The following is a 119,130-nucleotide window of genomic DNA, read 5'->3' on the forward strand; positions in this document are numbered from 1 at the left end:
TTAAGTTCGGTTGACCATAAGGATTGACGTCTTTGGCCAGAGGGATGTCGCATGCGACAGTTCGCTTGGCTTGGGCGGACAATCTTAAGAGGTATTGTCTCATTTTGCCTACGTTTTTGCTCGGACGGAGCTAGATTATCTCTGCTATAATGCCTATATATTGAAAACGGTGGTGGCAACCTAACAAATTTTGTACAAAAAATAATAAAAATAAAAGTACGGTTGATAAAGCTAGCCAAAGATTTGAACATGCAATGAAAATTTAGTAGGCATTAAGAACCAACTTGAACATACAAAAAAAAAAACAAGGCATATTAAGAAAAGCTGGGAATTAAGTCAGACGAGATAGCATGCAGTATCTTCTTGTGGTCCAAGAAGCTGGCTGGAGGATGGGAGGTTAGATATCCATCCTTTTTTAGCTGTGCCATCACTCCTTTAGCTCCGAGAAAAAGAGCCTTAGAAAGGGAATCAGTAATAGGCCCATTGAATTCACGGGTGTAGAAAAGGGCGGTCTTCCTCGCTTTAAGATGCTCATCCTCTCTCGTCCGATAAGCTGTTAACGTAACTCGAGTGATCAGTAAATTGGAGAGTAAGGAATCTTGCTCAACCTTTTGGATCATCAACTCAGCTTCCTTGGCAGCTAGCTCAGTTACTTGAGTAGACTTTAATTCATGAAATTGAGCGCATAACCACTCATTCTCGATAATTTGCTCACCCAACTTCATTTTTATGTCTTCTCAGAAGTTTGTTTCTGATTGAAGTTGAGCCTTAAGAGTTTCTGAGGTAGTCTTCCACTGAGTTACCTTCTCACGCTCAGCTTCAACCAGTTCTTGAGCTTCTTTCAGTTGAGCAGATAATTTTTTTATTTGCTCGGAGTTTTGTGTAGAAATCGCCGTAGAGGTTTGTTGTTTCAATAACTCATTTTCCTTCTTTAAATCATATAACTGTTGAGCGACGCTCGTACTGATTGCCCAATGCTAAAAAATAAACACAGTTACAAGTCACAAAAAGGGGATAGAAATAATTGACTAAGTGATGATACCTTGGTCTGCTCATATAAAAATTCATCTGCCAGCTCCGTGGGTGTGAGTTTGCTAAGCTAGTCTTTGGCCTCCATCCAAGCATTTATTAAGTGACCTCCTAATAATATCGGGAGGGTAGAAGGAAGGAGAGATGTTGGATTAAGGGAAGCTAGGGCAGAAGGTAAAGCAAAAATGATTGATGATTCGGGAGGACCCTCTGGGCTAACAACGGTAGTACTTGGGCCAGGAGATATAGAGAGAATGGGATCTGGAGAACAACCTAGTAAAGAAGTGTCCTCTCGAGGTTGGTCGAGAGCAAGAGTTAATTGGGTAGGATAAAGGATAGCCAAGGTCTACTTTGGGGATTGCTCTTGTATATCTTCTTGAGCAGGAGCAGACTGAGCAAGGATGATTTACCTCGTAGGAGAAGGGGCAAGGGTTAACTTGCGCTTCATACGTTGTTTCTTGGGAGAAGCTTCCTTCTCTAGAGAAGAGGTTACAGGAGTTGGAGAAGGCTTCGAAGGTAACTCCCCAGATACTCCAGTGGTATTCGTTTCATCTATGGGATTTGTAGAGGCCTCATCAGAAGGAGGGGGTACTGGTAAACCCGCTCAGCTAATAATTCTTATTCCTTGGCAAGAAGCTCTATCTTTTTCAGATCGATTGATTTAGTGATCAGAGACAAAAGAATAGCATCCACTGCATAAAATAAAAAACACCTTAGTTAGAGATAGTGTAAGTATTGAAATTACCAAAACTCAAAGGGACATTGTAGTCTCTTTTGAATGGAGCTTAAACCAAAAAGATATAAGAAACTCTCATGTAACTATTTGTGAATTTTAAAATGTTGATGTCTAGGGAGATAAGTAATAAAGACAAGATCCTTTTTCAATTTTATAGGATCAGGAAGAGGAGGAAAGGAAGATTGCCAAGCAGTAGGCCAAGTGATAGAATCAGATATTTCTATGAAGAAGAAATGAGATTTCCAACCCTTATTTGAGGACAGCATGTCCTCGAAGAAAACTGCTTTCGGTCGGGACTGGAGAAGAAAACCTTAAATTCTGATTTTTTTTGGGGTAAGCAAATAGGTAAAGATTACGAGAAGTAAGAGGAATTTTGAATAGACAAAATAACATGAACATCCCGCACATATAACGGAAGGCATTTGACATAAATTGTTACAAGGAGATGCGGAAGTATTAACTTACTGCTAACAAAAAGGATGAATGAGGAAACACAGACCGACCACTAACTGGTCAGAAAAGAAAGTAATATGGTTATCAGGAGGAAGGTGAGAATGATCAGTCATGGAAGGAAGACGAATACGGTAATTACAAGGAATTTCATATCTGGAATAGAGATAGGCTCAATCAAAGGCATCGAAACTTGAAGAAGTAGAAGTATACCATGGGGCATAAGGCTCCTGGGCCATGTTAAAACAAATCATAGACAGAAAGTGAACAACTTACTGGGTTGTCTGAGATTCGAGAAAGAAGGAATGCAGAGCAAGGAAGATCGCTGGAGAAAATAGACAGAGGAAGGAAGGTCGTCAAAGAAAATAGACTTGAAAGAGGAAGGAAGAAGGGTGAAGAACTCACAATGCCTAGGGTATTATAAAAAGGAGGAGTTTAATTGCCATAGTTAGATTGAAATGACATAACTAAGAAGGGTCATTGATTTGTAAAGGGGGATGTGCTTGATGTGTTGTTGCGTCATATAAAGTACGGAATGTCAGAAGGCGTTGTAGAAAATGAGTAGTGGTACCACATGACACTCACCTATAAATGGGAATTTATGATGGACATAATGAGCGACGCATTTTTTGAAAACAAAATGTCTTTTTCACAAGTCCTTAGTACTCTCTCCTTTCTAAATAGTCAGTTATCAGTGAGCAATTCTTGAAAAAATCATCAAGTGTAGCCAATATGGGTGAGAGTATGAACAACCCTAGTGAGAGAGAAAATGAACGAAAAATAGAACATGAGTCCAGTCAGTCGTTTACATCTCCTTTGACTAGACTTGAAGGGGAGACTAGTTATACGAGTTATAGTGAGAGGATCTTAATAATGATGTGGTGGTTAAAGTCAAGGTAAGGTGGGGGTCGAAGCCAGAATGGGGGAGCGCAATTCTTGAAAAAATCATCAAGTGTAGCCAATACGGGTGAGAGTATGAACAACCCTAGTGAGAGAGAAAATGAACGAAAAATAGAACATGAGTCCAGTCAGTCGTTTACATCTCCTTTGACTAGACTTGAAGGGGAGACTAGTTATACGAGTTATAGTGAGAGGATCTTAATAATGATGTGGTGGTTAAAGTCAAGGTAAGGTGGGGGTCGAAGCCAGAATGGGGGAGCGCCTCCCATATGACTTTGTTGATCGTCCCGCGTTAAAACTCTAGGGTCATGCCCAAGTGGTTACAAATTGGGACGCTTGAATAAAGCTGATCGAACGCAAAGCCGATCAGATATAAGGACTCTAATATTTTACTCTGAAAGTCAGAAAATAATATAACTGATTAGTCGAGTAGTCAACCGAGTGTAAGGGAGCTTAAGCCTTCTAAAAATCCTTTAGTATAAGATTGGTCGGACGAAGGCCGATCAAACATAAGACTTTCCGTGTACATTCATCTGGGTAAAGACCGGGCGGGCTTAAGAACACCTGGTCTTATAAGACTGACCAGACAAAGGTCGGTCGAATATAAAGCTCTCTATGTACATCCGGCCAGGTAAAGACCGGGCGGGCTTAAGGACACTTAGCCTTATAAAGTTCATAGTATAAGGTCGGCCGGATAGAGGCCGGTCAAGTATAAGGATATTTGTGTACACTCGGCTGGGTAAAGGCCGGACGAGCTTAAAGATAGTTATCCTTAGGAAACTTTACATATCCGCTCAGTCGGGCATATGTCTATCAAGTTTAAGTTACCTAATGTCACAATGTCCCTAAAATAAAGCTCTAATATATATACTCTAGCATATGCCTTCATGAATGAAGCTTTGACATACTTTGGGTAGTATATTAATTTCTGAGCATACCACTACAGTATTTAACATGTGACAGAGAAGATTAATGACAAGTAATACGGTCGGCCTTGCAGACCAGCCGAGATATATTCAGTAGACAAATGTCAGAAAATATTTTAACAACCTGACATAATTGTCGAGGAATATTCCTTTGGAAGCTTCTTCGGAGTCTATCTGATTTTCCATTGGTGATTCATCTATAACGACATCATCCTCTAACGACTTCAAAAAAGGTTTAAGTTATAAATGACAAAAGAGGTACATCTGTGGATAGAAAAAAGATTCTTTGGAAGCTCTTCGAGGAACAACCTAACATACTCTGACACATGAAGTCACCTCATGATCACGGAGATTGTGAGAGGTGGTATAAAAAGGGAGGGTCCTCTCTGTTGGATCGAAAAGAATTTAGATATCTCCACAATTACATGATATTATCCACTTTGGGCCTAAACCCTCATGGTTTGGTCTTGGGCTCTACCCAAAAGGTCTCATGCCAATGGAGATATTTTTCTCTTATAAACCCATGATCTTTCCCATGTGTTTTCAATGTGGGACTATGTTTGCAATCTTTCAACCCCAAAACTTTCTGTTGGCAAGATATGCAATTTTTACATCTGAGGCATTCATTCACACATCCACTACTATTTTTCTTCCTCGGTGCTGACTTGAGCGTCGGAGAGCCTTGCCAGGGACTCCTCCCCTGGTCTTTGGTTACTAATGCTTCGTTGGATCGTTTACTTATGCGCAGGATCGTTGAGGAGCTTCATCCTAGATCAGAGAGTCAACTATTCGTCAACAAACCATCTACCTGAGCCAGCGCGCTATCTCCTCAGCCTTCAGACAGGATTAATAGTTAAATCATGTTATTGATGCATGATTGATTAAGTTCCATGTATCTATTAAGGTGCGTTTGGTTGGAGATTATTCTTAGTAATCTTGGTTATCCATCCAAGGTTATCAATAAAAATCCTGTTTGGTTTACGTAATCAGCAATTCCCAAGTAATGATCCATGCCCGATACATCAGTAAAAGGGGCATACAATCCGGAATCAGAAAACCCAGAAAAGTAAAGTTTTTCTTAATTCCGAGGTTAATAAAAATTTTTTAACCAAAAATACCCCTAAAACTTTTTATAACAAAATTTTATTTTAAAGTAAAAAAAACGTAAACTTAAATAATAATAATAATAATAATAATAATAATAATAATAGAGAAAAACGTACATTTCAAAAAAAAAATAAAAAAAATAAAAACGTAAATTTAAAAAAATGAAAAAAAACGTAAAAAAAAAGCGAACTTAAAAGAACAAAAAAAAAGGATAAGGAAAAAACGTAAATTAAAAAAAAAAAAAATCAAACTTCAAAAACAAAAAAAAAAGGAAAAAAGAAAACGTAAATAAATAAAAAAAAACGTAAACTTAAAAAAAATTAAAGAAAAACGTCAAAAACAAGGAGAAAATTATAAAGTTCAAAAAAAAAATAATAATAATAAATTTTACGAAGAACGGAAAATTATATGTATAGTTGATTTTGTAACAAAGAATATATAATATAATAAAATATTAAAGTAAATTATACATTAAAATCTTCGAATAAATAAATTTTTGTTACATTATCTGAACTAAGCAATATACTCTTAATAACCTAAATATGATGATTATCTGAACTAAGCAACATACTCTTAATAACCTAAATATGATGATAATTTAGAAGGAGAGGAGATTAAATTAGAAGAAGATGAATTATTGGTAATCTAAATAATGCTTCCAATTACTAAGCAAGACAATGATAGATAGTGATTACTACATATTATTTTCAAAACTAAATGTGAATCTCATTAAAAATTTACTTACCACTGATGGAGATAGCTTTGAGCACCTTGTCCCTTAAGAAATGATGGACATTCTTTAATAGTATTTCTTCACACAAGAATGACACAAAAACATTATTCATTCTCCTCTAGCATGTCTCTCAATTGGACTAACAGGATCCACCATCGTACGAGACGGAGGGATCCAAGATAAGGATAACAAAATAAAACCCAATAAAAAGGCCTTGACAATGTTCTTTTGGTTGACATTTGTAATATGATAATAATAATAATACTATGGTAAGTTAGAGAATATGATTATACGTTTGTGTGGGGAAAAAAATAAAGATTTTTATTTTTATTTGTTTTACCACACACAAGAATATTTATGTAGTCCTAAACCTTTTGCTAAAGAAGAGGGGAAAATGCTCGGCTTACTTTATCATTGTTTGAGAGGAAGTTGAAAGGGATGGAATGACCTTTTGTTTTACTGGGTGAAAAATGCTCAAAGCCTACAAATATCCAGAGATGGCAAAATCCTCTTAAAAGAAGATAATTTACTGAACCGCGTCAACTAATTTTATTATTATTCATCTCCTGTACCTCAGTTTAAAATACTCCAATCACGTAGTTACGCGTATTTCCAAAATATCCTTCTTCTCAATGTATTTTTATTTATGTCCTCGTATTGATAGTATAAATTAATAAAAGTAAATTTTAAAATTTATAAAAGTTCGACAAGCTCATTGCCACTGGCCAACACTAACAACAAGACTCTTTTGATTAAAAAAAATATTAAACTTTTAAAATTTTAAATGATGTAGATCCATTCATCAATTTTATGAACGAAACTAGATGATATATCTACATATCTCCGAATAAATTAAAATTAAAATTAATGTACTCCTAATTTTTTTAATGTATCTATATCCTCATATATATGAATTCGATAATGTAAATTGAGAACGTTAAATTTTCAAATAAATAAAATAAAAAATTAAAGATACACTCTTAATTTAATTTGCTATTAACGAATTTAGATATTTAGATATGAAAACATAAACATATAAAAGAGATTTCTAGATTTACATTTTTTAAATTTGGAGTTATATGGAGTTCTTTCAGTCCATTCGTCAGTTTCAACGAAATTAAACCTATTAAAAAAGAAAGGGTATTTCAGGAATACACTACACGACTTGAGTAATGGCGGATCTAAGAGGGAGCGGGGGTGTGATTGAGCATCGTTTTGCTCCTGAAAAATTCCATTAATATACTGTAGTCCGAAAGACAATGAGAAAGAAGATAAACTCTAGCTCTCTTCTTTAAACATCCTCCTCATTTTTTGTCTAGATCCGTTACTAGACTTGTATTTTAAAACACACGGTACGTGAAATTAAATTGCCGCCTTTTAATTGATTTGATTCTTAATGTTAATTTATCCAACAAATCATATTATTTTTTAATTTTTATATTAGATAAATGGTCTCTTTTTTTATTATTTATCTATCGGGTAATTTCATAATACAATTTATACGCCCTCCAAAAAAAGTCAATCGTCAACCTATTCATTTTTAATGAGATTCAAATTTCATCTTTTTATTTGATTGTTCTTCTAAATATTTTACCAGTACCAGATCCACGGGGCAATTAATCTGATAACATATAGTTTTTTCATAGCAAAGAGTAAAAATTTAATAAAACTGAATTAACTGAATTGAACTGATCAAATTATAAATTCAGTTTTTGATTTTTTTAAATTTAGTTCAATTTTAATTTAATTTTTATAATTTTATTAAATCAAATAAATCAAATAAACCGAATATTTAACTGAATAAATTGAATAAAAATATTAATTTAATTATTTTTTATTTTAAAAAATAATTAATTAAATAAAATTTAAATTTAATTAATTCAATTTTAAAATTTTAATTAATTCGGATAAAAATTGATTTAATCGACATTTAATCAATCCAATTTATTTGATTTTTATAGAAAAATTTGGTTGATTTAATTAGTTTAATTTTATTTATTTATTTATTTATTTATTTTTATTTATTTAATTTTTAATTTATCCGATTCAATTGGTTCAATTTTAGCTGAATGCTATCCGTGTAAAATAAAATACTTCCAACTATCAACAACTGTCTGAGAAAAACTACTATTATAACTTGATTTTTCACTTTAGCTTTTCCCTTTTTTTGGGAACCTCTCAATTCGAGCAGTGAAAATAATCTCTTAAAAAAATTGTAATAAAATTGTATTCAATTCAATATAATCAAACTTGCATGCCCTGGAAAATAAAACAGCGGTTAAATTTTTTAAATAGTTAATTAAATATCTAAGAGGTGAACTTAATTATAGCATATTATACAGATTTTCTTTCCGTGATAACTTTAATAACGCTAATGGCTTGGAGAGATTTCGATAAGTCTTGATAGTTAATCGAAAATTTTCATGCAACAGATTTGATCATCTTCATAATTAATCGATTTAAAGAGTTAGATATCTAGATTATTAAAAAAAATAATTTAACTCTTCTCAGGGACCTTATAGTAACAAGAGCACTGTGCATGAGACTACCTATTTTCTTATTTTTATCTTCAAATTTTTAAATCTGATCATGATTTAGAACTGATAGTTCGATGGTTCTTTATCCAAGATGATTACTATTTACGATTTAAAATTGTGGGTTTATGATTATCTAAGATTAAAATTATTATATTAAAAAATAAATTTATAAAATAATTTAGACAGTGATTATTAAGAATAAACATATAGTAAAAGCACTATTAATTAGTTATTAAATAAAATTATTTATCTATTATAAATTAAAATTAATGAATCTCTTACTCTTCTTCTAGTTATTAAAAATAAGAAAAAAAAAATAGCCCAGTGCACACGAAACTCTTGTCATACGAAGTCAAGGAAAAGATTCATTGTACGTAATCTTACTTTATTTTTTACAAGAGACTATTTTCAAAATTCGAACCCATGACTTTTTAGTCACAAAATAATAATTTTACTATTACGTCAATACTCCCCCGCATCTAATACTTAAAATCTATTGATTAGTTATTAAAAAAAATTAACTAACATATTAAAATTTTAATAATTGTAATCTAGTTGGTTAGATATCTAGGGTTCATCTGAGAATCCGGGTTCGAGTTCTAGAACCCTGCCAGACGGGTTAATGAACCCTTGAATCTTAACCAGCCTAGTACTGTAGTACAGTGCAGACTGGTTATAACCCGGGTCAATGGATAATCGATCCGTTGACTTGGTCTGTTAGGACCCAGCCCATGAGGAGGTTTACTCAATTCTCCGGTCCCTGGACAGGTAATGTTTGGCTTCCAACTTCGGCATTATCCTGTTCAAGCCAACTAAACTAGAGTTAAGAAGGCCTGGCCACTAGCCGTGGTTAACGGTATCTGATGCATATCTATCCATACAAATCGAGGAAGCTCTACAGAACAAGTTAAATCCTTTTGTTCTCCATCACTGCATTTGTTTAGAAAACTGAAAGAAAGAAAGAAAGAAGAAAGAAAGAGAAAAGTAGTAAATGGATTCCTTCTTGTTTTGCATGACGTATGGATTCTTAACCTTTACAAAATCTCGTCCATTATTCCCATCCGAGGAAAGCATTCAGTGCTGAGATCTTTTAGAAACTAAGTAATAGTGATGCTGACGTTGTTTTACTAGATAAGGCTCGTAAAAGAGTAAACGTTAAGTTCCAATCGACAGACTTTAAATGACTTTGATTTAATGATAGCAGATGTAACAATATAATTGTTAAGATAAAAAGATGAATTGAAAATTTTAAATATTTAAAATTATTTTTATAAAAAGATAAAATGATTGATAAAGATATCTATACCAATAAAATAATTAACATAGAAGAGAAAGTCATGCATTTTTTGTGATTATAGAGTACGTTTAAAGTTTATTTTTTTTTATATAAAATGATGATATAATCTATTATATTATATGAAGTTGAATGTTAAATTATGAAGTGAATACTAGTAAAAACTGAAAATTATAGAGATGAAAATATTAAAATGTATGAATGTACAAAATAAAATAAGAAATAAAAATATTAAAAAAAAGTCAAACTTGAACTTATTAAGGTAAATGATATAAATATATATTTAGACGATTAATAAATATTTTAATCAGACAACATGAGACCGTATTAAATATACATATTAATCACGAAAGAGAAAATTTAAAGACAACTTAATTAAATTAGAAAATATAATAAACTTTAATTAAATATAAATAATAATATAATAGGTGATCTAGTCCAATAATATAAGAGAATTCACATAATCGACGATCCTATTTAGTGGGATAAAGACATGACTAGTGTTGTTGTTGAGAGGATAATTTGTATATGCATATAAACTAAGCAGTGATGAAATGGTATTATAAGAAGCCTTTGGTGCTCATAATCCACGCAGTATTAAAATTTTACACGCGATCACATTTCCTCATGGCACAGACTAGTGACGACTCCTCATGGCCCAATGATGTAACAACCATTATAGTGAAATGCCGAAGTAAATACCTCCCTTATGTGTTAGTCATTATTCCAAAGACTAGTAGTTGCCCATGATTTACCTCCTCCATATTGGTCCTGGGACGGATTGACGGAAACGCTGGGGGCGAATGTATTCACCTTTTTTTTTTGCCACCATTATAGTGGAATTTGGTAAAGATTGAATTCCATCATTGTTAGCACAAGCAAATCCACATCCAACAACTAACTTCTGAGATTTTTTACCCCATTGAAGAAAAATATCCTACAGTGTTGTAGCTGATATTTAAACCGAGTGTTTGGGAGCCAGTAGAATGCTTTAACACTCACCATGCCTGCGGCGTGGTTCTTATTGTAATGAATGGATAAATCATGTATAAATAAAAAATGCTCATCATCATTATTATCCAAAGTTGCTTAGATCATCAAATTATCAAATCTTTCCTCATTTCACTTTTTGTGTACATGGTTCCTTAATATATAAAAAAACAATTCTCATGCTAATGAATCAATCCAAATCCAAAATTTTACTTATTAGAACAATATTTCATGCGTTGGATGAACTCAAGTAGCAAAGAGCCAAAAGTGAGATGGGCAGAGATATGGTATCTTTACTAGTGCAGGAAGAGGGGCTCCCTCTTCTTGCCTCTCTTTGCGTTTGAGCCTTTATATTCTCAAAAAAGGTCAAAAGCAAACAATTGTTTTGAGGGATTCTCTAGGCCAATAAAATGCCACTCTTCACTCATTGGTAGGGTTGTAACTGAACTGAAGCTAGTGAACAAACTTGATGTTTGATTTGATAAAATTTATTATGTTTGCTCAATTGTAAAAGAATATATAAAATAAACAAATTTAACACTAGTGAGTTTGGTTTGTACAAACAATTTATGAATAAATTTATTTATTAACTTATATTAAATTTCATTATTAAAATAGTATATTTTTAGATTTTTTTAATGTCCTTTCTATATTTAGTATTAATAAAACTTTAAAAATAAAGAAATAATATAGATTATATGAATAGATAAAAATTTAACATAAATTATAAGGATAACAACATTGATAATTGAGCTCAATTAGAAGCTTGAACAATATTCATGAAATAATATTTATGAAGAAATTTGAAACTTAAACCAGCTTGATAAGTAAATAAATAAGCTTGAACACAGTTAAATTTGACTTAACTCAACTTGTTTATATCCTCGTTTCCTCGTATAGAGATCACAACTCCCCTTATTCTAGGCATGGAGCACTCGAAGAACAAAGGTCAAAAGCCAACCACATTTGGCCTCCTTCCTAGCACCACTGTTTTAAAGGGAGCCAAATCTAAAGATTTTATTCACAAGACCACTAACCCTAACAAAATTCAATTCCCATTACCTCACTCCACATTGTTCTCCCCACATTATACTAATCTCATATTCCTAGACCAACATTAGCCACTCTATATATAACAGTTCCATCTCTCATTGTCATTCCCACCACAAGTTCAGTCTCTCGATTCACCATCGATCATGTCGAGAGATCCACTTGTAGTTGGCAACATTGTCGGTGATGTATTGGACCCGTTTGTTCAGTCTGCTTCGCTCAGAGTGCTCTACAACGGCAAAGAGCTGACAAGTGGGTCGGAGCTCAAGCCATCGGTGGTGGCTAACCAACCGAGGGTTGAGATCAAGGGACATGACTCTAGGGCTTATTACACTCTTGTGAGTGTGTTTCTCCACTCAATTAGGTCAGGTTGCATTGAGTTTACTGACCTTGATGATGATGTTGTGTTCAGGTGATGGTGGATCCTGATTCACCAAGCCCCAGCAATCCAACCAAGAGGGAGTACCTCCATTGGTAACACCACCTTCATAAGTTTCAAGGCAAATTTCAATTAGGACGAAAATCAAAATGACGTTCTTTTTTATTGGAATCGTTAAATTGTCAAAAATATAGAAACTATAATTCATAACTACTACAACATTCATCTCGTATATTGTAGTAGCTATAAACTATAGCTGTTATAACATGAACATTTTAGTTCTAATAGTTATGAATCTTAGTTACCACACAGAAGTATTTTTAGAAAAAATAAGATGAAATATCCTTTTGATAATAAATAATAAATGATAAATGAAAAAGAATACCAATATAACAATTCCAATAAAAAAAAGAGTATCCTTCTAATTTTTGCCTAAATATATTTACCTATCTAAAACTGATGGATTAGGATCTGATAAACTCCCTTAAAATGTTGACATAGGTTGGTGACTGATGTCCCAGAAAAATCAAATGCAACTAATGGTGAGTAGGAAAGCAATGCTAAGGGCTAAGAGTGTATATTTCTCACCTTTTGCCAAAGGATTGAACTCTGATCTTAAGATTGATATTCATTAGTTGCAGGAAATGAGATTGTAGCCTATGAGAGTCCCCGGCCAATCGCGGGAATCCATCGGTTTGTCCTCGTGCTATTTCGGCAATCCATCCGGCAGACTATCGATGCGCCGGGATGGAGGCAAAACTTCAACACCAGAGATTTCACAGCAGTCTACAACCTCGGCAATCCAGTGACTGCAGTGTTCTTCAACTGCCAAAGGGAGAATGGATGTGGTGGAAGAAGGCATGAATAGAAACTAGCTAGCATCTGCTATTGAGTTTTGGATACTGGATATTGATCGTATGACCACCTCCAGTGTTCATCTCTCACATGACTCTTTTGTTTGATTGATGAACAGGTATCAAGCTGTCAGTGGATGGATGAAGTGATCTTTCTTCCAACTGCAATTGTTTGAAGATAATTGAAGACGACCTCACTGCAACAATGCAAAATGTGCAATATTTTTTTCTCAATTACATAAAACAAACTATGATATGCGCACTCAGTATTTCCTCACTGTTCATGAGTGTGTTTACTTTTTACCAGTTCAACTGTGTAACTGCAATTGAATGTTGGAAATGCTTCAGCATCAGAATCTTTAGGAAGGTTGACTTAAACATCAAATCTGTGATATCTGATTCATTTCTGAAGACTAATATTGTATGACAGTTATATTGAAACATTCAGAAATCAATGATAGATGATAGTTGGAGCACACGAGATATTTGCTTGGTATGTAGCATTTTCAACAACATTATTACAAACTTAAGATATATTTAGTCATCGTCATTATCAACTATTCTGGGTCGGATAGCATGAGATATATTCAGCGCCGGCACTAATTTGTATAGACAACAGCAATGGCATATACAACGTTCTGTGCACATTGGGTACCAAGATGGAGATCCCTATTTTTCAAAACTCTTTGGGAGTATCTATTCAGAAAAAAAAATAAGGTTCATTCTAGGCCTGCGAAGAAACTAGATCCCGAACAGTATTCACCAGATCAACTATTTCCTGGTTTGATTCAAGGGGCTGTCTACGAAAACTCTGCATGTTGCAAGTGTAAAAAGGCTTGATAAATGAAGGTGGTTAAGTGATCAAAAGAGTTTATAGGTTCTTACCTCAGATGGCCATAGCTTGTCTCCAGCTTTTCGAGGGATTATGTGGAAGTGAGTCTGCAGCAAGCTTAGGTTAAATAAGGTAACATATATCCATTGCAGTTGAAAATCATCATCTATAACACTCATGTTCAGTACTAACATGAAATATTACTTGTCCAGCTGCTGATCCATTGTTGACTAATAAATTAAATGAATCTGCAAAATTCAAAAATTAGTGCACCCGATAACTACAAAAACGCAGATCTTCCAGCAGGTGACATTTTACATCATTCTTCCACACAGACAGGTGGCATCTAGAAGTGGAATAGTGTGCTTCACAAGGATGAATAGCTTGGGACAATTGGTCCCAAGGTGAGAGGTGGATTGCTGATGATCAATTCAGCTAATAACTTTATATGATATTTGATGCTAATTAAACCTTTGGGTGATTATAATTTCAAAAATATTCTAAAACAATATATGATAACAAAGAAGAAAGAAGTTTGGCTATTTCAAAAGTACACTAAGCAAGGAGAAGGAACTATCAAGAATAGCAATGGAAGTATTCGAATTTGAAAGAGCAAAAACAAAATGCTGTCCTTTGATGCTAAATAGAACATGAGCAGAAAATTGCACAACTAATATACGCAGGCCAATTAATTGAAAACCCTCTGTATTGTACGTATTACATGAATCTATGATGACCTAAGAGAAGTTAAATGACCAAAAAAAGGTAATGAAAAAATTTGAAGGAAAGAGAATTGGATCTAATGCACAAATATTTCCTCAATGAAACATCCAAGGGTACCATGATCTAAATATGGTTCGCCAGATCCTCAAGGAGAAACCCAGTTTCTAAGAGTAAGGATAAGGCTAAGAGGAAGAAGAATAATAAGCAACACAGAAAAGAATATTTACAAAACCCATCATATACAGCAGACATCTTTTTAATATGTCCAACCTACCACTTTGAGTAGCTTTTCTTATACAATTGCTAAGAATTGGTATCTTTGAACACATGGCAGCTACCACCTGCATTGAAAACATAGCACTACTAAAAGAGTAGAACGATGATGTTGATTTCCTATATCTTTTAATTTCAATTAAATCATAGTGGGAAGTTGTTTGCACCATGAAAATATAAACAATTAATACTACAAAAGGCTGGATTATATTACATTGGCATATGAAATAATGGGAAAAAGCAATGTAAGGAGGTACAAGTCTTCAAAATACATGATACATAGGTGTCTAATATTCTCAGCCAAAGGTATTAAGTGCAGAACAAAACAGAGAGGGAATTATTGAGCCCTTGACTCAATATTTCCAAAGAACTATTCTCTAGTTATAGATCAAACTCCAGAAATTTTGATAAGTAAAAGCAAAAAAGATTAGCAATTGATTATCAGGGAAAATCACGGTGGATTATGTAAAGCCCAACTACACTAACAACATTGTAGAATCTCAAATTAGTAGAAAGCAATAATTATTGAAGGTATTTAGCATGCATCCTTATTGATACTGAAAATGCATGCTATTCATGTGCAACTACTGTTTGCGTTGATAACTCTAAAGGGCTTCAGTTCTGATGAACAAGTCAAACTGCAATGCTACCCAAGTAAATTGCAGAAAGAAAATTTCCCATCAACTCTATTGCAAAGTCATCTGCCAAATCCTTCGGACAGTGGAAAACAAGAAACCAAAGCTAACATTAGATATCCCTGTAGTTAGACTTGTGTAACTATAACTTCTAACTTTATAGCACAGGAACAAAAATATGAAAGTGATGCTCGAAGGAGGATTCATCTAGTTAAAAAAGCATCTTGTGCAGGACAGTTTGGTTTTCAGTCAAATAAAAGTTATACCCAATGCTACCGTAAGATGCAAGGATTACAAGTGATCACAGAAGGACACAAGAAACTCACAGCAGGTGGTGTTGCTTCCAATGAAGGAGTATGTGATTTTGGAATGATAAGGGAGTGCCTGCAGAATATCAATTGCTATTTCCTTATTTCAATTCATTTAACATTTAGGAGAAAGGATGGCAAAATTTGAGAAATCATGTAGCATCATAAGAGAGTATATCATAAAACAGAAGAAATACTTTACCCAAAAGTCAAAGGATTAGAATCCAAAATACACATGCATACATCATCTTCATAAAGCTGCAAACAAAATAAAAGTAGCAATTACGCCATGACCAAAATATCAAAAGCTACAAGGTAAAAGGATATTTCTAACCTATTATCAGTAGATGGATTACTGAGATGGAAACCCAAGCTTGTGATAACAGACCAAGAATAACAAACATGAAAGATTAAAGGTTCAAAAGAAAATGAATCATAAGTGAATTGTTTTTCAGTATTTCGCTGCTGCTTTGGTTTCATCTCTTTATATTTCCACTATATTCTTTATAGTTCAGCAGACTAGAACACGAACTGTACCTTCTCCTAATAATTTATGCCCAATAGAAAGCGTATTGATATTTCCTAAGGTTCAGATAGAAATTAGGATAGTTTAATAAATTCACTAGTAAGTTTGACTTAAAAAGGTTAAATAACCAGATTGTCTTGTTGAACCGGAATCCAAAGCACCAAAATTCCCAGAGTAACAATGTTGAAACCGAAAATACCCCTTTTGCTAAATCATCTTTAAATCCTATTTCGATTATTTGCAAGAGCACAGCATATTGCAAATTTAGAAGATTCCAAATACTAAGGATCGAAACCAGTTTCTACTTTCTATGGGTAAAAGAATGGATCTGGGCTGTTCCTAAAGTAGCTATTACTGTTTTCTGGAATCCTTTAAGAAAAGGTTGTGTAATAGAGGATATCATTGAGGCACATTCAAAGCAATTTCTGGATTTTTTTTTTCTAAGTGTTGTGATAAAGATGAAACTAACTTATTTTGGGTATCATATAAATTTCTTGGCCTGATGTCATGGTAAGGAAAAATTCAGTATGTCCAAACTACCCCGTGCAAATCAAGGTATAGTTTACTTCTTTATATAAAGAATAATTATTTCTTTTGATAGTATTCTCTCTAACATTACAAGACATTTCTTTGTTGGTGGAAGCTATTGGACATCTTATTTATTGTTAAACTCACAAATTGTGTGAATATCTACCTAAAGCTAGATCCTCAAATCATTAGTAGATTATATACCATATGTATAGAACTAGGTAACAATCTCAACTTTGTTATTACTTATCATCGACCAATGTTATGAACTGAAGCTAAATATTAATGGGAGGTTCTCTACATGTTCCCTGAGTAGGGTTCGATGCATATTACTATCATAGTCTGTGTGTTTTTTGCTTCCTACTAAAATGAATTATAGAACTCTATTTCTCTCTCAAGTGGTATAAGTTTCTTTGTGCGTGGCCCATCCATAGTAATAGTATATTAAATCTCCATTTTATCTATTAGGCCTCTTGGAAAACTTAAAATAAGAACAAAATATTTTTTTCCATCATGATCAGACGTTCAATTTCTCCATTGCTAGAACTTATAGTACCTGTATTAGACTTCGTAATCATGTCATTCTAGCTAATCTAAACTATAAATCAATTAGACAACTACAAAATAATGACTCTCCATATTAGATAAAAACAAAAATGTTGGCCCCAATTAACATTCGAACAAAGAGTAACACAGAAATAGAACAAACATTTCTGAAATAAATGATAAAAAAAAAAGATAAATAAACAACATCGGCAGGAATTCCAGGATCCAGTACGATGAACTATCATACAGCATCGCCCTTTTACAAAGAGAACTGGCATCTGAAAATCCAAAAGGACCAAAGAAAGAAAAAGGTTATACCATGAATGCGGGGGATTCCCCACGGACGATCCGGCAAAAGACGCATCCCTTTTCCCCACCCAGCTCCGCCTCGGCATCCGCCTCGGCCTCGCAGCTGGAAGTGGCCGAGCAAGTGGATCCGCATGGCCGAGGGGGAGGGCTGTGAGAGGCCGAGGCAGGGCCGGGCAGATGCAGATGGGATGAGAGGTCGGAAAGGCGGCGCTGCGCCATAGAAGAAATCAGCGGCGGATATCGGGCTCCGGCAGACTGCCGTCGCATGCAATGAGACTCTCTGGTTCACACGCAGCCGCAAAGTTTGAAGTAGTCCCCAAGTGGTTGACTAAAATGCCTCCGGGGGTGTTTATTTGGAAGGGGAAGCGGTGTTTAGCGGTAGCCAAAGGACCGTCATATTCACCGGAAGATCGTAATGACAAATTTGGATTATAGGTGATCGTCAACTTGACTAGAGGGCGCGTCCGTCAATAATTGATCGCTTGCCGGTATAATAATTAATTTCTTGTGGTCTAAGATGAGTATAAAAGAGATAAATCATAAGTAATTAATAAAGAAAGAAATTATGATTAACTATTAATCATTAGCATAGATAACTAAAGTAAAAAAGAAAAATATACTCGGACGCCTATAAATTGATCTAAAATTTTCATGCAAATCTAAACATTTGCAAACTAATTTGTTTGTTTAACTCCCTAACCTACATAGAATTATCAACTTGTCCTTGTTTTAAATTAAAATGTTCAAATATTACTTATTTCCCTCCCAACTGTCGACATACTCTCTTCCTTGACTTTGAGCCTCCGTGACTTCAAGTCATTGGCGACGTAATCCCCGACTTCCCCTCTAAATCATCAGCGACAACCTAATCTCCCCTTATTTTGACCCTAAAGTATCTCCATCGACGTTGAAGGTAGAAATCGAAGAACCGGCATAATCTTACTTTCACCTTCAACCTAAGAATCATTGGTAAGTTATAATTTTCTGCAATAGATTTTGACTAATTTGTTATTCTTGTGTGAAAAATTAAAGTTTTAGGTCATGAATGTTTTAGTTCATGAGTGTTTTCAATTTTGTGAGGTTGAAGTTGAATAAAATTTGGTTTAAAGAATGAGATATGTGGATATTTTGTAGTGATTATAAATAAACAGAATATATTGGTCCCTTATGACCAACAAGAGGGGGGGGGGGGGTGAATTGTCTTGTTAAAAAAAAAATATTTTTCTCAACTTGATCGGGCTTTAAAACAATTACACACTCAAGAAATATTACAGAATAAAGGAGAAGTACGAGATAATCAATTTACTTGGTTAGCAATCAGAGGATTGCGACTCCAAGGCAAATGAGCTCACTATGAAGATCTCCTTCTTGAACGAAACGTCAGAGGCAGAGAAACCTCGTAAAAGAAAATTAAGCTGGTAAATAAGAGAATTGAAGTACAGAATGTGTTTTACAAAAAGGAGAAGATCATGTCTCTATTTATAGTCCATTGGTCGAAAATGACTGTTTGCTGACATGACATGGTCCGGGCACCTGGACCCCTCTCCGGGTGCCCCTAGCATGACAACTCTTATCGTTTTGCAAATGGCTATGCAACGGAGTTGGGATAAAACGTTATCCCTATACGGGCTCCTGGACCCACTTTGAGCGCTCAAACCCCTGCTGATGTCGATCCACAACACCGTAGAGTCGAGGTGCCTTGGCTAGACCAAACTGGTCCGGACGCCCGGAGTAGCTTGGGGCGCCTAGACCAGAGTCAACTCCATGTTGACTTTCTGTCCGGGTCTTTCACTCTAGCTCTGCTCGTTTGGGTAATTTCAGCCATCCGGAATAGGGCTCACCCTTTCGGCCTTTTCAAGCAACCTTCCCCTCTGGTTTTTCGTCCTTCGGAAACGCCACACACTTCCTTCTCGTTCGCCAACATAGTCTTCCGCAACACCTCGTCCCTTGAACCATCGAGCCGTCGACTCTCTCCCGTGCAGTCTTTTTCGCTATCTGCGTCTTTCGCTTGTCTTCCTGTGCTCCTAAGTTACTGCACACTTAGGCACAAGACATCAAAAGATAACAGGACCTAACTTGACTTGGTTGATCACATCAAAACTATCACGGGGTACTTACAATCTCCTCCTTTTTAATGTGAGCAAGCCAAGTTAAGTTAGGGTAAATTAAAAATAAATAATAGTGAAATAGTAAGTACTTAATATGTAATTAATAACATTTAAAAAAAATTATCCCTCCCCTAAACTTAATCTTTAACTCTCTCTCCTTGATCACATTAAAAATAGGAAAAATATTGGAAAATAATTTGGAAATAAATCTGAATTAATCTTTAAGGACAAAAAAATTGACGAGCATTAAAAATAAACTTTAAATTTGGAAAATCTGAACTTTTACGATTTATAAAGTAGTTTTGGAATCGATTGGTTGAATCGATAGTGAAATGATATAGGGAACACTACTCTTAATCATTCCTAGTTAAGTATTAATATTCAGGGACAATTTTAATGTGACGAGATTAGCATGTAGGTCAACTCGATGACTTGATCTCACAAGTCATGGATATGAAGATATCAAGTTGACACATGGGTATGCATTGGAGAATGTATACTGAATGACCCGCCATGAGAAAGTATCATGGATCGTTATATGAGTGTCATATACTTTCTCATGTGGCTATTAGTATGACTACTAGTCCTTGGACCTGAAGTCACCATGATTCCCTATATAAGGAGTTACGTACTTTGGTTTCGTCAAACGTCACCCGTAACTGGGTGGACTATAAAGGCGATTACTAGGTATATAACAAATTATGCAGAGGGATGTGAGTGATGTAGATGGAATCTATCCCTCCTATATGATGGGAGTGACATCGATATTCTTGATAGAGTGAGACCACGAAGTGCATGGCCATGTCCAAATGAGTCAATATGAGATATTGAGCTCATTTGATTGAGTGAGTCTACTTGGAGTTCAAGATTTAGATTGATTAGAGGATGACACGGTCTATGCCTCATATTGATCAATCTAGATGTCTAGGATAGAAGGATAATGTCATATATTGTGAGGAGTCGCAATTAGTAGTCACAAGGTGATGTTGGATCTCAACATTCTTATAACTTGGGTAGTAATGATGTGTTGCTAGATACTGCTCATTACTTATGCTTCTAAATGGGTTTAGGAGCATTGCCAACGTTATAAGAACCTATAGGGTCACACACAAAGGGCAATTAGATGGAGATTAGGTTCATTTGATGTACCTAAAGGATTAGGTTCATGTGATGAACCAAATTAGATTAAGAGTAATCCAAATTGAGCTAATTGAGTTGGACTCAATTTGGTTCATGTGTTAAGTGAGTCTAATTTGGACTTAAACTCATTTAATTAATTTAATTCAATGAATATAGATTCATTAAATTAAAATTGACTTGAACCAATGGTTAGATTAGATCAACCAAGGGAGAGAAGTGGTCAAGTTTGACTTGACTTGAGAGGAAGATGAAGGGTCAAATTTGACTTGACCATTTGCCACCTCATTGGTGAGTTGGCAAAGAGTGAACCAATGATGATGCTCCACATCATCATGTTTGCTTAAGTGGGATGCCACCTCATGGGAGTTACCAAGAGTTGTGACTCTTGGTATCCCATGGAGGTTACAAACCTCATGAAGTGGCCGACCACTTTTAGTGTGGAATGAGTTGTTTTCATTCAAGTGAATTCATTTCTTCTTCTTCCTCTCAAGGTTTCTTCTCTCCCTCTCCTCTCCATTGCCGAGACCTTGCATGAGTGCTAGCACACTCTAAGGTTTCTTCTCCATCTCTTGCTTGTGTGGATACACATAAAGGAGTATCTACTTTGATACTCTTGAGATCCGGCAAATATTTGGACGAGCGGGATTACGCGAAGGGCTTCGCATCAAGGGTAACCTCCTTTCCTTTGTAGATCTAGTGTAGATCTAGGTTAGAGAAACTCGTACACGAAAATTTTGTTTTATAAACTTCGCACGGATCCGTGGCATGGGAATTTCGGGGTTTCCGCAACGCAAAAAGCAGTTTTTGCGGTCCAAAAAACCTAACAGTGATATCAGAGCAACGTACGAAGCTTGTACGAGTTTTAATTTGTATTTTTATGAAAATTACAGATCTGTGAATTTATGTAAGTATGTGATTTTTATAGTTTTATGGGTAATTTTCTCGTAGAAGCGAAGCACAAGTGTTTAGACACTTGTAGGCTTCGACTACCGAGAAAATATTTCCGAAACGACAAGGTTTCACCCCAAATCATTTTGGGACAGCGGGTTAAGGCGCTGTAGGATCGCTTAGGAACACTCACGATGGTTATATCGTGGGTAGGGGTGCTGCCCCTGACCCCGCAAGGGGCTTCGTTCCGCGATTGCGCCCGAAAATCGCTAAACGGAGCCGCTAGGAATTTTTTCTCATAAAAATTGTAGAAAAATTATAGAAATTTATAGAAATTACATAATTTAGAATTATGTATTATTTTGTGATGGTCATGGCCCAAAAGACCCAATTATATTGGAAAAATTGTGTTGTAATTCATATTATGGCCTGCGTGCCATTTTCTGTGATGTGCGTTTTGTATATAATACGCGACCTGCGCGTCGTGCCTTTCCTATTTTTATTTCATGTTGTAAATTAGTTTAGACTTGAATGTAACTTGAGTTTCACTTTTGTAATGTACAAAATGGAGCGGTGGAAGGTCCACTCGAGACGGAGTTACGAGGAGGGCGCGAGTAACACAAGGTGGTCAAAGGAAGGAGCTTGAGAAGCTGTTGACCTTAGGTTGACCATCCGATCTTCTCATTGGCTTAAGAAGATCGTAGTAGGGCCATGACTAATCACAAAACATTTAATTAATTGCTTGTGTATGTATATGTGATGCATGCTAGAATAAGTAATTAATTAGCGCCTTAACGATTCGATTCTATTAATCGCGTATATGATACACCTCGACGATTAGATTAGATCTAAATCGCGTACATGATGCACCTTAACGATTAGATTAGATCTAAATTGCGCACATGATGCACCTTAACGATTAGATTAGATCTAAATCACGTATATGATACACATCGACGATTATATTAGATCTCAATCGCGTCAACTCGAAATGCCTACCATGCCGTGATACATACCACTACCTCGATCACATGTTGTTGTTGAATCTGCCAAAGCAGAGCAACACATATTATCTTGGTAGGGTACGGAGGGACAATTTTGGTCCCGCCTATCAACGCATGGGTCAGTACAACTCAATTAGATTGAGTAACTAGTTAACTTAATTGGATCGAGTTTAACTATAGGCATTTTCCAATAGTTGGTAGGTCAAAATCACATTTATATTAACTCTTGGGCGTATTAGCCAAAGCTAACTCAAGTTTTAATATAAATGTGGATCTTGATCCTATAAATAAGAGTTGCATAGAGATGTAATTGGTAATTAGTTACCTACCGATCATACTAAGTCTTGGGCGATTTAGACAAAGCTAACTCAAGGCATAGTATGATGTGGATCTTGTCCCACAAAATTATAGCTGATTGGTTAGAATCTAGTAAGTGTGGTTTGACCACATTACTGACTTGATTCTGCAAAAGTTCTATAATTCAGTAGGAGCATCATTTAGTTAAAGGCCTAATTAAATGATAAAAGGAATATGATATTTACTTTCTACTTTAATTTCTGTTGTACATTGCCATGACGTCAAATACGAACTCTTTCTCCCTGCGTTCTGTCCTTAAGAAGGACAAGCTCAACAGAGCTAATTTCCTAGACTGGTACAGGAATCTGAGAATCATTCTCACACAAGAACATAAATTGTACGTTCTGGAGCAGCCCATTCCGGAGGCACCTCCTACCACTGCCACGCGAGCTGACCGAGATGCTTACAAGAAGCATCAAGATGATGCATTAGATGTGTCTTGTCTCATGCTCGCAACCATGAACTCTGAGTTTCAAAAGCAACAAGAGTTGATGGATGCTTATGATATGGTTGAACATCTTCGTCAATTGTATCAAGGACAAGCAGGGCACTGGAAGAGGAACTGCACAGGATACCTGGAAGATCTTAAGAAGAAGAGAAATAAGATTTCTACTTCAGGTATACATGTTATAGAAGTCAACCTCTCTATTTATTCATCGTGGGTATTAGATACCGGATGTGCTTCTCACATTTGTACTAATGTACAAGCGCTGAGACATAGTAGAGCATTGACGAAGGGCGAGATAGACCTACGAGTAGGCAATGGAGCATGGGTTGCTGCTGTTGCTGTAGGAACTTACTATCTATCTCTACCCTATGTGCTTGTACTAGAATTAGATGAATGTTGTTATGTGTCTGCCTTGACTAAGAACATAATTTCAGTTTCTTGTTTAGACAAGAAAGTGTTGGTGCGGGAAGCATCCGACGATCGAACCTGAGTTTTGATAATAGCAAAGGATTCAAAGTTAAGGGTTGTTGTAATCTAACATGGTTGAATGAGTATTTCAGGAAAGTCCTAGCTGCGGTTAGGCAAAGGGAAAAACCCTAGGGGGTGGTAACCCTAGGTCATAGGGGGTGGTAACCCTATGCGGAAAGTCTTGGCAGGTCGATGGCTTCAGGCAAAAGTCCTAGGGGGTGGTAACCCTAGGTGGAAAGTCCTGGTGTCGCGAACCAGGTGAAAGTCTGGACTAGCCGGGAAGCGGATGTCCAGCAGAAAGTCCGGAAGCATCGAGTGCTGAGCAAAAGTCCAGTCGATCTGGAGGATCGACTGGCAACAGGTAAATCTCCTGAGTGGAGTAGGTGAGGACGCGTTCCCCGTAGAGGGAACAGTAGGCGTCGGGTCGACCTAGGATTTCCGGTTGGAAATCCGAAGTCAGACTCGGACAGTCCGAAGACTGTCAATTCTTCTTTACGATGTTTTGTCTTATTCTAACACTGTCTTGCAGGGGATTTTGCTCGGACTAACCTTTGTTTGCAGGTGAGGAACCTGCTGGAAAAAGGCTGTCCGGGCGCCCGGGACCAAAGTTTATCCCCTGCGCGAAGTTGACACGTGGAGCATCCTGGTTGGTTGGCCACGTCACACTCCAGGCGCCCGGAAGGGATCCAGGTGCCCGGAACCTCATATAAAAGAAGGGTCGAGGTGCAGCACAAGAAAAACAACGAACTCCAAGCATTCATTACGCTACAAGCTGCTCTAGAAACACCCAGAAGTGCTGTTACAAGTCCCCGACAACCCTGAGCTTCAGATTCTACTACTTTACTGTTGTCGGTATAATTTGTTTTAGTTCTTTCAATTGTAATATCTTATTGTACATTTTACGAGCTTATAGTTGTTGCCCACGGAAAGCGATCAAGGATCGCGGGCCTTCGAGTAGGAGTCGCCTTAGGCTCCGAACGAAGTAAATCTCCTTGTCTCTCTGTGTTTGTCATTTCTTCATTCCGCTGCGCTTTTACTCATTTGTTTTACGAATCGAAAGAAATAGCCACGCACGCTATTCACCCCCCCTCTAGCGTGGTCTCGATCCAACAATTGGTATCAGAGCGGGGTCGTTTTGAATTGGTGCAACCACCTTTCAAAACAAATTTTTCTTTCGATTTTATATTTTTCGGAGTCAATTAGAATTTAGCCTTAAAGCTTTATTCTAATTCTTTTATCGAATCGGCTTTTGCCCGAAGTTGGTGCAACACCACTCGAGCTCGTTATTGTTACTATTCTTTATTCCCGCACTACTAATCCAAGACGTAGTCTTGGAACATATATTTTTGTTGTTTTTGTTGCATATTACAAATGGCTCAACAAGAGGGGTTCAGTACTGTTCGTCCCCCACTATTCTCCGGAGATGATTTCGGTTATTGGAAGGGAAGAATGGAGACGTATCTGAAGATTCAGTTCAAAACATGGATGATCATTAAGATGGGACTTCAGCTACCTTCCGATGACGACGGCAAACCAACCCCCTGCGAGAAGTGGGACGCCTCTCTAATCAAAAAGGTGGAAGCCGACGCCAAAGCTACCTGCACCCTCCAGTGCGGCCTTACCAAAGAAGAACTCAACAGAGTCGGCCCGTTCTCTTCCGCAAAGGAGCTCTGGGAAAAGCTAGTCGAACTCCACGAAGGCACTAACGACACCAAGGTAAGTAAAAGAGATCTTTTACTTAATAAATTATATAATCTAAAGATGCAGGAAGGAGAGACGGCAAGTTCTCTACATGCAAGAATCCAAGACATCCTCAATTCTCTTCACGGAATCGGACAGAAGATAGAGAATCGGGACGTCATAAGGTATGTTTTAAACTCATTTCCAAGGAACACATTGTGGGCATCAATGGTAGATGCCTACAAAGTTTCCAAGGACTTGTCTTCAATAAAATTAGACGAATTATTTTGTGAATTTGAACTTCATGAGCAGACTAATGCACAGCCAACCGAGAAAGGTATTGCGTTGGTTGCAGTTACAAGTCGAACACGGGAACCGAGATCACGACGAAGAACGGAACCAGAGTCGGAGGTTGAACCAGACTCAGACGATGAAGACATTGAAATTACAACCGAGCTGGTAAACCTCGTAAAGAAGCTCTACAAAACGAAGGGCTTCAACAAAAGAGATCTAAAAAAGGCAGTAAAAACAAAGGAAGGTTCACAGAACTCAAAGATGAAGTTTGAAGTTACATGCTACGGTTGCAACCAAGAAGGGCACATCAAATCCAACTGCCCTAACCTGAAGGAGGTCAAAAAGCAAAGAAGGAAAAAGGTCCTTAAGGCAACATGGGACGAATCTTCATCGGAGGACGACGACGACGAGCTCGAACAGACGAGTCTACTCGCATTAATGGCCCGGGACCAAATCGTCGAATCCGGAAGCGAGAGCGAGTCCGAGGCAGAGTCCGAGCAAAGCCACGGATCCGTATCCGTTTCCGAAGGACCAGACCCCGCTGTAAGTATCTCCCGGTTAAACATTTTAGTTAGTTATTTATTGCGTAAATTAGCTAAGTCAAACCTGAAAGTTAAGTCACTTCTAAAGGAAGTATCTGTCCTTAAAGAAGTGGCTGACACTAAAACCTTACCTGACCAGAGTCAGACTGAATTTCCAACTCAAGTTCATAAACTTGAGGAAGAAAATTCAAGTCTAAAAAATCAGGTTAAAGATTTAAAAACTACTTTAGAACGGTTTTCTTTGGGCTCTAAGAACTTGGACTTAATTCTTGGGACACAAAGGGCCATTTACAATAGAACTGGGCTAGGATATAAAAGTAAATATAAATCTTACTTATCCTTAATAAACAAACAAAGTAGTAACACAGTCCAAGCATGGGCCCCCAAGTCCAAATTGATCAATCAAGTTGGACTTGGTCAATACTGGGTCCCGAAAGATCAAATACACTACCTCGATAGACCATATCGAGGCTGTGATCCAGGGGGAGCAAAACGAAAAACGATATTAAAAATTAAACTATAAATTCAAAAATTAAATTAAAAAATTAAAATTTCAAAAACTAAATTCAAAAATCGAAATTAAATTATAAATTCAAAAACTAAATTCAAAATTCGAAATTAAATTCAAAAATTAAATTCAAAATTCGAAATTAAATTATAAATTCAAAAACTAAATTCAAAATTCGAAATTAAATTATTCAAAAACTAAATTCAAAATTCGAAATTAAATTATAAATTCAAAAACTAAATTCAAAATTCAAAATTAAATTATTCAAAAACTAAATTCAAAATTCGAAATTAAACTATAAATTCAAAAATCGAAATTAAATTATAAATTCAAAAACTAAATTCAAAATTCGAAATTAAATTCAAAAATTAGATTCAAAATTCGAAATTAAATTATAAATTCAAAAACTAAATTCAAAATTTGAAATTAAATTATAAATTAAAAAACTAAATTCAAAATTCGAAATTAAATTATAAATTCAAAAATTAAATTCAAAAATTAAAATTTTAAAAATTAAATTCAAAATTCGAAATTAAATTATTCAAAAACTAAATTCAAAATTCGAAATTAAATTATAAAATCAAATTAAAAGGAAGGCTCCAGATTATCTGGAACCTCCGAACTTAATATACCCGATAAGGGTAACCAAGAGTAGACCACCCGGCAGGGTAATTAAGGTTAGGTAAAATGGGCTAGGTTTAACTTGACCCACGGTACTGGTGAAATTTTTGGATGATAGTACGTTAGGGAAGCTTGGGCATCGCATGTCTAGGAAGATATGACTTCGACCTGGTGCATTTGGCCAAGTGGAACTGACCGAAGCTACCCTTAAATGGATCCTAACTAGTTAGACCAAGGATTAGTATTAAGTTCAGTGGGAAGGACTATTTGGAAAACCTCGAAGGCATGGTTACTTTAATGAGCTCCTTGTGACTCACCATAGCCCAGAAGTTTATCCAAAGAATGCTTACTTGTTGAACCCAAAGCTAAACCTGAATCTAACACAAAGTTAAACCAGACCTTTGAATTAAACAATAAATCATCTCACATCAATTATAGGATTCCCTGATTGACAATTTAGATCGGGTGAGATGACTAAGCAAACTAAATTTTAAATCTTACTTAAAGTTAAGTTAAACATCCTTCAAAATAATAATAATTCAAATATCTCCAACCTAAACAGTTTTAATCAAGTTAAATTAATAATAATAATAATAATGAAAAAAAAAACTAATTAAACTTTAACTCTTTTCAAAACAAGTAAAACAATATGACCAATTATTGTTAACTTAGCCCGGGTAAGATAAAATTCTAAGGAGTCCACTTCAGTCAAACTATATTTTTATCCATTAACAAGAAACCAATTCATTCACTTTATGTGTAGGAGTTGGATCAATGGATGTTGGATAGTGGATGCTCCAGACATATGACTGGAGATAAATTGAAGTTTTCAAAGCTCAAACGAAAAAATTTAGGATCGGTTGCATTCGGCAACAATGGTCAACTTAAAGTAATCGGAAGAGGTAATATCGAACTCAGCTCTGATTTTATTATTAAAAAAGTTCTATTAGTTGAAAATTTCAATTTCAACTTACTAAGTATAAGCCAATTGTGTGATAGCGGATACTTAGTCACTTTTGACAAAGCTAGATGTTTAGTCAAAAATATTGAAAATCCTGAAATCACACTTAAGGGACTTAGGAAAAATAATATATACTCAATCAATCTACCCACATCCTCAATAAAGTGTTTAATAACACAGGAAGAGGAAACTGACTTGTGGCACAGAAGACTGGGTCACACTCACACTAGACTCATTTCAAAAATGAGTCATAATGGTCTAGTTAGAGGTTTGCCCAAACTAAAATTCATTGAAAACTCAATCTGTAATGCTTGTCAACAAGGAAAACAAACTAAGTCAACACACAAATCAACAAATCTAGAAAGAACCAACTCCTTACTTGAGCTCCTTCACCTTGACCTATTTGATTCACATGGAGCCAAATCACTAAGCAAGAACCAGTATTGCTTAGTAATAATTGATGAATACTCTAGGTTTACATGGGTAAGATTCCTAAAAATAAAAGATGAAACCTATGAAATATTTAGTAATTTTTACAAACTAATAGAAAATGAAAAAGATACTAAAATTAAAAGAATAAGAAGTGATCACGGGGGAGAATTTGAAAATCATAGATTTACTCAATTTTGTAAAATAAATGGATACCTACATGAATTTTCATGTCCTAGAACCCCTCAGCAAAATGGTCTAGTGGAACGTAAAAATAGAACACTACAAGAAGCCGCTAGAACTATGTTAAATGAATATAATTTAAATCACCAATTTTGGGCTGAAGCAATAAATACTGCAAATCATATTCAAAACAGAATTTTAATCAACAAATTTCACAAGAAAACCCCTTATGAACTATATTATCATAAAATTCCTAACTTAAACTATTTAAAAATATTTGGGTGTAAAGTTCACATTTTAAATACTAAAGATTATTTAGGAAAATTCACACCCAAATCTAACCCAGGAATATTTTTAGGATACTCCTCAAATAGTAGAGCCTATAGAGTCTACAATCACAACACCCTAAAAGTTGAAGAAACAACTAATATAATATTTGATGAAGAAAATAATCTACCAAATATAAATGTGAATGTTGAACCAAGAAATATAGAAGATGATGAAATTCAACCAAATCTTAATAAACCAGAGGAACCAGCCCCTGACCCAATTATAAGACCAACTAGGGCCAGTACTTCTCATCCACGTGACCAAATTTTGGGTGATCCAAACCTAGGAGTCAGAACTAGATCTTCCTATAGAATCCATAGTCAGATTGCCCTAATTTCTAAAATCGAACCTAAAACAATAGAAGAAGCACTACCCGACCCAGACTGGATCATAGCTATGCAGGAGGAATTAGCCCAATTTGAGAGAAACCAAGTCTGGGACCTTGTACCTAAACCCATAGATAAATCAATAATAGACACCAAATGAGTTTTTAGAAATAAGTTGGATGATCAGGGTGATATCATAAGAAACAAAGCCAGACTAGTAGCCAAAGGGTTTAGTCAAGTTGAAGGATTAGACTATGATGAAACCTATGCACCGGTAGCTAGACTCGAATCCATTCGAATGCTATTAGCCTATGCAGCAAATAAAGGGTTTAAATTATACCAAATGGATGTTAAGTCAGCCTTTTTAAATGGTTTCATCAAAGAAGAGGTCTATGTAAGCCAACCCCCAGGATTTGAAGACTTAAACAATCCTACTCACGTATTTAAGTTAAAAAAAGCCTTGTATGGACTTAAACAAGCCCCTAGGGCATGGTATGAACGGTTGTCCAATCACTTAATTTCCAAAGGCTTCAACCAAGGTCAAATAGATCCAACTCTATTCGTAAAAACTGTAGAAAAAGACATCTTCATAGCCCAAATCTATGTTGATGATATAATTTTTGGATCTACTAACTCTAACTTTCTAAAAGAATTTGTTAAATTAATGGAAAGTGAATTTGAAATGAGTATGGTTGGTGAACTTAATTTTTTCTTAGGCTTACAAATAAAACAAACTAAAGATGGAATTTATATTTATCAAACTAAATATGCTAAGGAGTTAATTAAAAAATTCTGCATGGAGAATTCAAAGATAATAAATACTCCAATGGCAACCAACATCAATATTGACTCTGACCCAGTAGGAAAACCAGTAGACCCAAAATATTATAGAAGTGTAATAGGTAGTTTACTGTACCTAACTGCAAGCCGACCTGATATATTGTTTGCTGTATGTATGTGCGCAAGATACCAATCCTGTGTAAAAGAGTCACACTTAACCTATGTTAAAAGAATACTTAGGTACATTAAATGTACTCTAAATATAGGACTCTGGTACCCTAGAACTTGCACTCTTGACCTTCATGGCTATTCTGACTCAGATTACGCTGGATGCAAGTTAGATAGAAAAAGCACAAGTGGCAGTTGTCAATTTCTAGGGCAATGCCTTGTAAGTTGGTCAAGTAGAAAGCAACATTGTGTTGCTTTATCTACCACTGAAGCTGAATATATAGCCTTAGGTGAATGCGCATCTCAATTGCTATGGATGATGCATACTCTTAAAGACTATCAGCTAGACTATCATAAAACAAAAATTTCAATTGATAATATAAGCTCAATAAATCTAACAAAAAACCCAATTCATCACTCAAGGACTAAACATATAGAGGTGAAGCATCATTTTGTAAGGGATCATGTAGCTAAGGGTGATATTATACTCAACTATGTTGAGTCAAAATCAAACCTAGCTGGCATTTTCACAAAACCCTTACCTGAACTTGAGTTCAGCTCACTTAGAAGACAAATAGGTATGTGTTGGGTAGAATATACACTATAACTTTATACTCTTTACTTGTTTTTTAACTTCTAGGCAAAATTGATTTACCAAAATCCCCACTTTGCTAGACTTTCGAAAGTTGGATTTAGTCTAGGATTTTACCCCTAGAAATCATGTTCCCCCAGGACTCAGCCAGAGCATCTCACAAACACCTAGGTTTACCTTGATTGTGTTTGTAAAACATAGAACGGTGTGAGATGCATAGGGTACAGCCTGGACTTAAGAATGCTTATTTCTGTGCATCAATATGAGTCTGGGCATTAAATACATAATTAACAGTAATCAAATCAAGTCTTCCAGCCTTAGTCAAATCTAACTGGATCAATTGACTTGACTTGACTAACCAGGTGAACACTGTTGCCCTCTAGGCAATCAGCAAGTAGCTAAATGGTTAGACAGTTGGTGGAGGCAATATTAAAGTTTAAGCATGTTTGTACTTAAGAGCTCTGATACCTGATCAAAACCAAATCTTGACTCATGCTTGGACTTTAGAACACTGAAACCTTACTAAAACTAAATTAAGGTTATCTCTTCTCCTTTGCCTTAAGTATTCCTGAAATTTATCTCAAAAACATTCCTTAAGCAGTTTTATCAAAATTTTCTCCAAACTTGACTTTCAAATATCTTCTTCTTTGAATTTTTTTTTTAAATCCTTTTGAAAATTCATTAAGTTGTTAAAGCTTTAAAAATTATTTCACCTTGCAAATTTATTTGAAAATCTCTGAAGTTGAAACTTGTATTTTGAAAATTTTTCTATGAAAATTTTGGAAACCAATGTTTTTCTATAAACTCTATAGACTCAAAAAGAGCTCATGTTTTTTATGTCTATTCAAACAAAATAAATTCTAAGGTGTTGTCCTTCACTCTCCTTGCCTAAGTTAAAATATTTTTTAATTCTGTCTTGAAAAATTAAGTTTTTCAAAACCAGCTCATTTTTGATATATGGCAAAGGGGGAGAGTAGAGAAATTCAAAGTAGAGAAATTCAAAAAAGTTTACAAAAGGAAATCCTGTATTAAGGGGGAGCTTCACAAAAAGTTTACAAAAAGTTTAAGTGTTAGCTTAAGTTAGACGTTCGTTTGAATTTATATACTTAAGCTTGCTTAATATACTTATGCATCTGTTTTTTACTTAACTTTGAATTTGGGTTGCCATAATCAAAAAGGGGGAGATTGTTGGTGCGGGAAGCATTCGACGATCGAACCTGAGTTTTGATAATGGCAAAGGATTCAAAGTTAAGGGTTGTTGTAATCTAACATGGTTGAATGAGTATTTCAGGAAAGTCCTAGCTGTGGTTAGGCAAAGGGAAAAACCCTAGGGGGTGGTAACCCTATGCGGAAAGTCTTGGCAGGTCGATGGCTTCAGGCAAAAGTCCTATGGGGTGGTAACCCTAGGTGGAAAGTCCTGGTGTCGCGAACCAGGTGAAAGTCTGGACTAGCCGGGAAGCGGATGTCCAGCAGAAAGTCTGGAAGCATCGAGTGCTGAGCAAAAGTCCAGTCGATCTGGAGGATCGACTGGCAACAGGTAAATCTCCTGAGTGGAGTAGGTGAGGACGCGTTCCCCGTAGAGGGAACAGTAGGCGTCGGGTCGACCTAGGATTTCCGGTTGGAAATCCGAAGTCAGACTCGGATAGTCCGAAGACTGTCAATTCTTCTTTACGATGTTTTGTCTTATTCTAACACTGTCTTGCAGGGGATTTTTCTCGGACTAATCTTTGTTTGCAGGTGAGGAACCTGCTGGAAAAAGGCTGTCCGGGCGCCCGGGACCAAAGTTTATCCCCTGCGCGAAGTTGACACGTGGAGCATCCTGGTTGGTTGGCCACGTCACACTCCAGGCGCCCGGAAGGGATCCAGGCGCCCGGAACCTCATATAAAAGAAGGGTCGAGGTGCAGCACAAGAAAAACAACGAACTCCAAGCATTCATTACGCTACAAGCTGCTCTAGAAACACCCAGAAGTGCTGTTACAAGTCCCCGACAACCCTGAGCTTCAGATTCTACTACTTTACTGTTGTCGGTATAATTTGTTTTAGTTCTTTCAATTGTAATATCTTATTGTACATTTTACGAGCTTATAGTTGTTGCCCACGGAAAGCGATCAAGGATCGCGGGCCTTCGAGTAGGAGTCGCCTTAGGCTCCGAACGAAGTAAATCTCCTTGTCTCTCTGTGTTTGTCATTTCTTCATTCCGCTGCGCTTTTACTCATTTGTTTTACGAATCGAAAGAAATAGCCATGCACGCTATTCACCCCCCCCTCTAGCGTGGTCTCGATCCAACAGAAAGGTTTTTCATTTATAATAAAGAACAAATGTTATTGTTCAGTTTATTTAAATGATATGTTCTATTGTAGTGCACCTCTGATAAACAGACTCTATATTCTAGACCTTGAGAACCCTATCTATAACATAAGTACCAAGAGGTTCAAGTCAAATGACATGAACCAAACCTATCTCCGGCACTGTCGCATAGGTCATATAAATGACAAACGCTTATCCCAGCTCCATAAAGATGGTTTGCTGGACTCATTTGATTTTGAATCATATGAGATATGCGAGTCATGCCTTCTAAGCAAGATGACCAAGACTCCCTTTAGTGGACACAGTGAGAGAGTGACTGACTTGTTAGGTCTTATACATAGTGATGTATGTGACCCTTTCAATGTCACTGTTAGAGGTGGTTATAGGTACTTTATTACATTTACTGATGACTTTAGTAGATATGGTTATGTGTACTTGATGACACATAAGTCTGAATCCTTTGAAAAGTTCAAAGAATTCAAGAATGAAGTACAAAACCAGCTTGGCAAGAGTATTAAGATACTTCGATCAGATCGAGGTGGTGAATACCTTAGCCATGAGTTTCGTGACTATCTAGCTGAGTGTGGGATTCTATCCCAACTCACTCCTCTTGGAACACCACAGTGGAATGATGTATCCGAAAGGAGGAATCGTACATTATTAGATATGGTACGGTCTATGATGAGTCACACAAATCTTCCTACATTCCTTTGGGGCTATGCTCTAGACACAACAACCTTTATACTTAATCGAGTTCCATCCAAGGCTGTGATAAAGACACCATATAGGATATGGACTGAGAGAGATGCCCAGGTGTCTTTTATGAGGATTTGGGGTTGTGAGGCTTACGTTAGACGTCAAGTCTCGGACAAACTGGGACCCAAATACGATAAGTGCTATTTTATTGGATATCCCAAGGAAACTAAGGGATATTACTTCTATATTCCCAGTCAACATAAGGTAGTTGTGGCAAAGACTGGGATATTTCTAGAAAGGGATTTTGTTTCTAGAAAGACTAGTGGGAGTACGTTCGATCTTGAAGAAGTTCAAGATATGGATCATAACACTGAAGCCTCGATGGAAGTTGAACTGGAACCACAAAGTGTTGTGGATGATGTTGTTCCACAAGGAGTTGAGGAACCACAACCAGTTCAAGTAGACCTACCTCTTCGCAGATCTGATAGGGTACGTCGTCAGCCTGAGAGATACTCATTTCTCTTGTCTGACCATGATGACGTTGTGCTCATTAAGGATGAGCCTACCTCCTATCAGGAAGCTGTGATGAGACCAGATTCCGAGAAATAGCTAGAGGCCATGAGATCTGAGATGGAATTCATGTACACTAACCAAATATGGACTTTGGTTGATCCACCTAAAGGGGTCAAACCCATTGGGTGTAAGTGGGTCTTTAAGAAAAAGACTGACATGGATGGACTTATTTATAAGGGTCGCTTGGTAGCTAAAGGTTTCAAGCAAATTCATGGTATTGACTATGATGAAACTTTTTCTCTAGTAGCGATGTTTAAATCCATTCTCCAGTAGACTATGATTCATTGAGTCAATTTAAACCAATGAATAGAGATTCATTAAATTAAATTGATTTGAATCAAATGGTAGATTTGATCAACCATGGGAGATAAGAGGTCAAGTTTGACTTGACTTGAGAGGGAAGATGAACGGTCAAGTTTGACTTGACCAAATGCCACCTCATTTGTGACTTGGCATGGGCCGACCAATGATGGTGTTCCATATCATCAAGGTCACATCATTGTGTTTCATCTCATGAGGAAGACCAAGAGCCATGACTCTTGGTATTACATGGAGGTATAAAGCACAAAATAAAGTGGCCGACCACATTAGTGAAGCAAATCAAGGCTAATCAAAGCTTCTTCTTCCTCCTCTCTTCTTTCTTGTTCTCCCTCTCCTCCATTGCCGAAACCACTTAAGGGTGCTAGCACACTCTAAGTGGTTCTCTCCACCTTTTGTCCATGTGGATACGTGTAGAGGAGTGTACACTTGACACTCTACGAGATCCAGCAACCGTTTGGACGAGCGGGATAAGCGAAGGGCATCGCTACAAGGGTATACTTCTTTTTCATGTAGATCTAGTGTAGACAAACATGCACATGTACAATTTTATTTATCTTCGGACAGATCCGTGGCTAGCTTCGGGGTTTCCGCAATGCAAAAAGCGATTTTTGCGGCTCGAATTGCTAACAAAATTTTCATGAAAAAAATGAAATTGATTTAAGCAATAATAAATTATTTTCTATGGAAAGTTGTATTTTCTAAAAAATACTTAAAAATAGTTTCTAAAATAAAAAAAATCATGAAAATTTTTATGAGAATGTAATAGAGCAAGTGCTTTTGTAAAAAAAAAATAAATTTTCAAAAAATGAATCTTTAAAAACTTTTAATATTAAATATTAACATTTGGACAAATAATTTATAGAAAATTCAATAACGGTTAAAAAAATTTGAAACTATTTTTTTGGATAGAAAACATGATAAATTTTCACAAAAACATAAAGTTTACAAAAATCACACTGTGAAATATGTTTAAATTAAAAATTTTAATTTTTGTTAAAAAATTCATAAAACATAATTCAACAGTAAAAAAATTTTAAAATTTTTATACTGATAATTAATGAAACTCTCTCTCTTGAAAAAATTAATATCAAATTAATTTCAAAGAGAAATTATACAAAAAAAAATTTAGAAAATTTTAAGCAAAAATTATGAATTCAAATTTAAAATAAAGCATGTATAATAATTTTTAATTTAAGAATGATTTTGGAACCAATATAGGTTCCTATCTATTAGATTAATTAGAAATTTTTTCATAATATAGTTTGGTGATAATTTTCTAATTTGACCCTTATGATATGTAAAATGTCAATTAAGTCCTTGATAATTTCTAATTTGTTGAACATATGAACATTCATAATTCTTCAAATTTTCTATTTCTACTTTCAATTTTTCATTTCCAATTTTTATCTTGTCGAAATCTTTTAATCGACAAGATATTGCTAAGGTTATTTTTAATTCCTCATTTTCCTTTTTAAATTTCCATTTTCAATTTCTAATTTACAAGAATTTTTTGATGATATTTTTATAAATTTAAATAACTTATCACTTACCATGTCGATCTCATTATTTTATGCTCCCCCGTAGTGCTGCTTTCTTCTGGCATTGCTCACTCTTCATTGATACTCTCGATGCTCATCTCGGATGAGCTTGCTTCTTCATCTTCTTTATGACTTGCCATCAGCGCAAGTTCGACGTAGACTTCAATTTCTAACTCTGGCATTTCATCCCACATCGCTTTGAGGTTCTTGTGCTTCTTTAGGGTCAGCCTTTTGTCCTTGTCTTTATCTTTGTTCTTCAGTTTTGTGAAGTTATCTTTGACGTGCCCTTCTTCATTGCAGTGATAACATCTCACTCTCCTTTTTCTTCTTTTGACCTGCACTTGATTGAATTTATTAACTTTAAAGAATTTTTTAAACATCCTTACCATAAATGTTGTTTCATCATCATCGAGAGAAGTTTCAAACTCTGGTTCATCTATTTTTACCTCTAAGGCTATATTATATTTGGACTCCTTTTTTAGATTTGCACATCTAGTTTCATGTATTTCAAATGTAGAAAATAATTCCTTTACATTACTTAACTCCAGGCGCCTAGAGATGTAATATACATCTACTAGGGTTGACCGTTCAGGTGTTCTAGGGAAAGCGTTAAGCACATACCTTAGCGAATTTTAGTTGGTTACCTTTTCTCCTAGATTCGTGAGTTCGGTGACCAGCTCTTTTAGTTTGGCATGCAGTTGAGGAACTGTTTCACCTTCCTTTAGTCACATATTTGTCATTTGGTTCCGAAGTAGATCTCTCCTTGCGAGCTTGGCCTTGGATGATCCTTCATGAAGCTCTAGGAATTTTTTCTAGAGGTCTTTTGTAGACTCATAGACTCTAATTCGATTTACCTCTTGTGGTGGCAGTGCTTAGCAGATGAAATTCGACTTGTTCCTTCTTCGTCCAGTATTCTTCTTTTTTCAACTCACTGTTGTTATCGATAAGTACTGCAAAACTATTTTTCAAAATTAAAAATATATCAAAATTAGTTTTAAAATATACCTTCATTTTTTTCTTCCAGTGTGAGGTCTCCTTTGAACTTCAACAGGTGGATGCTTGTTCCAGCTATCTTCTTTGCTTCAGTTGGCAGTTAGTGTTGGACCCCATGGTTATTTTGATGTGATCAACCAAGTTAGGTTGGGTGTTGTTTTGTTTTAATTCCTGTGTCTAAATGTGCAGGAGCTTAGGGATGCAGGAAGTCGAGCGGAAGATGCAGCTGGCGAGAAGGACGACACAGGAAGGGAGCCGACGGCTCGGTGCATCTGAGGGACGAAAGAGCTGCAGAAGAGTACACCGGTGGACGAGAAGAACATATGCGACGTTCGAGGGATGAGAATCCAGAGCAGAAACTTGCTCAAGGAGAAGGCCAGAAATTAGGTTCGGGTGAGCCCTATTTTGGTTGGTCGTAATCACCCAAGCGATCGGAGCTTTGGAAGAAGAAAAGGAGTGAAAAGAAGCTGGAGCTATTTATACGCTGTAGTATTGAGGGCGCCCTCCATGGCGTTGAGGGCGCCCTCAACACAGTCAAAGTGACCGTTTCACATTTGGATAAAACTTTATCCAAATGCCATGCTGGAAGCGCCCTCCATGCTTATGGGAGGCACCCTCAAGTCGAAGATAGAGTTTCCAGGCCCTATAAAAAGGGCTCTGGAGCTAGGAAATTAATCATAAACTATTGTATTCAATTTCTAGCAACTGTTAAACTTTCATTGTGTGTAAAAGGCTTCTCCACCTTCAGAGAAGGAGATTCTTTCTAAGCTTTGCAACCGCCTTGAATTAACAACCACATAGGTTGTAACTAACTCAATCCCTGAGTCTCTTATTTAATTATGCTCTTTTATTTTTTATTTATTGTTGCACTTTAAGAGTTGAAAGAACGAGGAGGGTATTTTTTTGTTTCAAGCAATTCATCCCTTCCCTCTTGCCGACTTGCTGCACCAACAAGTGGTATCAGAGCCCAACAGCCTCAAAAGGACTAACCATCGTCTGAAGCAACAAAGATCAAGACGATGGTCGGTGCAAGAATTCACCCCCCAAAATTCGACGAAGACTTCGCTGCATGGAAACCTCGAATGGAGGTATTTTTTAAAATGAATTTCGATATTCTATTAAAAATGAAATATGGTTTTGTAGCACCTATGGATCAAAAAGGTGCCAAGAAAGAAGAATATCAGTGGACGAAGAAAGAGCAAGCCGATTTCGTGGTGAACGGGAAGGCAGAATTCCATTTGCTCAACGTCCTTCCGCCCCAGGAGGTCAACCGAATCGGCATCTATGTCTCCACCAAAGATCTCTGGGAGAAGTTCCTGGAGCTCCACGAAGGTACTTCAGAAGCGAAGTTAGCAAGGCGGTACATCCTCCGAACTCAGCTAACAAATCTCCGGATGAACAATGGAGAAAAGGTAGCGCAACACCAAGCACGAATCAAGTAGTTGATAACTCAGCTAAACAATCTCGGAGAATCGGTAACAAACTGAGATTCGATTTGGTATGCACTCAACGCCTTCCCAAGAACATCAGAATGAGCGTCCTTAGTAGATGCATACTACATCTCTAAGGACTTTGAGGTAAGTACGCTAGAAAATCTATTTTCTACCTTCGAACTTCACGAATCTCGAATTACAAATTCAAAAGACATAGAAAAGACAAGTCTCAACGTTGCCCTTAAGGCAAGGATGGAAGATCAAGAGTCTGAGACATCCATCGATGAAGACGAAATGACTCTACTGGTAAAAAGGTTCAATAAATTTCTTAAGTCTAATAAGTTTAAATCGCAGTCAAGAAGGCATCATCGAAACAAAAGAACTGTCCAATGCTACAACTGCAATGAAGAAGGGCACATCAAGGACGACTGCCCAAAATTGAAGGAAAGGGACAAGCACAAAAAACCAACTTCCTCCAAATACAAGACCATGAAGGCCACTTGGGATGAATCTTCATCCTCTGATTTCGAGGTAGCAACCTTCTCGGGACTAACGCTAATTGCTAACCATCTAGAAGAAGATGAGACTAGCTTAGAGATGAGCATAGATGAAGGGGGAGGATCCGAAGAAGAAAGTTACGATGAAGGGGGAGCATCAAAAATTGAGGTAAGTGAGGTGCGTGCTCTAACCCCCAAACAGTCTTTTCGTTTGATCAAAGTTCTTACAAAAGACTTAGTGAAATCAGAAAAATAGATTGCTGAGTTAAACAGAATATTAGATAACCTGAAATCAGAGAATAAAAAATTAAAATTGTAAATTAAAATTTTGAAATCAGATACATGTTGTCAAAAACCAAATATTTTTCAAAAGTCTAACCTTAAGATTTATGAAAAATTAAACTGGTACATTAAAAAACATCAAGGACAACTTAGAAGAATACTTAAAGGATATGTCCCCCCTAGATATCTAACTAACCCAGTAGGAAGGAACTTCTATTGGGTTCCAAAATTCTATCTAGATTAAAACCTTCTATTAATCAAGGCTTTCAGAAGAAATTAAATGTTTCAATTCTTTAAAAGGCTTTGTCTAGAAGTAGTTGATGATCCAATAACTAAGAAGGCCTAGTGCCTCGACACAGGCTGGAAGCCGATTATCGAATTAAATGTTTAATTGACAAACTGACAAGCAATTAAGATAATGCTTTTAAATTCTTGTCAACTATTTAAGCGTTTCAAGTTTTTTTTAAAATTTTTATGTATACCCTATTTTTGATGTGATCAAAGGGGGAGAGATAAGTACAAGTTTAGGGGGAGTTAGAATATTTTGTCAAATTATTTTCTTTTATTAGTATTGTAATTTCTTTTTTTGCAAACGTTATGCTTGAAATGATGTTAGTTCTGTAATTTCTTTAAATTACTTGTTTGTTTTATCTTAACTTGAACTTGGGTTGATGCAAATCAAAAAGGGAGAGATTATTGGACCTCATAGTTGTTTTGATGTGATCAACCAAGTTAGGTTGGGTCCTATTTTATTTTAATCCCTGTGTCTAAGTGTGTAAGAGATTAGGAACGCAGGAAGTTGAGCGGAAGAAGCAGCTGACAAAAAGGACGACACGGGAAGGGAGCTAATGGGCTCGGTGCATCCGAGGGACGAAAGAGCTGCGGAAGAGTATACCGGTGGACGAGAAGAACGTATGTGATGTTCGAGGGAGGAAAAGCTGGAGCGGAAGCCTACTCGAGGAGAAGGCCGAAAATTGGGTTCGGGTGAGCCCTATTTCGGTTAGCCACAATCACCCAAGCGATCGGAGCTTCAGAAGAAGAAAATGAGTGAAAAGAAGTTGGAACTATTTATACGCTGCATCATTGAGGGCGTCCTCCATGGCGTTGAGCGCACCCTCTACTTTGAGGGTGCCCTCCATGGCGTTGAGGGTGCCCTCAATGTAGTCAAAGTGACTGTTTCGTATTTAGATAAAACTTTATTTAAATGTCACACTGGAGGCGCCCTCCATGCTTATGGGAGGCACCCTCAAGCCGAAGATAGAATTTCCAGGCCATATAAAAAGGGCCCTAGAGCTAGAAAATTAATCATAAACTCTTGTATTCAATTCCTAGCAATTGTTAAGCTTTCATTGTGTGTAAAAGGCTTCTCCGCCTTCAGAGAAGGAGATTCTTTCTGAGCTTTGCAACCGCCTTGGATTAACAACCACCTAGGTTGTAACCAAGTCAATCCCTGAGTCTCTTCTTTAATTCTGCTCTTTTATTTTTTATTTATTGTTGCACTTTAAGAGTTGAAAGAACGAGGAGGATATTTTTTTTTTATTTCAGGCAATTCACCCCTTCCCTCTTGCCGACCCACTGCGCCAACAGTTAGTGCTTCTGAGGCAACCTTGCTCTGATACTACTTGTTGGTCCCTTACGACCGACAAGAGTGGGTGAATTGCCATGTAAAAAAACAAAATACCTTTCTAAACTTGATCGGGCGTTAAAACAATTACACACTTAAAGAAATATTACAGAATAAAAGAGAAGTATGAGACAATCAATTTACTTGGTTGATAATCAGAGGATTGCTACTCCAAGGAAAATGAGCTTACTATGATGATCTCCTTCTCGAATGAAATGTCGGAGGTGGAGAAGCCTCGTACATGAAAATTAAGCTCATAAATGAAAAATAGAAAGAGAATTGAACTACAGAGTGTGTTATATGAAAAGGAGAAGACCAGGGCTCTATTTATAGTCCACTGGTCGAAAAATGACCGTTTGCTGAGGTGGCACGGTCCCGGTACCCCCAGTATGGCAACTTTTATCGTCTCGCAAATGGCTATGCGACAGAGTTGGGACAAAACTTTATCCCAATCCGAGCGCCTAGACCCGCTCCGAGCGACCGAACCCCTGCTGATGTCAATCCATAATGTTGCAGAGTCAAGGCACCCTGTTTAGACCAAACTAGTCTGCTCTGGCTATACTAGAGTCAACTTTATGTTGACTTTTTGTCTGCATCTTCCACTTTAGCTTCGCTCGCTTGGGTGATTTTGGCCATCCGGAATAGAGCTCAACTGAACTCATTTTCTGGCCTTCTTAAGCAACCTTTCGCTCCGGCTTCTCGTCCTTCAGAAACACCACGTGTTTTGTTTTTGTTCGCCAACGTACTCTTCCGCAGTACCTCGTCCCTCGGATGCACTGAGACTGTCGACTCTCTCCCATGCCATCCTTCTCACTAGCTGCATCTTTCGCTCGTCTTCCTGTGCTCCTAAGTTTCTACACACTTTGACATAAGTCATCAAAAGATAACAGGGTTGATCACATCAAAACTATCACAGAGTACTTATAGAGAATTGTATCCAATTTAAGCAATATGATACTCAAAATTTATGAGGTTGAATAAAATTAGGTTTGTCAACAATATAGGAGTTTAGTTTTTTGGTTGGGCTTATGTTATTTAGAGACGAATTGATGGCAAATTTTTATTATTTAGTTCTTGAATAGAAAAATTCTTAAATCATTAGGAAATCTCTAGAAAAAAATCTTAAATTGTATATGAATAAAGTTTTGATCTTCAGTTTTTATATGATTGAATTGAATGTTATATTTTTATGGATTAGGTTAAAATGGATTCGGGAAGTGGACCTTGTAACCTTGCATTTTTGGATAGTTGTAAGTGCAAGCTAGTTGTTTGTGATTTCAATTTTCAATGGTTGTAGTTTGATGGATATATATGCGAGTCTTGGCAAAAAAAAAAAAAAGTGCGGAGATTACTCCTGAATATATGATTCTACAATGCCTAGCTCCGTAACATAAGATGTATATAACTTTAAACAATGATGATGATGTGCTCAACAAGATACATTTTTATATGTGTATGAAGCTAAGCATGATCGATTTGAGGGTAGAGAGCTGAAATGAACATGTCGATGGCAACTTAAATTTGGGGAGGTAACATATATTATATCCCTCTTCATATTATGGTTTTGATAATATTATATGTTACATTTAGTATAAGTGCATATGATATAGTTAAGTTGACACTATTAATTGTATCAAACTGGTAAGGGTTGAGGAGGAACAAATACAGTCAAGAAATGCTGAGGAGATCGAATAAGCCCTGTTGTCAAATACTATAGATGCTTAAATTAACTACATCCATGGCAAAGGGAAAAATTTTAATGATGTTGCTGATTTTAGAAGATGTGTTAAAAACTATGCTGTTGCCACAAGACGTTCATTTTTTATAAAAAAATGACCGCAAGAAGGTAATTGCTATTTGTAGTGAAAGGAGTTGTGGATTGAGAATTTATACTTCAAAATATAAAATAGATAGCATATTTGCGATCCAAAAATGCAACCTGCGACATACATGTGGTGAGAACAATCTGCGTAGTAGAGGACATTCTAAAACTGATGCAACTTGGATTGCTAATGTGGTGAAAGATAAATTGAGAGGAGAGCCCTCTTATCGTCCTTGTACAATTCAGAAAGACTTGTAAGTAAAGTGAGACTACCATAAAGTGTGGAAAGGTAAGGAGTTAGCGATGCATGATATTCATGGCACAGAGAAGGGATGCTACGATAGGCTTAGATGGTATTGTCATGCTATTCGAGAAACAAATCCTGGCAGTGTTGATGAGTGCGAAATTGATCTCGTAACATCTAAATTCAAATGGTTATTCATTTATTTTCGTGCATGTTGTTAGTACCCCAAGGAAGTTTTGATGTGATCAACCAAGTTATGTTAGGTCTCATTGATTATTAACCCTATGTCTAAGTGTGGAGGAACTTAGGAGCACAGGAAGTCGAGAGAAAGACGCAACTAGCGAGAATGACGACATGGGAGAGAGCCGACGAGCTCGATGTGTCACACCCCCAAAGGAGTCCCTACCGAAAAATTTCTGTAGCATTTCCCCTGTACCGGTGACAATCTGAGGCATACATACACACAAAATACATCAGCCACATACGACTGGAATATACACACAACCACGCAGTTAATAATGCAGCCCACACGACTGAAACATAGCATAACCACGCAGTTAATAATGCAACCCACTCGGCTTAAACATAGCACAGCAAAAATCATAAAATAATGAACATGAAATGAACAAAACAACTCACTGCGAGCCGGCTCGGCTTGACACTTCATCACCCAACCAAATACAAGATACCACAAAACAAAACTCCATATAAAAGAATACACAAATACAAGAACAAGTACAAAACCAACAATACAAAAGGAAACACTAACGAAAGGAGAAGCTCAATGTGACGTGGGACTGGCGGACAGGATCTCCAGGCGACTCCATAAATCCTTTACCTGCTACCTAGCGAAATAAACCAGTTTACGAGGTGGTGAGTAATAAGACTCAGCGGGTAAGAAACAGATAGTGTATGAACATAATAAAGGACTAGAGATACAAAGGTATACAGTCTCGTAGAGAAAATAACAGATACAACAGTGATATCATAATAAGTGTCTATACCTGAAACCATATCCTAGGCTAGTAATAGAAGGTCAGGTGTAGCAAAGTCCTGCTACAATACTGCTCATAACTACATGGGTAACATGTGAGGTATATACATATTACCAATAAGCAAACCAGTGTCTAAACCCATACCTCAGGTATATATCTCAACCTATGTGAGCATATCAGCATAAGTAAGCAACAACAATATAAATAAGCAATAGCAGCATAAGTAAGCAATAACAGCATAAGTAAGCAACAACAATATAAATAAGCAATAGCAGCATAAGTAAGCAATAACAGCATAAGTAAGCAATAACAGCATAAGTAAGCAACAACATCAACAGTATAATAATAACAGTGTATGCACGGATGGTCACTCCCGCCCACCCCCTTACCATGACCCCTATATGGTCGATAGGCCGGGACAATGACAGACTGTACATCACTTCAGCTACCACTACTCTTGAGTGGCTGAGGGGACAATTACATAGTAGCTAACTAGCTACGTCTACAGTGGGGGCCCCTATTGCTCGTAACTCCAACTATCACTACCCATGAGTAAGCGAGTGGGAGCACGTCAGGACAAGCGGCACACTCCAGCTACCACTACCCATGAGTGGTCGAGCGTGCGACCCTGGCCAACGACCCTCTCAACCACAAGGGAGACATGGTCACCGGCATGCATGCAATGACATGATGCAAAAAATGGAGCAGTCATCATATATATATAAACAGAAACAGGTATGCTACATGAAGCCAGCATGCTCAATAAGAAACATGAATAAATAGTAGTCAAAGCAAGTAAACATGATATCTGGTATCTATATATCCAGTATCTAGTATCTGGTGTCTGGTATCTGCTAAATATCATAGATAGCAATGAGAGACTGTATAGATAAAAAAACGAGTGGCTCAAAGATTGAGTGGAAGTATCAAACGCAGGAAAAATAAGAGTGGAGTCAAGATGAATACAGTAACTATCTGAACATATAGCTCATGCACCAAGATCAATGTGCTAAAGAGATAAAGCAAGAAATACCCGCCTTTATACGTAGATCATGTCAAGTAGTCTCGCGTCTAGACGCTCGTCTCGAATCAACGTCCTGCAAATAATATGAGATATGATTTAGCTAATCACATATACAACAACTAGCTAAACCCCAAAACTCAATCATAATTCGATTAGGTAATTGTTTAATTCCACCTAATCATCCAAATCCAACTAGATGATAAGCTCATCTTTAATCCACCAATCAATTCAAGATCTACTCAAATTCGCATACCACAACAGAATAATCCAACGCATCAACTACCAAGCATTATGAACCCAACATACATAGTTCATCCACATAATCAATTATTAGCTATCCATCCGCTAACTAATCTAACTCATTAATCAATCTCCACTAATCTTCACACCAAATGAAATCCAATAAGCAATAAAATTAACTCTAAAACTCACCTAGATTTGGATGCCCCACTATCGAACTCTCAGCCGAAGAACCTGCTATCAAAATCATGGCCGGAGCTAGGTTGAAATGTTGATCTCCCAATTCGGTAAACCTAAATCACAAACAACACATTCACATCCAAGCATTAGACTAAATCCTTAACCCATAGCCTAATTCCAACATCTTACCCTTATGATGAGGTCTCCCCCTATTGGCTCACGGCTGGGAAGAGTGGTTGCTGGATGTTAGTGTTGGTGCGGTTAGCACTAACAGTCTAACCCAGGTTTTGATGAATGACAAAATAGGTTAAGTTAGTTTTGTTGTTGATGTAACACTCTGACTGAGTGTGCAGGAGAAGCCCAGACAGGTCGACGGGCTGACCTGATGTCTGGCACAAAGCCTAGCTAGGTTGATGGGCTGACCGGATAGATGACACTAAGTCCAAACGGGTCGACAGGCTGACCAGACATTTGGCACGAAGTCCAGCTAGGTCGACGGGCTGACCGGATAGCTGGCACAAAGTCCAGACGGGTCGAAGGGCTGACCTGACATCTGGCAGGTAAGTAAAGGTAAGTCACTGAAGGGGAATGACTGTGAGGATGCGTTCCCAAGAAGGGAACTTAGGTGCCGATCCAACTTAGAACCATTTCGGAACTCTAAGTCGAGATCTTAACTAGATTCCGGTCTCGGAGAGATGGAATCTAATTAACACTATGTCTATTTATTATAACTGTGTTAATAATTTGTTTTGCAGGAGATATAAGTGCCTCGGACTAATGTTTTCTTGCAGGAAGGAAGCTGCAGGAAATCAAGGTCCGGGCGCCCGGAGGTGAAAACTTATCCCCAACGTCGCTGTGCCACGTGGAGTTCATTGGTTGGATGGGCTACGTCATGGTCAAGGCACCCTGAAGGTTCCAGGTGCCCCGAACCTCTTATATAAGGAGGGTCAAGGCTGAAGCTCCAACAACAACTCAGAATCTACTCTTTTGTGCTCCTGTGACGCTGCGAAAGTTCTCCGACAAAATTCTTTCTTTTGCTATCTTATTTTCATAATTGCTAGTATTTTCTTTCTAGCATTTTTGTACTTAATCTTTGTAATCAATATTTGAATTGCTAGTGGATTGCCCAACAAAAGCACCCTTGTGTGCGGGCCTTGGAGTAGGAGTTGATAAATGCTCCGAACCAAGTAAATCAACTTTATTAGCCGTGCTCTCTCTTTTTGTTTTCCGCTGCGTACTCATACTCAAAATTTTTTTTCGATATTCACCTCCCCTCTATCGACTTTCACGATCCAACAAGTGGTATCAGAGCAAGTATCGCTCTGATTTGGTGCAACCACCAATCAGACAAGGGGGTGAAACTTTCCTTTTACTCATTTTTCGGTTTTTAATTTTTCGCATAATTCCAAACTAGTATTATTACCTTTTTGGAAGTATTTTTCATTGCAATTAAATCTAAATTGGTGCATCACCAATTTAGTTCTTTTTATTATTCTTAATTCCTACCGCACTGCTAATCCAAGACCAAGTCTTGGGACCTCTCTTGTCTATTTGTTTGATTGTGTGCAGATTAAAATGTCTCAGAGTGAAGGCTTTAGCACGGTACATCGTCCCCTATTCAACGGAGACTATTTTCCGTACTGGAAGGTAAAGATGGAAGTCTACCTGAAGACGGACTTCGACCAATGGCTCAGCGTCACAAAAGCCTACAGAGCACCAGTTGACACCTTCGGAAATCTACTTGATCCGGAACAATGGACTTCGGACATAAAGAAGAAAGCATCGACGGAGAACAAGGCAATCAACACGCTACAATACGGACTGACAATGGAAGAGCTGAACCGGGTAGGACCGCACCAGAACGCGAAAGAACTTTGGGACAAGTTGATCGATCTGCACGAAGGAACCAACGACGCTAAGGTAACGAAACGAGATTTGCTATTAAATAGAATTTTTAATATAAAAATGCAGGAAGGAGAAACGGCGAGTCAGCTTCACGCGAGGATCAAGGACATCCACAACGGGCTCCACGCAATAGGCCACCAGATGGAAAACCAAGATCTGATAAGGTACGTGTTAAATGCTTTTCCACGTAACTCTCTGTGGGCATCCATCGTGGATGACTACAAAATTTCAAAAAATCTGTTTAAATTAAAACTTGACGAACTATTTTGTGAATTAGAGTTACATGAGCAGACTAACACTAGATACGAGAAAGGCATTGCTCTGCTTGCAGGTTCCTCCAAGGAAATAACAAAGAACAAGCCTGAACCCAAACATGAATCTGACCAGGATCCTGAAGACGAAGAGTACCTGATGAACTTGGTAAGGAAACTGTTCACCAGGAGGAAGAAGAGCTTCAGCAAGAAGGACCTGCAGAAGATCAACACTCCAACCGAACCAAGAAATGTGACGTGCTTTGGATGCAACAAAAAAGGGCACTACAAGAACGAGTGCCCGAGATCGAAGAACGACAAAACGAAGATGACCAAAATGACTCTCAAAGCGACGTGGGACGACTCGTCTTCGGAAGAATCGGAGGACGAAGATCAGAAGAACCAGAGTTACCTCGCGCTGATGGCTCGCGAAGCAGAATCGGAGGACGAATTGGAAGACGGGTCTGAACCCGAATCAAGTCACGAGTCCGTACTCATTTCCGAAGGTCCCGAAGAGGTATGCCTAAATTTAAATAGAAAGTTTTTTAAAATTATTTCTTGTTTAAATAGTAAATTAGTTAAATCAGAAAACGAAAACAAATTGCTCCTTGAGGAGAATCAAAACCTCGAGGAACAAATTACAAAAAATAATCCAACTCAAGATCTAACACTTGAGGAGGAGAATTTATCACTAAAATTAGAAATTAACAAATTAAAAGATATGTTAGAAAAATTTACAACAAGATCTAAGAACTTAGATCTAATCTTAAATAACCAAAAAGTAATTTACAATAAAACCGGACTTGGCTATAAGTCAAGCTCAAGTAAAACATTTAAATCATTAATAACCCAACACAAACCAACAAGTAAAGCTTGGGTTCCGAAAGCATGTTTAACCACGCAAGTAGGACTTAATCAATAATACTACATACCCAAAGATAAAATATATTATGTAAAGTCAAATAAATTAAATAAAAAACCAGAATACAAACCTAGACCAAAAAATTCAAAATCTGAATATTTTAAAACTCACCAAAACTTAGACTATCATCAAGTAAATTATAACTATAAAAGAAATAGACATAAACCTAAAACGAAAAAGTAAATTAAAGGCCAATAATCCAGGGGGAGGCTCTAGAATAGCTGGCGCCTCCAAAACTAACCTACCCGGAAGGGTAACCTGAACTAATCTACCCGGCAGGGTACTTAGGACTAATTAAAGAGGGGTTCAAGTTTAACTTGAAAAATGGTACCGGTGAAATTTTGGATGATAGTACATTAGGGAAGCTTAGTCTATGCATGTCTAGAAAGATATGGCTTCAACCTGATACATTTGGTTAAGTGGAACTAACCGAAACTACCCTTTATGGATCATAACCAGTTAGACCAAAGTTTTGTATTAAGTTCAGTGGATAGAACATATTTGAAAAACCTCAAAGGCATGGTTACTCTAATGATGCCCAGGTGACTCACCATAGCCCAAAAGTTTATCCAAAAAATATCTGTTTGTTGAGCCCAAAGCTAAATCTGAATCTAATACAAAGTTAAAACAAATCCTAAAAATTGAATCTAATTCATCTCACAAAATTATAGGTTTCCCTGTTTGAAAATTTAGATCGGGTGAGATAACTAAGTAATTAAATTAAATTAAATTCAAACTAAATTAAATTAAATTAAATTAAATTAAATTAAATTAAATTAAATTAAATTCAAATTAAATTAAATTAAATCAAATTAATTAAAATTAAATTAAATTCACATTAAATTAAATTAAAATTAAGTTAAATTAAATTAAATTAAATTAAAAATTAAATTAAATTAAATTAAATTAAAAATTAAATTAAATTAAATTAAAAATTAAATTAAATTAAATTAAAAATTAAATTAAATTAATTTAAAAGTATTTTAACTTTAAATTAATTTAAAATTAAAAACTAAAAATCTTTTTTAAATTAATTTTTTTTTTAAAGTTTTACTTAATATTTTTGAATCCGTTTAACATAAAATTTTAGAATACTTTTAACTTAAAATCTTATCAACTTAAAATTTTTTTAACTTAAAGTTCATTTTAAAAATTTACTTAGAATTTTAATTTAAAATTAATTCATTTTAAAAATGCTTTAAAAATTAATTTTAAAATTTCAAATTAAAATTTATTTAAAAAAATTCTTTTCAAGTTTTTTTAAAAATTTATACTTTAAAAATTTATTTAAAAAAAACTATTAAAAATTTATTTTAAAAATCTCTTAAAAATTCATTTTAAAATTCTTTAAAAATTTATTCTTTAAAAATTCATTTTAAAAACTTTTAAAATTTTATTTTAAAAATTCTTTAAAAATTTATTTTAAAAATTATTTAAAAATTTATTCTTCAAAAATTCATTATAAAAAACTTTTAAAATTTTATTTTAAAAATTCTTTAAAAATTTATTTTAAAAATCTATTAAAAATTTATTTTAAAAATTCTTTAAAAATTTATTCTTTAAAAATTCATTTTAATAAACTTTTGGAATTTTATTTTAAAAATTGTTTAAAAACTTATTTTAAAAAGCTTTTAAAAATTTATTTTTAAAATTCTTTAAAAATTTATTTTTAAAATTCTTTAAAAATTTATTTCAAAAATCTCTTAAAAATTTATTTTAAAAATTATTTAAAAATTTATTCTTTAAAAATTTATTTTAAAAACTTTTAAAATTTTATTTTAAATATTCTTTAAAAATTTATTTTACAAATCTTTTAAAAATTTATTTTAAAAATTCTTTAAAAATTTATTCTTTAAAAATTCATTTTAAAAAGCTTTTAAAATTTTATTTTAAAAATTCTTGAAAAATTTATTATTTAAAAATTCATTTTAAAAAACTTTTAGAAATTTATTTTAAAAATTCTTTAAAAATTTATTTAAAAAATATTTAAAAATTTATTTTAAAAATTCTTTAAAAATTTATTCTTTAAAAATTAATTTTAAAAAACTTTTAAAAATTTATTTTAAAAATTATTTAAAAATTTATTTTTAAAATTCTTTAAAAATTTATTTTAAAAATACTTTCAAAAATTTATTTTAAAAATTCTTTAAAATTGTATTTTTTAAAAATTCATTTTAAAAAACTTTTAAAAATTTATTTTAAAAAAATTCGTTAGAAATTCATTTTAAAAATTCTTTCAAAAATTTATTTTAAAAATTCTTTAAAAATTCATTTAAAAAAACTTTTAAAATTTATTTTAAAAATTTATTTAATTTTTTTTAAAAAATTCTTTTAAAAATTATTTATAAAAAATTTTAAAATTACTTTAAAATTATTTTTAAAATTATTTAAAAAATATTTAAAAAAAATAAAAAAATATTTTAAAAATTATTTAAAATTCTTTTAAAAATTATTTAAAATTCTTTTAAAAATTATTTAAAAAATCATTTTAAAAACCTTTTAAAAATCCTTTTAGAAATTATTTAAAAAATCATTTTAAAAACCTTTTAAAAGATTCTTTTAAAAATTATTATAAAACTCCCTTAAAAATATTTTTTAAAAATTATTATAAAACCTCCTTTAAAATCTTTTAAAAATTATTATAAAACCTCTTTTAAACATCTTTTAAAAATTATTCCCTTAAAAATCTTTTTAAAAATTATTTTAAAACCTCTTTTAAAAATCTTTTAAAAATTATTTTAAACTCTTTTAAAAATCATTTCAGAAACTCTTTTAAAAATTATTTTAAACTCTTTTAAAATTTTTTTATAAACTCTGTTAAAAAAAACTTTAAATCATTTTGAGAAATTCTTTAAAATATTATTTTTCACTTTAATAAAATGTTGTTAACTTAAAAAAAAATATTTTTATAGATTATTTTAACTTTAAAAATTATTATTTTGACTTTAAACTTATTTTTAACCTTAAATATTATTTTAACCTTAAAATTATTTTTAAACTTAATTTAACTTAACTGAAACTTAAAACTTAAATTCCATTAACTTAAACTTTAAACTTAATTATGTAATTAATAAGTAGAACTTAATTGTTTAAGTCTTTATTTGAGAATTAAAATTGACTTGAATTAAACCTTACTTAAATATATTTAATAACTTTAACTTCATGCTAACTTCAAACTAAATTAATTCTACTTAAAAGGAAGTAAAAAAAAAAATTATAACTAACACTTTCATTGACCAACTAAATCAATTAATATGAAATTTTGAGAATTAAAATTGACTTGAATTAAACCTTACTTAACTATATTTAATAACTTTAACTTCATGCTAACTTCAAACTAAGTTAATTCTACTTAAAAGGAAGTAAAAAAAAAAAAATTATAACTAACACTTTCATTGACCAGCTCAATCAATTAATATGAAATTTAAATTTTTTTACTAAGTATTAAATTATTAAATCAAGTAAAAATTAATCAATAAATTATTGATAATGGTTAACTGTTATTGAATTAATAAAATCTTATCTGATTTAACCTTAAACTGAAGTTAAGCACCTGAATCTAAAATTAATTTTTGATTAATCAAATTCAAATAAATAATTATACCAAGGATACAGAGATAATTATGTAAACAATATAAGTGTTACTAAATCCCCTAGAACACTTAGGTAGAAAATTATGTTAGGGGTTTAAAATTTAACACACCCAAACTTTAGCATTATATTAAGGGAAAGTAATAAAATAAGGAGGATTAATAAATTAAGGGAGAGTAATAAATTAAAGGAGTATCAAATTCAGGGGGAGGTTTATTTTTTAATTATCTCCTTAAGTGTTATTTTTTTTTAAATTTTCTCTATAAAATCTCTTTAGAAAATTCTACCTTAATTTATTAAAAAAAAATTTTTACTTTGAAAATCTTATATTAAATATTCTTAGTAAATATTTTCAAAAGCTTTATTTTAATAATGTCAGGTTCAGGGGGAGCAATAATTATTTTCACATCTATTTTTTATTAAAAATATTTTTGAAATTAGGTTTCTATTCTTCTAAAAATGTTTTAGCATTGTGTTTATGAAACCTAACCTTTGTAAAACTAAGTTTTATGTTAAATTTTTTTTAAACCTGGTTTTGAAAATTGTATGTTATAAACTTGGTTTGAAAACTAGTTTTGAAAATCGAATGTTACAAACTTAGTTTTGAAATTATGATTTTTCAAACTTAATGTTGAAAATTAATTTAAGAAAATAGAAACTTAGTTTTGCAAATTAGATTTCACAAACTTAACTTTGAAAAATTAGATTTTGAACATTGAATTTTACCTGGTTTTTAAAAATTTTACTTTTGTAAAATTATCTTTATAGAATTTATGTTTGAAAAATGTTTCAAGTTCAAGTTTATTTTGAAAAGTTTTGGAACATATAAACTTATGTTTGGAAGTTTGGATTTTTTTTTGGTTAACTTTAAACTTATACTTGAAAAATTAGCTTTTATAAATTTATGATTGCAATAATTATCTTTTGAAAATTAATCTGCAAACTTACTACTAAGATATGTTGCTAAATTAGTTATCTTTCTAACTTTGTAATTTTTCAAAACTTAGCTATTTTGGAAAAGTTATTAAAAATTACTCTTTCTAAATTATCTTTCTTATAACTTAGCCATTTTGAAGAGGATAAGAGATACTTTTTAAAGCAAAATTTCTAATTATTTAACTCCCCTGAGTCAATCTAATTTGTGTTTGCATTATTTTTGCAATATTTTTGCATTTATGATTATTTGATCCATGTTTATGTTTGATGAATGCCAAAGGGGGAGGGTTAGGTGATTAAGTTAGCTAAAACAAATTGAAAATAAAAACTAACTTAAAAACCTGTTAATGCTTTTTTACTTGCATTTTACATTAACTTAACCAAGTTGTCATTCCATCAAAAAGGGAGAGATTGTTAGTGCGGTTAGCACTAACGGTCTAACCCAGGTTTTGATGAATGATAAAATAGGTTAAGTTAGTTTTGTTGTTGATCTAACACTCTGACCGAGTGTGCAAGAGAAGCCCAGACAGGTCGACGGGCTGACCTGATGTCTAGCATGAAGCCCAGCTAGGTCGACAGGCTGACCGGATAGCTGGCACGAAGTCCAAACGGGTCGACAGGCTGACTGGATGTTTGGCATGAAGTCCAGCTAGGTCGACGGGCTGACCGGATAGCTAGCACAAAGTCCAGACGGGTCGAAGGGCTGACCTGACGTCTGGCAGGTAAGTAAAGGTAAGTCACTAGAGGGGAGTGACTGTGAGGACGCGTTCCCGGGAAGGGAACTTAGGCGCCGATCCGACTTAGAACCATTTCGGAACTCTAAGTCGAGATCTTGACTAGATTCCGATCTCAGAGAGATGGAATCTAATTAACACTATTTCTATTTATTATAACTATGCTAATAATCTATTTTGCAGGAGATATAAGTGCCTCGAACTAACGGTTTCTTGCAGGAAGGAAGCTACTGGAAATCAAGGTCCGGGCGCCCGGAGGCGAAAACTTATCCCCAACGTCGCTGTGCCACATGGAGTTTATTGGTTGGCTCGGCTACGTCATGGTCAAGGCGCCCTGAAGGTTACAGGCACCCCGAACCTCCTATATAAGGAGGGTCAAGGCTGAAGCTCCAACAACAACAACTCAGAATCTACTCTTTTGTGCTCTTGCGATGCTGTGAAAGTTCTCCGACGAAGTTCTTTCTTTTGCTGTCTTATTTTCATAATTGTCGGTATTTTATTTCTAGCATTTTTGTACTTAATCTTTGTAATCAATATTCGAATTTCTAGTGGATTGCCCAACGAAAGCACCCTTGTATGCGGACCTTGGAGTAGGAGTCGACAAAGGCTCTGAACCAAGTAAATCGACTTTGTTAGCCGTGCTCTCTCTTTTTGTTTTCCGCTGCGTACTCGTACTCGAAAATTTTTTCGATATTCACCTCCCCTCTATCGACTTTCACGATCCAACAGTTAGCTCCTGCCGAAGACCCATGGTATGTGCTACTATGGAGCTACTGCAAACAATGTGCAGTTAGCACAATAGTTGTAACGACCCAATATTCCCTATTTCAAGTTCTAAAAGTCCATAAAAATATTTGAAAATACTTTTAAAATATTCTAGAGATTTTTAGGAATTTTTAGAGTATTTTTACGTAATTTTTGGAGGTCATTTAGTAAGTTTACAAAAAGAAAGAAGTTTTGACCAAAAATGTGAAAGTTGAGACTCGAACCAAAGACCTCCGGCCGAACCTGACTTAACCGAACGCAGCCAACCAACCGAGCTGCGAGTGTTTTGTTAATAAGTATGAAGCGAGAAATATATATGTTATAGTTGATAAATAAAACCCTAGTTTTAAAAAGACCTAATTCCTTTTCTCCCAAGCCGAAACCCTCTTTCTCACACGCGACGCTGCGCGATCCTTCTCCTCTCTCGGCGGAAACGAAGAAGCAGGCGTTAGGGCTCGATCTCCAGCGCCGGCGAAGGCTTTTCCCAGCCAATCTTCACCCGTGCGTGGTTACCTCGACGAAGGAAGCCCGAAAACACCAAAGAGCCGCCGAGATCTTCACCTAGAACCTCCTTCCTCCTTCGGTTGGGGGCTCATCCGAACCCTAGAATTCTTCTCCTTCGACAGTAAGTCCAAGAAAGCATGGTAAGTTGCTACTCACCTGCAGTAGGATAGCTCCTAATCTCTTTTGTTCCTCTCTTTGCTTCCGAAGCACACATGAACCCTAGAATGGTTTCTTCACTGCACAACAAGCTTTTCTTTCACCGTGAACCCTAGCTTTCAGTTGGTATGTACATTAAAGTGCAGTTATGGTTTGTACTACACAATAGGCACGAAAAAGCTTTAACTTGAGGGTGTTCTGTTGGATTATGGTGGTTTAAATAGATTCTCTGTCATCAATTGAGTTATTTGATTCTTTCATGATGCTGCTGTATTAATTTAATGTGGTTACTCCACCTATATGCTTAGGAAACATAGAATTATGAAATCAATGAAACCAGTAGAAATATTGTCAACATTTTATCATGCATAAATAGATTTTATGCTCTAGATATCACATGCCATCTATGAATGTAGTTTGTGAAAGAACCAGATAGTAGATTTGATATTCTATTCCACTTGTTAGTTGTAGATTCTGAAGTATAGATTGTATTTATTTGCTGTTAGTTGTGCAGCTTTCAGTTTCTATTAGTTGAGCAGTTTTAGTTTTTCATTTGCTATCAGTTGAGCATGTGTAGCAAATTCAGTTTATATAGATATACATGAGCAGATCTTTTAGTTTTCATTTGCTAATAATTAAGCATGATTAGTTTAACATGAACAGATTTATTTTCCAGTTCTGTTGCTATTAGTTGGACATGATCAGTTTCCTTTGCCACTAGATATACACGGGGATATTTTCTAGTCTCCTTTGCTATTAGAATATCATGAGCAGAATTTTAGTGCAGAATTTTAGTGTAGTTAGATCTTGTGGTATGCAGAATTTTGCATTGTAGCTTAGTTCTTCCTTGCTAACTCCATGCACATGATTAGTTTAAAGTTTAGTATTTCAACCTTGGATTTCCATGAGTTCTGAATAGGAACAGCTTCTGTTCCTTTTAGCATGCAGTTTGTAGTTTTCCTTGTTGTACCATGTTATTTTTAGGTACTTTAGTTTAGTATGGCATGCAGATTTTATTTAGTTAGGATGGGTTTAGCATTTTCTTTGCTACTCAGAAGGGCAAGAACAACCCTTTATTTAGTCAGAATAGGTTTAGTATTTTCCTTGCTACTCAGAAAGGCAAGAGCAACCTTCATTTAAAGTATGTAGTGTAAGTTTCTTGAATTTCTTGAACATGAACAGCTATTAAGCTTATCTTTTAGTTTGATTTGCTTGCTTTACTTTGATAGCATGCTCAGTTAGTTGCAATTCTCTACTTGTTAGATACACTTGCAGTATTCGAATAGCATGAGCAGTATTGAATTATAATTTAGTTTCTAGTTTCTTGTTTTGATACATATACATATATGTGCTAGATAGCTTTTAATAGCTCTTTAATCTGAAGCATATAATTAGTTGTTTTTGCTATTTTAATAAGATGAATAGCCATGTATTTTAGTGAAATAATTGTGTGCCCTATTAAACCTTTTGAGGATTATGGGTAACTACAAGTAAGAAAAAGACCAAGGTCTAGTTAGAAAAGATAACAAGTAAATTAAAGTAAGAGGCTAGTACCCGACTTCCGAGGTTGTCGTTAAACAAATCCAGGTGACCAATTCCGAGGTCTTGGCCCTGGTGAGACCGAGGTCTTTATCCTCATAGGACTGGAGGCTCGCTACCACAGTCACTATTAGAGAGCGCGAATAAGATGGTACTAAGCCTGGGCCCAAAGTAAAAGAAGAAGAAAGAAAAAGAAGAAGAAAGAAAAAGAAAAAGAAGAAGAAAGAAAAGTAAAAGTAAAAGAAATTAAAAGATTAATTTCAAGTATAAAGCTATAAGTAAATGAAACAAGTACCACCTATGTTTAGAATCAACAGAAGTTTAGTTCCTTTAATTCTAAGCATACAACATGAGTTTCATTACTTTTCTTATCAGTTTGGTGAGCATGTTTAGTTTTATTTCCAGTATTCAGTTTTATTCTGGTATATCATGAGTATGCAGTTTATTTGAGTATTTTGCTATTAGATGAGTACATGTAGCTTTTCTTTTAGCATTTCAGTTTCAGTATCGTTTGCATTTTTATGCACTTTGAGTTTTTGTGAGATAGATTAGTACTTACTAAGCGTTTCGCTTATAGATTTATTTTTCCTCCTACTGCAGATAAAAGAAAAGCTAAAGTATGAAAGGAAGGCGACAAGGTGGTGGTGGTGAAGGTGTGTGATGACTGGACTATGGAGAGATCCAGAGTTTGCTAGCAAATTTTCAGGACCTACCTGTTTAGAGTTTCAGTTTATATTTTTAGTTTTCTTCTTAAATGCTATTATGAAGTTGAGATTGTAATGGAGTTTAATGCACATTTGTAGCTCGATATGTCCTACTTGTTGAGACCTTGACGTTCGCTAGAGGGGGGGGGGGGTGAATAGCGTCTCACCCAAATCGTTGCTTCCTACGCTTGTTAGTGCACAGCGAAAACAAAAATACTAACAAACAAAAGCAAAGTTAACCCTAGAAAACAATAAACAAGAAGCAAACCCAATGACACGTTGTTTAACGTGGTTCAGAGATGAAGCTCCTACTCCACGGCTGTCCGTAAGGTGGACGATCCCGATCTGTCGGTGGATGACTCCCTGGAAAACCTCCGGCTAGCTCGTGTAGCTCCTTGTGGGTGGATAAACCTCGCCACAACCTTGTACAAGAACGCTAGATCACTTGGGCACTAGGAGACTCTAATTAGGGTTAACCACCACTAATTTCGTCAACTTCAACCAAGCTTCCAATGCTTGGTTATATAGGCCACGGGTTAGAAAATCCCGCCTACCAGTCGACTGCCCTTCGTGGAAATTCGACCGTTGCAGCCCAACGGCTCAATACCAACCCTCTGTTCGCTACCAGTCGACTGATGAAACCACCAGTTGACTGCTACAGTAACGCTACAGTACTGCTACAGCAACGCTACAGTACTGCTACAGCAACGCTACAGTACTGCTACAGTAACGCTAATTTTGGGATTTTACCTCGAGTACATTCACTTAGCACTCGTTCTCGCTCGACCAACCTAGACCTAGCCTTCTAGCCTCCTCCATCAGCCTTGCGTCCCTCGGATGCCTCCCCATCCTTTACGTCTTACCTTCTGGAGCTTCCATCGGCCTTGTCATTATTGTCGGGTCTTCCTTTGCCAAGAGGTCGCGCCTCCGGGACTTCATCCATTGCCAAGTCACACTTGGACTTATGTTGCCAAGACTACATGCTTGGACTTACACCGCCAAGACTCATCCTTGGACTTTCCTCCTTTGCCAAGATTACACTTGGACTTACGTTGCCAAGACTACATGCTTGGACTTACACTGCCAAGACTCACCCTTGGACTTTCCTTGTTGTACCTGTATCCTGCACACTCATAATGCATATCAAATACAACAATAAACCTAACTTAAACCTTTGCCCAAACATCAAAACTTACGGTACCCAGATTGCTCCAATAATCTCTCCATTTTTGATGTTTGGCAACCCGTTTAAGTTAGGGAAACAATATAGCAATACATATGCAAATAAATATATGTAATCTACACATGCATAAATCATGGAACCTAATCCTAGGCTCCCCCTTCACCTAAGCTCCCCCTTGAGCTAGGATTTCTTGCAAAGGTATGTAAGTTTCCCACTTAAATCTAAACTTCTCCCCCTTTGCCATACATCAAAAAGGGCTCCAACAATATCCCAATTATTGGACTCTTTAACCTCTAATGACCATAAACATCATGTATTAACCCCCCATAAGATTACATACATGTTCACCACTCTTTTGGTCATTTTCTAATGCTTGAAAAACATTTTCAGACCGTATCAGTCGACTGCAAGAAGTACCAGTCGACTGCCCCCATGAAAACGAGCTTACAGAGACATTCTGTGCTCGTGAACAGTGTTACCAGTCGACTGGTAACTGTACCAGTCGACTGGTACACTATTCATGAAAAAATCAGCCTTTTCTGGTCAACTTCATAAATGTGCCAGAAATTCCACAGACCTCTAAAAATTCCCAAATTTTATGGGGAGGTCTATTATATCAATATCTACTTGGGAAAATATATCTATCACCAATCCCAAGATTGACACAAAACACAAAACTAGCTAAAAAGTTCAATTGAACCTTGACCTAAAGTCCTAGTTTTGGCTTCCTCTTGATGTATTTGCCCATACTAACCCACAATGCATCCCTAGCATTGGTTTATATGATATCTATACATCCAAAACCAATTATCATGCTATATGACCCCAATGTCATATTTTCAAGCATGAAACACAACCCATGTGTGCCAATTCCCTAGGTTTGAGACTCAAGTCCGTCTCCAAACCACTTGGCACATTTGATAACCCATCTACCATGGGTCCCAAAGGCTCTTCCTAACCTTAGGATTCTTAACCTTAGTCACCTCCCTTGGTGACTCATCTACTATGGCTAGGCCACTTCGGTTCACCTCGGGTGACACTTGGCCTACAAAACTCACCTTCTTAACCTTAGACATCTTGTCTTTGGTTAGTTTCTTCTTTCCCTTCACCTTAGACACATCATCCTTGCCATAATTATATGCCACCCTAGCATATTCCTTCTTATTGGCCTTGGATGACTCTCCCTTGTCCTTGGTCACACCTCCCTTACCAATATCATGTGCTACCTTAGCACTTGACCTCCTTTTGGTCTTGGAGGGACCTAATTTGGCATTTTTGGATCTTTGACCACTCAAATACATGTCAAGTCCTTTAGGTCCAATAATGAACCTCTCTAGGACTTTCTCCATTTCTTCAAGCCTTACCTTCAAGGCTTGATTTTCTAATTCTAGGGTTCTAACCCTAGAGTCAACATGTCCACTTTGGACATCCTTAGACCTACCCACTTTCCTAGGCATATGTCTCCCTTTCTTGGGATTAATGCTTAGGTTTTCAACCACCTTCTTCTCCTTAGGAAAGATAGGTTGTTTCTTTTTAGGTCTATCATTTGAAAATGATTTCCTAGGGTTATCACTTACATTAACCCTATTCCTATCATTATATCTAAAACCATAAATATGCATGGGCAAATAATTTATATTATTTCTAACATGCATGGAGGAATTTGAATTTGAACTTGAATTCAAGTTAGGGTTTACCTCCCTTACCCTTGAAGCTCTCTTCTTCTCCCACTTTCTCAAGTGCGCTAATTTCTTGAGCTCTCCTCTCCTTGGGCACTTTGTGTGGTAGTGACCCCACTCACCACATGTAAAGCACCTAATGTGCTTCTTCTCCTTCTTCTTCCTACAACTCACATTAGTTTCTAAATTAACTTTAGTGAGTTTAGGGTTTACCTCCTTTACCTTCTTGAGCGAAGGACACCTACTCTTGTAGTGCCCCATCTTACCACACTCAAAGCATTTGATATGGTCCTTTGTGCTCTTCTTGGTTGTTGAGGTGGAGGGTTGAGCTTCCAAGATCTCCTCATCCTTGGATTGCTCTTCTTCATCTTCACTTGAAGATGTGGATGATACCTCCTCATCTTCCTTCTCCTCCTTGGATGTTGAGCTCGTGTCAACATTCGATTGGTCCTTCTCCTCTTGGACCAATGAGCCCTTCTCCTTGGGCTCCTCCTCTTCTTGGATTTGTGTATGACTCTCATGAAGCGCAATTACCTTTTTCAAAAGGTCACTTGCATTCTCGTATTCACCTACATTCAATATCGCATTAAGAGGTAATAAATTAATTAAAATTCTAGTTACCTCTTTGTCCGTCTCCGATTACTCCCTTTGCTCATCGGTCCAATATCGATGTTGGAGACGCTTTCCCTTCTTGTCCGTTGGAACTTTAAACGGTTCCTCCAACGCAATCCATTGGTTCCAATTCATTTGGAACCACATCTCCATGCGCTTCCTCCAATAGTCGAAGTCCTCGCGCTCGTATGGAGGTGGAATTCGGATGTCCCATCCGAGAGGTCCCTCTGACTCCATCTTCTTCCTCTAGCCGCTCTCTTGGCGATTAGTCCAACAAGAGCTCACCTAGCTCTGATACCACTTGTTGGGACCTTGACGTTCGCTAGAGGGGGAGGGGGTGAATAGCGTCTCACCCAAATCGTCGCTTCCTACGCTTGTTAGTGCACAGCGGAAACAAAAATACTAACAAATAAAAACAAAGCTAACCCTAGAAAACAAGAAACAAGAAGCAAACCCAATGACACGTTGTTTAACGTGGTTTGGAGATGAAGCTCCTACTACACGGCTGTCCGTAAGGTGGACGATCCCGATCTGTCGGTGGATGACTCCCCGGAAAACCTCCGGCTAGCTCATGTAGCTCCTTGTGGGTGGAGAAACCTCGCCACGACCTTGTACAAGCACGCTAGATCACTTGGGCACTAGGAGACTCTAATTAGGGTTAACCACCACTAATTTTGTCAACCTCAACCAAGCTTCCAATGCTTGGTTATATAGGCCACGGGTTAGAAAACCCCGCCTATCAGTCGACTGTCAAAACATGCAGTCGACTGCCCTTCGTGGAAATTCGATCGTTGCAGCCCAACGGCTCGATACCAACCCTCTGTTTGCTACCAGTCGACTGCACCAGTCGACTGCACCAGTCGACTGATGAAAACACCAGTCGACTGCTATAATACTGCTACAGTAACGCTACAGTACTGCTACAGCAACGCTACAGTAATCCCTATTTTTGGGATTTTACCCCAAGTACATTCACTCAGCACTCGTTCTCGCCCGACCAACCTAGACCTAGCCTTCTAGCCTCCTCCATCAGCCTTGCGTCCCTCGAATGTCTCCCCATCCTTCATGTCTTACCTTCTGGAGCTTCCATCGGCCTTGTCATTGTTGTCGGGTCTTCCTTTGCCAAGAGGTCGCGCCTCCGGGACTTCATCCATTGCCAAGTCACACTTGGACTTACGTTGCCAAGACTACATGCTTGGACTTACACCGCCAAGACTCATCCTTGGACTTTCCTCCTTTACCAAGATTACACTTGGACTTACGTTGCCAAGACTACATGCTTGGACTTACACTGCCAAGACTCACCCTTGGACTTTCCTTGTTGTACCTGTATCCTGCACACTCACAATGCATATCAAATACAACAATAAACCTAACTTAAACCTTTGCCCAAACATCAAAACCTAGGGTACCCAGATTGCTCCAACACTACTGTTGGAGTTATGTTTGGTTATTATTGCTAGAATAGCTTTCTTTTAGTTATAGTGTGTATTATTACTGTGTGGTTGTGAAAATATATGTTCCAGCCGCCTGTGGCTGAGTATAGATTATTTGTATTGTTGATTTGGTCACCGGTACAGGGGAGGCTTTGCCGAAATTTTTCGGTAGGAATTCCTCTAGGGCCGTGATAAATCTAAGTGTTGCTAATAATAGCATAAGTGACACTAGTAAGTAGAGTAGTAGTTAGGTAACGGTCGCCCTTAGAGAGTTAGAGAGTAGTAGTAAGAAGGGTGGTCATCACAATTGGTATCAGTGCGGTTCCCATTCTCCAGCATCACACACACATCAGCATCAGCCTTGCCGTCTTCAAGTAAGAAAGTATTTAAATTCTTTCTTTTATTGCTTTCCTTATTATTAACTGCAGTACAGAGTAATTTCTTATGAGTACTTATAAACTTAAGTAAGATAGAAGTTATTGCTTCTCCTTTCTTTATTCATATATATGTATGTTTAGAAAGGATAGAGAAGATATCAAGCCTTTTTCCTTGCATAATTAAATGGCAAGAAGAGGACGTCCCCGTATTGCTCGTACTGAGGACCAGGATCAGGAGAACGAAGAGCTTAGATCAACTGAGCCCAATCTCTCTGAAGTTGTTGCCCAACTCCAGAGACAAGTAGTAGAGTAGCAACAGGTGATTGCCAATCTGATGGCTAATCAGAAGCCAGCTCCTCCCACTCCCCAACCATCAATGTGGAGACCCCAGTGGTGACTGAAGTCCCATCAGCTGCCCTGGAAGTCTCCATAGCACCTAGGAGACAAGAAGCATACCTCATACAGTGACTGAAGCTGAAGCCAGAAGGTTTCTCAGGCACGACTGAGCCCTGGGATGCCCAGGCTTGGTTCAAGACACTTGAGAGCACAATGGAGCTTCTTGACTGACCAGAAGTCGAGAAGGTTAAGTGTGCCTCTTTCTGCCTATCTGGAGATGCTTGTATGTGGTGGGAGCGAGTTAAGAGTAAGAGAGCAGTCAACCAGATGAGCTGGGTTGACTTCGAGATAGAGTTTTACGAAGAATTCTTCCGTCAACGGATCACCAATAAACATTATGAGGAGTTTATAGAATTTAAACCAAGTGACCTACTAGTAGAAGAAGCGGTCAAAAGATTCAACAGGCTAGCTCGTCTTTGCCTAGAGTTAGTAAGTACAGAGAAAGAACGAGCCAGATTGATGCTCCGAAGGCTGAGACCAGAAATAGCACTTAATGTGAGTAATGAAACTCACCGACCACAGATTGGTGAAGAGCTGGTCAGCAGGGTATTAGTGAGTACTATCTGAACAACATCAAGACACAACAAACACAACACAAGTCAGTCAAGATTGAAGACAAGACAGTGGGGAAACAGGGACCCCAGTCAAGTAATCAGAACTGGAAGGACAAAGATAACAAGAAAGACCCAAGTAGGAAGATGTTCGGGTAGTCTGCAAGTATCCAAAGGTATTTCCAGAAGGGCTACCTGGACTACCTCCCAACAGAGAAGTGGAGCCAATTTCAAAAGCTCTATACCGCATGCCTCTAGCGGAGCTGAAAGAGTTGCAAGAGAAACTTTAGGAGCTACTTGACAAAGGCTTCATCCACCCTAGTCACTCACCTTGGGGAGCTCCTGTGTTGTTTGTTAAGAAGAAAGACGGATCCATGCTAATGTGCATAGATTTTAGAGCGCTGAGCAAAGTAGCAGTTAAGGACAAGTGCCCTCATTCCAGAATAGATGATCTATATGATCAGCTAAAAAGGGCAATAGTGTTTTCTAAAATAGACCTGCGCTCTGGGTACCATCAGTTGAAAGTGAAGGAAAGTGATACACCCAGAACAGTTTCCAGGACCAGATCTGGACACTATAAAGTTGTAGTCATGCCTTTTGGAGTGACTAATGCACCTGCAGTCTTCAGGGACTTAATGAATAGAGTGTTCAGAGAATACCTTGACAAGTTTGTCATTGTGTTCATCGACGACAATCTAGTCTATTCTAGAACCCCAGAGGAGCATGGCACGCACTTGAGAATAGTATTGCAGACCCTTCAGCAAAAGCAGCTGTATGCTAAATTCTCCAAGTGCGAGTTCTGGTTAGATCAGGTGGCGTTTCTAGGCCACATAATTTCTGAAGAAGGTATCCAAGTAGATCCAGCCAAAATAGAAGCGGTCAGCAACTGGAAGAGACCCAAGAACGCCAGGAAGATCAGAAGCTTCCTTGGTTTAGCTAGGTACTACAGAAAATTTGTGGAAGACTTTTCCAGGATAGCCTCTCCACTAACAGCTCTGATCAGAAAGAACAAGAAGTTTGAGTGGTCAGACAAATGTGAGCAGAGTTTCCAAGAGCTGAAGAGGAGACTGACCAGTGCTCCATTCTGACTATTCCAGCGAGTGACAAGAGCCTTGACATCTATAGTGATGCTCCAAGATGGGTCTAGAAGCTGTACTCATGCAAGAAGGAAAAGTTATAGCTTATGCTTCCAGACAACTCAAAGACTACGAGAAGAACTACCCCACTCATGATTTTGAGCTGGCAGCTGTGGTCTTTGCACTGAAACTCTGGCGACATCATTTGTATGGAGTTCAGTGTAGAATCTTCACCGACCATCAGAGTTTTAAGTACTTCTTCACTCAGAAGGACTTAAACATGAGACAGCGTAGGTGGCTAGAGTTGGTCAAAGATTATGACTGTGAAATCCTATACCACCCAAGCAAAGCTAACAAAGTGGCAGATGCATTAAGCAAAAAATCCAGTGCATCCCTGATGTCTTTGACATCATTAGCCCTGCCACTGCAGAAGGAGTTGTCAGATTTCGGACTTGAAGTTGTTTATGGGCAACTCTCTGCATTGACCTTAGAGTCTACCTTGCTTGAGGATATACAGAGAAAGCAAAGTGAAGATCCAGACATCCAGAGGATCAAGCAAGGGATACAAGAAGAAGATAATTCAGAGTTTCGAGTATCAGACAGTGAAATTCTTTATCAGGGGAGCCGCCTTTATGTCCCCAATGACGAAGAACTGAGAAAGAAGATTCTAGAAGAAGCCCATAGCACACCATACTCCATGCATCCTGGTTCTACCAAGATGTACCAAGATGTGAAATAGAGGTTCTGGTGGTCTGGACTCAAGAGAGACGTTGCGAAATATGTCAATACCTGTCTGACATGACAGAGAGTCAAAGCAGAACACCAGAGACCAGGAGGAGTTCTTCAGCCTCTCCCAATACCAGAGTGGAAGTGGGAATACATATCCATGGACTTCATAACAGGTCTCCCAAGAACCACAAATGGATATGATGCGATATGGGTAATAGTAGACCGATTGACCAAGTTTGCTCATTTTCTAGCCATCAAGGTATCCCACTCTATAGAGCAGTTGACACAACTGTATGTGAAAGAGGTGATCAGACTTCACGGAGTTCCTAAATCTATTGTTTCTGATAGAGATGGATGTTTCACCTCTCACTTTTGGGAGTATGTTCAGAATGCACTAGGCACCAAACTCAAGTTCAGCACAGCTTTCCATCCTCAGACTGATGGACAGACAGAGCGGGTAAATCCGATATTAGAAGATATGCTCAGAGCTTGTGCACTAGATTTCAAGGGAAGTTGGTGCAAGTATCTATGCTTAGCTGAGTTTGCCTACAACAATAGTTATCAGGCGACCATCAAGATGGCACCATATGAGGCACTGTATGGCAGGAAGTGCAGATCACCCATTTGCTCGCAAGAAGCAGGCGAGAGAAAAGAAATGGAAGTAGAGCTGGGCATTCAGACAGAGCTGATAGATGAGACTACTCAGGCGATCCAGAAAATCAGACAGAGAATTGAGACTGCCCAGAGCAGACAGAAGAGTTGTGTTGACACACGCCGTAGGCCATTGGAATTCCAAGTAGGAGAGTCAGTCTTCCTCAAGGTTACTCCTATGAAGGGAGTGATGAGATTTGGCAAGAAGGACAAATTAAGTCCTTGCTATGTAGGACCTTACCTGATCATAGAGAGGATTGGGAAAGTATCTTACAAGTTGACCTTACCACAAGACATGTCAGCAATACACAATGTATTTCATGTCTCCATGCTAAAGAAGTGTCTCCACGACCCGAGCCAAGTGATTCAGCCTCAGTCAGTGCAGATCCAAGAGGATCTTAGTTATGAGAGCAGACCTACACAGATAGTGGACAGAGCAGTCAAGAGACTAAGAAATAAAGAAGTGCCACTAGTGAAGGTCATCTGGCAGAACCAGAAGCACGAGGAAGTCACTTGGGAGCGTGAGGACAGTATGAGACAGAAATATCCAGAGCTATTCTAAGTTCGAGGATGAATTTTTTATAAGGTATGGGGGATTATAACGACCCAATTTTCCCTATTTCAAGTTCTAAAAGTCCATAAAAATATTTGGAAATACTTTTAAGATATTCTAGAGATTTTTAGGAATTTTTAGAGTATTTTTACGTAATTTTTGGAGGTCATTTAGTAGGTTTACAAAAAGAAAGAAGTTTTGACCAAAAATATGAAAGTTGAGACTCGAACCCAAGACCTTTCAAGTTCTAAAAGTCCATAAAAATATTTGGAAATACTTTTAAAATATTCTAGAGATTTTTAGAAATATTTAGAGTATTTTTACGTAATTTTTGGAGGTCATTTAGTAGGTTTACAAAAAGAAAGAAGTTTTGACCAAAAATGTGGAAGTTGAGACTCAAACCCAATACCTCCGGCCGAACCCGACTTAACCGAACGCAGCCAACCAACCGAGCTGCGAGTGTTTTGTTAATAAGTATGAAGCGAGAAATATATATGTTATAGTTGATAAATAAAACCCTAGTTTTAAAAAGACCTAATTCCTTTTCTCCCGAGCTGAAACCCTCTTTCTCACACGCGACGCCGCGCGATCCTTCTCCTCTCTCGGCGGAAACGAAGAAGCAGGCATTAGGGCTCGATCTCCAGCGCCGGCGAAGGCTTTTCCCAGCCAATCTTCACCCGTGCGTGGTTACCTCGACGAAGGAAGCCGGAAAACACCAAAGAGCCGCCGAGATCTTCACCTAGAACCTCCTTCCTCCTTCGGTTGGGGGCTCATCCGAACCCTAGAATTCTTCTCCTTCGACAGTAAGTCCAAGAAAGCATGGTAAGTTGCTACTCATCTGCAGTAGGATAGCTCCGAATCTCTTTTGTTCCTCTCTTTGCTTCCGAAGCACACATGAACCCTAGAATGGTTTCTTCACTGCACAGCAAGCTTTTCTTTCACCGTGAACCCTAGCTTTCAGTTGGTATGTACATTAAAGTGCAGTTATGGTTTGTACTACACAATAGGCACGAAAAAGCTTTAACTTGAGGGTGTTCTGTTGGATTACGGTGGTTTAAATAGATTCTCTGTCATCAATTGAGTTATTTGATTCTTGCATGATGCTGCTCTATTAATTTAATGTGGTTACTCCACCTATCTGTTTAGGAAACGTAGAATTATGAAATCAATGAAACCAGTAGAAATATTGTCAACATTTTATCATGCATAAACAGATTTTATGCTCTAGATATCACATGCCATCTATGAATGTAGTTTGTGAAAGAACCAGATAGTAGATGTGATATTCTATTCCACTTGTTAGTTGTAGATTCTGAAGTATAGATTGCATTTATTTGCTGTTAGTTGTGCGGCTTTCGGTTTCTATTAGTTGAGCAGTTTTAGTTTTTCATTTGCTATCAGTTGAGAATGTGTAGCAAATTCAGTTTATATAGATATACATGAGAAGATCTTTTAGTTTTCATTTGCTAATAATTAAGCATGATTAGTTTAACATGAACAGATTTATTTTCCAGTTCTGTTGCTATTAGTTGGACATGATCAGTTTCCTTTGCCACTAGATATACACGGGGATATTTTCTAGTCTCCTTTGCTATTAGAATATCATGAGCAGAATTTTAGTGTAGTTAGATCTCGTGGTATGCAGAATTTTGCATTGTAGCTTAGTTCTTCCTTGCTAACTCCATGCACATGATTAGTTTAAAGTTTAGTATTTCAACCTTGGATTTCCATGAGTTCCGAATAGGAATAGCTTCTGTTCCTTTTAGCATGCAGTTTGTAGTTTTCCTAGTTGTACCATGTTTTTTTTAAGTACTTTAGTTTAGTGTGGCATGTAGATTTTATTTAGTTAGGATGAGTTTAGCATTTTCTTTGCTACTCAGAAGGGCAAGAACAACCCTTTATTTAGTCAGAATAGGTTTAGTATTTTCCTTGCTACTCAGAAAGGCAAGAACAACCTTCATTTAAAGTATGTAGTGTTAGTTTCTTGAATTTCTTGAACATGAACAGCTATTAAGCTTATCTTGTAGTTTGATTTGCTTGCTTTACTTTTATAGCATGCTCAGTTAGTTGCAATTCTCTACTTGTTAGATACACTTGCAGTATTCGAATAGCATGAGCAGTATTGAATTATAATTTAATTTCTAGTTTCTTGTTTTGATACATATACATATATGTGCTAGATAGCTTTTAATAGCTCTTTAATCTGAAGCATATAATTAGTTGTTTTTGCTATTTTAATAAGATGAATAGCCATGTATTTTAGTGAAATAATTGTGTGCCCTATTAAACCTTTTGAGGATTATGGGTAACTACAAGTAAGAAAAAGACCAAGGTCTAGTTAGAAAAGATAACAAGTAAATTAAAGTAAGAGGCTAGTACCCGACTTCCGAGGTTGTCGTTAAACAAATCCAGGTGACCAATTCCGAGGTCTTGGCCCTGGTGAGACCGAGGTCTTTATCCTCATAGGACTGGAGGCTCGCTACCACAGTCACTATTAGAGAGCGCGCATAAGATGGTACTAAGCCTGGGCCCAAAGTAAAAGAAGAAGAAAGAAAAAGAAGAAGAAAGAAAAAGAAAAAGAAGAAGAAAGAAAAGTAAAAGTCAAAGAAATTAAAAGATTAATTTCAAGTATAAAGCTATAAGTAAATGAAATAAGTACCACCTATGTTTAGAATCAACAGAAGTTTAGTTCCTTTAATTCTAAGCATACAGCATGAGTTTCATTACTTTTCTTATCAGTTTGGTGAGCATGTTTAGTTTTATTTCCAGTATTCAGCTTTATTCTGGTATATCATGAGTATGCAGTTTATTTGAGTATTTTGCTATTAGATGAGTACATGTAGCTTTTCTTTTAGCATTTCAGTTTCAGTATCGTTTGCATTTTTATGCACTTCGAGTTTTTGTGAGATAGATTAGTACTTAATAAGCGTTTTGCTTATAGATTTATTTTTCCTCCTACTGCAGATAAAAGAAAGCTAAAGTATGAAAGGAAGGTGACAAGGTGGTGGTGGTGAAGGTGTGTGATGACTGGACTATGGAGAGATCCAGAGTTTGCTAGCAAATTTTCAGGACCTACCTGTTTAGAGTTTCAGTTTATGTTTTTAGTTTTCTTCTTAAATGCTATTATGAAGTTGAGATTGTAATGGAGTTTAATGTGCATTTGTAGCTCGATATGTCCTACTGTTGGAGTTATGTTTGGTTATTATTGCTAGAATAGCTTTCTTTTAGTTATAGTGTGTATTATTACTGCGTGGTTGTGAAAATATATGTTCCAGCCGCCTGTGGCTGAGTATAGATTGTTTGTATTGTTGATTTGGTCACCGGTACAGGGGAGTCTCTGTCGAAATTTTTCGGTAGGAATTCCTCTAGGGTCGTGATAAATCTAAGTGTTGCTAATAATAGCATAAGTGACACTAGTAAGTAGAGTAGTAGTTAGGTAACGGTCGCCCTTAGAGAGTTAGAGAGTAGTAGTAAGAAGGGTGGTCGTCACAATAGTTCTTACTAGGATCTGAACCTCAATTCACCACAAACCTAGGATCCAAGACTGAAGTGTCTTACCATATCCTAGGGTCTACAATTTCCTACCCTGACCAAAAACTTGGTCTAGCGGCCGTGGAGACATGCGATGACTATGGAGACCAGTGAAGATAGGATCGGTGGTGGTGTCTTGATATCAAGGCACGGGAGGGAGAAGCAACCATCGAAAGGATCATTCACCCCCAACCTAGGTCTGAGCCAGCACCGGGATGAGCAGCACCAGTGCGATCGGTCGCTGAGGCGGCTGTGGTGGCTTCGACAAGTTGCTCGGAGAAAATGGGTTTCAGCGTTGTGGGTGCTAGGGCACAGGTGAGGGGTCGGCGCGAGAAGGCGTTCGGCGTGGCAAGATCGTGAGGAAGAGGTGAAGGCTCGGGAGTAGGTGGCGTCGGCGCGTCTCAGCGAAGAGGAAGAGAGGAGATTGCGAGAAGGGGATCGGTTGGTGCTCACCTGAGGGAAAGAGAACCGGCGATTGTGGCTCGATGGCTGGCGCCCGCGTGAGGAGTGTTAGGATGTATACTAAAAGCCTAGCTTTTTGTATAAACATTTATTTTGAAATGAGAATCGCATTTGTCAAGTGTCTGCATTTAGTTAAATGCAGTTGTCCATTTAATTTATATTGTAGATAACATGGTGTGTGGTGCCACGCAGAAGATCATGTTATCAGTTCTTTATAAATTATAAATAGTATCTCATAACCGAGATGGATAGGGACAAACCATTAGAATGGTTGTAGTGTAATTTGGTATTGGTTTATCTTGACTATAAAATTACACTAGTACACTATGTGTGTATTGAGTAGGACCATTTGAGGTTGTTTCTTTTTATACTAACTGCATAAAAGAACAAAACCTCTGTTATTATGGATGTGCGTACTCTTAATCCCGATATAATAACAAACACATATACTTAGTATTTATTTATTTAATTTATAAAAGAGTGAGATTTATTCAGTTAAATCAATAGACCTGATAAGTTGGGAAATAATATTATTTATATGGTGTGTTGTTGATTATAAAAGGAAACTGTTGGTGCAACATTCCCTAGGTCAAGGTTGACCTGGTTGACTGAGCTTGAATTGGTTTAAGCTCGAGTCTTGATGTTTGGGTTTCGATGTTTGACAATACATGGAGATTGAAGGTGAAATTGTTCATGTGGGGAGATTGTTGGTACAATTCCCTTTTTGGTCAACGTTGACTAGTTCAGATGTGAAGGAGAGTCGAGTAGGTCAAGGTTGACTGGATACTTGACTGGAAAATCTTGGTGAGTGAAGCCAGGTGAAAGACCTAGTGAGTGAAACTAGGTAAAAGTGAAAGTCCTGGTGAGTGAAGCCAGGAAGATGAAAAGTCCTAGTGAGTGAAGCTAGGCAGAAGGAAAGTCCTAGTGAGTGAAGCCAGGCAGATGAGAAGTCCTGGTGAGTGAAGCCAGACACAGGAAATCCAGATGGATCAAGATTGATCAGACATCTGGTGTTGGGAAGTCCGAGTAGGTCAAAGGGATTGACCGGATACTTGGCACGAAGAAATCCAGATGGGTCAAGGGTGACAGGACATCTGGTGAAAGTCCAAGTGGGTCATGGAAGACCGGGCACTTGGCATGAGACGGTAAATCTAAGTGGGTCAAGAAGGACCATACTTGGTGATCAGAAGTCCAACGAGAAGTTGGCAAAGAGAAAATCCAGATGGGTCAAAAGTTGACCGAATTCTTAGCGGTCGTAAGTCCAATAGGGAGTTGGCATGGAACTAGGAAGTTCGGACGTATTAAACTTCCGAGGCCATAACTTTTGACTAAGATATCGGAATGAGGAGATCTCGGATGTGAAACGAAGCTAATTTCAAGCTCTACACAGATTTCTACTTCCCAATCGATTGGCCAATCAATTGGGGGGGGGGGGTTCAATCGATTGGTCTATCGATTGGGCGACGAGATTTTGTGCAGAAAAGCTGTGGCTCGATCGGTGGATCGATCGAAACTTTCCCAATCGATTGGCCAATCGATTGGGAGAGATTCTAAGCAAACAGTAAGCTTCTGAATAGATCAATTGATCGATTGAAGCCTCCAATCGATCGGGCGATCGATTGGAGCGCTGGAAATCGCACGAGAAGCCTTGAATCGATCAGGCAATCGATTCAGGGTGATTTCAGAGAGCACAGAGGCGCTCTGGATCGATCGACCAATCGATCCAAAGCCTCCCCAATCAATTGGGAGTAATCCAATCGATTGGGATTCAACCGTTGGCACAGATAAAGTCGTTGGCGAGCATTTTTCTGTAGACTTCTTCCTCTCTTCTCCACAGGCGATCACAGAACTTCTCCACAGCGATCTTTTCTTCCTCACCGCCAGTTCTTGAAGGTTCTTGGAGGTTCATCCAAGTCAAGAGGCGAGTTGCAACAAGAAGAAGAAGAAGCTAGGGTTTTCATTGTAATCTTGTAAGATTCATTTGTATTTTGTTTCTTTCTTTCTCATTGTTGTATTGTGAGGTTGTACGGCTTCTCCGCCTTCTGTAGTTACCGAGAAGGAGTGTTTTTATAGTGGAGGGTGCGTGAGTGTGTGGATCCTTGGACTAGTCACCTCTTCTTGAGGTGGATACCAAGTAAATCCCTAGAGTTAGCGTTGTGTATTTGTTTTCTTGTATTTCCGCTGCACATCATCGCAAGAGGCAAGCAACGACGAGCACGGGATCGCGTCGAGCTATTCACCCCCCCTCTAGCTACTTTTCGACCCTAACAAGTGGTATCAGAGCAAGGTTGCTCTTCACCGGAATCATCACCAGAAGAGGCAAAAAGCTAGAGGGTGAAGAAGTTGGAGCAATTCTACAAGTCGAAGACTTCATCAAAAGGCTCAACTTCAAGATGGAATTCTGAGATGGACTCGGATTCGACACAAGGGTGCCTCCACCATATGTATCTACAAGTTTCGATTCTTGGAAACCAAGAATTGAAAATTTTCTCATGATGGAGATAGAGCAATGGTTTGCTCTAATGGAAGGCTTCAAAGCTCCAACAAGTTCAAAGAGCAAATGGAGTCAAGAGCAAATTCAAAGGAGCGAGGCAAATGATAAAGTGACCAAGCTTTTGGTCAATTTGTTGCCAAGCAATATATTGGCTCAAATTGGAGAATTTGAGGATTCCAAAGAGCTATGGAGCAAGTTGGCCAAACTTCATGAAGAGCCCTTCACTGTACCAAATCAAGATAAATCCAAAGAGGGCAACTCATTGGAGCAAGACCAAGAGCAAGAGAACTCCGAAATTGAGAGATGCTCAACTTCTGAAGAAGAAGAAGCCCAAGAAGCCTCATCGTCAAAGGAGTACAATGAAAAGGGCAAAGAGGGAGCATACTCTTTGTTCCATATACAAGATGAAGATGATGAAGCCTCCACCTCTAGGATTGAGGAGGAGCGATTTTCTTTGACACCGGATCAAGAAGAAGGAGAAGCTTCCACATCCGGGTCAAGAGAAGAAGAGAATGAAGAAGCTTCCAGCTCCACAAGTCAAGTCAAATCTATTAGAGGAGCACCATTATTGGAACAAGAGGAAGCTTCTACCTCCAGATCAAAAGGAGAAGATGCCATCCCTACACAGGAAGGTATAAATGTTTCAATTAAAAATAAAAACCATATTATATGTTTTGAGTGTAGGGAACATGGGCACTGCAAGAGCAAGTGCCCTAAATTGGTTAAGAAGAAGGGCCAAGTGGCACCAAAGGGCAAGGAGAAGCCCAAAGAGACCGCTCCCGGAACAAAGAAGAGCAAGGAGCACATTGTGTGCTTCTCTTGCAATCAAAGGGGATACTATCGGAGTCAATGTTCCAAGGGGAAGAAAGCGGTCAAGGCTCAAGGAGGAAGCATGTGTCAAGGGGGAGCCTCCAAGGTAAAACGAAAGGTATCATTTATTGAGCTTACCCCTTTAAATAATGGTAAAAAGCATGCTAGTTCTAATTTATATAATTTTAATGCTATTTACCATAAAAATAGGAAGCATGATAGCATTAAGGAAAAACATGTAGCTCTTCATGCTAAAACTACCACACCTAGGATTAGGAAGGTAGGTAAAAATTTAGGCAAGAACTCTAAGGACTCTAGGTATTTTCCTAAGAAAAAGGAGAATCAAGATTTTAGTGAAAAATCTAAGGTTGAGGAATTATGGAAGGAAAATCAAGTCTTGAGGTCAAGACTTGACAAAATGGAAAGGACCCTTAGAAAGATCACAAATGATACACAAGGGTTCAAGAGTCAAAACCTAGGTTTAGAGAAACAAGGGTCATCCTATGGTCGTAAAGGTTTGGGATACAAACCTAAGGCTAAGAAGGATGCAATTTCTTACCATAGGGTTCCATATAGCTATGAAACTAACCCTAGGCCTAGTGGCCAAGTCAAAAATACAAGGGAAGTTATCCCTAGAAGTATTTTTGCAACAACAAACGTGACTAAGACTTCTAAGAAGTCTAATAAAGTCACTAGGAAGGTCACAAGGGAAGCAATCCCTAGGGTTGACCTAGAAAATGTGACCAAGGCCCCTAAGAAGCCTAACAAGGTCACTAGAAAGATATCTAGGAAGGCTATTCCTAGTGAATACCTAAAGCATCCAAGGAGCACTAATATGTTTTGGGTTCCTAGGAGCATTTTCTCTACCCCTTAGATGGGTTAGAGAGTGTCAACTCTAATTGAAAGGGTAGTTAACCCAATCATGATGAAGTTGGCACTCTAAGCTCATTTTCAAGGTTATTGTTAACCTTTGAAAATGATAAGGATTGATAAATTGCTCTCGGAAAGGGTAAGATGTGCCATAACTTGAGAAACTGGATACAATTTTAATTGGCACAAGAAATCAAGTGTAGAGAAATGCCAAGTTGGGATTTTGACATTTTATTGGGAAGTTAAAGGCAAATTTAAGCCTTATTGTAGTTGATTTACTCATGGAAAGAGTAAGATGTGCCATAATGTGAGAAATTTAATTTTAAAATTAAATTGGCAGATTTAGGAAAATCATAAGAACTACCAAGTTGGGATTGTGGTATGTTTTTGGGAAATTAGAAGCAATTTAAGCCTTAATCTAAATTGGTTACTCTTGGAAGAGTAAATTGTGCCAAAATTTGAGGAATATGCTTAATTTAAATTGGCACAAATTGGGAAAAGAAAAAGAAATGTCAAAATTAGATTTTGGCATTTTCTTGGGAAATAGTGGGCAATCTAGGATCCAATTTTAAGTTAACTAAGGTTAAGGATACTTAGATAGATAATCTAGGTATTCTATTTAAGAAAATTGGCCATGTTTTGCTTACTCATCGTATGCCATGACATCATATTTTGCATTCATGTTTTATTATGAAAAATACAAATATACCATGTCATGACATACATACATCATGTAGTCATAGGAAATTTTCTTTTAAAAATTATTTATCTTTGATGTATGCCATAACACATCATACATTGGTTTTTAATTCCTTGCAAACTAAGAACAAATGGCATTCATTAACAAGTAACATCCTTGGTGAATGTTTCTAACCTCAAAATGCCTAGATAGATATGCATGATCTCTAGATTAGGGCAAAAACAAAGTTTACATCTCACTAAGAACTATAAGGTGACTTGTATGTGGTTTCATACACATTAAATACAAGTGAGATATTAGGATGATGAACAAAACTCAAGATGTTGATTTAGTGCATTCTTTTGAGTTTTAAATTCATCAAAACACATAGTGATGTGTTTTCCAATCATTGGGAAAGCTAATGTACAAGTCATGTGCATTGAGTCCAAGGAACATGGTTGGATATTGGTTTTGAAAAAGGTTTTAAAATGCTTTTGGAAAACCTTGGTGAAGACTATCTTTTGATAGTAATCATCATTGAAAAGTTAGGCACAAACTAGAAGAAAACACTAAAGTTTTTACAAGTTTTCAAGTTTGTGTCAATCTTGGAAAATAGAAAGTATTTTCATAGGAAACTATTCTTTCTTGATAATATATACCCTAAATAATTTCTACATAAATTTTCATGATTTTTGGAATTTTGTAGAATTTTCTAGGGGTTTTTGAAGTTGACTGAAATGGAATTTCAGCAACTTCAATCGATCACCCGATCGATTGAAGGGTCTCAATCGATCGGGCGATCGATTGAGTGTGAGCTTCTCATGAACAGAAGCTCACTGGATTGATCCACCGATCGATCCATGCAGTCTGAATCGATCAGTGGATCGATTCAGCAGGGTTCAATCGATTGAGACCTAACTCCAATCGATCGGGGATGCTGATTTTGGCTTGGGAAAGCTTATGTTCAGCATTCTAAACCATTTTTTGTCTATAAAACCTTTCCTAACCCCTCAAAACACATTTATATACATTTAGGGGGAGTTTTCATGATGAAAACAAGGACGGATTGATTACGTGAGACTAAGTAGAGGTTTAGGTTGAGGTTTGTTTTCAATATTGAGTTTTTGAACCTCAAAACTTCTAAATTTGGGTCTCCTAAAGTTTTAGGGATTCCAAGTCATTGTTGGTGCAATGACAGAGGTTACGTGCATGTCTTTAGGGGGAGTTACTCTTTAAGGACATGAAAATCTATTTTTCATACACCTTGGGAGGTGGTTAACCTTCCTTATCGAAAATGCTCAAGGTTGGGCATTTGATTGTAATGGAGAGTGGATATCTTCATTACACATGTGGTATATGCTCAAGGATGAGCGTTGAGAATAATGAAGGGTATGAGACCTTTGTTATTGTGTTGTGAACAATGAGTGAAGTTGTAAACAACATTGGGTAACTCTTCAGGGGGAGAGTTTTTGATGTGTGCCAATAGGGGGAGAATGTGTGGTTAAGTTAGGTCTTCATTACCTAAGAGGGAGTTTGCCCTCTAGAAAAAGAGGAGAATGAAGGAAACCATAATTCTTACATTGGGATGAAGGAGAGTTGAGGCTATGATATTAGCCTAACTTAAAGGTATTGTCAAACATCAAAAGGGGGAGATTGTTGGTGCAATATTCCCTAGGTCAAGGTTGACCTGGTTGACTGAGCTTGAATTGGTTCAAGCTCGAGTCTTGATGTTTGGGTTTCGATGTTTGATAATACATGGAGATTGCAGGTGAAATTGTTCATGTGGGGAGATTGTTGGTACAATTCCCTTTTTGGTCAACGTTGACCAGTTCAGATGTGAAGGAGAGTCGAGTAGGTCAAGGTTGACTGGATACTTGACTGGAAAATCCTGGTGAGTGAAGACAGGTGAAAAACCTAGTGAGTGAAGCTAGGCAGAAGTGAAAGTCCTGGTGAGTGAAGCCAGGCAGATGAAAAGTCCTAGTGAGTGAAGCTAGGCAGAAGGAAAGTCCTAGTGAGTGAAGCCAGGCAGATGAGAAGTCCTGGTGAGTGAAGCCAGACACAGGAAATCCAGATGGATCAAGATTGATCAGACATCTGGTGTTGGGAAGTCCAAGTAGGTCAAAGTGATTGACCAGATACTTGGCACAAAGAAATCCAGATGGGTCAAGGGTGACCGGACATCTGGTGAAAGTCCAAGTGGGTCATGGAAGACCGGGCACTTGGCATGAGACGGTAAATCTAAGTGGATCAAGAAGGACCATACTTGGTGATCAGAAGTCCAACGAGAAGTTGGCAAAGAGAAAGTCCAGATGGGTCAAAAGTTGACCAAATTCTTAGCGGTCGTAAGTCCAATAGGGAGTTGGCATGGAACTAGGAAGTTCGGACGTATTAAACTTCCGAAGGCCATAACTTTTGACTCGGATATCGGAATGAGGTGATCTAGGATGCGAAATGAAGCTAATTTCAAGCTCTACACAGATTTATGCTTCCCAATCGATTTGGGGGGGGGGGGGGGGTTCAATCGATTGGTCAATTGATTGGGCAACGTGATTTTGTGCAGAAAAGCTGTGGATCGATCGGTGGATCGATCGAAACTTCCCCAATCGATTGGGAGAGTTTCTGAGTGAACAGTAAGCTTCTGAATAGATCAATTGATCGATTGAAGCCTCCAATCGATCGGGCGATCGATTGGAGCGCTGGAAATCGCACGAGAAGCCTTGAATCGATCGGGCAATCGATTTAGGGCGATTCCAGAGAGCACAGAGGCACTCTGGATTGATCGACCAATCGATCCAAAGCCTCCCCAATCGATTGGGAGCATTCCAATCGATTGGGATTCGACCGTTGGCGCAGATAAAGCCGTTGGCGAGCATTTTTCTGTACACTTCTTCCTCTCTTCTCGACAGGCGATCATAGAACTTCTCCACAGCGATCTTTTCTTCCTCACCGCTAGTTCTTGAAGGTTCTTGGAGGTTCATCCAAGTCAAGAGGCAAGTTGCAACAAGAAGAAGAAGAAGCTAGGGTTTTCATTGTAATCTTGTAAGATTCATTTGTATTTTGCTTCTTTCTTTCTCATTGTTGTATTGTGAGGTTGTACAGCTTCTCCGCCTTCGGTAGTTATCGAGAAGAAGTGTTTTTATAGTGGAGGGTGCATGAGTGTGTGGATCCTTGGACTAGTCACCTCTTCTTGAGGTGGATACCAAGTAAATCCCTAGAGTTAGCGTTGTGTGTTTGTTTTCTTGTATTTCCGCTGCACATCATCGCAAGATGTAAGCAACGACGAGCACGGGATTGCGCCGAACTATTCACCCCCCTCTAGCTACTTTTCGACCCTAACAGAAACTATGTCCTAGTAATCTAGGATGATGATGTCCCCTTGAGGAGCTCATATGGATTATCATGTAAACCCTGCAGGTGGACTTAGTTCGACATGATAATAATGTTGAGTGGTACTACTCTTAGAGCTAGATGTTAATTAAGTGGGTTGTCAGTAATTCATTTTATTAACATACATACGATATCTTAAACACAGGGAGACTAACACACTCATGATAAGAATGAGCCCATATTGTAATATGGGATTGGTGCGGTAGTTCAATAATAATTCTTTAGTGGTATGAGTTATTATTGATGAACTTGAGTTGGGTGTTCGGGTCGAACACAAGAAGCTCAAGTCCATCAGGAGGCTAAAACTAATTCCTCCTCTCGGTCCATGTTGTAGCCTCTATAAAGCCTCGCATTCACTCATTTTGGTTTTGCTTCCTACCCAAGAAAGGGGTCGGCCACATCCTTGCTTGGTGCCCAAGCAAGGGGTCGGCCAATCCTTGCTTCCTACCCAAGAAAGGGGCCGACCAAGCCTTGCTTGGTGCCCAAGCAAGGGGCCGACCAAACTAAAAGGAAAAGAAAAGAAAAAGAAAAGAAAGAAAAAAGGGAAGATTTTTCTAAAAAGAATTATGTTGATTCTTTCTTAGAAATTTTCTAAAAAGAATTATATTAATTCTTTCATAAGAAATTGTTCTAAAAAGAATTATGTTAATTCTTTCCTAGAGATTTTTCTAAAAAGAATTATTTTGATTCTTTCTTAGAAATTTTCTAAAAATAATTATACTAATTCTTTCTTAAGAAATTTTTCTAAAAAGAATTATGTTAATTCTTTTCTAGAGATTTTTTCTAAACAAAAATCTATTAATTTTTCTCCTTTTTTATCTAGGGCAAAGGGTTATAAAAGGAGAGGAGGTTATGCCACAAAAATAAATCAATTAAAAATTGATAAGTTTTTCTCCATAACTAAAAACTTCCCTTAAGGCCGACACCCCATCTTTCTCTTTTCTTTTCTTTCCTCTAGGGCCGGCGCCCCACTTCTTTTCTTCTTCCCTTTTCTTCCCTCTAGGGTCGGCTCCCCATCTTCTCTTGGTGGCCAGAGCTCGGAGGAAAAGAAAACGAAGAGACGAAGCACCTTGGTGGTCGGCGGTTTGGAGGAGAAGAAGAAGAAGGAGGCGTTCCTTTCTTTGCATCCTTTGGTGGTAGGGGCTTGGAAACAAAAAGGGTTCGGGTGTTTTTGTCTTGGTAGATCGTCACCCACACGACGCCAAAAAAGAGGAGAGGAATACGGCAGAAGATCAAGAGGTCTTTGTCTATGAAGAAAGGTACAACTAGTTATTTATTCCGCAGCACAACTAGTTTTATTTTCTTTGTATGGATCCTGAAATACCAACACAAGAGGCTAGCAATTTCGTGTTTTCATTTTTGTGCTTCGATTTTGTGTTTCGATCTTATACTTTGATTGAGGTCTTTGTAGTTAAACCTAAGGTTACTGTGAGAAGTTTAAATATTCAATTTCTTTGAGAGATTTTGTCTAGGAAGTGGTGGATGATCCCATAACCAAGAAGGCCTAGTGCCTCGCCAACGACCTAGAAGCCAATCCTTGAAATAGATATTTAATCAACTTCTGTAATAGGGTTTAACTTCTAAAGAACACAAGGGTTGAACTTGGAGTAAAAATGTTAAGTTTCGTTTCCAATCCAAGTTTAACTTTGAAGAATAAACTTAGAGTAAAAATGTTAAGTTTCATTTCTAATCCAAGTTTAACTTCTGAAGAGCACATGAGTTGGTAGGAAAAGGTCTGTGCTTGTATAATTTTTTTTTACAAGGGAAAGAGAACGGTATTCCAAGTAGCACCCGATAATTGGTATCAAAGCTAGTTTTCTGCCTCTGTATGTTTAGTTTTCGGTTAAATTATGCACTGCTCATACATAAGTTTAGGGTAGATAATAGTACGATGTGCTAGATAGATTAACTCTGTGGTTGCAGGCATCCTAAATCCAACTATTATGGCTTTTATGTGCTTGTGTATGATTTGAACCCTCGGGCATGTCGAGGTTGTTGTGTGTGCATGATTGTAATAATTAAATATGTCTGGTTGTCGTATTATTATTATTGTAGTTTTACATTTTGTTCGATCTAGATTACATGTACATTCTCTTGTGGAATATAGGATCGATAAATGTAAAATTTTATTTTTGTCACGGATCATATCCTTGCAAGGCGTGGTGCTATTTGAGGACCAGAGGCCCAGCGGAAAAGGAAGCAAGATAGATGCGACGACATGACCCATTGGCGCATACGTAACGGCTTGATCCATTGGCAGCATATTGGAGGACAACGTTAGATGAGGCCATAATAGTTGGAAAGTTTATTTTCATATTTATTGCCTTTATATGTTGTTTTATGTGCTGTGATGTGTGTTGTGATGTGCGTGCATGATTAGAATTCCTCATTTAAATAACTAAGTGACAGAGGGTTTATTTATTTAAATTCCACGGTCTCCATTACTGGTTTGTAAGTGATGCATTCAAACTTGCGAGTTGGCTTTAAGTGCCTTCCTCCACATCGGATGAGTTTGTTTGCAGATCACTAGATTAAACTTCCTCTATGGATGATTATAGGAAGTTATTTAGTTTTGTGTGATGTTCTCCATCTGAAGGGGCACAATCCTAATTAATGGACTAAGTATCAAGTAATGGTATACACTTAGGTGCATTTAATAGTATCCTCCCCATCGGAGTCACTGTTATTATTTTGTGTAACCGAAGATAAACCAACTATTAATTTTATTTGTCATAAAGTTAGGTTGACAAGATAATAAAATTAATGGGTAAAACCTCCTCTTATAAATATTTGAATTAATATACGTCCACACTATCGTGGTATACTAAATTCATGGTGTTTTGAGGTGTTGATGAATTTAAATTATATTGTTTGAGGAATTAATATTATTTTAAATTCTAAAGTTTTGACCAAATATCTTATTTTGTGATTCTCAGGATTTCAAAATGGCTTTCAATCCTCTTGTTGTTATTTTAAAAGAAAACAAACTTACAGATCCCAATTATATTGATTGGAAACAAAACTTGGACTGCCCTCGCAGAAACGAGAACAATGAAGGTGTATCTTATTCATTAGTTGTCGAAACATATTTAGTGGTGTTATCTACCGGTACCTAGTGTGTAGATACGGGAGCCACTGATCATGTCTGCAATTCATTGTAGGGGTTCCAGGAGATCTGACAACTACATGAAGGAGAAATCACTATCTACAAAGGTAATGCTACGAGAGTGGCAGCTGTTGCAGAGGGAGATGTTTTATTATCTTTCGATATGAATAAAACTTTGATTTTGAGAAATTGTCTTTACATACCATCTTTTAGAAAGAACTTGATTTCAGTTTCTAGATTATTTATGGATGGATATTCTGTTTCTTTTGATGACAACGTAGTTATCAAGAAAAATAGGATGGTTATCTGTTTTGGTACTTTGGTTGTCAATTTGTACACTCTAAATCCAATAACTCCCATGACGCAACAAATGAAAATTAATAACACATCTTATAATTCTAATAAGAGAAAGCAACCTTCAGAAATTAACCAAACATATCTTTGGCATCTAAGGCTTGGTCATATTAACTTGAGTAGGATTCAAAGGCTAATAGCCAATGGACCTTTGGGTTTATTGGTGGTGGAAAACTTTCCAACCTGCGAGTCTTGCTTGGAAGGAAAAATGACCAAGAGACCTTTTAAGGCCAAGGGGTATAGAGCCAAAGAAGTGTTAGAAATGGTTCATTCTGATTTATGTGGACCTATGACTATCTAGGCGAGAGGTGGTTTCGAATATTTTATCTCTTTTATAGACGACTATTCGAGATATGGGTATATTTACTTAATGTGCCACAAGTCTGAGTGCTTTGATAAGTTCAAAGAGTACAAGGCTGATGTGGAGAAACGTCATGGTAAAAGTATCAAGACACTATGGTCTGATCGTGGTGGCGAGTACCTCTTAGGAGAGTTTAGGAGTTACTTATCAGAGGTCGGGATTCAATCCCAACTATCTGCACTTGGTACACCCCAATTGAATGGTGTGGTAGAACGAAGGAATATATCTCTTATAGAAATGGTTAGATTGATGATGAGTTATTCAGAATTACCAAATTCATTTTGGGGATATGCTCTGGAAACGACAATGTATATTCTGAACTTGGTACCTTCTAAGTCAATAACCTCTACTCCCACAGAATTGTGGAATGAGCGTAAGCCTAGTCTGAAACATATTCGAATTTAGGGTAGTCCAGCACATGTGCTGAAGGGAGACGCTGATAAGTTGGAATCACGTACAGAAGTTTGCTTGTTTGTGGGTTATCCTAAAGGAACGAAAGGTGGTTTATTTTATAGTCCTAAAGATCAGAAGGTCATTGTTAGCACCAATGCCCGATTTTTAGAAGAGGACTATGTAATGAACCACAAGCTCATGAGTAAAACTGTTCTTGAGGAAATACGAGAAGACACGTCTACTTTAGTACCAACGGTACAAGATGAGATACCACAAGAAACTGCAACACGTGTCATAAATGATGCACAATTACAGGTAGTATCTCATCGTAGTGGGAGGGTTATTAGACAATTTGATAGATTCATGTTTTTGGGAGAGTCTTCGGACTTGATCCCTGGTGAACATGAACCTAATCCCTGGACATATGATGAAGCACTCCAAGATAAAGATGCAGCATCTTAGCAAAATGCAATGAACTCTGAAATAAAATTTATATTCTCTTATTAGATCTAGGAGCTTGTAGAACCACCAAATGGTGTAAAAGTCATTGGATGTAAATGAGTCTACAAAAGAAAAAGAGGGATAGACGAGAAAGTGGAAACCTTCAAAGCAAGGCTTGTTACAAAAGGGTATACTCAGAAAGAGGGAATCAATTATGAGGAAACCTTTTCGGCGGTAGTCATGCTCAAGTCTATCCGGATTCTTTAATCTATTGCTGCTCATATGGATTAGGAGGTTTGGAAAATGGATGTCAAGACAGCTTTCCTTAACAGAAGTCTTGAAAAAAACATCCATATAAAGCAACCAGAGGGATTCATTGCGAAGGGCAAAGAGCATCTTGTATGCAAGCTCAATCGGTCCATTTACGGACTGAAGCAAGCTTCGAGATCTTGGAACATCCGATTTGATGAAGTGATCCAGTCTTATGGATTCATTCAGTGTCCAGATGAGTCTTGTGTATACAAGAAAAGTGACGGAAACGTGGTGATATTTCTTGTACTATATGTAGATGACATTTTGCTCATTGGCAACAATGTCAAAGTGTTGTCAGACGTAAGGGTATGGTTGTCCAAGCAGTTTGATATGAAGGACTTGGGAGAATGTGGGCATATTCTTGGGATTAAAGTAATAAGGAATCGCAAGAAAAGGATGTTTTTGCTTATCCCAAGCTTTGTACATCGATATTATCCTAGCTCATTTTAGCATGCGAAATTCCAAGAAAGGTTTTCTACCTTTTTGACTTGGAGTACCTTTATCTAAAGAGATGTGTCCTAAGATATCAAAGGAGATAAAGGACATGAAGGCAGTTCTTTATGCTTCGGCTGTAGGAAGCCTAATGTATGTAATGCTATGTATGAGACCGGATATCTGTTTTGTCGTGAGCATGGTTAGCATATATCAAAGCAACCCAGGACAGGGATATTGGACTGCTGTAAAGCATATATTAAAGTGTCTGAGAAGGACTAGAGATTATATGCTGGTTTACCAGACAGATGATTTGCTCTCTATAGGTTACACGGATTCGGATTTCCAATCAGATAGAGACAGTAGTAAGTCAACCTCAGGGTATGTGTTTACTTTGAGAGGTGGAGCCATAACATGGAGGAGTGTTAAGCAAAAATACATTTCGGACTCCACCATCGAAGCTGAGTATGTGGCAGCCTCTGAGGCAGCCAAAGAAGTTGTATGGCTTATAAACTTCTTGATGGACTTAGAAGTGATTCCTGGTTTGCCCAAAATTATCACAATTTATTGTGATAATAGTGGTGCAGTAGCAAACTTGAAGGAACCATGAGCCCATAAGGCAAGTAAACACATTGAGCGCAAGTAGCACCTAATACGAGACATCGTATAACGAGGAGAAGTTGTTGTCGCCAAGATTGAATCAGCAGATAATCTGGACCCTTTCACTAAGGCCCTTTCAGCGAGAGCTTTTGATGGGCATGTTGAGGGGATGAGAATCAGATGTATGGCAGCATATATGGCAACATATATGGCAGCATAGTCTTTTAGTATAAGTGGAAGATTGTTAGGATGTATACTAAAAGCCTATCTTTTTGTATGAACATTTATTTTGAAATGAGAATCACATTGGTCAAATGTCTACATTTAGTTAAATGCAGTTGTTCATTTAATTTATATTGTAGATAACATGGTGTGTGATGTCACACAGAAGATCATGTTATCAGTTCCTTAAAATTATAAATAGTAGCTCACGATCGAGATGGATAGGGACAAACCATTGGAATGGTTGTAGTATAATTTTGTATTAGTTTATCTTGACTATAAAATTATACTAGTACACTATGTGTGTATTGAGTAGGACCATTTGAGGTTGTTTCTTTTTATACTGACTGCATAAAAGAATAAAACCTCTGTTATTATGGATGTGCATACTCTTAATCCCGATATAATAACAAACACATATACTTAGTATTTATTTCTTTAATTTATAAAAGGGTGAGATTTATTCAGTTAAATCAGTAGGCCCGATAAGTTGGGAAATAATATTATTTATATGGTATGTTGTTGATTATAAAAGGAAACTGTGTCCTAGTAATCTAGGTTGATGATGCCCCCTTGAGGAGCTCATAAGGATTATCATGTAAACCCTGCAGGTGGACTTAGTCCGACATGATAATAAGGTTGAGTGGTACTACTCTTGGAGCTAGATGTTAATTAAGTGAGTTGTCAGTAACTCATTTAATTAACGGGCATACGATATCTTAAACACAGGGAGACTAACACATTCATGATAAGAAGGAGCCCATATTGTAATATAGGATTGGTGTGGTAGTTCAATAATAACTCTTTAGTGGTATGAGTTATTATTGATGAACTTGAGTTGGGTGTTCGGATTGAACACAGGAAGCTCAAGTCCATCAGGAGGTCAAAACCAATTCCTCCTCTCGGTCCCTATTGTAGCCTCTATAAAGCCTCGCATTCACCCATTTTGGTTTTGCTTCCTACCCAAGAAAGGGGCCGGCCACATCCTTGCTTGGTGCTCAAGCAAGGGGTCAACCAAGCCTTGCTTCCTACCCAAGAAAGGGGCCGGCAAAGCCTTGCTTGGTGCCCAAGCAAGGGGCCGACCAAACCAAAAGGAAAATAAAAGAAAAAGAAAAGAAAGAAAAAAAGGGAAGATTTTTTCTCAACAGAATTAGAGATTTTTCTAAAAAGAATTATGTTGATTCTTTCTTAGAAATTTTCTAAAAAGAATTACATTAATTCTTTCCTAAGAAATTTTTTTAAAAAGAATTATGTTAATTCTTTCCTAGAAATTTTTCTAAAAAGAATTATGTTAATTCTTTCCTAGAGATTTTTCTAAAAAGAATTATGTTGATTCTTTCTTAGAAATTTTCTAAAAAGAATTATACTAATTCTTTCTTAAGAAATTTTTTCTAAAAAGAATTATGTTAATTCTTTTCTAGAGATTTTTTTTAAACAAAAATCTATTACTTTTTCTCTTTTTTTTTTTATCTGGGGCAAAGGGTTATAAAAGGAGAGGAGGTTATGCTACAAAAATAAATCAATTAAGAATTGATAAGTTTTTCTCCACAACTAAAAACCCTCTCCTTTCCCTTAAGGTCGACGCCCCATCTTTCCTCTAGGGCCGACGCCCCACTTCTTTTCTTCCCTCTAGGGTTGGCGCCCCATCTTCTCTTGGTGACCGGAGCTTGGAGGAAAAGAAAACGAAGAGACAAAGCACCTTGGTGGTCAGCGGTTTGGAGGAGAAGAAGGAGGAGGCGTTCCTTTCTTTGCATCCTTTGGTGGTAGGCGGCTTGGAAACAAAAAGGGTTCGGGTGTTTTTATCTTGGTAGATCGTCGCCCACACGACGTCCAAGAAGAGGAGAGGAATACGGTAGAAGATCAAGAGGTCTTTGTCGACAAAGAAAGGTACAACTAGTTATTTATTCCGTAACACAACTAGTTTTGTTTTCTTTGTATGGATCCTGAAATACCAACACAAGAGGCTAGCGATTTCGTATTTTCATTTTTGTGCTTCGATTTTGTGTTTTGATCTTGTTCTTTGATTGAGGTCTCTGTAGTTAAATCTAAGGTTACTGTGAGAAGTTTAAATATTCAATTTCTTTGAGAGGCTTTGCCTAGGAAGTGGTGGATGACCCCATAACCAAGAAGGCCTAGTGCCTCACCAACGACCTGGAAGCCAATCCTTGAAATAGATATTTGATCAACTTCTGTAATATGGTTTAACTTCTGAAGAACACAAGGGTTGAACTTGGAGTAAAAATGTTAAGTTTCGTTTCCAATCCAAGTTTAACTTTGAAGAACGAACTTGGAATAAAAATGTTAAGTTTCATTTCCAATCCAAGTTTAACTTCTGAAGAGCACATGAATTGCTAGGAAAAGTTCTATGCTTGTATAAATTTTTTTTACAGGAAAAATAGAACGGTATTCCAAGTAGCACCCAACAAGGAGGAGATAGGTGGCTGGGTTGCGGTGGATCGCGAGGTGAGAACTCGGAGGAAGGAGTTCGGTGCAATGAAGGAGAGGAGAGAAAGGAATCGGGGGAGGAAAAGGAATTAGCGAATAAAACTTAGTGTTTGCTCAATTAAAGCCTAAGTTGATTCCTCAATTAACTCCCACTTTAATTGGGTATTATAAACAAACCTCCTCTAAACCTAACTAATTTATCCTCATAAACTTGTCATACGAACTTCGCAAAAATTTATAAAAATTTCTAAAAATTCTGGTAAGGTTTTTATCCATTAAACCTTGTTATTTAATTATCAGATCTTACACGATGCGTCTGAGGAACGAGGTACTACGAAAGAGTGTGCGGGCGGACGAGAAGGAGGCGCGCAGTGTTTCCTAAGGGCCAGAAGCCGGAGAGGAAGATTGCTCGAGGAGATGAGCAAAAGATGCAGCTAGCGAGAAGGACGACACGGGAGAGAGCCAAAGAGTTCAGTGCGCCCGAGGGACGAGGCGCTGTGGAAGAGTACGCCGACGGACGAGATGGAAGCACGCAGTGATTTTGAGTAATGAGAAGCCAAGAGCAAAAGGTTGCTCGAGAAGGTTGGAAGTTGGGTTCGGGCGAGCCCTATGTTGGGACCGAAAAGTAGCTAGAGGGGGGTGAATAGCTCGGCGCGTGCTCGGTGCTTGACGTTGCTTGTTTCTTCGAAGATGTGCAGCGAAAATACAAGAAACAAAAACATACAACGCTAACACTTGGGATTTTACTTGGTATCCACCTCACAAGAGATGACTAGTCCAAGGATCCACGCACACACACACACCTCCACTAATAAACACTCCTTTTCGGTAACTACCGAAGGCGGAGAAGCCCTACAAGTTCACACTACAAGAAGAAAGGGAAAGGATACACAAATACAAGCAAAAGCTTACAATGAGTATAGAAACCCTAACCCTAGCTTTCTTCTTCAGCTGTAGATCCGCCTCTTGACTTGGAAAACCTCCAAGAACCTTCAAGAACTGGCGATCTAATCTTTGTGGAGAAGCTGTGGAAGCGCTGGTGAAGATCTGAGATTTGTCATGGAAGCGATGCCGAAGGAAATGAATGCCTGCGGCTTAAATCGACGCTAACGGTCGAATCCCGATCGATTGGAATGCTCTCAATCGATCGGGGAGGCTTTGGATCGATCCACGGATCGATCCACGGATCGATCCAGAGCACCTCTGTGCTATGGAAAAATGCCTGGATCGATCCACGGATCGATCCAGCGCTTATCGCGCGAAGCAGCAGCGTCCCAATTGATCCACTGATCGATTGGGACCTCTGGATCGATCCACTGATCGATCCACTGATCAATCCTCTGATTGATCCACTGATTGATCCAGCTCTTGGTTTTTACCCAAAACCAAATCCCAAGCCTCCCAAACCAACATTCGGTCAACCTTAACCTGTTGGTACGTCATGCCTAGCATCTAGTCACTTTCTTGACCTGCTAGGACTCCCTCACCAAGTGTCCGGTCAATTCCTTTGACCCACTTGGACTTTCTCCTCTTGCCAAGTATCCGGTCAATTCCTTTGACCTACTTGGACTTTCCTTCATCATGCCAAGTATCCGGTCACTCTCTTGACCTACTTGGACTTTCACCTGATGTCTGGTCAACCTTGACCCATCTGGATTTTCCCCCGTGCCTGGCTTCACTCACCAGGACTTCCATTCTGCCTAGCTTCACTCACTAGGACTTCTCTTCTGCCTGGCTTCACTCACCAGATCTTTCACCTAGCTTCACTCACTAGGATTTTCCTCTACCTGGCTTCAGTCACCAGGACTTTCACCTAGCTTCACTCACTAGGATTTTCTCACTACCTAACTTCACTCGCTAGGTCTTTCACCTGGCTTCACTCACCAAGACTTTCAACCTGCCTAGCTTCACTCACTAGGTCTTTCACCTGACTTCACTCACCAGGATTTCCCTTCTGCCTAACATCCCAGTTAGGACTTTCCCAGTCAAGTATCCGGTCAATTCCTTTGCCTACTTGACTCTTCTTCAATCAACCTTGTATTGTCAAACATCGAAACCCAAACCAAGACTCAAGCTTGGTCAACCAGGTCAACCTTGACCTGAGAGATGTTGCACCAACAATCTCCCCCTTTTTGATGTTTGACAATACCACAATAACACTTACAATATCACATGTAAGTTAGGCTAATCCCATAGCCTAAACCTTCTTCATGCCACTAGGTAATGGAAGCATAAGTTAAGCTCTTCATTCTCCCCCTAAGAGGGCAAACTCCCTCTTAGATAATGAAAGCCTAACTTACCCCTTTTCATAAGTCCTTTCATTCTCCCCCTATTGGCACACATCAAACCAAGCCCCATTTTTGGGCACACATCAACAAATCCATTGTTGAAAACTCTCCCCCTGAAGAGTTGCTCATCGTTGATCACAACTTCACTCGTTGTGATCAACACGATAATGAAGGTCTCATTCCCTTCATTTACAACCAATGCTCGCCCTGGAGCATTAACAAGGTCTAATGACCCAAATGAAGGTCCCATACCCTTCATTTGTCCTTAATCCTACATTCTCCTTCAATGTAGTTAAATGCCCATCCTTGAGCATTATCCACTTGAACAACTTGAACAATGAGGATATCCACTCCCCATTAAAGTTCAAATGCTCAACTTTGAGCATGTTCTTAAAGGAAAGTTAACCACCTTCCAAGGTTCATGAAAATAATTTTCATGTCTTTAAAGAGTCCCTCCCCCTAAAAACATGGTGATAACTTCTGTCATTGCACCAACAATGGCTTGGAATCCCTAAACCTTTAGGAAACCCAAATTTTGAAGTTGTGAGGTTCAAATATTCAAAACTTTGAAACAAACCTCAACATAAACTTCAATATAGTCTTCCTTAACCAATCCATCCTTGGTTTCAACATGAAAACTCCCTTTTTATGTATACAAATGTATTTTGAGGGGTTTGGAATGGTTACCTAGACTAACATAGGTTCAAAATGCTGAAATTAGGCCTTCCTAGCCAAAATCAGCAACTTGGATCGATTGGAGTTGGGTTCCAATCGATTGAACCTTGCTGAATCGATCAGTGGATCGATTCAGGAGGGCTGGATCGATCGGTGGATCGATTCAGACGGCTTCTGTTCGCAGAAAGCCTGCTCTCAATCAATCGCCCGATCGATTGAGACCCTTCAATCGATCGGGTGATCGATTGAGGTCTGAAAGTTGTTGAAATTCAATTTTAGTCAACTTCAAAAACCCCTAGAAAATTCTACAAAATTCAAAAAATCGTGAAAATTTGTGTAGACATTGTTTAGGGCATATATTATCATGGAAAAATAGTTTTCTATGAAAATACTTCATGTTTTCAAAGATTGACACAAACTTGAAAACTTGCAAAAACTTTAGTGTTTTCTTCAAGTTTGTGTCTAACTATTCAATGGTGATTACTATCAAAAGATAGCTTTCACCAAGGTTTTCCAAAATCATTTTAAAACCATTTTCAAAACCAATATCCCATCATGTTCCTTGTGCTTAATGTACATGACTTGTACATTTGCTTTCCCAATGATGGGAAAACACATAACTATGTGTTTTGATGAACTTAAAACTCAAAAGAATGTACTAAATCAACATCTTGAATTTTTGTTTATCATCCTAACATCTCACTTGTATCTAATGTGCACTGAAACACATACAAGTCATTTTATGTATCTTTGTGAGATGTAAAGTTTGGTTTTGTCCTAATCTAGGGATCATGCATATCTATCTAGGCATTTTGAGTGGAAAACATCCAACAAGGATGTTACTTGTTGATTCCACTTGTTTATAAATGCCATTTGTCCTTAATTGCAAGGAGTTAAAAGTTAATGCATGAAATGATATGGCATACATCAAAATGAAATATTTTCAAAAGAAAATTTTTTTATAACTACATGATGTATGTATGTCATGACATGGTATTTTTGTGTTTTTCATAATAAAATATGAATGCAAAAATAAACATGATGTCATGGCAGATAATGGGCAAACAATCATGGTAAGGTTTAGCATAAATAGAATACACCTAGATTTTCTATCTAAGTATCTTTAATTACATAGCTAACCCTAAATCTACCTAGATTGCCCCAAAGTGCTTCAAGACAATGCCAAAGTCTAAATTGACATTTCTAATTCTCTTGATTAATTTATGCCAATTGAAATTAATCATATTCCTCAAGAGTTGACATATTTCATTTTCCCACAAGAGTAGCACTTTAAATTAAGGCTCAAATTGCCTTTAATTTCCTAAGAACTTACCAAAATCCCAACTTGGTAGTTCTTATGATTTTCCAATATGTGCCATTTTAAAATAGAACCAAAACTTCTCAAATTTGGCACATTTTACTCCTTCAAAGAGTAACTCAATAAATCTATTTCATTTTCAAAGGTTAATAATAACCTTGAAAATGCTCCTTGAGTGTCAATTTCTTCAAAGTTGGGTTAACTACCCTTCTTCTAAGAGTTGACACTCTCTAACCCATCTATGGGTTAGAGAAGATGCTCCTAGGAACCCAAAACCTATTGGTGCTCCTTGGATACTCTAGGTATTTACTAGGGATATCTTCCCTAGATACCTTCCTAGTGACCTTGTTTGGCTTGTTAGAAGCCTTGATCACTTTTTCTAGGTCAACCCTAGGAATTGCTTCCCTTGTGACATTCTTTGTGACCTTCTTTGTGACTTTCTTGGACTTCTTAGAAGGTTTAGTCATATTTGTTGTAAAAATACTCTTAGGGATGACCTCCCTAGTAATTTTGGCTTGCCCACTAGGCCTAAGGTTGGTTCCATAGCTATATGGAACCCTATGGTAAGAAATTACATCCTTCTTGGTTTTAGGTTTGTATCCCAAACCCTTATGACCATTGGATGACTTTGATATTTCTAGACCTAGGTTTTGACTCTTGGACCCTTGTGTCATATTTGTGATTTTTCTAAGAGTCCTCTCTAATTTGTCAAGTCTTGACCTCAAGACTTGATTTTCCTTCCATAATTCTTCGACCTTAGGTTTTTCACTAAAATCTTGATTTTTATTCTTCTTAATACCTAGAGTTCTTAGGGTTCTTTCCTGAATTCCTATCTACCTTTCTAAACCTAGGTTGAGAGGTTTTAGCATGATAAGCTACATGATTTTCCTTAACTTTATCATGCCTCCTATTTTCATGGTAAATAGCATTGAAATGATATAAATTAGAACTATCATGCTTTTTGCTATTATCTAAAAGAGTAGGCTCAATAAATGTTACCTTCCTTTTTACCTTGGAGGCTCCCCCTTGAGTTGAGCTTCCTCCTTGAGCCTTGACCGCTTTCTTCCCCGTCGGACATTGACTCCGATAATGTCCCTTTTGATTGCAAGAGAAGCACACAATGTGCTCCTTGCTCTTCTTTGTTCCGGGAATGGTCTCCTTGGGCTTCTCCTTGCCCTTTTGTGTCACTTGGCCCTTCTTCTTGGCCAATTTAGGGCACTTGCTCTTGTAGTGCCCGTGTTCCCTACACTCAAAATATATAATATGATTTTTATTTTTAAATGAACTATTTATACCCTCTTGTGTAGGGGTGGCACTTGCTCCTTCATTTGACTTGGAAGTAGAGGCTTCCTCTTGATCCGAAGATGATACTCCTCCATTTAGTTTTGCTTTACTTGTGGAGGTGGAAGCTTCTTCATCCTCTTCTTCTTTTGACCCGGACGTGGAGGCTTCTCCTTCTTCTTGATCCGGTGTCACCAAAAGTTGCTCCCCCTCAATCCTAGAGGTGGAGGCTTCTTCATCTTCATCTTGTATATGGAACAAGGAATATGCTCCCTCCTTGCCCTTTTCATTGCAATCCTCTGAAGATGAAGCTTCTTGGACTTCTTCTTTGGAAGTTGAGCATCTCTCAACTTCGGAGTCCTCCTCTTGGTCTTGCTCCAATGAGTCGCCCTCTTTGGATTTCCCTTGATTCGGTATAGTGGAGGGTTCTTCATGGAGCTTAGCCAACTTGCTCCAAAGCTCCTTGGCATCTTTGAATTGTCCAATTTTGCATAGAATTGTGCTAGGCAATAAATTAACCAATATTTTGGTTACCTTGTCATTTGCTTCGCACCTTTGGACTTGCTCCGGGCTCCATTTGCTTTTCTTGAGGACTTTATCCTTGGAGTTCGTTGGAGTTTCGAAGCCTTCCATAAGAACAAACCATTGATCCATCTCCACCATTAAGAAATTTTCGATCCTTGATCTCCAAAGATCGAAGCTTGTCATTGTGAATGGTGGAGGCATCCGTGTGTCAAATCCAAGTCCATCTTGGAATTGCATCTTGAAGTTGAGCTTCTTGAATTCTTTGACTTTGATGAATTTGCTCCAACTTCTTCACCCTCTAGCTTTGTTTGTTTTGTTTGCCCCTTCCGGCGATGATTCCGGTGAAGAGCGACCTCGCTCTGATACCACTTGTTGGGACCGAAAAGTAGCTAGAGGGGGGGGGGGGAGGTGAATAGCTCGGCGTGTGCTCGGTGCTTGACGTTGCTTGTTTCTTCGAAGATGTGCAGCGGAAATACAAGAAACAAAAACATACAACGCTAACACTTGGGATTTTACTTGGTATCCACCTCACAAGAGGTGACTAGTCCAAGGATCCACGCACACACACACACCTCCACTAATAAACACTCCTTTTCAGTAACTACCGAAGGCGGAGAAGCCCTACAAGTTCACACTACAAGAAGAAAGGGAAAGGATACACAAATACAAGCAAAAGCTTACAATAAGTATAGAAACCCTAACCCTAGCTTTCTTCTTCAGCTGTAGATCCGCCTCTTGACTTGGAAAACCTCCAAGAACCTTCAAGAACTGGCGATCTGATCTTTGTGGAGAAGCTGTGGAAGCGCTGGTGAAGATCTGAGATTTGTCGTGGAAGCGATGCCGAAGGAAATGAACGCCTGCGGCTTAAATCGACGCTAACAGTCGAATCCCGATCGATTGGAATGCTCCCAATCGATCGGGGAGGCTTTGGATCGATCCACGGATCGATCCAGAGTGTTGGTTGCTACTCGGAAAACCTAGAGGTTCCACTGTACAAAATTTTGTACAAATGTCTGAACCTTTTCCTAGTTACCATGTGTTCTTTTAAATTAAATTTTGGATCACCTGCGGAACTTAACACATTTGATCTAAAACTTAATCTATTTGTTCTTTTAGGTTTTAACTTGGATCTCCTGCGGAACTTAACACGTTTGACCCAAGTCACCTTAAGTTATTAATTCCATTAAATATTAATTTCCATAATTGGTTCCCAGTACTGACGTGGCGAGGCACACGGCCTTCTTGGATATGGGAGCAACCACCATCGACTAGACAAAACCTTTTATAGAAAGCTAATATTTAATTTCCTAAAATAACTTTAGGTTAACCGAAAAGAACAATCAAACCACAAGGAAAAATAAAACAAAAGAACACAACATCAAAAAACATATTCGAAATACTAGAACGTAAGCCTCTTGTATTTGGTATTATTTCCATAAATAACTAGTATGATGCGGAAAGAAAAATTACTCGTTATACCTTGTAGAAAAATCTCTTGATCTTCTACTGTATTCCTCTTCTAACCTCGAACGTTGTGTGGGCAACGATCTTCCGAGATGAGAAACCACCAACCACCTTCTTCTCCTCCTAGCTAGGTTCGGCCACAAAAAGCTTAACCAAGGATGAAGAACAAAACACCAACCAAGCTCCAAGAGATGCTAGCTTTCTCTCCTTCTTCTTCTTCTTCTTCTCCAAGTAGTATCCGGCCGCCACAAGAGCTCCAAGCCTTTGAGAGATTCGGCCACCACAAAGAGGGAGAGAGGAAGAGGATGGCCGACCACTCCAAGGAATAAAAGAGGGAGAGAAATAATAGAGGTTGTCTCTCATGAAGGCACCCTCACCCCTTCTTTTATATTCCTTGGCCTAGGCAAATTAGGAAATTTAATTACAATAAAATTTTCTTAATTCCCTTGACATGATTTAATTGAGAAAAATAAAATAAAATTTCCCCAATTAATCTCTAATGGCCGGCCACATCAAAAGAGATAAATTAGATAAGTTTTAATCAACAATTAAAACTTCCTAATTTGTTTCTGGAAATTTTAAAATTAAAATTTCTCTTTAAAAATCTCTTCATGGTTGATAAAAAGAAATTTCTATAATTTTAATTTTATCAATCATATGGATAATTTTAAAGAAAAAATAAAATATCTCACCAATCTACAAATAAGGAAAGAGATCTAATCTCTTTCTTTAATCTTTTGTAGATCTTTTACAAAAGAGATATTTTAATTTTAATTCTCTTTAATAAATTATTTCTTCCACATAATAAAATTAAAATTAAAATTCCTTTTTAATTTAATTTGGCCGGCCCCCACTAGCTTGGGTTCAAGCTAGGGCCGACCACCCCAATTTATACCTAGGCCGGCCCTAGCTTGGTTCCCAAGCTAGCTTGGCCGGCCCCCTATTTGTGGCTATAGAAGGTGGGTATAGGTGGGTATAGTACTCTATAAATAAGAGGCTACGATAGGGACCGAGAGGAGGAATTGGTTTTGGTCTCCCGATAAAATTAAGCATCCTGTGTTCGCCCCGAACACACAACTTAATTTTATCAATAATAATTCATTCCACTAGAGAACTATTATTGAACTACCGCACCAATCCCAAATTACATTTTTGGGCTCCTTCTTATTATGAGTGTGTTAGTCTCCCTGTGTTTAAGATATCGAATGTCCACTAATTAAGTGAGTTACTGACAACTCATTTAATTAATATCTAAGTCCAAGAGTAGTACCACTCAACCTTATTATCATGTCAGACTAGGTCCACCTGCAGGGTTTAACATGACAATCCTTATGAGCTCCTCTTGAGGACATTATCAACCTAGTATCTCTAGGACACAATTTCCTTCTATAATCAACAACACACACTATAAGTGATACCATTTCCCAACTTATCGGGCTTATTGATTCATCAAACTAAATCTCACCCATTGATAAATTAAAGAAATAAATATCAAATATATATGCTTGTTATTATATTAGGATTAAGAGCACACACTTTCATAATAACAGAGGTCTTTGTTCCTTTATAAAGTCAGTATAAAAGAAACGACCTCAAATGGTTCTACTCAATACACTCTGAGTGTACTAGTGTAATTATATAGTCAAGATAAACTAATACCTAATTACACTACGACTTTCTAATGGTTTGTTCCTTTCCATTTTGGTCGTGAGCTACTGTTTATAATTTATAAGGTACTGATAACATCATCTTCTGCATGTGACACCACATACTATGTTATCTACAATATAAATTAAATGAACAACTACAAACAAATGTAGACAATTTGACCAAATGTGATTCTTTATTCATAATGAATGTTTACAAAGCTTAGGCTTTCAGTATACACTCCAACAATCTCCCACTTATACTAATGACTAAGCTGTCATATCTTCTACCATACATCTGATTCCCATTCCCTCCACATGCCGATCGAAAGCTTTCGCCGGAAGGGCCTTAGTGAAAGGATCTGCAGGTTATCTGCTGATGCAATCTTGGCGATGACAACTTCTCCTCACTTCACGATATCTCGTATCAGGTGGTACTTGCGCTCTATATGTTTGCTTGCCTTATGAGCTCGTGGTTCCTTCGAGTTTGTAACTGCACCGCTATTATCACAATAAATTGTGATGATTTTGGGAAAACCAGGAATCACATCTAAGTCCATTAGAAAGTTCCTGAGCCATACTGCTTCTTTAGCTTCCTCAGAGGCTGCTACATACTCAGCTTCCATGGTTGAGTCCGAAACGCATTTCTGCTTAACACTCCTCCATGAAATGACTCCACCTCCTAAAGTAAACACATAGCCTGATGTAGACTTACTGTTGTCCCTATCTGATTGGAAATCTGAATCCGTGTAACCCACAGGGAGCAGATCGTCTGCTTGGTAAACTCTAGTCCTCCTAGGACTTTAATATATTTCATCACCAATGCTCCAGGGATATACGATATCATGCCCACGGCAAAACAGATATCAGGTCTCGTACATAGCATTGCATACATTAGGCTTCCTACAGCCGAAGCATAAGGAACTGCTTTCATGTCCTCTATCTCTTTCGACGTCTTCGGAGACATCTCTTTAGATAGAGCTACTCCATGCCTAAAAGGTAAGAAACCTTTCTTGGAATCCTGCATGCTAAAACGAGCAAGGATTGTATCTATATATGAAGCTTGGGACAGACACAACATTCTTTTCTTACGATTCCTTATAACTTTGATCCCAAGAATGTGTGCACAATCTCCTAAGTCCTTCATATCAAATTGTTTGGACAACCATACCCTTACGTCTGATAATACCTTGACATTGTTGCCAATTAACAAAATATCATCTACGTATAGTACAAGAAATACCACCACGTTTCCGTTACACTTCTTATATACACAAGACTCATCCGGACTTTGAATAAATCCATATGACTAGATTATTTCATTAAACCGGATGTTCCAAGATCTTGAAGCTTGCTTTAGTCCATAAATGGACCGATTAAGCTTGCACACTAGATGCTCTTTGCCTTTTTCAGTGAACCCTTCTGGTTGCTTCATATGAATGTTCTCTTCAAGACTTCCATTAAGGAAAGTTGTCTTGACATCCATTTGCCAAATCTCATAATCCATATGAGCAGCAATGGATAAGAGTATCCGGATAGACTTAAGCATGGCTACCGGTGAAAAGGTTTCCTCATAATCGATTCCCTCTTTCTGAGTATACCCTTTCGCAACAAGCCTAGCTTTGAAAGTTTCTACCTTCCCGTCTGTCCCTCTTTTCCTTTTGTAGATCCACTTGCATCCAACGGCTTTTACACCATCAGGTGGTTCTACAAGCTCCCAGACCTTATTAGAGTACATAGACTCTATTTCAGAATTCATCGCCTTTTGCCAAGATGCTGCATCTATATCTTGGAGTGCTTCGTCATATGTTCGGGGATCAGGTTCATGTTTACCCGGGATCAAGTCCGAAGACTCTCCCAAAAACATGAATCTCTCGGGTTGCCTTACAACCCTCCCACTACGACGAGGCACTGTCTGTGGTTGTGTATCATGTGTGACACGTGTTGCAGTCTCTTGTGGTACTTCATCTTGTACTGTAGGCACTAAAGTAGACGTGCCCTCTCTTAGTTCTTCTAAAACAACTTTACTACTAGGCTTGTGATCCATTATATAGTCTTCTTCTAAAAACTGGGCATTGGTGCTAACAATAACCTTCTGGTCTTTAGGACTATAAAATAAACCACCTTTCGTTCCTTTGGGATATCCTACAAACACGTGAACTTCTGTACGAGATTCTAACTTATCAGCATCTGGTTTCAGCACATGTGCTGGACTACCCCAAATCCGAATATGTCTTAGACTGGGTTTTCGCCCATTCCACAATTCTATGGGAGTAGAAGAAACTGATTTAGAAGGTACTAAGTTCAGAACATATACTGCTGTTTCCAGAGCATATCCCCAAAACGAAGTTGGTAATTTTGAATAACTCATCATCGATCTAACCATCTCCATAAGAGTCCTATTCCTTCGTTCTGCTACACCATTCTGTTGGGGTGTACTAGGTGCGGACAGTTGGGATTGAATCCCGACCTCTGATAAGTAATTCCTAAACTCTCCTAAGAGGTATTCGCCACCACGATCAGATCGTAGTGTCTTGATACTTTTACCTAGTCGTTTCTCCACATCAGCCTTGTATTCTTTGAACTTATCAAAGCACTCGGACTTGCGGCGCATTAGGTAAATATATCCGTATCTTGAATAATCATCTATAAAAGAGACAAAATATTCAAAACCACATCTTGCCTGGACAGACATAGGACCACACAAATCAGAATGAACCAATTCTAACACTTCTTTGGCTCTATACCCCTTGGCCTTGAACGACCTCTTGGTCATTTTACCTTCCAAGCAAGATTCACAAGTTGGAAAATTTTCCAACTCTAATGAACTCAAAAGTCCATCGGCTATAAGCCTCTGAATCCTACTTAAGTTAATATGACCAAGCCTTAGATGCCAAAGATATGCTTGGTTCATTTCCGAAGGTTCTTTTAGAGTTAGAAGATGAGTTATAAATTTCCAAGTTTTGCTTTGTGGAAGAAATTGGATTTAAAGTATACAAATTGCCAACCAATGCACCAGAACAGATAATCACTTTATTTCTTTTAATAACTACATCATTACTGAAAGAAACTGAATATCCATCTAAAAACAGTTTAGAAACTGAAATTAAATTCTTTCTAAAACTGGGTACATAAAGACAATTTCTTAAAACCAAATTACTATTTCTACTAAAAGATAAGCAGACGTCTCCCACTGCAACAGTTGCCACCTTAGTAGCATTGCCCATGTAGACGGTAATCTCTCCTTCAGATAGTCGTCGGGTTTCCTGGAACCCCTGCAAGGAATTGCAGACATGATCAGTGGCTCCCGTATCTACACACCAGGTGCTGGTAGATAACACCGCTAAACATGTTTCAACAACGAGAGCATGAGATATACCTTTGTTTTGGTTCCTACGAGGACAATCCGCCTTCCAATGTCCTGCCTGCGTGCATATGAAGCACTTGCCCTTCAGCTTCTTCACTCCAACTTTAAATCTCGTACTCTGAGATTTATTCACTTTCTTTGCTGAACCAGCTTGTTTCTTCTTCTTCTTTCCTCTCGGTTTAGAAGTAGAACCATTTTCAGCATAGTGAATTTGATCATTGTGACGAAATAATCCTTCTGCTGCTTGAAGTTCTGTCAGTAGTTCCGCTAATGAATAAATCCTCTTATTCATATTATAGTTCAGGCGGAACTGCTCAAAACTTCTAGGTAGCGTTTGGAGATTCATATCGATCTGGGTTTCCCCATCAATTTCTCCTCCTAGGATTTGTATTTCGTTCAGATAAGCCATCATCTTTAGGATATGATCCCTCACAGGAGTACCCTCTTGCATGGTGGCTGCCATTATCTTTCTCATGGCTTCTTGCCTAGAAGCCCTATCCTGATGACCAAAGAGTTCCTTGAGATTGTTCATAATATCATAGGCTGTTGGTAAATCTTGATGCTGATGTTGCAATACATTTGACATTGAAGCCAAAATATAACACCGCGCCATCTCATCTGCTTTTACCCATTTCCTATGATATTCAATCTCCTCTTGGGTAGATTCACCAGTAAGTGCTTCAGGACAAGGTTCAGTCAGTACAAATTTATAGCTTTCAGCAGTAAGGACAATGTCCAGGTTCCTTTTCCAATCTATGTAATTAGGTCCAGTAAGTCTATTCTATTGAAGTATGATGGACAGTGGGTTGAAAGTCATCCTAAGAATCACAAATAACTTTTGGTCAGAACTCTAAATTTAGAATAATATTGATTCCTCAAACAATACTATTTTAAATTAACCAATACCTCAAAACACCGTGAATTTTGTATGCCACGTTAGTGTGGACGTATACAAATTCAACATTTGTAAAAGGAGGGTTTTAACCCATTAATTTTATTATCTTGTCAACCTAACTTTTTGACAAATAAAATTAATAGTTGGTATCATTTGGTCACACAAATAATAGCAGTGACTCCGATGGGGAGGATACTATTAGATGTGTCTAAGTGTATACCACTACTTGACACTAAGTCCATTAATAAGATTATGCCCCTTCTGTTGGGGAAGATCACATGCTTTTAATTAACTTCCTATAGTCATCCAAAAATGGAAGTCTGTTCTAGTGATCCGCAAACAAGCTCATCCGTTATGGAGGAAGGCACTCAAAGCCAACGCGCAAGCTTGTTTGCATCACTTACAAACCAGTAATGGAGACCATGGGATTTACTTAAAAATCCCTCTCCCACTTAGTTATTTATAAATGAGGAATTTTAACTATGCTAGCCTACTAAACTTGTAAACTAACATGCACACACAGCACAATATAAAAGCAATAAATAGAAAATCTAATTTTCAACTATTATGGCTTTTGTCTCTAGTTGTCCTCCGTGTGTTGTCATCCCAAGCTGCTGCCATATTTGGCCACCGCCACCGGGTCTAGCTGTCGCCTCCATCTTGCTCCTAGTTCCGCTGCGCCTCTGGTCCTTAGAAGGTTCCACGCTTTGCAAGATTCGATCCGCGACATAAATAGAATTTTACATTTTGATCCTATATTCCATAAAAGGAATGTACATGTATCTAGATCAAAAATAAAATCCTAATAAAACTAAATACAGCTCCTGCTGTATTTTAATACAATCATGCACACACATATAAATGCCCTTGACATGTCCAAGGGTCCAATCACACACATAATAATTAAAAGCCATAATAGTTGGATCCTGCATCCACAAAGTTAGCACATCCTACTATTAACCTGCCTAAATTATGTATGACATGTGCATAATTAACCTAATACCAAATACACAGAGGCAAAACCCTAGCTCTGATACCAATTGTTGGTTGCTACTCAGAAAACCTAGAGGTTCTACTGTACAAAATTTTGTACAAAGGTCTGAACCTTTTCCTAGCTACCATGTATTCTTTTAAATTAAATTTTGGATCGCCTACGGAACTTAACACGTTTGATCCAAAACTTAATCTATTTGTTCTTTTAGGTTTTGACTTGGATCTCCTGCGGAACTTAACACGTTCGACCCAAGTCACCTTAAGTTATTAATTCCATTGAATATTAATTTCCATAATTGGTTCCCAGTACTGACGTGGCGAGGCACACGGCCTTCTTGGATATGGGAGCAACCACCACCGACTAGACAAAACCTTTTATAGAAAGCTAATATTTAATTTCCTAAAATAACTTTAGGTTAACCGAAAAGAACAATCAAACCACAAGGAAAAATAAAACAAAAGAACACAACATCAAAAAACATATTCGAAATACTAGAACGTAAGCCTCTTGTATTTGGTATTATTTCCATAAATAACTAGTATGATGCGGAAAGAAAAATTACTAGTTATACCTTGTAGAAAAACCTCTTGATCTTTTACCGTATTTCTCTTCTAACCTCGGACGTTGTGTGGGCAACGATCTTCCGAGATGAGAAACCACCAACCACCTTCTTCTCCTCCTAGCTAGGTTCGGCCACAAAAAGCTTAACCAAGGATGAAGAACAAAACACCAACCAAGCTCCAAGAGATGCTAGCTTTCTCTCCTCCTCCTCCTCCTTCTTCTTCTTCTCCAAGTAGTATCCGGCCGCCACAAGAGCTCCAAGCCTTTGAGAGATTCGGCCACCACAAAGAGGGAGAGAGGAAGAGGATGGCCGACCACTCCAAGGAATAAAAGAGGGAGAGAAATAATAGAGGTTGTCTCTCATGAAGGCACCCTCACCCCTTCTTTTATATTCCTTGGCCTAGGCAAATTAGGAAATTTAATTACAATAAAATTTCCTTAATTCCCTTGACATGATTTAATTGAGAAAAATAAAATAAAATTTCCCCAATTAATCTCTAATGGCCGGCCACATCAAAAGAGATAAATTAGACAAGTTTTAATCAATAATTAAAACTTCCTAATTTGTTTCTGGAAATTTTAAAATTAAAATTTCTCTTTAAAAATCTCTTCATGGTTGATAAAAAGAAATTTTTTTAATTTTAATTTTATCAATCATGTGGATAATTTTAAAGAGAAAATAAAATATCTCACCAATCTACAAATAAGGAAAGAGATCTAACCTCTTTCTTTAATCTTTTGTAGATCTTTTACAAAAGAGATATTTTAATTTTAATTCTCTTTAATAAATTATTTCTTCCACATAATAAAAATTAAAATTCCTTTTTAATTTAATTTGACCGGCCCTCACTAGCTTGGGTTCAAGCTAGGGCCGGCCACCCCAATTTATACCTAGGCCGGCCCTAGCTTGGTTCCCAAGCTAGCTTGGCCGGCCCCCTATTGGTGGGTATAGAAGGTGGGTATAGGTGGGTATAGTACTCTATAAATAAGAGGCTATGATAGGGACCGAGAGGAGGAATTGGTTTTGGTCTCCCGATAAAATTAAGCATCCCGTGTTCGCCCCGAACACACAACTTAATTTTATCAATAATAATTCATTCCACTAGAGAACTATTATTGAACTACCGCACCAATCCCAAATTACATTTTGGGCTCCTTCTTATTATGAGTGTGTTAGTCTCCCTGTGTTTAAGATATCGAATGCCCACTAATTAAGTGAGTTACTGACAACTCATTTAATTAATATCTAAGTCCAAGAGTAGTACCACTCAACCTTATTGTCATGTCGGACTAGGTCCACCTGCAGGGTTTAACATTACAATCCTTATGAGCTCCTCTTGAGGACATTATCAACCTAGTATCTCTAGGACACAGTTTCCTTCTATAATTAACAACACACACTATAAGTGATACCATTTCCCAACTTATCGGGCTTATTGATTCATCGAACTAAATCTCACCCATTGATAAATTAAAGAAATAAATATCAAATATATGTGCTTGTTATTATATTAGGATTAAGAGCACACACTTCCATAATAACCGAAGTCTTTGTTCCTTTATAAAGTCAGTATAAAAGAAACGACCTCAAATGGTCCTACTCAATACACTCTGAGTGTACTAGTGTAATTATATAGTTAAGATAAACTAATACCTAATTACACTACGACCTTCTAATGGTTTGTTCCTTTCCATTTTGGTCGTGAGCTACTGTTTATAATTTATAAGGTACTGATAACATCATCTTCTGTATGTGACACCACATACTATGTTATCTACAATATAAATTAAATGAACAACTACAAACAAATGTAGACAATTTGACCAAATGTGATTCTTTATTCATAATGAATATTTACAAAGTTTAGGCTTTCAGTATACACTCCAACACAGAGCGCCTCTGTGCTCTGGAAAAATGCCTGGATCGAACCACGGATCGATCCAGCGCTTATCGCGCGAAGCAGCAGCATCCCAATCGATCCACTGATCGATTGGGACCTCTGGATCGATCCACTGATCGATCCAGAGGCTTTCTGTGTGCTGGGAAACTGCCTGGATCGATCCACTGATCTATCCACTGATCAATCCACTGATTGATCCACTGATTGATCCAGCTTTTGGTTTTTACCCAAAACCAAATCCCAAGCCTCCCAAACCAACATTCGGTCAACCTTAACCTGTTAGTACGTCATGCCTAGCATCTAGTCACTTCCTTGACCTGCTAGGACTCCCTCACCAAGTGTCCGGTCAATCCCTTTGACCCACTTGGACTTTTCTCCTCTTGCCAAGTATCCGGTCAATTCCTTTGACCTACTTGGACTTTCCTTCATCATGCCAAGTATCCGGTCACTCTCTTGACCTACTTGGAATTTCACCTGATGTCTGGTCAACCTTGACCCATCTGGATTTTCCCCCGTGCCTGGCTTCACTCACCAGGACTTCCATTCTGCCTAGCTTCACTCACTAGGACTTCTCTTCTGCCTGGCTTCACTCACCAGGTCTTTCACCTAGCTTCACTCACTAGGATTTTCCTCTGCCTAACTTCACTCACCAGGACTTTCACCTAGCTTCACTCACTAGGATTTTCTCACTACCTAACTTCACTCACTAGGTCTTTCACCTGGCTTCACTCACCAGGACTTTCAACCTGCCTAGCTTCACTCACTAGGTCTTTCACCTGACTTCACTCACCAGGATTTTCCTTCTGCCTAACATCCCAGTTAGGACTTTCCCGGTCAAGTATCCGGTCAATTCCTTTGCCTACTTGACTCTTCTTCAATCAACCTTGTATTGTCAAACATCGAAACCCAAATCAAGACTCAAGCTTGGTCAACCAGGTCAACCTTGACCTGAGAGATATTGAACCAACACCCTATTCCTTATGGCCGAGATCACCCAAGCGAGTGCGGAACCGGAGCCGAAGAACCAGACCCAAAAGTCAACAAGATGTTGACTTTTTAGCTTCGGGCACCCAGACCTGTCTGGGGCGCCCGAACCTAGTCACTCTGGGTGCCCGATGCAGAATATTATCCGAAACGCAACATGGCGCATTCCGTTGTGATGGGGATAAAACTTTAATTGATTCTAATCAATTCTAGCTTTGTTATTGTGAGCCATCAACATTGTAAGAGGCTTCTCCACCTGAAGGAAAATTTGTTTAGTGCGCTTTCAATTTCCTTGGATTAACAACTTCCTCGGTTGTAACCAAGTATACCCTTTGTGCCTCTTCCTTTTAATCTTTTATTTTTTTTATGCAAGTGTTAAGTATAAAGTTATAAGTTCGAGGAAGGTATGTTTTAATTTTGCTGGGTTATTCACCCCTCTCTAGCCGGCCGCCCAAGGGACCTACACATGTGTAGTTGGTTTTCTTACTGGTTGTAGGCCGTTGAGTTTTTGGATGGGACTCATATAAAGATAAGTATAAAGGTTATATCCTTGTCGCTGTGTCAAAGGATACCAACGATGATCTTTTCATAATTGGTTATTCTGTAGTGGATGCGGAGAATGACACTAATTGAGAATGGGTTTGTTATCATTTGAGAAGTGTCCTAATTTCTTGTCAAAGCATTTCGTTTAACGAGTTCACTTTTTCTCCGACAGACATCCTGGGATTATGAAGGTAGTTGAGTAATTATTTGTGGGTAGTTACCATTCCTATTATTTAACGCATTTAGTGAATAATTTTAAGAAACATGTAAATAATTAATTACTTACTTTTGTCCAGATACGTGTTTTGAATCTGAAATGACTTGTTTACCTCATTCTAGGTGTTGCGAAGTTATCCAAAACATAAAAAAAAGCATTGGTCTTTGGTATTCATGAAAGCTGCATATGCTCCATCTTTGCACGAGCATAAACAACATATAAACACTATCATCAACTTTATGCCACTTGCCAGAGGGTTTATTGTACAATCTCATCCTCAAAGTTGGGCAAATGCTTTGTTTCTTGGTGATAGATGGAGTGTTATGAATAATAACATAGCTAGGTCTTGGAATAATTGGGTAAACTAACTCGTTATCTCCCTATTGTGGCTATGGTAGACCACATATGCATGCAGGTCATGAACATAATGCACCGGTGACATGAATTGATATTGGCAATGGTTAAGGAATTAAGTCCGAGAAAGGAGAAGACTATTGCTAGAGTATATCTTGAATCCTGAAATTTGAGAGTGCATTGGTCATGTAATTGGAGGTTTGAGGTAGTTGGTGGTGAAAAATCCTTTGCAATTGATTTGATGGATAAGAATTGTTCATGCAGAGCTTGGCAGATCAATAAGATTCCATGCAAGCATGCTTATGCCGCTATTGAGTTGAGGTCGTTGTCGTTGTATGATTTTTGTGACAAGTATTTCAAGACTGGAATGTATCGTCAAGCATACAAAGGAATTATTAATTCAATCCCAACTTTTGACATTAACGAGTCAACTCTTGATGAAGGAAATGTAATCAATGCTTCTAATGCATGCAGTCAGCCAGGTCATAGGAGGACTAAGAGAATATCATCTCAAGTTGAAACACGTGTGTCAAAGTGTAGTCATTGTCATCAGAAAGGCCACAACAAACACAACTGCAAAGAAACTATATATTAGTTATTATTTCATTAAAATGGTATTTAAGTATGTGATTTATCATTTGTTAGTAAATATATGACACTTAGTTTATTTGTGGGTAGCACAACTAATACTTTTTTTTACACTTCCATGGGAAAAAGAGATTGTTAGAAGGGAAATCAAGCATGATCTTACATACTATAAGGCCTACACCGAGTAATAGCATTGGTGATTTACGAATTGTATGATGGTTCTATTTTTAAAAACCTTGTGCAAGACTTGGTTTGTCTATTTATGTAGTATATTATGATCTATTATGCTTTTATATGTAAACATGTATGAGTTGTGCTTGTGGGTTATGTTAACTTTGTATCATGTAATAATTACTGTTGTATTTGTGGATGATGTTAGGAACATGAATAATATGTGTTTGTGTTTTGATATTTGATATGTGCTATTTTGTATGCTTTGGTTCAAGTGGTGGAATTATGAATGACCATGTCCAATTTTGACAGAAACTTGAGTACAAATGTTGATAAATTGGGTATATGATATGCAAGGATAAGTACAAATATTGAGAAATTAGGTATATGATGATAATGACCAATTAACTAAAATGTGGTATCGTAGGCATGTTTGGCATTGACACATTAGATATATGATATGTAATGATATTCCCTAAATAAACATCTAGGAACGTGTGGTATATAATACACAATCCCTCAATCAACTTGAATTTGGATATATTATACCGAAACAAGTAGTGTTTTTAGTGGGGTGCCACAAAAGTGCCTAACCTTCGTCCAAATGTACCCGATAGTTTATAAATTGTATTGACATTGTGTAAATATATACCTAAATTGGAGTTAATTGTGCTTGAAATTTTTTAGATAATGAATTTTAAATGAGCTTACTAAGTATAATAAAATCTCCATAAGCAAATGAAATGGTCATATTCACCTCCCACAAAGTAAGAAAGGAACAAGAAACAAGCGCATGTAGAAAATAGTTACGAGTACATTCATCTAACTATTTTTTATAAGAGATGCATGCATCCAACTTAAACAAGTTTATTATTTAATAACTAACATGTAGAGAATCCAATTTGTTTATTAACTCTTCATATATGCCAGCGATCTTAGATGCATTTCTACAGTACTCATCAGCTAACTCTAACTGAATATTGATCAACTTTGATAATTCTTCAGTTTGCTTCTTTTTTTACTAGAACTTGAAGAGGCAGTTGAAGTTGACGCCAAAGTTGAACTCAAACCTCTTTTGGAAGTAGGGGTGAAGGAAGCACGTTGTCTCTCTTTGTATGAATTAAAAGTTGTCAATGCTTTCTCTTTACTCAGATACGATTTATGCAATGTGCCGCTATATTTGTTAACTTGAGCATGAGTTTCTTGCCAATTGTCATAAACACCGGGGTTCCTTCCAACAAAAAAAACATACATTTTTCCTTATATTTACAATAAATAAACATTTTAACTATAAATCCCTTCTAAAATAATATGTTGAAATAAAATCTTAGGGCTCACTATTTTAGCACTCCAATCTCTCTTGTCGGCATTGCCTATCTTGCTGTTGCCGCCTCTGTTGTCATCGTCGCCAATTTTAGGATATAGATCGAAGTTTACGAGAGGATGTTGGGAGGGAGAGGATCAATTTGAGGGAGTTGGGTGGGAGATGAGAGATTAGGGTTTGGTAAGGTTTTACCACCTCTACTTCATCTTTTAAGATTTTTTACCCACACACATGAGGATCATATGCACAACAAATGTTAAGTATTTTGTTTTAATAGCGTGGTAGGGACATATTTCAGATAAGGAGCCTTTGTACTTGAATACTTAAATCTTGTATAACTATACTCAATTAAATTACATTTATACTTTATTTATGAAAATTTGTATATATTGATGATTGATCAACCTATTATAGACAGTGCTCAATTGGATAGAAAATATAATTGATTTAGTTTAAATTGTACTGAATTAAGGTGGAATTATATTTCTTTTTGGACTTTTTGTACCTAATGAAACTACATTTATATGATCAAGGACATATAAATTTGGGCATTTAATTATACCAAATTAACATACAATTATACTTAATTTTGGAAATTTTGTACTTAATAAAATGGAGCAATAGTGTCATTAACCCTAATCCACATTATATGATCAAGTATGCACACAAGATGATATGACCAAAATTACTCACAAACATTAACTTCTTTTAGAATTTGGTTATGAGTGTATATCACATCATGTGAATATCCCATACATTTTCCTTTTCTATTTATAAAGTATTGAATCTCATATTGGTTCGTCCATATTTATGTTAATATGACTTTTGCCCTAACGATGGAAATAATCATCCCTAGTGATGTTAGCAAAGTAGTAGGTTCCACAACATCCTAATTAATGCCTATATTGCGCCCAATTATAATCGATACTTTACAAATTGTACTGAAATTACGTACATATATACTTTATTTAGGTTAAATTGTACCTAATAAAGTGGATTATGTACCTTATACTACATTTATACATGAATTTTGATATTTTGTGGATTTATACGTATCTTATACTAATAAAGTGGATTTATACATGAATTTCTATAAGAAATAAATTGAATCCATATTATATGATCAAGTATGTACACAAGATGATATGACCAAAACAACTCACAAACAATAACATCTTCTAGAATTTAGTTATGGATGTATATCACACCATGTGAATATTCCATACATTTTCTTCTTCTACTTATGAAATATTGTCCAAGTGATTATGTACCATCATTTGATCACATATTCACATGCAAAATATTCACCTATTGTAGATAGTGCTCATTTCGATAGAAATTAAACTAGATTTAGTAAAATTGTGCTGAATATAGAGGGAAGTATACTTGATTTGGACTTTGTGTACCTATATTTTGTCACATCATTCTAATAAGTTTTTATAGTCGTATTGTAGATAGTGCTCATTTTGATAGAAATTATATTAGATTTAGTAAACATTGTGTTGGATTTAGAGAGAAGTATACATGATTTTGGACTTTTTGTACATATATTTTATCATATGACTTTAACAAGTTTTGATAGCTCTATTATAGATAGTGCTCATTTTGATAGAAATTATATTAGATTTAGTAAATATTGTGTTGGATTTAGAGAGAAGTATACCTAATTTTAGACTTTTTGTACATATATTTTGTCACATGGCACTAACAAGTTTTGATAGTCTTATTGTAGACAGTGCTCATTTTAATAGAAATTATACGAGATTTAGTTTTAATAGTACTAAATTTAGAAGAAACTATACCTCATATTAGATTTTTTGTACCCATCTTTCGTAGCTAATTAATAGTGTCATCATTGACCATTATGTACCATTATGATCAATGACGTCTCTTAAAAATATTTCGAGCAATAGTGCCCTAGGTTATTGATCGACCTATTGTAGATAGTAGAGCTGTCAGACGAGTCAACCCATGGTGGGGCGGGGCGGGTCGGCCCGTGGCGTGCTGACCATTTGGCAAGGCAGGGTGGGTCGACCTGTCAACTTGGTGGGTTGAAAATTTTCCAACCCAACTCAATCTAAGGCGGGGTGCGGGTTAGGCGGGCCAACCCACGGGCCCATCAATTTTTTTTTAAAATATTAAAAAAATGTTTTATATCATCAGGAACACCAATGTCAATTTCTCTGTCAAACCTACCGAATCGTCTAAGAGCTGGATTGATACTGTTTGGTCTGTTCGTAGCCCCAATGACAATTACATGAGCACAAGACTTCAACCCATCCATCAGTGTCAACAGTTGAGACACTATGCACCTTTCAACTTCCCCATGAGTTTTCTCTCTCTTAGGAGCAATGGAATCAATCTCATCAATGAAGATAATTGAGGGTGCATTTTTCTCTGCTTCCTCAAAAGCCTTCCTCAAATTACTCTCACTCTCACCGGCTAGCTTTGACATGATCTCTAGACCATTGATGCAAAAGAAAAAAGCTCCTGTCTCATTTGTGACTCCTCTAGCTATTAATGTCTTACCTGAACCAGGTGGACCATACAACAAAATACCTTTTGGCGGCTTGATGCCAATAGATTTAAATAGTTAAGGATGTCTTAGAGGAAGCTCTACTAGCTCCCTTATCTAAGCCATTTGTTTCCTAACTCCTCCAACATCCTCATAACCTACCTCATCAAGCCTGTCCTCGTCTTCTCTTTTTACCGGCTCCCCCTCACAGAAAATCTCAGTATCAGGAGCAATAATGCAGTACTCTGCAAGATCAGTTTCTATAACCTTAAACTCAACACTCCTCATCCCACCCCTGACAAGGAAAAGATTGTAACAACCCCGCCCTTTGGCCTCTTGGGCGGCCCTTGCGGCAGCCCAACTGGCGGCCCTTATGTCGTCGGCCCATTTGGGTACCTCTCATGTCGTCGACCGACGACCCTTGGCCGTGCCGTTACTCACTAGGACTTTCCACGATTCCTAGTGAGTAACGGCACAGCCAAGGGTCGTCGGTCGACGACATGAGAGGTCGCCAAATGGGTCGACGACATAAGGGCTGCCAGTTGGGCTGCCGCAAGGGCCGCCAGTTGGGCTGCCGCAAGGGTCGCCAGTTGGGCTGCCGCAAGGGCCGCCCAAGAGGCCAAAGGGCCGGGTCGTTACAAAGATCCCTTTTTCTAACAGGACGATATGCTTCCAAAAAATAAGCTACAAAAATATTAAATTTTAAGTCAAAAGAACTAGAAAAAGTAACAAAGAAAACAAATCACGAGTATCAGACAACTCCAGCCTCAATAAGTCTTGCTATAACATGCTAGAATAAATTTTCATGTGGTTCCAGTAAATCAAAACCCTAACATAGAGTTGAAATGCACTGGTATGCATAAATTCATGAGATTACTTATGGAAGAAACGATTAGGAACTGATCAAGACTGAACCAAACGAGATAGATGTAGCTAACATAAACCAAATGAGTGAAACCAGTCACTCATGCATAAACGAGACATGGAACTAGCATATGTTGAATCAAATTACAGGAACTATGATCCACTCCAATTAGAACCATCAATGTGAGCTCATGAAAACATTGAATATTTACAAGAGAAAAATATTGCTACAACATTTCAACATTTACAAGTAAAAGTGATTATTAAGAACATTTATAATCATAATAGATACATGAATCAAATAATTTATAGATGAAATAAAAAAAAGATAAAAGCATAACTGATTGTCAGAAAGCTTCAAGCAATGACAGGTAGCTTGATTAGTTAGATTACAAAACCCAAACAACTATATAATAAATCCAGATTTGATCAAACTAGTAACTTAAATCAATAAATGAAAATGTAGAGGATGACTTAACAAAGGTTAAATAAGGGACCAGTCTGTGTAAATACTTTGCACGCATGCTAGAGAAATCAATCATCATAGTTATTGTTATTTAAAAATCAGCTGCACTTCATTAGTACTTAAATATTTTTTTTATTTACTCAAGAATTTAGTTTACTACATCATATATCCAGTATTAAGGGAAATTAAGAGTAGAACATTTTTCTATAGAGAGAACACAATGCAGGCTCTATATGCTCCTGCTACATCTTATTCGAAACGTTAAGTTGCTCCAAGGTTCTTGTAGTGCTCCGAACATCGACTCTTAGCAAACTCTTCAATCACCTGATAATTGAAAAGAATCAAACAATTTGTTACCTTCGGTTAGTGATCATGTTGATAGTTTTTCAAGTAGCACAAGTAAACAAGGCATGCTTACTTCAATGCTTGCAATAAGGATCTTCAGTGGTTCACAAGTTATCAGAAAGTTGAATTTGCAGTTACAAATGAAGTAAAAGAATCATATTCAGCTGTCAAAAGATAACTAGGTCCATGCTCTTAGAGAGAACCATACAAAACAAAATGAAAGGATTCGAACATAAAAAAAAATAAAATAAAAAATGTTAGCCATGCCAAGACTGAGATCACTCATCTATCTATCATTTCAACCTAATAAATTAGCTACTTTGGTTTTGCAAAGTCTCCCAATTGTGTAGGAACCTCAGTAGCTTTTATCCCAAGTTCAGAGAAGAATAATAATGAGGAAAATCAATTTCTGTATTTACAACACTATTTTGATGTTAAATGTTGTTAACATGTTTGTTCAACGTTGTTGTCTCCTTGTTTAGGAGCATTCTTCATAGTCCGCATGAATTTTTAAACAAAAATCATGTCTAGTACTATTTTTTATTTTTCTTATTGACCTAAGCCTGGAAGAGCTTATAAGCTGAAGTATACAAGTTTGCTAATAGAAGGTAGCAAACATGAACAGGATCAATAAAAGAATAATGATAAGCAACTTCCTATCCATTTTATATGAAATATTGACAGACATTGACACAGATTGAATCAAGTGGGAAGAAAAAGGTTTACAAAAGGATACAGGAACAGAACAAGAGAAATTGAACAAAAAGTATAAATTTTGTCGAGGAATCGATCAACACTAATTTCAGTATGTTTATTTTATTTATTGATGGAATTTAACCCAAATTCATCGCTAAGAATTGACGCTAGATTTACCTTGTTCGCCAACATGCTTGAATTCTTCAACCTGTTTGAAATTAAGCCATGGCTTCACCCACACTTTGGCCTCGTACAGCTTCTTCTCCCCTCCCTCAACTGCCTCCACCGTCAAGTGATACAGAGTTCCAGCGACAACCTGCTCCCTCGCCTTCACAACACGCGTAATCTCCAGAAGCGCATTCTGCGCATCGACAGATCGAAAAACATTGGTCTGGAGAAAAAGCCCTAATTTTGGGAGAGAAAAAAAATAGTAATTAGGAGGAGCGCGAGACCTGTTTCTTGTTGTGTCGTCGACGGCGAAGCGAGCGAGCTCCTGGATCTCGGTGCTGTTCTCTCTTCCTTCAGATTCCCTCACGTTGCCGACCAACCGTGCCATGGTGGTCGTGGGCGTCCTCTCACTGTTAGGATCTCGTCGGCCCCTGCCTCAGCCGGGAAGAGCGAAGAGAGGAAGGAGGAGGAGGAAGAGATGATCGGACGAGGAGGCAGAACGGAATGATTTATGCTGCGATTTTGCTTATGACCGAAGCAAGTGGTTTTGATCCTGATCGGGAGAGGCAAGTACATCGATCTAGAAAGAGAAGAGGGAGATGAGGCTGAGAGAGATGGCCGGAGGAAAGTGGTTGTACCGTCACGACGATATAGGTTTAGGGCTAAGTATGGGTGGATGACGCGATATAGGTTTAGGTTTGGAGGGAATAGTGAAGTGTTACAAATTTCGGCTAAGTATGGGTGGAAAAATTAAATTATTTTATTTTATCATAGACATTGGATTTTAAAAACCGTTGTTAAAATCGGTGTCTATTTATGAAAAAAAGATGCTTATAGACATCACCTAAAAAACCGATGTCTATGAGCGAAAATCTGCGTCATAGACACCGATTTTTGGAAAAACCAGTGTAAAATACTCAAAGACATCGGTTTTTGCTTAAAACCGTTGTAGTTCCACCGATGTCTATGAGGGTTTTTGTTGTAGTGAATGTGATATAATAAATCAAGGGGTGGAATAGTTGTTGGATCGTGGAAATGCTAGAGGGGTGGGTTGGGGGGGGGGGGGGGGGAGAGTGAATAGCGATCAAAAATTCGTAGCAAAGTCAAGTCGAGTACGCAGCAAAAAAAATAAAAGGCACAATGCTAACAATACTAATTTTACTTGGTTCGGAGCCTTTGGCGACTCCTACTCCAAGGCTCAGGTCTCACGGACCTATCGATTGAATCCACTAAAAATCTCTTCCGGTATCCTCGGAAGAGAGAGTCGAGTACACAAGAATTAGGTTAAGTGCAACAAACTGCACATACCCTTTTATAGAAATTAAGTACATAAAAATAACTGTTACCAACACTCTTTATAGGAATGAAAATGATGCGCTTCGTGTTGATGTATATCTTCTGGCCACAATCAGAACTTCTTGGACCAGTCGTCGGGCTTGGCAGCTTCTCGGTAGTGTCGTAGCAGCAACAGGAAGCAGTCGAAGGCTCACAGGTGTGAGCAATAGCCCGTATGTCATTGATATTTCAAAGCCTCCTTGAAACAGCCTTATAAAGGGTTTGGAAGGTGCCTTCTAAAGGCCTTGAAGGTGCCTCTAATGGGATAAAAATTTATCACGACTTTGCTACACCTTATCTGTGAATCGATCAAAATTTATCTTGTGGAAGGCACCTTCCATAGCCATGGAAGGCGCCTTCGGGCATTGTTCACCCCAAGGCCATTTTCTTCCTTTTGTCCTGTAAAATAATATTAGTCCACTAACCATGCAAGACATGTGTTAGGACAAATAAACAAATAATAAAGAGAGTAATTAGTTCCTGTCCTCCCAAGACTAGGAATTAGTCAAGGTCTCAGTGTAGGGATCCCAAATAGTCTTAGAATGGACCGACGCCAACTGTCCCTCAACTGGGACGTGCTCTCATAGCCACTCTCCTCCAGTGACTTACCTTGACTTACCGTTTGCCAGACATCTGATCAACCTATCAATTAGTCTGGACTTTGTGCCAGCTATTAGGTCAGTCCGTCGACCTAGCTAGGCTTTGTATCAGATATCAGGTCAGCTCGTCGACCTATCTAGACTTCTTGCCAGCTATCCAGTTGGCCCATCGACCTAGCTGGGCTTCTCACCAGCTATCTGGTCAGCCCGTCGACCTAGCTGGATTTCTCCTGCACACTTAGTCAAAGTGTTAAATCATAACACAACTAACTTAACCTACTTTGTCATTCATCAAAACCTGAGTTAGACCGTTAGTGCTAACCGCACCAACAATAGTTACCAACAGGAAAAATAACATAGTTAAATAGAAGATAATTAAACACCCTAACAAAATCATCCACTTCATAATCCTTCTCTGATCAAGCTAATACAAGTATTTTATCATGAATTGTAGTCCTATTTACGTTGCCGACTTTTCCTCTAAATAACTAAGCCACAAATTTAGACTCCATGTTGACATCCAAATCAATAGGTTACCCCACATGGGCCAAACCAAGGATGATACAAAATTCAGTCGATGTGAATGGAACTACAATGTTGTCATCAAACAAGAAAGAACGCGAAGATTGTTGGAATCTATTTAATACTAAATTTATTATGGTACTACTAATTGGCATCTCAGGAATTTTGAGTCATGGAGCAAGTAGAGTGCTTTTGATCCTCTCTTTTTGCTTATTACCCAAATTGCATAACATTTCATTCAACACAGCTTTGAAATATATCAGTGAATAACACGAGCATGACTGTTTGCTACTCTTACTCTTGCTCTTCTCCACAGATTTCCCCTTAACCTCCTTTAATTTTATAGCTCTGGTTTTATTTCCCATTTCTGCATTAGTTACTTAATAATTCATACCATACATTATAATCCACAGAAAAGATGAGCATCAAAGAACTTAAATTGAGTATATTATTTAGTTTATTGATAATCACTACACAACAACCACATATATCATCTAATCATTCAATTGAAGAAGATAAAATACAAACATATTCATAAAATTGGTTACAATTAGAAATCCAGAACCTATTTTTATTCAAACTAACAAAATTAACAACACTCGAACAATAAGGATAATTTATAATTTATACCATAAAGTACAAATCATGGAAAATATGGGCATCAAAGCGCTTAAATTGAGTATATTATTCATTTTTTGCTAATAAATACTCAAACATAACATATATATTTCAATTTTTCAACTAAAGAAGATAAAACATAAACAAAGTCATAAAATTATAATTTAAATATCAAAACTAATTTTATTCTAGCTAGCAGAATGGATAACATAAAAAATTTGAACTATTTATCTATTCATATTCTAAAGTACAACCCCTAAATATTTTGCATATCAAAGCATTTAAAGTAAGTATATTATTCAATTTATTGATAATCAATACCCAAAACTAATATATATCTTTCAATTCTTCAATTGAAGAAGATAAAACACAAACATACTCATAAAATTGCAATTCGAACATCAAAACTAATTTTATTCGAGCCAGCAGAATGGACAACACTAATAATTATAAAAATTTACCTATTTATACCCTAAAGTGTAGGAGATCGATGGCAGGCTAGAAGGGGAGGTCGAATAGTCATACCTCCAATTAATCGCTTCCTACGTATTTGTTAGTTGCGTAGCGAAAATCTAATACTAAATACAAATACGAAAGCTAAAGACTAAGAAAGGAAATGCAAACCAATACATGTCGATGTAACGTGGTTTGGAGATAGCTTGATCCTACTCAATGGTTGTTCGTAAGGTGGATGATCCCTCAATCCGTAGGTGGATTAGTCCCCGGAAACTCTGGCTAGCTCAAACCTCCTTGAGGGTAGAGAAACCTCGCCACAAATTCACTAAGACCTTTGAACACAAGGGAAACCTTGAGCACTGGTAGACTACTAATTAGACTTTAATCAGGTCCAATTTCGTCAACTCTAACCAAGTTCCCAAGCCTTGGTTATATTGGTCACAGGTTGGAAAACCCCGCCTACCAGTCGACTACCAAAATCATCAGTTAACTACCCTCTGTGGAGATTCGATCGTTATATCCCAACGGCTCGATACCAGTCAACTGGTAAAAGTACCAAACGACTGCTCTACACTGATCGAGCGAACAGAAGCATTCTGTTCGCTCTCAGTCGACTGCCCAGTCGACTACACTAGTCGATTGATGAAACCACCAGTCGACTGGTACTCGAGTACAATCTCTCAGCACTCGAACCCTCACCCTTACGACTTACTTGACTCTTCGTTGTAGCTTTGACCTCTTGCCTTCAAGCCTATTTCCTTTGGCTCTCATCCCTCGGATGCACCCAAGCCCACGGCTTGTCCCAATACCATCCTTCACGTATGCCTCGAAGTTGCTTCCCTCGGCCCTTGTCCTTGCTGCCTTGTCCACGGTCCCTCGGATGCTCCATCCTTCACCGGACCTAAAGCCATCAACCTGAGTCATATGTGTATCCTGTAAACCTGCACAACTCATATACACATATCAAATACAACGGTGAACCTAACTTAAACCCTTTGCCCAAATACAAAAACACATGGTCGCACGAACCATTGGGATT

General features: G+C 37.4%; 3 protein-coding genes across 5 annotated transcripts; 1 reads left to right on the forward strand and 2 right to left on the reverse strand.

Moving 5' to 3' along the window:
• Window positions 1–11,565: 11,565 nt before the first annotated feature.
• Window positions 11,566–18,082, reverse strand: LOC122041217 (adenylylsulfatase HINT3-like). Of its 3 annotated transcripts, XR_006128898.1 has the most exons (8): window positions 17,675–18,082; window positions 15,959–16,014; window positions 15,775–15,832; window positions 14,815–14,881; window positions 14,010–14,065; window positions 13,871–13,924; window positions 12,720–13,147; window positions 11,566–12,236 (listed from the first exon to the last, which is right to left on the reverse strand). XR_006128898.1 is itself a non-coding variant. In XM_042600830.1 (7 exons), exons 1-7 carry the CDS (start codon window positions 17,930–17,932, stop codon window positions 13,710–13,712), a joined length of 660 nt encoding a protein of 219 aa, XP_042456764.1. In that variant the 5' UTR covers window positions 17,933–18,082; the 3' UTR covers window positions 13,448–13,709. The 3 variants fall into 3 exon arrangements, 2 of the variants coding, with proteins under 2 accessions (XP_042456764.1, XP_042456765.1); XM_042600830.1 differs by lacking the exons at window positions 11,566–12,236; window positions 12,720–13,147 and adding an exon at window positions 13,448–13,820; XM_042600831.1 differs by lacking the exons at window positions 11,566–12,236; window positions 12,720–13,147 and adding an exon at window positions 13,448–13,796 and having other exon boundaries at window positions 17,675–18,078.
• On the forward strand, window positions 11,899–12,999 carry LOC122043703 (protein FLOWERING LOCUS T-like). Its single transcript, XM_042604298.1, has 4 exons — window positions 11,899–12,090; window positions 12,165–12,226; window positions 12,633–12,673; window positions 12,773–12,999. Exons 1-4 carry the CDS (start codon window positions 11,899–11,901, stop codon window positions 12,997–12,999), a joined length of 522 nt encoding a protein of 173 aa, XP_042460232.1.
• Window positions 18,083–41,197: 23,115 nt separating the features above from the next.
• Window positions 41,198–112,310, reverse strand: LOC122043704 (cell division control protein 48 homolog D-like). Its single transcript, XM_042604299.1, has 3 exons — window positions 112,185–112,310; window positions 111,820–112,076; window positions 41,198–41,306 (listed from the first exon to the last, which is right to left on the reverse strand). Exons 1-3 carry the CDS (start codon window positions 112,308–112,310, stop codon window positions 41,198–41,200), a joined length of 492 nt encoding a protein of 163 aa, XP_042460233.1.
• Between the last annotated feature and the right edge of the window lie 6,820 nt (window positions 112,311–119,130).

Source organism: Zingiber officinale, chromosome 2A (assembly GCF_018446385.1).
Source record: "Zingiber officinale cultivar Zhangliang chromosome 2A, Zo_v1.1, whole genome shotgun sequence".
In the NCBI taxonomy this organism is placed as follows: Eukaryota; Viridiplantae; Streptophyta; class Magnoliopsida; order Zingiberales; family Zingiberaceae; genus Zingiber; species Zingiber officinale.

Bases quoted from the DNA above. Each gene is read 5' to 3' on its own strand.
- LOC122043704 (XM_042604299.1), bottom strand. From the start codon at position 112,310: ATGAGGAGTGTTGAGTTTAAGGTTATAGAAACTGATCTTGCAGAGTAC. The intron at 112,077-112,184 runs GTAGGTTATGAG...ATTGGCATCAAG, and splicing joins ACGAGGACAGGCTTGATGAG to CCGCCAAAAGGTATTTTGTT. The intron at 41,307-111,819 runs GTGCATAGTGTC...AATACGAAACAG, and splicing joins ACTCATGGGGAAGTTGAAAG to TCACTTTGACTACATTGAGG.
- LOC122043703 (XM_042604298.1), top strand. From the start codon at position 11,899: ATGTCGAGAGATCCACTTGTAGTTGGCAACATTGTCGGTGATGTATTG. The intron at 12,227-12,632 runs GTAACACCACCT...ATGTTGACATAG, and splicing joins AAGAGGGAGTACCTCCATTG to GTTGGTGACTGATGTCCCAG. The intron at 12,674-12,772 runs GTGAGTAGGAAA...CATTAGTTGCAG, and splicing joins AAAATCAAATGCAACTAATG to GAAATGAGATTGTAGCCTAT.
- LOC122041217 (XM_042600830.1), bottom strand. From the start codon at position 17,932: ATGCGACGGCAGTCTGCCGGAGCCCGATATCCGCCGCTGATTTCTTCT. The intron at 15,833-15,958 runs GTAAAGTATTTC...GATATTCTGCAG, and splicing joins TCTAATCCTTTGACTTTTGG to GCACTCCCTTATCATTCCAA. The intron at 14,066-14,814 runs GTAGGTTGGACA...TGAATTTTGCAG, and splicing joins AAGAAAAGCTACTCAAAGTG to ATTCATTTAATTTATTAGTC.